This window comes from Notechis scutatus, chromosome 6 (assembly GCF_049901735.1).
Source record: "Notechis scutatus isolate UNSWTSFEM ecotype Mainland chromosome 6, rNotScu1.2, whole genome shotgun sequence".
NCBI classification, from domain to species: domain Eukaryota; kingdom Metazoa; phylum Chordata; class Lepidosauria; order Squamata; family Elapidae; genus Notechis; species Notechis scutatus.
Genome location: NC_142014.1, coordinates 36,759,442 through 36,889,745, shown reverse-complemented (window position 1 = coordinate 36,889,745; position 130,304 = coordinate 36,759,442). Strand labels below are relative to the sequence as shown.

General features: G+C 38.2%; 3 protein-coding genes and 1 long non-coding RNA gene across 10 annotated transcripts; 1 reads left to right on the top strand and 3 right to left on the bottom strand.

The window, feature by feature from the left end:
• Positions 1-8,414: 8,414 nt before the first annotated feature.
• Positions 8,415-18,099, bottom strand: SLC35E3 (solute carrier family 35 member E3). The gene is made up of 5 exons (XM_026667762.2): positions 17,565-18,099; positions 16,741-16,851; positions 14,524-14,682; positions 13,131-13,213; positions 8,415-12,307 (listed from the first exon to the last, which is right to left on the bottom strand). Exons 1-5 carry the CDS (start codon positions 17,955-17,957, stop codon positions 12,121-12,123), a joined length of 933 nt encoding a protein of 310 aa, XP_026523547.2. The 5' UTR covers positions 17,958-18,099; the 3' UTR covers positions 8,415-12,120.
• A 2,405-nt stretch (positions 18,100-20,504) lies between these two features.
• NUP107 (nucleoporin 107) lies at positions 20,505-41,907 on the bottom strand. 3 transcript variants are annotated; one of them, XM_026667752.2, is made up of 28 exons: positions 41,686-41,907; positions 40,590-40,666; positions 39,884-39,970; positions 39,567-39,682; positions 37,456-37,588; positions 36,400-36,503; positions 35,380-35,507; positions 34,564-34,612; positions 34,067-34,138; positions 33,342-33,430; positions 31,591-31,669; positions 30,659-30,772; positions 29,796-29,886; positions 28,944-29,020; positions 27,916-27,975; positions 26,579-26,724; positions 26,416-26,464; positions 25,779-25,848; positions 25,110-25,228; positions 24,768-24,806; positions 24,110-24,260; positions 23,586-23,692; positions 22,991-23,093; positions 22,732-22,892; positions 22,177-22,302; positions 21,860-21,973; positions 21,234-21,401; positions 20,505-20,848 (listed from the first exon to the last, which is right to left on the bottom strand). In XM_026667752.2, exons 1-28 carry the CDS (start codon positions 41,691-41,693, stop codon positions 20,741-20,743), a joined length of 2,745 nt encoding a protein of 914 aa, XP_026523537.1. In that variant the 5' UTR covers positions 41,694-41,907; the 3' UTR covers positions 20,505-20,740. The 3 variants fall into 3 exon arrangements, with proteins under 3 accessions (XP_026523537.1, XP_087824099.1, XP_087824100.1); XM_087967973.1 differs by having other exon boundaries at positions 28,944-29,023; positions 41,686-41,905; XM_087967974.1 differs by having other exon boundaries at positions 28,944-29,023; positions 39,884-39,964; positions 41,686-41,887.
• Positions 41,908-48,347: 6,440 nt separating this feature from the next.
• Positions 48,348-86,049, bottom strand: RAP1B (RAP1B, member of RAS oncogene family). Of its 3 annotated transcripts, none has more exons than XM_087967984.1 (8): positions 85,906-86,049; positions 68,449-68,532; positions 63,294-63,362; positions 62,726-62,782; positions 61,093-61,233; positions 58,961-59,104; positions 57,131-57,246; positions 48,348-49,590 (listed from the first exon to the last, which is right to left on the bottom strand). In XM_087967984.1, the coding sequence occupies exons 2-7, from the start codon at positions 68,503-68,505 to the stop codon at positions 57,160-57,162; spliced, it is 555 nt and encodes a 184-aa protein (XP_087824110.1). In that variant the 5' UTR covers positions 68,506-68,532; positions 85,906-86,049; the 3' UTR covers positions 48,348-49,590; positions 57,131-57,159. The 3 variants fall into 3 exon arrangements, with proteins under 3 accessions (XP_087824110.1, XP_087824111.1, XP_026523548.1); XM_087967985.1 differs by lacking the exon at positions 85,906-86,049 and adding an exon at positions 84,758-85,672 and having other exon boundaries at positions 68,449-68,534; XM_026667763.2 differs by lacking the exon at positions 85,906-86,049 and adding an exon at positions 85,573-85,672.
• On the top strand, positions 85,014-115,979 carry LOC148130171 (uncharacterized). 3 transcript variants are annotated; one of them, XR_015750055.1, is made up of 3 exons: positions 85,014-85,134; positions 114,036-114,163; positions 115,852-115,979. It is a non-coding gene; the product is annotated as an uncharacterized LOC148130171 (long non-coding RNA). The 3 variants fall into 3 exon arrangements; XR_015750054.1 differs by lacking the exon at positions 85,014-85,134 and adding an exon at positions 86,027-86,232; XR_015750053.1 differs by lacking the exons at positions 85,014-85,134; positions 114,036-114,163; positions 115,852-115,979 and adding exons at positions 86,027-86,232; positions 90,164-90,253; positions 91,859-92,012.
• The last annotated feature ends 14,325 nt before the right edge of the window (positions 115,980-130,304 follow it).

The window sequence follows — 130,304 nt, the reverse complement described above, 5'->3', positions numbered from 1 at the left end:
CCCGCAACCCGCTTTCCTGGGTCTGCCCAGCCCGCACGGCTCTGGCGTGGCCCTGGCAGGATGAGCGGAGGGCCTGGCGGGGAGGCGCTCGCTGCCTTGGCCAGAGCTTTGCTGCCGGGCAGGAGGGCCCGCCTGTCAGCTGCGCTGGGCGCCCCAGGCAAAGCTCTTCGCGCTCTGCCCGGCGCCAGGCAGGGATGGTGGCTGGGCGCTTCTCCCGGGGTGGCCGATCCTGCACTGAGGCCCTGGGAGATTCACATCCCCAGGTGGGGTTGGGCTGCCCTCTCGGGCAGGGGAGGCTTTGTCGTACTGGTAGTAGGGTGTCATTTTTAAAAGAATTGGCTTTGCCTTCGAAGGGAAGGAGGCGACAGGAGCGCCTGAAGCCAAGTGTCTCTGCTTCTGAATAAAAGGGAAATCTGTCTGGGGCAATGATCCTGCTAAACAAGGGGGTACTTTTTTTGCTACTGCACCTTACATTGGTCTTCTCAAATAGGTGGCAATGTTCACTTTTTCTCTGAGATCCTGAACCTCTCAATACAATAGGGAAATGCAATAATACAAAGGAGACATACAATTTTATCCTTGATATGTTGGAATTGTATTGTAGGTATACATCAGTGTTGCTTAAAGTATGATTTGAAAACTCTTTGTGTTACTTGAGACCTCTTAGGGATTCATGAAATGAAGACTATTTTCCAGATATTGAAGATATTTGCAAAAATTCAAAACAATATAACTTCTCATTTTTACTTCTTAAAAATATAAGATATGGAAAAAATACATTAATATCCAGTTGGTTTAATATTTTATATGATTAAATAAACTAACATGATTAATGTTTTGATTTTAATTTTTAATACACTAAATATTGATAAATATAATCCAGACATATAAAAACTCTGGGGTTCACCATAATTTTTAAAAATGGGAAGGGGAACTGAGCAAAAAGTTTTCACACAACAAACATGGCACTACATTCAAACAAAATAAGTTCTGTAAAAAAATGTATAAAATAATCAGAAAAACAATTTGGTGTAGTGGTTAAGAAAGTGGGAGACTGCTAGTTCTAGTTCCATCTTTTGCATGAAGTCAGCTGGTGGATCTTGGATCACAGATTCACCCTCTGTACTAGGAAACAGATAGTGGCAAACTACTTTCGAAATTTTGCCAAGAAAACTACAGGGACATGTCCAGGCAGTTGCCAGGAGTCAAGACTGACTTGAAAACAAAAATAAAATAAAATCATGTGTCATGAGTAGGGAGCATACACAACCTTTATCTTGATCAATTTCTGAAGCCATGACAGCTTTAGATAGCTTTGAGCTTTAAGAAGGGACATGGTGTATTCCTAGATGATAAAGTTATTAGTGCCTACTACTACAAAAGCAATATTCTACCTTCTGATAGAATAGTCCTGAAAAACAAAAGGTTTCCTCTGTGTAGGCTTCACAGGTATTTCTTTGGTTTTTTGTAAGCATGACCTTTGGTCTGACTCAGCAGGGCTACTATGAGATTTGCCCAGACTTGTTCTGTTCCAAAGCATCAGCAAATACATATTACAGATTGTTGAGCACATAACTTAAATATCCAAAACCACATAAAAATAGTATTTTAAAAATTATTGGGCTTTTTTTTCTCCAGAATTTCTCAAAATCCAAAATACTTGCACTCCTAAAACTGACCGGATCAAGATCTTCATTTTATTCTTTATTTGGCTACTAAAACATTCTTACATAATTCCATGTTTAAAATGGAGTTGCTCCAGAAATGCGGGTGGATTTCAGTATTTGGAATAGTTTCCCTCTAGAACACAGGTGTCAAACTCGAGTTGTCACGTCATCACGTGATGTATCGTGACTTCCCCCCACCCTTGGTAAACGGGGGTGGGGGTGGGTGGGCATGGCCAACATGTGATGCATCTGTCCTGTGGGCTGCGAGTTTGAGACCCCTGCTCTAGTACATAGACTGGCCATTTTGATGACATTTATCAAAAAGTTATCAAAGACCCAACTTTGCCAACGGACCTAAGGGGTATGATTGCACACTTGATGTTTTATATTAGAATTTCTATTTCTGTTTTAATTGTACATTTATATTGTGTGACTATGATTGAAAATATTCATTTTTCTACTGTGGATATTTATATTGTTGTGAGCTGCTATAAGTTTTGATTTTTAAATGGTATACAAAAGTAATAATAAACATTGCATCATGAGCTTTTATAAATAATCGTGCATAAAATACTGCTTTTTAGGAATTATTTATTGAAAAGATCACTCATTAAATTGTCTTTGAATAGATTGATTGAATACATTTAGATAATACATATTATCCACATAATGCATTTCAATATAATTTTATATATTGAAAGAATTAGATCTTTTTCACCTTAAGAAATGCAAACTGTCAGTCACTGTTAAAAAGTAATCTTTAATACTTTCCCATTATAACATTTCAGAATCAAACCTAAAAATATGGACTCTTGCTAATTGAATAATTAATCTAGAAGATACTTAAATGTTGCATTCTTCCTTATTTGCTTTATTGTTAATTAAGACTATGATTCTATTACCACTTGTGAATTCTGCTGAATTCAGTGCAACTTTAGTAAAATAAAGGAAAAGTAGAGTACACATTTTGTACATTAATAAAGCAAATTAATAAAACTTGTATTTGTTTAGATAATTATTTATACCTTCATGACCAATTGCTATGAATTAGGGATGTTGACTTTCTATGTTTTTGTTTTCATTTTTTAAGTTACAGAATGCCCTACCAGTCAAAATTAAGAGTCATTAATTTGAGTATATTTTAAATAGCATAAACATATGGAACTTTGATGCCCTCGACATATGTTGTACCTAGAGTTCTCATTATTAATCAGTTCCAAAAGATTAAGTTTAAAGTGGGTCTATTTAATATCTATAACTATAAATGCGTATAAGCCATCCCACATTTGGCTTTGTTTTTACACTTTTAATTAAACATACAATATTTATTTCACTTTCCCCGGATACTTATTATTGTCTATCATATTCTCCCTTAGAGGTTATTGAGATATCAGGAATGCCATCTCCCATGTGAAAATGTTAATTTGGACCAGTATGATTAGTTAAAATTGAGAGACTTAAAATTGAAGGAGTAGAGGTGGGCCTTGGCTAGGGAACCACAAGCTCTTTAAGGAACTCACGCACTCCTAGATGGTTTCAAAAGTTGATATCTCTTGACTATCCAGGAGGAAAACTCCAAATGTGGTGCTAATATTAAGGGAAGTGGTCCATCACTGAAAGCTCCTATAAGGGAAGACACAACCACTCTTTTCACTTAAGATATTATTCTCATCATCCTAATATTTGGTCGGTAAAATTACTTCTGGCATTTGCAACACCAATACAAAATATCAAGGCCAAATTGATTCAGATCAGCAAAATAGTAATAATTGATACAATTTTCATAAAATTCCTCTAAGTGTAGCAGAAATGCAACTCAAATATGGTAAATATGGAGTAAAGATAATTTCAGTTATGCAGGGGACAACATTTCTGTTTCTTGATCTTGAATTCATTGTTCTCATTTTAATGTATTGTTTTCACAACTGTCCTTGCTAAACTTATGTTAGTTTATACTGAGATAAAGTCAAGAATTTTTGAAATTCTATAATTAACAGTTGTGGTGATAGTTTGTCAAGGCCTTATGACTTCTTTCACAAGCTATAACCTCTTGCCCTATATCCAAGAAAAAAACAAGATAATTTAATGTTCTACCTTGAAATTCTCCCTGAACTAGTAAAACCTCTTTAAAAATCCCAAGCACTGTTTAAAATAACTTAATGAAATCACTTCTCTGACAAAAATACGCAATATTTTTAAAATAAGGAGAGCTTTTTCATCCAGGGTCCGCAATAATTTGGGACAGGATTTTTTAAAATTGATATGGTTGCAGCTATGTTAAATGTAGAGTGCCCTACTCAAATTGAAAAACTTACCCGATTTCAAATTATTTTTATCCTAATACATTTTGATATTTGTCTGCATTTATGTCTGTGTATATATACTGGCATGCCTCCTAGTTAGTTTTGACTGCTAGCTATTGCCTGGGCAATTTAATGAAATCTTTTTTGGGCAATATTTTTCAGAAGTGGTTTGCCTTCTTCCTGAGGCTGAAAAAGAATGTCTGGTCCAAAATCCTCTAGCTAGCTTCATAATCATATTTAACATAGGACTAAAACTTAGTTAATGGCTTAACTGGGTGCCTCAGCCACTAAACCACATTGGCTCTCTATGTAGAGATGTCTCAGGATATATATAGGCTGTACTTCTATAGATAGTTGCTCTGGGATGACATCAGCACATTATATTCTGATATCCAAGCTTTGGTAATAGGATAGTTATATTATAGTTAAATAATAATAAATAGTTAAATTATAATAAATAAAATAAGTAGTGGCATGCTATTTATTCATACAAATGAGTATACACAGTGAATATTTTGGCAACTAATGGCATAGAAAAGAAAGAGGTGCTTGCAACAGAGTGTTTTTTAATTATTTCAGCAGTCCTCTTTCCACAATACTCATTTTGTGAAACTGCCAAATATCCCTTCCCAACATTCAATATATGCCCAAAGGCCTATCCCTGTCCCAAATTAATTAAACATTGCAGAAGGAGACAATCTGTAGCCCTTCCAAGAATTTTTACTATATTGCCAATGAGCTCCAGATCAAAGATAAGATTGTGGAAATTATTATCCAAAATATTTTGAGGAAAGAAGCTGGCCTTGTCTATGTTAGAACCACAAATCCTTAGAATATATATATCCTTAGAATACACACACACACACACACACACATATATATATATATATGTATGTATGTATGTATGTATGTATGTATGGTATTCAGCTTTGTTTGGGTATTTTCCCACGTCATTGTAGTTGCGGTTGTGCTTTTAAAGTTGTAGCAACGTTTCAGCAGAATCTCATCTGTCATCATCAGGCTTCTGTATTATGTTCATCTGTGAGTCAGACTTTTACAGTTGTTTCACTTTTAAATTTGGGGCTAGCCTACTGCTGTGCCAGAATGGTTTTTTCTTCATCCTGATTGGTTGGGAGTCTTGGTCTGTGTTTATTGGTCTTGGAGTTTGCTGTGTTCTGCTTGATTGGTGTTTCTAATATTTTCTGTCTGTTTTGTGGCTCTTTTTGTGTCTTGATTGGCTGGCAACATTGTGTTCCTGTATTGGAGGCCTTTAGTGCAGCTTGGCTCCGAGTAAATGGACGGCTATCATTTGTTAGGAAGCTAGGTTTCACCTGGGTGCCTGGTTGGGGTGTGTTTGAGCTGGAGGTATCAGGGGTGATCTGTTTGTGCCCAGGTGTTTGCCTGGCTAGTGATGTGGAGATTTTTTTGTTTGTGAGTGTAGGCTTCCAAATAATTGACAGTCTGGTGGAATCATCTCTTCTATTCATGCTTTCAGATCTTTTTTCAGTCTCTATGGCTTCTCTGATAATTCTGTGGCTGGGGTTTTCTATAGTGACTAGGGTTTTGGTGCCATTGAAGTTGATGCTATGACCTGTGGCTTTCATGTGTTGGACTAGTGAAGAAGTGTGTTCCAGCTTTTTTACTGCATTTTTGTGTTCATCCAAGCGGGTACTAATTCTTCTATTGGTCTGTCCAATGTATGTGGCCGGGCATGATGCACAGGGGACTTCGTATATGCCTTGGTTTTCCAGGTCAATTTTATCTTTGGGGTTTCTAAGGATGGCTGCTATTTTTCTGTCTGTTTTGAAGGCAGTCTTGATGTGATGCCTGTGTAGTATCTTACTGATTTTGTCTGTAGTACCTCTTATGTAGGGCAGGACAGCTGTTCCATAGGTCTGTTCATCTTCTAGGTCTCCATTATGTCTCAGTGTGTTTTTGTGGATCAAGCCGGTGATTTTGCTTTTGTGGAAGCCGTTGGCTGTCAGTACTTTAGTCAGGGTGCATAGTTCAGTCTTTATGTGTGTCACAAGCCTGAAGATGATGAATGAGACTTCATCGAAACGTCGCCTAGATACTTCCAATTTTACGCGGGAGAAAACCCGAATAACCAAAGATCTATCTATCTATCTATCTATCTATCTATCTAAAAAAATAAAAATACATAATAACCCATCGTAGACCATAAGTATAAAAGAATGACTAACAGATACATACATTCTGTTTATATGTTTTTTTTCAATAGAATTAGAATTTAGTTCACTTTATATTAATGGGAAGGCTCTTCAATCAGCAAAGTAATCTTACGGTCAGCTACAGCTTTGGATCTTAGGGAAAACCACTGACTTAAACATTAATATTAAATATATAGTTATCTATGTAAGGATCAGATATAATTATGAAAGTGTACAATTGCAGGAATATTTGTATCAACACAATCATGTTTTTCTTAAATCTCACCTTTTTTTCAGTATAACAATTCGATTCAAGTATTTTGAAAAATAAAGAATATTAAAAATATGTATCACTTAATCTGCTGCATATTAGGGAGAGATATTTGAAACATTAAACAAGTGAAAACTGTTCCAGTTTTCTAAAAAAGTAAAAAAAAGAGTTCAGAAGACTAATAATTATCTATTTTATTCATAAAAAAACAAGTATCTTGCATTAAAAACATTGCATTCTGTTTTATACAAAGTCATAAATATATTTTATGATGATATTTTCTATTTTTGACAATAAAAAGACTCCTACACAGTGAAGACTGCCATCTACACCATTCTATTAATTTTTTGTATGTTTGTTGTGTGTTATATTAAGGGGATGAGAAATTATTAAGTCTCTAGATATTAGTGGATTATAGTTTCAGTTATTCTTAAAACCCTGTAAGCCTGACCAGCGGTGGAATCCAGTAGCATCTAGAGACCTACAAATTCCCCACCTATGACTATTTTACAAATGCAATAAACGTTACAGCTGAATGAGATGCGGAGTTACAATTTTGTTCTCTAACTAAAATACTTGAATGAGATGTGGAGTTACCATTTTGTTCTCTAAAATACTTGAAGAAAGAATACATTGAGCTTGGATAGATAATGATACTCTAAATCAGAGGTCTCCAAACTTGGCAACTTTAAGACTTGTGGACTTCAACACCCAGAATAGCTGGCTGGAGAATTCTGGGAGTTGAAGTCCACAAGTCTTAAAGTTGCCAAGTTTGGGGACCCCTGCTCTAAATTATTGTTACTCTTTTCAAGACATAGGATGCAAGGATTTGAAATTTTAAAATTAATGTTTGATGTGTTTACATTTCAGAAAATACTCTGCAGAGCACAAAATTGCTTTGTAATGCACAATGACACTACACTGGACATGCTGTTTTGAATGTTACCTTTAGCAGGCTGTTTTGAATAACTGCAGCTGTCAAATATTGCATTTAAAGCATTCTTCAGTCTGAATAATAGCTGAGATCCAGCTAGTCATTATATGAAATAGCTGAGCTTTTATAATACTAACAGAAAGTACACGGGTGATTTACTGAATAAATTTGATTTTGAAGATATCAAATACTTTTAGAACAGCAAATGAAACTGAGGACATGTTCTGTGCTATTACTTTTGTGCATCTGGACAAATGTTCCTCATTAAAAAATGATCCACTTAAGGCAGTTTATAAAATATACTGGCCAAATTTCTGAAAGTGGATTAGATTTATATTCTTCATGACATTTCAGAGACATTTTATTGGAAGAGATAGATTCATTATTTTTCTCATTATCACAGCTTCCTAAAGTGATATGGACAAAATAAAATTATGGATAATACATTAAATGTTCTGTTTGATAGCATATTTTATAAGAAAACAAAACAAAAAACATTGTAATGTCTTTATTCTAATATAATGATCAAATGCATTTTTGAAATAAAAGTGAACTCCCTTCCAAAATGAATACTTCTGAAAGCATACTGTAATATTCCAACTTTGAATTTCAGGTTCATAGGAGCCAGTTTGATGTAGTGGTTAAGGTATCAGAAACCAGGGAACTGGGAGTGAAAAGCCAGGTGTCTTTAGGTCACTCCCTCAGCCCAACTTTCCTCATAGATTTGTTATGGGGAAAATAGAAGGAGGAAAGAGTACTAGTTATCTTTGTCACCTTCAGTTACTTATAAAAACAATAAAGGCGGGATTAAAAACAAACCTAAATCTTTTATGGGAGATAAGTATCTATTTGTAACAGGAGAGTAAAGACTCTGTTCCTCATCTGCTTTTGGGTTTGTTCTTTGTAAAAATAGAAATGGCCAGGGGGTGAATGGATGGTGTGTACACAAGAGTGTAATACAGATAAACATACACAATAGAGTTAGTAAGACATTAAGGTGCTGGACTAGGACTAATCCAGCATGTCCTTCAATGGACAAAACTTCATCCCAAAGCAGATTGATTCAGACTGATTTTTATATACACTCACAAAAGTAACATTAGCCTATAAGGTTATTTTCTAACATAAATGTATACAACTAAGAAATGACATTTTCCTGTAACAAACAGTACAAATGAATCAAAAGTGCAAAATACAGACTGCTTGCATTTTCAGAAATTTAGAGGTCATTACATTAGTGTATAGTATGGTTAGGTTTTTATAATTTTCGCAGCTTTGGATTAAAAAAAAGTACATTAATCAGACAATATGTCTAACAAGTACATAAAACCAGCTACAGATCTTCAATCATAGTGTAAACACAGTATATTGGTCCAGTTCATGGCAAATTCTGCATTCCCTTCTAGAATTTGGCCAAACAGTAAATTATTACAGTTGATCAATTCACCTTGTTTGTCCTGGGTAGTTTCAATTAGAACTACAGTTAATATTTGGAATATTTAGATAATAACTATTTTAAAATTAAAGATTCATTAGGAAAGTGACTTTTGTTCCTTTCCTAGAAAAGTCTTTTCCCCAATATATTTTTAAAGATTTATATAAAACCCCTCCCACATAAGCACATTCAAGGCAGCAAACATACCTAATGCTCCTCCCTCCATTTCCCCCACAACAACTGAGAATGACAGTTCCAAAGTCACCCAGCTGACCTTCATGCCTAAGGCAAAACCAGGGATATCTCTCTTGTGGTTTCTAGCTTTAACTGCTACATGTAGTCCTTGACTTATGACAACTGAGCCCAAATTTTCCATTGCTAAAGTTGTTAAGTGAGTTTTGCAGCTTTTTACGACTCTTTTTGCCACAGTTGTTAAGTGAATCATTGTAGTTGTTAAAGTGAATCACATGGTTGTTAAGTGAACCCAGCTTCTCCCAATGATTTTGCTTGTCAGATGTCATCTGGGAAAATTACAAATAGTGATCCCAGGACAATGCAACTGTCATAAAGTCATTTTTTCAGAGTTGTTTTAGCTTCAAACAGTCATTAAATGAATGGTTGTAACTCAGGGTCTACCTGTAGACCAGACTGGATCTCAAAAATAAAACAGAATATAACACTTTTCAATATATAAAGCAATAACAAGATTTGTCCCAGACTACACTTTTATTATAGCATTCTTATCTTTTTGTTAAACTTTTGCTGTTCCTTTACAGTCTTTTGCCCTTAGGGCTGGCCGCAGGGACCCTGTAGTGTCCTCCTGCCTGTATCCCACCCAATTCCCTTCCTCAGATTCCTGCAGGCTTTGGGCCTGTTTCCCATCCTGCTGGGCCCTATATCTTCCTCCTCAAAGATCTCCAGAGCTCTGTTTAGGGAAGGACAGGCTGTGTTGTGGTTAGCCGGCAGCAGGTGCAGACGGCTGAGGAGAGTGAGGACTCAGATGAGGGGCCAGGACCATTAGGGAGTGGACTGCTGCCTTCAGAGATTGTGGGGGCTGGAAGCAGCGATGAGGAAATTCCCGAGGAGCCTGTGCCAAGTGCGCAGGGCTGCTCGTAGGAAAGAACGGCTGCAGCAGCACAGGCGACTCGGGAGTAAGGCTGCAAGGTAATGGCCCCTCCTTCAAGAAGATAAAAGCCAGCTGTGAATCAGACATTCTTTGCAGGAAGCAAAAAAGTTTGGAAACTCCAGCCTCGTGGACATTGCAGTATCTTAAGTTGGTATTTGAAGACCCTTGTGAAATATTTCTTATCTGTAATTTTTGGTAGCCTTGCACAGTTTTGGCGAGGAAGTTAATTAGTTTGCAGCAGCCTTTTAACTGGGGATTCGTAAGAATCATTAAAAAGTTTCTGTTCCTTTGGTTTGTGTTTATTTTATTGGAAGAGGGCTTGGGTCAGAACAGGCTGCTCCGTTCCTGGGCTAAGTGGTGTGACTCCAGAAACAGCTGCTTTTCCAAGTAGCCACACTGAATTGTAGTGACTTGGAAAATAATGGCTTCTTCCAGGATAGTGCCATGCGGCCCAGCAATGCAGTGGTTTGCTTTGCTTCCCTAACATGAGTTCCACAGTATTCTGAAGCCCTGCAGAACATGGTGGAATACTGCGGAACTTGTGTTTGGGAAGCAGAGCAAGCTGCTCTGTTGCTGGGTCATGCAGAGCCATCCTGGAAGCAGCCTCTCCTCTTTCCCTAACCTGAAACCAGAGATTTTGAAAAGTGTGAGATGGTGACATGAAGTGGGGTGGAGGGTGTGGCGCTTGGTGGGAAGGGAGGCAGACCCCAAGGCCTGCAGAGACTATGAATGGAGGAAAGCAGAGTTCAGGGTGTCTTGGGAGTGTATTAGGCCTTCCAGAGCCTCTCCCGCCACCCCGAGGGAAATGATGATCTATTGAACAACCACATCTGGGAAAGCAGGGATGAAGGGGTTATAAGAGAGTCACTTCCTTTATCTGCTGTTATGACTTCCAATCATAATAAGCAGTCTCTATTATGGTCAGGAGTACAGAATTACTCTATACAGAGCTCATAAACATAGAATCTGGAGCATGGTAACATGACAAATCTATAGCTAATCATAATCCAACTAAGTTGGATTAACCAATAATTTCAAGTAAATATTATAACTACAGTTTAAAACATAAGGATACATTTAGATAGGACTGGATAGTAGTTCCTCAGTGACTAATACCATCTTGGTTTAACCATAGTTATCTTTATATCACCAAGTTAATTTTCAGTGAGAATTTATCCTTAACTAGCATTTGAAAGAATGGGATCATGTTGATTTAAAAAATCCCCATAATGATTTGTAAATTTTGTCTTAAATATGTTTAAAACGTAACAGAAATATATACAAGTTGCAAGAAAGTTTACAAATCAAGTTGCGAGTAACACTACATCTGCACTCGCCAAAATAATTAGAAAAGAAACTTCTTGTATAAATTACTTGAACGAAGTAAAAAGAAAACACTTTCAAACTACAGGAGCCAGCCTGCATAGAATTAGGTAATACTTACAAACTTAGAAAACTTAACAACTTGTAAATTTATCAGGTCTTAATAATTTTGGAGTACCAGTATTTTGTTCAACTGTGAATGTTAATTACAGTTAAATATACATTAAGTTTTAAAATATTCAGAACAAATATAACAATGGATGTGAGTATTAAAAACAAAGTCCCAGATGGAAATTAAAAATCCAGAGAAAAATAATTTGGTTTCTCAGTATTTACCAGATCAAGAAACTTCAATGTTCATTTGATCACAAAAAAGCAGTCTCTTTTAATACTGATATAATTGTAAGGACATGATTAATTTTCTAGCACAAAACATTGTATCTGTCTGAATGAGTTCATTTGGTATAAATAGGACAGTTCACTTAGAGATTGCACTGTAATTACAAACAGCCCTTTAGGAGAAACAAATTGTGCATACATACATATGGAGAGGGAGGGAGGGGAAGAGAGAGAGAAAGAGAGAGAATATGAAGGAAAGAATGAATGAATGAATGAATGAATCTGGATATGCCCACATGAGCAGACACTCTTCATCATCAGTCTTCTTTACTGTGCTTTTCTTTCTACTGAATCCTATGACCCCCTCAATTTAATACAATCCATACTCCAACTGGCCACAGTAGGAAGTGGCAGTGCATGGGAGCTATAGGAGAGAGAATACCTGCTCTGCTGGGAGATGGACAATTTTAGATTCCTCCATAGACAGTGCATTGCTTTTGGAATCAGTGCATATTAAAGCAATTCTTTTGTTACCAACAAAAATACTTAATTTACGGACGTTGAACCAGCTTGCTTTTGTTCCCATCTTGCTCACTAAGTTTGAAGTGTGTGTAAGCTAGTATGCCAAACAACGTGCATGTAATTCCAAGGCCTTGATTAATTGATAAAGGATCCTTAAATAAGAGATATCCTCCCATGAGGGTGATGCAGAATTTGAAGTGTCCAAACATGTTGTATCTACATAACCGTATTAAGGAACATCATAATGAATCAAAAATAATGAAATACTAAATCATGTGCCAGATTTGGCTTCTTAAGTGCTACTCTTGTATTCGTTAATTCATTTTTGGCTTTAAGTGAAAACTTCTGTCATTGTTAACTATACAGAGAGTCCTCGACTTATGACCACAATTTTGAGTCCAAAAATTATGTTGCTATGTAAGACATTTATACAACCTTTCTTGCCATAGTTATTAAGTGAATCCATTGCAGCTGTTAAGTTAGTAACATGGTTATTAAATGAATCTGGTTTCCCAACTGACTTTGCTTGTCAGAAGGTTACAAAAGGTGTTCATATCACCCCGGGACATTGCAACTATCATAAATATGAGTCAGTTGCCAAGCATCTGAATTTTGATCACGAGATTATGGAGATGCTGTAATGGTCATAAGTGTGAAAAATTGTCATAAGTCACCTTTTCAGTGCTGTTGTAACTTTGAACAGTGACTAGACAAACTGTTGTAAATCGAGGACGGCCTGTGTTCATTTTATGTATTTTTTCAATAAAACATTCATTATTATTTTACTGCTACTATAGAAAGTAAATTCAAGTATTGGAGATGAGTTATTCTCTCATAAAACAATGCAAACAAACTTGTTGAAAGATCCTAAAACATAGTGCTTAAGTCCAATACAATATGATTCTATGGTTTCTGAAAGTTTTACTTAAAAGGATTTATTGGTGACTCACCTGATGTTTCTGATTTCTACAGTTTATTACTAGTGTAATACAGTAAATAATTTTGCAAAACTGGAACAATTTTCCAAGTGAAAGGATACGTCACTGGTGAAGTATTCCCAATAATCCAGTAAATAGACAAGTTCACCATAAATGCTATTATTCCAGAGACCAGCACCATAGACTGTGGATTAGGGAAAAAAAAGCACTTACAAATCATTGCAAATGATTTTTAATAGACAATAATTGGCATAGATGGTTGCAAATGATATCCTTTCCAATCATTTCACATTCACAGTAAGAATTACAGCCTGTGTCTGTAAACAATTGGATCTGATTTCTTATCCTTAGTTTTTTCTACTTTGAATTATTATTTCATTTGATAAATGTTAAAAATCTGGAAGCATTTTTCTTTGAACATTTAATTGCAAGCTGAAATATGGAGTATAAAACAAAGCTATATAAAAAGGGTTCAACAGATTTACATTTCACAATACCTATTTCCAGCAATATTTTAAGTACCATCTCCTAAGCAGTTTTATTCATTATTGAAATGTGTTTGAATATTAGTAGCTTGGGTTGGTAGTTAGGTTGTTGGTTTGAACTCTGAGCTTGGCAATTTGGTTGCAAATGTTTCATCACCATTTAAGGAGACATCGTCAGTACATTAGTATCATTTACTGAATTTATAAACTATGCCTTTTGATTACACCATGCAGGGGGTGATATAAATAAAACACGGATTAGAAGTTAATTTTTATTTTGAAACAAAAATATCCCACCACAAAATATGGAGTAAAAAGAAACATTAAGCAGCAAGAATGCCATTATAATTGGAAAATGACTAATCATCAAAGTATTAAAACTTAATGTACTATAATCTTTACTGTCCTTCCAAAACAATATAATAAGGAGCCTTTTGATTATTCTTGGAAAACAGTGTGCGGCCCAATCCACTGTATATTTACTCATAAGTATTGTTTGCTGTCTTCTGTTTCTGTGGTTGCTGCTCCCAAAACTTTTACTATGAAGCTGGCAAAGAGTCAAAAATAGACAAAATTCATGGCAAGAGAAGAACCAAGGAATACCCCAAGCCAGCCCTCTAACTAAGACAATGTAAATGAATCAATCAAGACCAGCTTGTTTGATTTCAGGAAGATTTACTTCATTGTGTGCCTTCTGACAAATGCTTGAAGAAATGAAAAGCAATATACTGTATGCAGTCATTATCAATTGGACTAATTTATGTTAATGTATAAAGTAAAGATTATTTTAAAAAATAATTCAGTAGTGAATGATCTTTTCATGCAGTCCTTCAGTTGTAATATTTCACATTTGAAAATTCAATGGCTAACAAATAATGGGAAACATTAATTCAATAAAGAACTTCCAAATTTAGGATTACATTTTCCTATATTTGAATATGAATATTGTTCGTTAAATTTTAAGAGCATTTAGAACAAATAGAATGAAGAAGAGAAATGAACAATTTACCACAGCAGAGAGAGTCCAGGGGCCAAAAATTCCACCTTCTCCAAAGACTGGTTCAAAGAAGGGCACAACGCACAGCAACATGCCACATGACATTGGTGCTTGATAGTATAGTAGCTGCATAGAATTTACTTGTAGTTCATGTTGTTTTGCTCCTACCCACTGAAACAAAGAAAAATATATCAATAGCCCACATGTCTAACCTTGACATAAACAAATTACAATATGCTTACTAAAATACTGCATTGGTGTGTACTTTAAGAAAAGCATGTATATAGCTCAACCCTATTTATTCCAATTGCACAAAGCATCTGAAGCATCTGAAAGAAAAGACAATCAGTTTCTTCTGTTTATCCTGATACAGTGGCATAAAAATTAGTGTCTAGATTACAGATTTCTTAAAATGCCAAAAAAATAAATAAATGAAACTGAATAAAATATTTCTAAAGCAGAAAGGCATCTTAATATGCAAGCTTACTAGCAATTAAATATTATAAACATGAGCTAAAACTTTTGAATTTGAAGTGGATGCAAGCTACAAACTGCACGGAATGGGTAAATCGAGGAAACAAGAAAATATAATTCCAGCTATGACCTTCATGGATAGTTCTAGACTAGAGTAAACTTCCCCAATATGGGCATCTTCTATATATGAGGATATCAGCTGCCAATATGTTTAATAATAATCATGCTGGCTGAACAATTCTAGAAGTTATCAACTTGGGAGGAAGCAGGGCAGTGATACAGGTGGAAGACTCCCAGGTTCCATTGTCAATGTAAGTAGCATAGCCTGAAGACCATGGAATGTGCAGCGAGAAAGGACTGTGAGGCATAGCATGTTTTGTTGCTGGATGACATAGGAGAGGTAGTGGTGGCTCCCTGGGTGAAGGTTGTAGCTGTGCAGGAGGCATTGTTGAGTGTGGTGCAAAATGGGAGGAGGTGGAAGAATGAGAGCTTGCCAAAGGTGCAGTGCATTCCCAGCCGTTTGTGTTAAGACATGCTCCTGAAGCTCACATTGGAAGCTGTTGGCCTGTTACTGGGTGGAGAAAGCAGAGGCCTATCAGTACTATCTGTAATGACTACTGCACCCAAAGTCAGCAGAAAGTCAACAATAAGACAAGTAAAGACTTCTAAAAACAACCGCTTAACATTTTGCTTAATTACCTTTAATGAAAATATTTTAAACTTCAAAATATCAGTTATTTTTATTTGCCACGAGGAAACTCAATTTAAAATGTATGTTTAATGATAAAACCTCCACCTACTCCTTAGAAATCTTTTCAACTCCCTTCCCATTCTAAAAAGACCAAATGTCATCTATCTCTCACAAAAATATTATTATGGGAAAAATAATGCATATAAACTTGGATGAGTGCCTGGTCACCCAATCACCACAACGGAACCACCACAAGCTATGAAATGGAACTACCAACCATCAAGTAATAAATAACAGCCTAATCAAGGAATTACCAAGGAGAAAACACCACCATTATCAGCACTGACAGGGCAAGCTACTATATTTAAGCAGAGAGCAAACCCCATTTCCTCCTAGCTTTGATGATGTTACCTAATTGGGTAATGAAATGTCTGGAAGCAAACAACCAAACTCAGAGAGTACTAAGGATTCCATAGTTCATCTCTGAGCTACATATATTCTTTTCTATTGAAACTGGGGTGAACCACTATCAAAGACTGTTCAGAACTGTTCAAATGATTAATAGGCTATTTATAGACAAAATATTTGATATTACAATGCAGTAGCTTCCTGAAAGCCACATTTTTCATCCTTATGCACACAATTTATTGTTGAGTACAAAACAGAATAAGCAACAATTTCCCATCCCTATCATCATACAATTAACTATTCAATTAACTATTTAAAATATTAATAATATTACAAGTACTTTGGACTAAAACTCCTTATTAATCTAAGACAGTATCATCCATGGTCAAAAGCTATGGCCAAATACAACTTGGCACCAGGTTGGGATGAATTTAAGAGTCCATATGCCAGCCTTCTACAAATACAATTTATATACTTGTGTATAGAGTTTTTTCAACAGAAAATAGCTTTTCCTACAGATAAACAAGACATATTTAAATAAAAAGAAAACTATGTACAACAAATATTTTCTACTCAGAAGACTGGAAACTAATACAGAATAGATTACGTAAAATATTATTCTAAGCTTGCATTTTTAAAAACCGTATTTAACTTACCACTTGATAAAGAGATGTGACTATAACACCAAGAGCAGCAAATATCATTCCAAGAAAACTAAATTTCACATCATAATAAGAATTTAAAAAAACACCTAAAGTGATTGGAATCTGTGAAAGAGAGAAAGAAACATTTGAAGTGTAAGTATTCCAGTATTTTTTCTTAGTACTGAAACAGTCTTCATAAGACTTTTTGGTCTCCGAATGATTAGAATTTCTACAGCCTCTAACGTGTATAAGTAAGACAGAAGGCTAGCAGGTGCTATATCTCTAGCTCTTCATAACATCTTGTCTGACAAATTTTTAAAAAGCATATCTTTTTGGTTTTGTGATTGAACCTGATAAATATCTTGCAATTTTAGGATGAAAAGGGGGCATTTACATTTTATAGTTTTAAGTCAAAGCCTTTACACACTGGGTAGTTAGCCACAATCAACTATGGACATTCATTATTTTACCTACACACACACACACACACACTATTTTACACATAACAAACAAACAAACAACTGTACAGTGCTATGACTCGGCCAGTACACCAATTCTTAGAAATTGTAGACAGCCTAATTCATCAAATCTAGGAGCACCAGACCTGGGAAATAATTGTTTAAATCAATTATTTTTAACCAGCGACTTCATAATCAACCAAAAAGGCGATCCTGTCTACAGTGCATGCTGTTTCTGGCAATACTTCACTTCCAGCATTTCTCCTTGCTCTAAGATTGCAGCCTATTACTTGGGGAACCCCCAGCTCCCGCAAGCGAGGGCAGCCCCCCTCTTCCTTTGGTTTCTGCCCACCCGCCACACCCTGCCCTGCTTCTCACCAAAGTGAGCTTGATGCGGGTGGCAAAGGTCTTGCCGTAGGCCACACTCTGGATGAGCACGATGACCGGCGTGGTCATGGCCTTGGCCAGCTGGTAAGTGCCGACCGTGTTGTTCTGCAGGGAGAGGTTGGTGAAGACCACGAAGCCACAGAAGCTGAGCGCTAGGGAGAGGATCTGGCGCGGCCGCAGACTTTTGGGGGCGAAGACGCCCAGCGACTGGCACACATACAGCCCCAGCCAGGTGACGGCGAAGTGCACCAGCGTGAGGCTGAGGTTGGGGAAGCCCATTCGCACGTACAGCCACTTGTTCAGGAAGACGATGCAAATAGACGCCGCCAAGTTCACCAGCAGCCCCGCCGCCAACCGGCCGCGCTCTGAAAGGCCCCCCTCCATGCTCGAGCTTCTTCCCAGTTCCACGTCCGCTTCCTGGGCAGCGGCGGCAGCAGCAGCCACCGCTCCCGGGAAACACCTGGCACAACTGCCGCCACGGCCTCTTCCCTGCCCGCCCACGTGACCCGGGCGCAGGAACTTCCGCTGCCGCGGGAACCCGGGCCTTCCTCGGCAGAAGCCCCCCGGGAAGGGTCTCCTCGCCTTTCTGGGCCGGCTGCCCTCTCTCAGGGCTCAGGGTGGCTGCCGCTTAGCTTGTTGTTGCGCGGACTGATGTTATCGTGGCTCAGCGCGAGCTGCCGGCAAACGCAGGCCAGTCTCCACGCCGGTTGGCACCTTCGGCTTTTGCGGGTGTTTTGGGACTGGGGAGAAGTTCAGTCCAACCCGGCGTCTTGCCTGTACGAAGCAGGAGAGGACGGTTTTTTTTTTAGCTCTTAAAGGCAGCGGCGCAAGTCCACCCAAAAGACTGGAACCGGCCATTTAGGAATGCAGGTCTCCCTCAGTTATAGAAACCGTCATCGCCTTCGATCTCCGTTGGGGCTGCATTGACACATATTTTGTGACTGAGCTAGTGGTGCGAACACACCCAGAAATAATCATCCCCACGATTTCAGAGACATGGCACAAAGGCAAGATCGGTTCAGTTCCTGGTGACTTTATGAACACATAAAACAATCCCCATTGGGTGATCTTTTCAGAAATACAGTATTTCCTCACCTGGGGAGAAAGAATGACTAATGTTGTTGGTCAAGAAGTTGTGTCCAACCCATCGCAACCCCATGGACAACATTCCTCCAGGCCTTCCTATCCTCTACCGTCCTCCTGAGTCCATTTCAGCTCACATCAACTGCTTCAGTGACTCCATCCAGCCACCTCATTCTCTGTCGTCCCCTTCTTCTTTTGCCCTCAGTCTTTCCCAGCATTAGGCTCTTCTCCAGTGAGCCCTTCTCATTAGGTGGCCAGAGTATTTGAGTTTCATCTTCAGGATCTGGCCTTCTAAAGAGCAGGGTTGATCTCCTCTAGGACTGACCGGTTTGATCGCCTTGCAGTCCAAGGGATTCGCAGGAGATTTCTCAAGCACCATAGTTCAAAGGCCTCAATTCTTTGGCGCTCAGCTTTTCTTATGGTCCAAATTTCACAGCCATACATTGCAATTGGGAAAACCATAGCCTTGATTATACACATTTTTGTTGGTAGGGTGATGTCTCTGCTTTTTAGTATGTTGTCTACATTTGCCATAGCTTTCCTCCCCAGGAGCAAGCATCTTTTAATTTCTTGGCTGCAGTCCCTATCTGTGGTGATACCATCTTTTGGTACTGTCCCTGGGGAAAACCCCATGGTGAGTACCAAAAGGCAAAAAGAATGACTATGGGCAAGTAAAAAAGCAGTAGGAGCAAGAGTGATTTCTGACTTCCCTAATGACTTTCCTTTGGGAAGATGGTAGGGAATGAAATGAGTTTGTCAAAGTAGTAATGGACCCCAGCCACAACTTTGCTAAATTAATTTTCTGAGACATACAGTGCTGTCATGACTTCAGAAGAGTTCACAACTCAGCTTGCTTTTCCATTAATTTCTGGGAAGTTGCCAGGGAACATTCTTTTTTTTTTTTTTATACAGGTAGTCCTCAACCTACAACTGTTCGTGTAGTGACCTTTCAAAATGACATCACACTGAAAAGTTCACAACTTCAGCTTGGCCTTGATTCCAAAGTAGTCAGTTGCCACTCACCCATCAGACCTTGTCACCAGCCAATTGGTTGTATCGGTCAAAGAGTGGCAAGAAAGATATCAGGAATATCAGTTCTTATCGTATTCTTGGGAAGATGGAGAACAAATCTACACTCCTCCCCTGTGACAATAGTCAAAATATTGGAAGATGGCTATTGTATCTCACCTTGGTCTACTAGTCTTTAAGCTACATATATTCAGATCTTTTAATTGTTCTCCATAGGATTAAGCCTTCAAGCCATCTTTGTTGCTCTTGTCTGTACTCTTTACAATGACTTAGCATCCTTTTTGTACTGTAGCAACCAAACATGCTTTGTTTTTTTTATTTCCAACCTGGTACTGTTAAGCAGTTTCCCAGGTCGTTAAGCAGACGGAATGAAAAAACTGCCTGTTGAAGGGTTCAGCTCCACTGCTGCAAGGCACTGAAGGGATTCCCCTTCCCTTCACACAGGGAGGGAAAATCCTTCAGGGGACTGCTGGAAATTTTCAAGATTCAACTCTTCCTGCAGCCAAAAGGGATATCCTTTGTGGGGCTGGAGGGGAAATCCTTTGTGGGACTGCAGGCAATTGGTCATAAATATTTGACAAATGCCCCAAATGTGGTCATATGAATGATGTGATGTTTTACGAAGGCCAGACATGTTTTGCAGGCTGTACAGCACTTTTCTGATGCTGCTGTTAACTTTGGTCATTAAACGACAAGTTCTAAGATGAGGACTACCTGTAACACTTCCTTGTTACATCTATAGGCCACTTCACTCTGGCAGGTTTACTGATGCAAACTACTTCCTACATTTAAGCAATATAAACCTTATTACAAATTAAATTATTGTTTACAATTTTATTGAGAAAAATACAAAGTATTATCCATGCAATTATTTTAAATATAAAAAAATCCACACTGCTATGCGCCAATGCCATTAAAATATTTAAATATTTCCATATAAAACAATGGAGGTTGAATCAAAATATTCTCTATTTCATGGAGGCCAAAAATCTGGGATCCAAACCTTATATTCATTTGTATCACTAATTTTATTTATATTACCTACAACAATGCAATTAAGATTGTATTTCATATCCAAGAGGATCAAGACCTTGATCCAGAAGCATGAGGGAAGATTCTCTCAACTTCTGTAAGAGCTTCTGGAGTTCCTCCTTGGAAAATATCTGTAGGATAGGAAATACAAATGAAAGCAAATCACAATCTGAGATAAAATATCCAATCTTCTTTACCTGGAAAGCTAGTGACCAAAGAGAAAACTATTTTAATGAAGTACTCATTCTGCTTCTTAATTCTCTGGATTCTGTAACAACCAGCATGGTAATTCATTTTTGTAGTTAGTCTACAAATATCCTAATTATTCCAGTGCTTAATTATATTTAATATTTTATTAAAAATTGGGAAAGCTAGCTTATTCATACTTTTTAATAGTTTGACTCTGATCTTTGGAATTTTCTATGCAATACCATGGACAGTGAAATTAAAGAAATGCAAACTACAGCACTTTAGAGACAAGCAGAGCATTAAAAAACAATTCAAAGAGTATATTACCATATAGAGTTTGTGCCTATCTGAAGCAATCAAGTCAGCAAGTCTTAAGTCTTCCTGATACTGTCCAGTGCTATACAGAACTGTATGAAGGAGGAAGCACAACACTGGCAAGCAGAGTTTTCGCAGCATGATCATTTGATGAGAACGCTCAGGATCATCTTCAGCATCCTTGATTAAAAAGTATAGACATGGATTAAGCCAAAATCCTCTATACCATCTTAACTCTTTCTACTCCAACCTTTGAAAACTCACACACTCTCAAATAGAGAAAAAATGAGTAAATGTTAAGTTGTGCAATTCTTCCAATTCTAACCCACAAAAACTAATCTGGCTACAGGACTATTAAATTTGGCCCTTCACTATAGTTTAAGATAGTAGTTTAATTTTAAACCAGAGCATATGTGATCTTGCCATGTCATTTCTGTTTAAGCGTAGGCACTATTTACATGGTTAGTTTGTGTAATAATGTACTTATGATTACTTATAATCTAAGAGTCAGTCCAGAAGAAGTGAACTCTGAACACTACATAGTAGTGTTCTAGTGGGAAAAATGCAGCTATTCCATTATCTTTTATTCTATTATTATGTAGGACTAGCATTAAATGTGCATTTTGACATCAACCAACCTCTCTGACATCAACCATCCATCCTCCATCAATAAACAATAAGACATTATACATTTTTTCTTTTACATCAGCTGTAAGAGCATCTAAAAGACCTTTCCAGATGCCATAATCTACCTGAAAAAAGATAACAAGAAAAAAAGATGTGAGACAACACAGCACACACAAAGAAGTTAAAATCCTAATATAAATTTCTGGCTATGGCTGCCCTGAAATATAATGATAAGTTATTCACACTTTATCCATATGGATAAGATATTTAGGAGTACGATTTATATTTCAATATATTATGAAGAAGTCATTTTTTCATATATATTTACCTCATATTTCTTCTCTTTAAGTTCATGGGCAACTTTTTCTGTGAAACTTGCTTGTGAAAGCTGACCTGGCTTCTGTGGAACTGAATTCATGTGTTTAAACCACTCATTAAAAGCTTCATGGGCTTCCTAAATTTAGTTGGAAGTATATAGTTATTATCAAATACATAAAACTAGAAATATGTAGGTTATATGTTTATGAATTATCTGACATCTGTCCTTGAATATATTTAAACAAATATTTTGAACATTAGTTCAGAGATCCTTTATTCCCTCTTCCTCATTAGTTGATAAGAATAGAGAGCTAAGCCTATCTAACTCAGTTCAACTTATTTAAAAGAAAAACAAAACTATCTCAATTTGGCTAAATCTGAAATAAGATTCAATCTCAGAATGCAATAAGATTTTACTACTGTCTCTGACCTCTGGATTAGCTTGTTTATTAAAATAAGCTATACGTTTGAACAGTGTATATGTTTCACAGCTAACATTAGAGCACTGACATATTTTTGGAATTAGGAACAGGTTGTCCTCTTTGGAACTTAGTCCCATTCTTACCAGGTATGCTCTAATACATAAATGCTCTCTAATAGCATTGTCATCTTCAGCCGGAAGTGGACTCTCCATTCCTTGTTCTTCCCACTGATTGTATATTTCAGCTATAGAGTCTTGTGGAATCTTTATGAATACTTCTGTAGCTGCTTCATGCTTCTTACATGCTATAAAATATTATTTAAGAACATAAGTTGCTTTCAGATTCAATATGCCTTTATCTATTTATTTATTTATTTCAAAATCATGGATAATAGTGCAGTACCCAAGAATTTCCTCATTATAGCATTGCTTTGCTTAAGTGCTTCAGCTCTCTGAGCAGGATCAAATACTAGCCAGTCAATCACATCAATCTTCAAGCGATCATCCTGGGGGAAAAATCCTGTGTTAATATTTAGGGTAATCAAATGTACCAAATTAGCTTTTAAGGCTAGAAAAGGGATTTGCTAAGACACTGGTTACAATGTAGAGATTTTAACTATCTATTGGAGATCACAAGTATCTGACATATTTAGACTTAATTACAATTTATATTAAATGATATATTTGAGTTTTCAGCATTTCAAGAACAGCATATAACTGTAGAATCAGGATTGCTATTTTGAGCATTCAAAGTATTTAACAGAAGTACTTGCCAATGGATTGGAACACAGACATGCAAAGCACTCCAATTATAATGAATTATTATTGCAATTTCAACTTTTGCAATTATGTTTATTGACCAGAAGCTGTTGGAAGTAACGTAAAACAAAGTGGCTATGCATACAAATTCATATAGGAACAGCTTCTGCAGCTGATAAAAGTAGGCAGAATATGCTGGTTAGTATTAGAGACAGAGCATATGAAGTACCACCACTCACCTCTGTTGTGCCTGTCTCTACTGCAAGATCATGGTGGAAGAACTCACTAGTGTCTTTTTTGCAAATATTTTCAACCACTGTTTTTGTTATAGTAGCAATGTCCAAACCTATTTTGAAAAAAAAAAAAAGAACAAGGATTATATACCAAGAGAAGAAGGTATTTATAACATCTGTATGGATAAGGAATGGCATTAAACAGAAACACTGAAACTGATTGAGTAGTTTTCTATGAGGTAAAACTAAAATAACTTTAAATGGAAATATTGTCTTTACTTCATTTACACTGGTAATTTCTTGGAGGCAAAATTTTACTGCAGATCTTTTAACCAGGTAGGCATTATGGCACATTAAATAATATAAAAATCTTATCCGTTATTAATATTTCAAGCTATGACCAGCTGAATTGTGCATACTCTGTTTAGAAAAATTGTAATCATACCCATTCATTTACAAATAGCTGCCAACCAGGGAAAGAGTTAAATGTTCCCTAAGAATATGTCCAATTGACCACATTTTTTTCTAACCTGCTTCCTTGGCAAGCTCCAGGCAATGGTGCCTTTGTTCAGTGTCTATGACATCCTCCAAGAATGCAGCATACTGAGCAACAGCTACATCTTGAGGCAGGTGGCTGACGTAAAATGCTATGAGATCAGTGTGCTTCTCACACATTAACCACTGGAACAGAAAACAAATGGTATTTTGGGAGACAATATAAATATTACTATAATATCTAAATATAAAATATAATGGTATAACAACACAATACAGACACATATGCATGTGTATTTACACTTACTTGAAAGGGAGAGTGAACAGCAACGCATCAGTATACCTGTGCCTTTATAATCTAATAATGCCTTCTTTCAACTAATTTGATATCCTCTATATCAGTGGTTCTCAACCTGTGGGTCATGACCCCTTTGGGGGGTCGAATGACCCTTTCACAGGGGTCGCCTAAGACCATCGCAAAACACATATTTTCAGTGGTCTTAGGAACCGAGCCATAATTTTATGGTTGGGGGTCACCACAGCATGAGGAACTATATTAAAGGGTCATGGCATTAGGAAGGTTAAGAACCACTGCTCTATATGTAAAAAGGGTCATAAATGTACAATTATGCAAATAGAGTAACATCTTTGCTCTTTATTGCTTCCATTTGTGCAAGTAATGAAATAATTTACCTGAATGTAGGCCTTTAAGACATCAATTGATACTTCCTCCTATATGGGAAAACAAAAGTTTTAATAAAATTGCCTAATTATTTTAAGGTATAAGGTTAACCTTAATATATTATAACAATATGTAATTAACACTAAAACTGTCTTGCTACCTTTTTAATGGATCTGAATGTACTTTTTGCAACCAGTTCTCATATTTTAAGATACATCATTGGGACAGGAATGGTAACTTTTCATGCTCATATTTAACACATAGAAAGTTTTGTTTGTTAGCTGTGATACTCTAGTTCTAATTATTTTGCTAATTTATATACTTATTTAAGCTGAATAAATAAATGCATTTACTTTGGTTTGAAGCCCCAAAGTACGGAAAAATAGAATGAGATGAGTCATGAATCGAAGCAGATGCCCAGGGAGCATGTTTCTGCCTTTGGAAAGCCATTTGTAAAATTCTTCCATAAGACCTGAAAAATAAAAGCAAAAAATATAAAATAATTACAACTGTTTATCACAGAACTAAAGAAGCTATGTTTCCCCCACTAGCTCCTCTATTCCTCCGGGATACATCCCACAGTATTCTCAGCCAAGTTTATATTTGAAGAACAGGAACACTTTTTTTAAAAAAAGCAGCAGGCTGAACCCCTCTGCATGTTTATTTTCCCTGTACCTTAATTAAGCAGTTAAATAAAGATGCTTGTGATTGGCACTTTAAAGTATGCAAAACTAATTTTAATTTTTAAAAAATCTTATGGGCACCCAGGATGTCTGGAAGCACCACGTTACATATCTTTGCTGTAATGTTTCAAAAGGCAAGACAGTTACAAGTATCTTTTTTATGTATCAATTGCATCCCACCCACCATAAACATTTTATAGACTTTTCTTTCTCACCCATTTTTTTCTGAAGAGAACAAGTAACTAAATTCTTAAAGCCTTGTAAGTATGGCTACTCTATAACAGCATTACTAAAAACACAGCAAACAGAGGAATGAAAAAGACCTAGTGTAAAACTTACCATCCACATCTCCTAGGATAACAAACTTTTGAATCATATGATAGTGCTCTTGATTCTCTTCCAAAACTCTCTGAAAAACAATTTATGTATTTATTAAGTCATAACACATAATCATAGAAAATTATTTGTAATCAGGATATTTAGGCATCTTTGAAAAAGATTATTTTGCAGCATACTTACGCTGAAGGATAATATTTCTGTGCAGTTATAAGGTACATTTACTGGCTGATTCATTTTCCATTATAAATTCATCAGGTGATTTACTTGTTCTGATTTAATGATGTGTAAAAATCTATCTGTATGATCAAATGCGATGTGCAAGCTTACTCAACACACAGTTTAAATATCCTGGTTTAAAAATATATGTGAACACATCCATTGCATAAATGATAATAGATAAAGTTCTGGTCACTGCATCGGATTTTTTTAAAAATTAGTTTTATCTTTTTGACTAATAAAACTGCAATTTCAGATTAAGACTAGGGCAATCCAATGTGTTTATTCATAGTATGCCCAAAGTCTTTTTCCCAAGTAAATGAATACATCATTACAACTTTTATCTGGAGATAATACATATAATACATATAAGAGTAGGCTATGACTTACTCCTTTAATTTTGAAAAAGCCTCAGATTTACCTTTTTGTCTGTTGCTTGAAGTTCTTCAAATACTTTTTCTAAAGTCCAGCTTTAGAAAATGAAGAAAAATAAAAAATGAAGAAAAATATGAGCAAGAAAAATGGCAGTTAGCATTTCCTTCAAAACTTCATAGCAGCTCTTAAACAAACAAAAAATAACTCACTTTGTTTCCAAATATTCTCTGGGGAGTTCTTCCTTCTCCTCTGTATTCATCACAGATGAACGAATTTCCTGTTCAACAAGTGTGTCTACCATGACCCTGAAGTATGCCCAAACCGCATCTTCCCAGGTATCGCAAACTGGAAGAAGCTTTAAAGTCACAAAACAAACAAAACCCCAACAAATTAAAATTTTGCAGAAAGTACTGTATATTAAAACAACCCTAGCTAGCCCTACTTTAGCTATGAATTACTGACAAACACAGTGATAATGAATTGCAGCAAATTTTGATTTTAATATTTCTTTCCCAAAAGCATGACTAGAGGGAAGCACCTGCAAATTCTTGCCAACTACAGTTAATATTAGTTACAATCAACTTGTTCTTAAAGATTCTTCTCAAAAGACAGTACATACACATACAAGTAGCCCTTGACTTACGACAGGTTGCTTACTGACCATCTGAAGTTATGACAGATTCCCCAAAAACTACTTGTGGCCTGGTTTCAAACTTATGATGGTTGAAGTAACCCCACAGTCATTCACTGTTATAACTGACTGCAAGGATGTTGCGGTACTCACCCACCCACCCACCCCATCCCATCCCGCTGGCTCTCTACAGCCACTCATCCACCCAATAGAGATCAGATGGCCACAGTGAACACAAATCAGCTTCAACTTGCAAGCCACCAGCCTCTTTCCCATCCAGCAAGGAAGGGGAGGTCAGGGCATTTGGAATTTGCAAGCCTCCAGTGAACAAGGGGAGATCCCACCCAAGGACTTGCAGAATTCAAGCCTGTTCCAGGGCACCAGCAACACCCAACTTGCCTTTCTGTTTTTTTTAGCTTTTGATAGAGGTACCCAGGACTAGTTTCTTACAAAGAAAGCAAACTCCCATTTTGCAACAGGTTCTATTCTTGCAATACTATCGAATTATTATTTTTTAAAGGAGGCTCCATTTTTCTGTACAGTTTATGGGGGCGTGAGTAGCCTTGGGAGGCCTAGAGCAGGCAATCCTGAGCCTGTGTAGGCTTCTCAGGCCTCCCCATCCCCAAGGCACCCTCTGCTTTGTTAAATGACTCTCCCGTTCATTTAATATTTTCATCAGAGAGAGCAAGGACTGGGGTCCTTAAGTGAGGAGGTTTTGTGTGTCATGACATGCAACTGCAATGGTCAGGCTCATCTCAAGGACTGCTTATATGGGCTTGCTTGTAAGCTTCAGAAGCTACAACTATGCTACTTTTTATTTGCAGAATCTCTGGCTTGCAATTACATTATATGCCTCAGAATGATAGCAAAGTGTTCAACATTTCCAACAGTTACTGAAAAAACACCATGTCATACCTGTTTGAGATTCCCACTAAGTGCTGCATAGATTGCTCTCTCATACTTGTCAAACTGTTCCTAAAAATATTCAATTCAGAAATATTTTGTTTGATGCTATTATATTTAAGAAATGTAATATATATTATTACTAAAGCATGACATTTAGGCACATCTGAAGCAATCAAAACAACAAAATAGCATAAGCCATTTCTGCAGATAAGACAGCGTAAGAGGATGCATTTGTCCTGCCCAAATATGAAACCTCTAAGATTGGGGCTTGCATGAAAAAAATGAAGCAAGTCCAAGTAAAGACTGAAATTCAAGGCAATATGCCTAAGTTCTATTCCACCCATTTGTCTTGTGAAAACTTACATGGTTAAACAATTATTCTGCCAATGCCAATAGAGTGAATTAACATTGTACTGATATTAAAGACAATGGAGCTGATGCTCAGGCTGATGCTAATTAGTTAAATATTATGAAACCCCAATGCATTAGGGTTCATCTAGTCATCAGATTCCCCCAAAATGGAGAGAACTACCAATCTCTAAGAAAAGTTGCATATTCCTATGTGCTCTGCCATCACCTGCTCCCCATCCTAGGAAATCATGAATAATAAACCATACAATTCCAACTTTATTAAGATTATATTTAATTTTGCAATATCTTATTCAGAGTTACAGGAGCTGCATACAACTGGAGAAAAATGATTGGGAGAAGATGCTCTACAACAGGGGTGTCAAACTCATGGCGTCATGTTGTTGTCATATCACAACTTTTTTCCTTCGCTAAAACGGGTGGGGGCGGCCAGTGAGTGAGACATCTGGTCCATGGGCCGTGAGTTTGACACCCCTACTCTACAGGAGGAGAGCATACAATATTTAGTTAATAGAATGTTTGAATCCTGGGATGGGATGTTCCAAGTTTTGCAGAAGGCATGCTAAAAATACTCTTACATTCGCATGATTATAAAAGTCATACTGATAATATGCTTATACTGCTACTGGCAATATTAGAAGTGAATAGAAGATTTGTAAGTTTCTTACCTTTTCTGCAAGTCGCCAGCAACTGATTTTCCAAATGCATCTGTATGGGTTTCCTTCTACTGGCTCTAGCTCTTGCCCTACTTGTAAGACATAATTTTATGAAGTGGTGTAGCATGAAGCAGGCATAAGAAGGAGCACATTCTGAAAAAGCAAGTTGTCTCCACCATGGAAAAATTCATGTCATTTCGTATAAGCAAGCTCTGGGACTATACAGCTTTAATAGTTGTCTAGTCAAATCATTTCAGTTTTTGCACTGAGATCTCTCTACTCATAGAACATTTAATTTAACAGGTAAGCTTGTAGTATGATTAAATCATAATCTATGGTTACATCGAAATTCTTGGTTAAATGAGCCTTTTAAATCAAGGTAGAAGCCCACCTCTTAATTTTTTATTCTTTAAAATCACAGACTTTCATTTGGAATGCAGTAACAAACTAAGGTTTCATCAAACTAGGAAAGTGTTCTCTAAATTAAATGTAAAAGGAAGGGAGGGAACTAGAAGGTATACAACTAATTATGGATCCTTCAAATTGTTACTGAGTTATTAAATTTGAAATAGGCAACTGGAAATTGTGATAAATCTTCAAGAAACATTGCAAATAAGAAATCTGGACCCTTTATATCAAATTCAGAGATAAGGATAGATTGACTCTTATTTCTATTTCAATTAAGGACTTAACTTTATATTTAGTAACAATATTTTATGAATATGTAACTTTGAATGAACTGAAATAAATAATTTTTCTTTTCCAAGTAGACAGTTATAGAAAACAGCTAAGGGCAAATACGTTAAAATAAAGAGTGTTTCTTTGTTCTATATGTGCTTATTATGTCACTTTTCATTTCAGTACCTCCATTCATGTTAGGATCATGATACAGTTTCCATCCTTCAAGTGTTGCAGCTCTCCACGCCTGGCCACACCTTTTGCAGAGTCTTTGAGCCTATAAAAGAATCCAGGAGAGAGAAAGATAATTTTTGCTAGAAATCTAGTTAATCTGTACTAAAATAGAATAGTAGAAACTGTTAAAAAACTTTTTTGAACATTTACTCTAAAATTATAACGGTGAACATCTACTCAATCAAAAATACAAGTCTTATTATTCAAAGTTCCACTCAATGCACCAAGCAGAGATTCAAACCTGACAGTTTATTCCAAGCTTTTTATGTAATTAATGATCAAAATATTATGTGATTTTTTTCCTAGCTGCTTAAGGAATTGAATGTTGTTAATTTTTATATATTTATTTATTAAATTTCGATGCCATCCATTTCTCTTACAAGATGACTCTGGGTGGCTTACAAATGAGTTAATATGGTTAAGCAACAAAATATTTTTATTACTTTACGGATACTGTTTATGACATAAATGCACAACTCCACTGAATAATGCTAGTTCAGCAGGGTAACTATGATTCTATAGCTATTTGCATAACTTTGTATTTGAGCCAATTTTATATTTCTGTATGAGTTTTTAAAATTTTTATTCCACCTTTATTATTTTTATAAACAATTCAAAGTGGACATACTTAATATTCCTTCCTCCTCCCATTTTCCCCACAATAACATCCTATGACATGGGTTGGGCTGAGAGAGAGTGATTGGAGCAAAGCTATCAGCAAAGCTATCATGCCTAAGGCAGGACTATAATTCACAGTCTCCTGGTTTCCAGCCTGGTCTTTAATCATTACACCCAATTGGCTTCCACTGGCTTACCTCATCTGTCATTCCTGCTCTAATGAGAGTAAAAAGGAACTTGAGCAATCGTGCATCATCTTCACGATCTAAATCGTCAAGTGGCATTTTCTGCCTTACTGGAGCATCTGGGTCCTAAATATAGAAATCAAACAGAGTCTTCTATATACAGATTTTAAGGTAAAGTAACAGTAGGCAATTCTGTACAGTAATATTTTCTGGATGACCTTACAATTCTATTCTTTAAGAAATTAGACAAGATATTTAAAAACCTTTTCCTCAATTTACTTATTACAATGCCTGCTTCTAAATTCTCTAAAATTACCAGTACTCATGTATGAATATTCAGTTGTATCACTACTTTCTTTTTAAGCCTTCTCTATCCTAAAATTGTTTTTCCTTTAGAGATAATGCTTAGCCTCTCTCTTTTAAACTTTTTAAAAGGTATTCAGGAAAAAGCTTGACATATTTCTAAGGATTCTCCTCAAATACAAATTATTATTCAATTAATATTTAAATACTAGTTACGACATTTGTTAATGGAGCATAATATTCACAAACATTTATTTAAAGGTAACTGATTTCTTTAATATATATATCTATGACTAAGTTTTAGTTATAAAATCTTCAGATCCTATTGTTTCCTTATTATTATTAGTTGCTCCAATTAACTATTTTTTTTCTAACTCAACAATCTTATTCTTTTAAATTAACTTTCTGTCCACCTTCCGTTCTAGCCTATGCTCTAATTTTCCTTTTATTCCCTTATTATATCTGAACACTACTAATACATTTAATTATTCTTCATAATGAGTAATTTGAATGTGTATTAAAGCTGAAAATAAAATATTGTCTATTGTAATGGTACTTTAACAAATTGATTTCTATGTAAGAATGTTTTGTCCATATTTAATTTAGATATATAAGGCCTGGAATTGATATGTTATACTTACTACTTCAGTCACTAATGGACGTAAACTCCCAGTGAACGTATTTAATTGCCATTGTTTCAAAATGTGCAATGTATTCTCCCTAAAAACAACAAAAAACATTTCATCAACAGCATTTACTAAATTAAATATTCTAATGTTGTAGTTATGTAGTGATATATTTCAATAGTTCATCCAAGCATCCAAATGAATGTCAAAATGGCTTTATTATGTCCACTATTCTTAATCTTTATTAAGTGTACTTATTTTCCACAACCTACTTCAATAATTTATGCAATTGAAAATTTCCATGTATATATATTTTAAATAGCAATTGTGGTAATGTCTTTCTCTATATACTGTTCCAACACAGAGATTTATATTGGAGATATACAATATAGCTCCATAAACAAAACAAGGAAACAAAAAGATCAAAACACCTCCTCACCAGCAATCAACATCCAGATGAACACAGATTAACATCAAACCAATAATTAAGATGCAAACAATACTCCAATCAAGGAACTGCCAGCAAGCTAACAGTAAACAGTCCAACCAAAGAACCACCTAGTCCACCCTCACCAATACCGACAGGGTAAGCCACTAGAATATAAACTCAGAGCAAACTCCACTCCCTACTAGCACCAATGATGTTACCTAGTTTGGGTAATGAAATGTCTGCAAGAAAACAGCCAAGTTCAGAGAGCACCAAGGACACCTCATTTCAACCCTGAGCTACAAATATTTTCCTCTATTCCTCAAACTCCTTTTGTTTAGAATGACAAAATCTTCTTAATAAAGCAGACTAAGTTGCTCCAGAGACCCATTAGCTCTCTTTTCATATATCAGAACTCTAATTTCTCACTCAAACATGGTTTATTACTATCCCCTACTTTCTGGCAGTAGCAAATATCTCATACTTCCCCTTATATTGGCAAACAAAATCAACTTATAGGATCCTCCTAGGTCTACATCCTCATATGACATGTAGATCATAGGGTCTGGATAGATGGAAGATTACTTGACTCCAATTATTTCTGCCTTTCCAGTATCTTCCAGCAGAGTGAATGCACTCCAGGTCCCCTTCATTAAATGTTGCAACTTTTAACCTGGGAAACATTCCTTCTCTGTTGTAGCCCTCCCTCTCTGAAATAGCACCCTCCCAAAGATCAAGAATGGGATTCTTTCTCTTGGGTTCCAGAAGACTTTGGAAACTTGGCTTTGGTCCCAGACCAGGGGTTGATGCTTGTTATTTGTTGAATGGCCCATTTTCTTTTGTGGATTTAATTATATTTTATCCTAGCCTGCCTGCTAATTTAATATCTTTAGTTGCTTTTATGTCTTTTTCTTAGTTTTGTGCGCTTCCCAGTCGCCACTGGAACGGGAGTAAATTCCAATAAATTTAAATAAATAACATTACGAGTATATTTATCTATTTAAATAGGAATACATTCAATGTCACTTCAAAACAACATTAACATAGTATCATAAAACATAATTTATGCCAGAACAAAATTTCCAATATATTACTACAATCGTAAATACTGTATATCTAGAGATATTGGTCTCTTTTAGAAATGGCAGAAGCTGTCTTACTTCTGCAATTCCAAGACAATAGATACCTGAAATAAAAGTAAAGTAAGCTTCCTGTAGCTGCTTTTTCTGTAGCAAAGTTAACCCAAAGAGAAGGGAATTGTGATGTATCTCAATAGTGTGAGATGTAATATATGGATTATAAATGCTCATGAATGCTCAATAGTAGGTCAATAACTTACCAGTATACAGACTTTGCATAAAATTCAATATTATCAGAGAAGTCTCCAATTTCATCTTTTGCAATGCTCTCTAACCAGTCTACCACCAACTGAAAATTTAAAAAGAATTACAAAAATCAGATGAGTAATTTATCTTCCACCATACTCCCCCTATAGCAGGGGTGTCCAACCTTGGCAAGTTTAAGCTTAAGTTTAAGTTTAAGCAAAGCTGGCTGAGGAACTCTGGGAGTTGAAGTCCACAAGTCTTAAACTTGCCAAGGTTGGACACCCTGCCCTATAGAATAGTAAAAAAAAAAAAGCTTAAATCCACTTCTTATTCAAAGATAAATTTCATTAGATTTTTTTCCTAAATATGAATTGAAAGGACAGCAACCTATCACAGATCACTTCCTCACACTCATCCATCCATTTCAATCCACATTTATGTTTGGGTTTGCCACCAAAATTCCTGGCTTTGTCAGTGGTTTTTTTCAAAGTCATGGAGTGATGGGAAATGCAATGCTGCTGTTTTCCCTTAGCTGCTTTGACGACACTGACTGTATAAAAACATGGTATTTTTCTGAATAAGTGGTAAGTATTAAGGGCAGAATGGTATAGTGATTTTGTTGCTATCTGCCAGTCCCAGGAAACAGCACTGAGAGAATTTCTGTTATGTTCCATGTCACAAATCTTGTAAAGGCACTCAACATTTCAGGAATTAACCACTTTACCTTATTTTGTCATACCTGGCTTTGTCGCACCAATGAGTCTCTCTGGAATAGATTGTTCACAACAGTCTTTTCACTGGCATTTATAATCTATGGAAAAATAAGTACATTTTCAAATGACTGAAACATTATTCATATAAGATTTTAATATCTTCCATGTTTATTCTGTAGAATCCATCTATCAGAACAATGGTCGTCTATAACAATCAAGACTATTACTCTTATAGCACCTTCCAAATCTGCTTGTGGAGATGAAATTCTGAAGTGCGGATTAGGCAAGAGGGAAGTGAAAGTTCTGTTTCAGAAACAGAAGTATGGAAGAAACAGTACTGCTGGAAGCTACCATTTGTACTTTTGGGCTTTTTAAAGCACCATCTGAAAAAAATTATAGCTGTTTAAATTATTTACTTTTATAGTTTTGCCTATGTTATTAGACAAAGAAAGCAATATTTGGCTAAACAATAATATACTTTAGACTTGTATGTTTTTTTGAAAAACAAAATGACAAAACTTACTGCAAGATCAAACATAGTTTCATCTTCCATAGCAGACTGTATTCTGTCTCTAAATCCAAAAGACAAAGGAAATTATCACATATGATAAACATTAAAACTTATTTACTAAAATATATAGGGATTTTGGAGAAGATGGCAATAGAATGACAGCTCTTTCATGTGCTCTTGACTTTTTATTTATTTGTTTTATCTAGCTTTATTCAAGTAGTCTTAGTCCTTTTTGGTTTCATTCAACACCCACAAACACATACTTCTTACTACAAATTAAACCATATAGGCTAATGTTCATGTGAAATCTAGGTGCAGTTTTCATGAGAACTTTGCAATTCTATTTCTTATATACAGAGAGTGTTGCAGAACTTACATGTATCTTCCATTTTCCCATGTAGTCTTGCTTTTGATGCCTTATTAGTAGTTTGTGCTATGTGTTCCACGGTGGGCTTTAAAACAGTATTGTTGAAACCTCCAAGAAGGTTATTTAATACTTTCTTTCATGTTTTTCAAATTATGTGACACAAAATCTTATTCCTCTACTACATTCTGCATTGAATTATCTATCACCCAATCACCAACATAAATAAATACACTTTAGACTGAAAACATACTTCCTAAGTAATACAGACAGGATTGAACTGCAAATTTATGAATAACATACATTTCCAGAATAATGTTCTTTCTGAGACCGAACAAAATGAGTTTTCTTAGTGTTTCTTATATATTGTTTGTTTACTTCATATAAGAAACATTTTTATTCAAATATGTAACACAAGAAGGTAATACATTGAGGAAAGAGTTAAGTGGCTGTTAGAGAGTTACCTGTAAATTGATGACAAGAGTCTCCATGTTACCATTTCTTGCTTTAGAAGCCACAAAACACTAGCAGTTTTGGAAAATTTCTGTTGTCCAGGAGTTGCTCGACACACTATTTTTTGAAGAATGTTTAGCTGACATTTGAAAAACAATGAAGAGCTATTTTATGTTTCATTTTATTCATTATAATTTATTACATTGTGTAGCATAAGTAACAATTTATCATTTTCCTGTATTTTACATCTTGAGTATGTGATTATATTCCTAAATGGTGGAATGCAAAGAACAGTTTTCAGGCTTGCAGGATAGATTTTAGAGGAAAGTTCCTAGCTTGCACAGAATAGTTACAAACAAGTTCAGACTATAATTGGGCTTTGATTCTATAGGAGTGTATTGGCCAAAGAGACGTACTGTGCTATTCTTATCATTAGCACAGAATGCTATACGTGGTATGAACATTACTAAGACTTAATCTAGTCTGTATCATCTCTATGTTATCAATTACTTTATCTTATTATTTTCACATAATTATGTAAAAGCATTGATTGATCAAACTTTAGATAATACAAACAAGTATCTATAGTCCCATCTAGTTATGATCATAATCTATGGAAAACTCTTGGATTGTCAAAAGTGTAACTGAAGGTCCCAAGAACTGGATATTTCCTCATTTCTACTTTGCAACATAAAGCTCAAAGAAAAAAGAGCGAGCAAGCAAGCTTCCTTTAAAAACAAGCTTACAATCAAAAATCTGATAGGAAAAGTACAGGCAAAGGGGAAGAACGTAGATAATGAAGTTGAAATTATGGTGATGGTAACTTTTCTTTTACACCACATATTACAAGTAACCAGTTCTACGTTTACCCAATGACAACTGGCAAAGTGGTTCTTATGATTACCTACAAAGATTTCTTCCATGTCCTACAACATTTGATGAAGGCCAAACTTACTATGCAAGCTTATTCTAAATAAAACATTTTTGGTTAAGCAAGAAATCACTGAATAACATAATATAATTCTATATACCTGGTTACTGCAAGTATCTTCATATTCATCTATGAGTTCAAAAACAGTATTTGAACTATGCTTTAACAAGGAATGGAGAAAGTCAGGATACATGCTTCGCGCAGCTAAAATCACAGAAAAAATGTGTTCATTACTATGATTTGCTTTATGCAATCATTTCTTGCTATGGGTTTAAATTTAGACATTTAGTCATAATACAGATTGTCCTCAACTTATGACAATTGAGGCTGGTGTCTCTTTTATTAAGTGAAGCAGTCATTAAAAAAGATGCTCATGTGACTGCTTTGCTCAATGACTACAATCCCAACTCTCCCAGTTTCAGTCATTAAATGCACAGGGATACTTTGGGAGAGGTAAGGCCTTGAGTCCCAAGGCCCACTAGCCTGTGGAAACATGTCATGAGCCAGGAGGCTGCGACTGGCTAGAGACCACTGGCATGCAGAAACTTGTCACAAGGGAGGGTAGGGCCCTTTCCCCACTTGGGTCTACTTACTTTACCCTTTTCTACAACTGCTGAAAGAGGCTTTCTAAACTTTAAAACAATCACCTTTGCAAGCTTTCTGGCCAGAAAAAAAGCCTTTCTAGCCTTCAAAATGATCATCTTTGCTAGATTTCACCTTTGCTGGCCAGAAACATCCTCACTTTGCTAGCAAAGAGAAGGCTAGAAACTCTTTTCTGGCCAGAAGGCTAGCAATGGTTTTTTCTTTTCCAAGAAACTGGTGCCGCATTATTATTATTATTATTAATTATTATTAATTATTATTAATTATTATTAATTATTATTATTATTATTATTATTATTATTATTATTATTATTATTATTATAATTATTATAATTATTATAATTATTAATTATTAATTATTTATTTACTATTATTATTAATTATTATTATTAATTATTATTATTATTACTAATCCAAGAGCATATATGAAGTTCCCTTCTGTTCACTGTACATTAAACAACTCATAAAATATGTATTTTATCTTTTTTCATAGGCTCATTAATCAATATTGTTAAACTATTATTCAAATAAAACATGAAGATATTCATCTTACCAGCTTCTCCTGGGTCATCCTCATTTAAGAAGACAGCACTCTTTGTGACATCTTCTGTTGCACTATAATCTAAGTTTGTGAACATGACTGACTGTGGAGGTGTAAGGGCAACTGTCCAGTCACTGTCATCTAACTAAGACACAAAGCATTTTATCAGTATCAAGGCAGATTTGTTTTCTAACTGAAGTCTATTTTAAGATACACTGATGATAATAGTACACCATATTCCCAATTACAAGTTGGACAAATGTGAGGTAGCCATTAGCTTTCATAAAAATGATTTTTAGCAGAGCATTAAAATATATTTTACTTACATTCAGAACAACCTAAATGGCCATTATGAGGTTAGAATTACATCCCTCTTATCCATGTAGTAAAATGTAATCTAAAAATTCATTTTATTAGCTGCAAAAACTTTATTTCAATCAATATAAATGTACCATTATTTCTAAAGGGGTTATGTATCAAGACAAGGTTTGTGAAAAAAATATAAGATAAATCAATCAATTAATAAAGCAAGGGTAATACAGCTTCCAAAATAGTAAAGAGAGAATACCAACTCTCTTCCCATCAAGCCAGACTGACATGATTTTGTAGCTTTCAAAATGACAGAAGGAAATAAATTCATTCATTCATTCAATTTTTATGGCCTCCACTTCAAATAAGTGCTATGGGTGGTGACCAATCAGAAAATCAATTAAAACAAATACAAACAGAATATAAAAATTATATAGCAACTGACAAAATCACAACCCTGTATGTTAACATAATCAGGAAGCTGGGCGTTTCACACACTTGAAATCCTATGCATGGTCACATAACCAGTCTTCAAGGCCTTATGAAAAGCCAACAGAGTCAGGGCCACTGAAAAGACAGGTACTTGGCAGAGAAGACACATCTCCTGGTCCCACTAGTGACATTCCTTGCCTGACAGGACCCTCAACATGCATATCCTGCCAGACCAAACTGGATGGTTAGAAACAAGTGGGAGAAGACAGTCTCTTAGGTAACTGAGTTCCAAACCACAAAGGCCTTTAAAGATGATATAAACAGCACCTTGAATTTCATCCAGAAACACACTGGCAACCAATGCATGAAATAGTGATCTTACATAAGATGTTGTATAACTGACACAATTTACTACCGTGCAGCTTCCTTTTGGTCCAGTTAAAGCTTCTGGATGCTTTTTAAGGGCAGCCCCATGTATAATATATTGCAGGAATCCAGATGGGCGGTCACAAGGCATGAGTGACTGTAAGCAGATACTTTCCTTTCATAGAAATATACTTACTACAGAAACTAGAGCCATCCTATCTGGGCTGAAGAAATTCAGACAACCAGGAGACAACAGCAAAGCCTACTGATGGCCTGGATTTTGTAGTCAATACAGAATAGTCAAGGGAATACACTATAGTAACCAATCATAGTTCTCTATGTCATAACCACCTAATGGGGAAGGGAGGGGCTTTCCTGAATACTTTCAACCTCTTTAAATCCCAGACAAATACTGCAGCACAATTCATAAAACCCATAATAACTACAGTGGTAACTGTTATTTCTTTACTTACCGACCAAATAACTCATTCATAAAAACTACAAAATATTCTTACACCGCTATCTTACATTGAGGAATAGTTAAGATCCAACAAGTTCTTACAAGGCTTTTCATATTAACTTACTGAAATTTAAAGACACATTTGAAAGGGAAAATCCTCCAATGTTGCCAGGGCTCAATATACACCTTAGCCAGAAAACATCGCTTGGAGAAAAGAATGTAGTGAATGTCTTACTTGGATGAAATAAAAAACAGGTGTCACAAACAGATTGGTTTTGAAGGTAGGACACAGTGCACAACTTATTGCAGGTCCCATTTGTACTATTTTTTCTCTTAGAATTATATACCAGCTATCTTTCCAAAACCACTTACAGAAGAAGATTAAAAGAAAGACTCATACTCTGCTACCTTATCCATATCTCCTTGAACATGTTAAGCGCAGCTGGATGAATTTCTGAGATTTTGTGATAATAATGGATTATCACAAAGTAATAAGTAGGGGGTTCAACTGTCTTATGCACTACAGTCTGTTCATTTCTTTTTAGTATGCGCTTACCACAGACAAATTACCAAGGTGCCCAGGAATCTTCACAAAGTAAGGCGATTTTCTCTCTGTGCCTAGGTTGGTAGATATATTTGACTGCTTTGGGGCACTTCGACTCCGTGGAGTAACTGGAAAAAAATGTTATTGATTTTTTACTCTGAAAAACAGATACTCTTGTATTTAAAACTTAATTTTATTTAGAAAAATGAATTTTGGATGACAAGTAGAATACAGGAAATTTAAAGGACTCTTTTATTAAAGGACATTTACTATATGCTAGCTGTCATTTTTAATACATATAAGTAGACATTAAATAAAAAGAATCTTACCAGATTGAGAAAACAGCCCTGGCATCCTAGGAACTGCTAATCCTCTTGTAGACATGTCACTTAAACTGTCATCTAGGGCAGCCAAGACTAAGAAAGGAAGCTAAGCTAAGAAAATGCATATCAGATTTTGCCTCATCGTATAGAAAGTTCTTCTATCAAAATTTGGTAAATTTCATCAGGTACTGCAAATGCCATTTTTTCCTAGTTGATTAGCTACTGACAACCAAGCTATGATGCTATGCACAAAATTTATTTTTTAAATAAAAACCTTGTCTTATTCCATTAACTGAGAATAGGGATAACCTAATCATTAATGGCAGAGAAAAATCAAATCCAAGTGTTCACATTTTACCTAATGCCACAGTCAAGAAAGCCACATTATAATTAGTGCAGTAAAACAATAGGCATTATATGATTTTTTTTCCATTACAAATTGTGCATGGTAGTTTGTGTATTAGATTAAATTAGTAAGAAATTTTTGCCATCTAATTCATTTTAAAATGCAATCCAAACAAGGAGGAACATTGAAAAAATTTAAAAATTAAAACCACATGGAACGTTGCATCTATTTTTATTACAAGTGAGTGTATTTTTTTCTTTTTAAGAAAAAGACACTATTTGTGCAGCACACAAAAACAGGGGAATCTCTCAAATTACATCATTTATGGGATACAAGTTATATGTTAACTACTACAATAAAGGATACTAGAAACTTTTTTTTGAGTATTTTGCTTTTGAACTGGCTGAATCATTTCTTGTGAAGACGTATTCTGAAAATCATTCCTGAAAAGATAAGAATGAAAATTATTTTGCCTTCACAGACATAGGATGGATAGCTTTGCCTTCTTTTGATTGAAAAAAAAATATTTGGGAAATTTAGACTTAAAATATATTCCTCAGCAAGTCTTTTCTTCTTCATGCACACAGTTTTTCACGATCAATCACATGTCCATGTGAAGATTTATACAGACAATGAGGGGTGAGAGTCATATTCTGTTAAATCCAGTTTCTGAGTTATGCATATGTATACATATGCGCATACACACACACACACACACACACACACACCGCTCTCTTCAGGGCTATAGTTTTGAACTGGAAAAGAGTGAAAAAAAGCATAATCATCATCAATTTGATGAAATAATCTCTGAATAGGTTTTAATCATTTATCTTTTTTATTTGAAAACAGTAAAATATATATAATTACTATAGAGTGACGTTTTTCTTTAAAAAATAAATTATTAATTAGAGTTACGTTTTCTTAGGTTAAAAATATTAATTATTCTTAGAACTCTGCCAAAGTGCAAACATGATCTAGCAAATGTGAAATTCCACGGAAGGCACTTTAACCAGACAAAAGCCCCACTTCTGACCAATTATCAAAGAGCAAGGCATCTAAAAAATAGCTTCAAGATGACAATTCTAGCAGAATTATTTTTTTTTAAATTTTTCTTATATGTATCAATGTATTCATAACTATGTTTTTACTTATACCTATTATCTTGTAAGCAATTGACAAACCAAATAAATAAATAAAAGAATGATGTGGGAGGAGGTCCGGCACTTTTGGTGATTATGCCATATATATTTTTGGGCTGAGGGGGAACACTTCCATTTCCCGTTTTTTATAAAACCTGGAGCTAGACATGCCACTCAGGCCACTAAAAGTATGCCATTAATTGAGAATAAAAACTAGTCCCTTTGAGGTTAATATAAAAAGGTAAAACCCTTTTTACAAGTGTTTGAAATAATAAAAACCCAGTAATAACAATAACAAATCTGCCTAGGGCCAAATAGCTCACCGGTCCATTTCCACATTTGAGGCCAGCGCGCCACCGCCAAGTCGATACTTGAGAGTTCCCGCTTCCGGAAGTTAGGTAACGAAGCACCCTTTGGAGGGAAGGGGTGGAGTTGGAGCCGCCGTCTTCGGTCCTGGGCTAACCGGCCGGTGAAAACCCCGTTTATTTATTTATTTCCAACGTTAGCTGTAGTTCCCAGAATGCTAATATGCTTCCGGTTTGCAGGATGGAAAAGAAATCTATAAATCCGTTATCTGCCTTGAGAAAGGCACGTTAATCGAGCTCTTGTCCTCAGTTCAGCAAGTTGGACGCCCTCTACCGCTTTGGAGGATTACATCCCCATCTCTGAACATCGATGGGGTCGACCTGCCTTGTTTCCTGCTGCTGCAATAGGCGATAATTTGGCGCCCGCTAGATTTGAACTGTTTGGGGGAACATCCCTCGGAGACCGAAACGATGGGTTATCTCTGGAGTGTGTGTGCAGATAGATTCTTTGTTATATTTGGAAAATGTACTGTGAGAGAGTGGGTTTTATCTGCAGTAGCCTGGATTAAATATTCTGCCGTTATTATTTTTATAAATAACTCAAGACTGCGAACATATAGCTAATATTCTTCCTCCTCATTTCCCCCAAACCACAACCCTATGAGGTGGATTGGGATGAAAGAGAGTGACTGGATCAAAGTCACCCAGCTGGCTTTCATAGACCTGGTATTTTCATCACTAAACCAAACTGGTTTTTTATTCAGAAAGTAATTTTTCTAGCAATCAGATTTGGCTGAAAATATCCAGCTGATAGGATAACATATCATAGTAATATCACACTACTAACCAGAGCATACAAAACATTTGCTAGACCAATACTGAATACAGTTCATCAGTCTGGAACCCACATTACGTATCTGATATTAGCACAATTGAGAAAGTCCAGAAATATTTCACAAGAAGAGTTCTCCACTCCTCTACTCGTTGTAGAATACCTTATGCCACCAGACTTGAAATTCTAGAACTAGAAAACCTTGAATTACGCCGTCTTCAACTGATTTAAGCATGGTATATAAAATCATACATTGCAATGTCCTACCTGTCAATGAATACTTCAGCTTCAACCATAACAACACAAGAGCACACAATAGATACAAACTCAAAGTTAACCGCACCAAACTTGATTGCAGGAAATACGACTTCAGCAATAGAGTGGTCAATGTCTGGAATACTCTACCCGACTCTGTAGTTTCTTCCCCAAACCCCAAAACTTTAACCTTAGACTGTCTACTATTGACCTCACCCCTTTCCTAAGAGGTCTGTAGGGCGTGCATAAAGCGCACCAACGTGCCTACCGTCCCTGTCCTATTGTTTCTCTTATTCTTCTTTTATTTTTCTTATATGTACCCATTTCATGTATTCACAACTATGTATACACTTATACTTATTATCTTGTAAACAATTGGCAAATCAAATAAATAAATAAATAAAATAAATAAATAAATAAACATAAGTAATATAATTCCCTATGCTGCCTTGTAGTTAACAGATTTCTGCCATCTAGATTAGGCATTGAGAAACAAACCCAATGAACTAGACAACATTTGGATACTCTTATGCTAACAGGTTGAATATATATATGTGTGTGTGTGTGAGAGAGAGAGAGAGAGAGAGATTTATTCAATTTTAATTTTAAAAATTATATATATGTATGTATGTATGTATGTATGTATGGCATTCAGCTTTGTTCGGGTATTTTCCCACGTCATTGTAGTTGTGTTTGTAAAGTTGTAGCAACGTTTCGGCAGAATCTCATCTGTCATCATCAGGCTTCTGTATTGTGTTCGTCTGTGAGTCAGACTTTTACAGTTGTTTCAGTTTTAAATTTGGTGCTAAATCTTCTACTGCTGTGCCAGAATGGTTTTTTCTTCATCCTGATTGGTTGGGAGTCTTGGTCTGTTTTTTATTGGTCTTGGAGTTTGCTGTGTTCTGCTTGATTGGTGTTTCTAATATCTTCTGTCTGTTTTGTAGTGTTTTTTTGTCTTGATTGGCTGGCAACATTGTGTTTCCTGTATTGGAGGCTTTTAGTGCAGCTTGGCTCCGAGTAAATGGACGGCTATCATTTGTTAGGAAGCTAGGTTTCACCTGAGTGCCTGGTTGGGGTGTGTTTGAGCTGGAGGTATCAGGGGTGATCTGTTTGTGCCCAGGTGTTTGCCTGGCTTGTGGTGTGGAGATTTTTTTGTTTGTGAGTGCAGGCTTCCAAATAATTGACAGTCTGGTGGAATCATCTCTTCTATTCATGCTTTCAGGTCTTTTTTCAATCTTTTAGTTCTGCATTTAACACAATTCTTCCACATAGACCTAGTGTCTAAACTTATGGATCTTGGACTTTCTTATTCAATCTGCCTTTGGATTATGGATTTGCCTGAAGTTGTGCTTTGTCTCTGCATGCTTGATCAGCTGTACAAAATCCTGTAATTCATTCCTCCAGCTGCTGGCATTTGAAAAACCCCAGTAAATTATATATTTATGAACTATGTAAAATCTGCCTCTTGTGTGCACATTTCAGCTATTGCACATTACTTCCTAAAATGATCACAACTCAATTAAGCTAGTATTTATACAAAGGTAGGAAAGTTAATGTCAACTTGCCCTCCCTCCTTGCAGCTAGATTAAAAGCAGTTACTCCAAAGAAACAAGTCTACAAACTCTTGATTAATATTTACTAAAAGATTCCAGTGAGTATTCTACTTTTAAATGGCATGCAAGTGAGATTTATGGCAGCAGAAGAATAGAATAGAATTCTTTATTGGCCAAGTGTGATTGGACACACAAGGGATTTGTCTTGGTGCAAATGCTCTCAGTGTACATAAAATAAAAGATACATTCGTCAAGAGTCGAGAATCATAAGCTACAACACTTAATAGTCATAGGGTACAATAAGCAATCAAATCATACTAAGAAACAATATAAATCGTAAGAATACAAGTGACAAAGTTACAGTCATACAGTCATAAGTGGGAGGGGATGGATGATAAGGAGTGATGAGAAGATTAATAGTAATAGTAGTGCAGACTTCGTAAATAGTCGGACAGTGTTGAGGAAATTATTTGTTTAGCAGAGTGATGGTGTTTGGGAAAAACCTATCCTTGTGTCTAGTTGTTCTGGTGTGCAATGCTCTATAGCATCGTTTTGAGGGAAGGAGTTGAAACAGTTTATGTCCGGGATGTGAGGGGTCTGTAAATATTTTCACAGCCCTCTTTTTGACTCGTGCAGTATATAGGTCCTCAATGGAAGGCAGGTTGGTAGTAATTGTTTTTTGTGCAGTCCTAATTACTCTGAAGTTTGTGTCTGTCTTGTTGGGTTGCAGAACCAAACCAGACAGTTATAGAGGTGCAGATGACAGACTCAATAATTCCTCTGTAGAATTGTATCAGCTGTTTCTTGGGCAGTTTGAGCTTTCTGAGTTGGTGCAGAAAGAACATTCTTTGTTGTCCTTTTTTGATGACGTTTTTGATGTTAGGTATCCATTTTAGGTCATGTGATATAGTAGAACCTAGAAATTTGAAGGTCTCTACTGTTGACACTGTGTTGTCTAGTATTTAAAGAGGTGGTAGTATGGGAGGGTTTCTCCTGAAGTCTACCACCATTTCTATCGTTTTGAATGTGTTCAGTTCCAGATTGTTCCAGTTACACCACGAGGCAAGTTGTATAACCTCCTTTCTGTATGCAGATTTATCGTTGTCTCGAATGAGACCAATCGCTGTTACGTCATCTGCAAACCAGTATTTTAACAGATGGATCATTTGAGATGCAGTCATTGGTATATAGGAAGAAGAGAAGTGGAGAAAGCACACAGCTTTGGGGGTGCCCTGTGCAGATATCAGATGTGATTCTGGCTAGCTTCACCTGCTGCTTCCTGTCTCTTAGGAAGAACAACTTTTATGTTTTTTTCCCCATTTTTCCAATACAGTCTCTTGTGAAGGAGATGCTGTCTGAATCTGCTGGTTGCTCTGGTCCTGGTCATCTTTTTATTATAAGAACCAATTTCATTTCAGTATTTTATTTTAAGATCTCTTTAAATTTATGATTGCAAAGAATGAAAAAGCTATTTTTTTCAGTGCAGAGGAAATCTCTCTAAATGATCTAGATTCTAGAACATAATTGAAGCTTTGGCATATTCCTCTACCTTCTTTGCCCTAAATATTGATACTTAGTACTTTTCAATTTTTGATAGTCTACTATCAGAAGGCAATATTGGAAAAGAATAGCCAGATTATGTAAGATGCTTCCTATTTGTGTTGAAGAAGCACCCACATAGTAATTTACCAATACAGAAAAGTTGATTTTTATCTTATCTGCCCACCAGGCTTCTCATTCCTTCCAGTCCTTTTATGGCACAGTTGCATCTAATACGACAATAAAATAATCCCTAATCACAGTATGAAAAAAGCCAGAATAAAAATTACCAGTCCTTTCTAGAGGAGGCATATTCTTCAAACAGGAAACAGTAGTCACTGTACCTATCTAGGGTTCCCTTCTCAGCTAAATGTGAGGGAGACAACTACGGTACATATCCAAAAAGTGATGATGGATTAGAAACATGAGGAAATCAAATTGAAATTGAAATGCCTTTATTTTGGAGCCAATGGAATTCAGTAAGGAACCACCTGCTTTAAACCTTTATTTGAAAGAAGCCACGTATTAATTTCACAATGTCTTCTAAATGTAGACATTGAGTCTCCTTCGCATTTCTAAAAGGGAACAATGACCCATTCTAAAGGAGAATATTAAAAATACTGAAGTACTGATATAGTGGATGCCATAGACACTGCAATTCAAATTGGAATATAGGCTGGATCTTGTGAATTCAAATTCAAAATGATAGAAGATTAGATCATGTGCTAATATTTCTGAAAACCATGGTCACCATGATAAGGAACCAGTTCTTCTACTCTGTTTCCATCTTTGAAGATTGTTGAGAGGAAAGGAATTGGGAGAAAAGCATAAAACCCTTCCCCCTTGGCCAAGAAATAATGCAAAACATACAATCTCTCATCTTAGACTTTAAAAAAAAATATTTTGCTGTGGTTGTTTTGGGTTTTGGAAATAGTTTGAAATTTCATTTTCTCAGGACTAGTAAGTGGTGACTCTCAAGAAACCAACCTTCACATTAGATTCCCTTCAAATGTATTAGTGTTTTAAGGGATATATTTTGTCCTGGAAGAATGTTTTATTGTCCATTAATTATCATGTTCTGCTTTGATTTGCTTGATAGATGTGATTTTTTTGCTATCACATCCACTCTGAAGTTCCCAAGTGTATTATGTAAAGCCCCCAATATCAGGTGAAGTGATTCTCACAGTGAACATAGCATTATTGATTATTCTCTGCAGTTCTTGAAAGGGAATCCACTTTCTCATCATAGTAACTTTTTGATTTGGAAGTAGTAATATTTTGAGTTGTCATCTATAAACATCAAAGAATCAATATACCAGGGAATTGATGAACCATGGTCTATACATTATGTCATTTTTCCTTCCATTCAATTGTATCAGATTCTTGGAGATTGCCTGGACAAGTTCCTGCAGTTTTCTCATCAAGATTTTTCAGGTTTGCCACTGCCTTTTTCCTAGGGCTCAGAGAAAGTGACTAGTCCAGTCACCCAGTTGGCTTTGTACCTAAGGTAGGACTAGAACTCAAGAGTCTCTTCTCTCTAGCCCAATTGCTTAACCACTGCACTAACTCATACCCTGGTCCTAAGCAAAAAATCACAAAGCACCTACAATTTATGCCAAAATTATGAAAGTTGTTCATTTATAGAGATCTAGATTGAATCTTATCTCTACAGGTAAGCAATTTTCAAATTCTAAAGCTAAGGTTTTTTTTCCAATTTTCTAGGTGTTTTTATATTGTATAGATTTCTAGCACTGCATCTAAATATATGCATACATGAGTCAGAGAAAGGTAGTTTTTCTTCCAATTGTGTAGAAAACCATATATAGAAAGACAGAACAAGGAGTGTGATGTTTGCCATGGAAAAAAGTGGGTGGATAGAGAAGCAGATAATCAGAATTCTGATAAACATGAATGTCTTACAATCATAGATGTGGTACATTCTTAATCCATTAGTTTTAAAAAAAGCCTGGGAGGTAAGGATAGTCCAAGAAAACAAAGCAGTCAGATAAGGCACAAAAGAAATAGTTAAGAGAAACAAAATGTTATCTAGGATGAAAGAAGGGAAATTACTGGAAGGAATGAGGAGCCAGATAGTTATGCATTCTCTCCTTTTGGGGGCAAGAGAAAAAAATCAACCCATTATGATGTAATTATTCACATTTCTCAGTGGATACAGATCCAAGCCTGCAAAATTTCTATTGAAACGAATCATAGGTACCTTTAATAGTATAAAGCCATAATTGTCTTAGATATATAGACAATGGGAAATCCTTCAAATATTTACACTACTGTTCCCACAATGTTTTACTACTGGCTATACTGGCTTGTGCTTACGGAGCTGAGTTGGGGGCTACTAGTTGGGTCAATGGTAAAAGACGATGGAGATGTGTGAATCAGACAGGGCTCTTTATAGAATAAATTCTCCTTTTTGGATCATGTTAACTTTTTGTTAATGAGATCAATAAAACATTACACAAAACAATCTGTGACAGAACAGGTAGTTGTAATGCAAGCCCTTGCATGGCAATCCAAATTTATTGAACTACTGATGCTAAGTCATACAAAATTGCACCACTTTTAATTAAGGCTTTTAGTTTACATTTGGCCACCTCAAAGCAGTTGTAACATTAGGTTGTCAATTTAAATACTGTGGCTCCCTGTTGGATTTTACACGCAATCTTTACACCCAAACAATGCATACAAAGCAACAAGGCATTGTTAAATAAATCTGCAAAAAGGTAATTACTGCAACTTAGGCCTTGGGACCAATTACACATGATTAAAATTACTTCCCACATTCACATCCACAGTACTCGTCCACCATTTAACATCTCAACCAAAACGTTACACATGTAAAACAATCACTAACAGGCAAAAGTACTAAACCTGTATATTTGGTATTGCAAATACACTTATGCATGAGCAAGCAAGGGAATTCACAGTGAGAATCTACAGCTGCAGAAGCCCAAAAATGATTTACAAAAAACTGTTAAATCATTAAAAAATTGTTTTAAAATATACACTTCTTGTTGTAGACCCCCACTGTACACACAACTATAAACATTGTTCCCTATGTAAACAAGGAAAAGGAAACATACAATAAAAGGTTGAAAAATCTGGACATTTCCTTCCCAACAGATATTAAAGGCAATGTCTTTAGACAGACATTATACTGAAAGGACTTATTTTAAAGACACTAGTTCACTGTCTCCACAGGTTTTTTTTTATCCTAAAATTAAAAAACTATATAGCTGTTGTGTTAATCAAAGCGCTTTTGTACAATACAATGATGATCCTGGGTTTTTTTTAAAAAAGTTACAATAAGCTACAAATACCAATGAAGCAAAGTTATCTGGAGTAGTCTATATAGGAGCTCTTTGGACTTTCTTTAATTATGCTAAAATAGTGGTGCTTTTACGATTTACATTATTGTACTCTCCAATAGGAAGTATGGGTTTGCTGCAGTATACAGTACAGGTTTCATACATGTACAACATTGGTAGATGAACATTGTCTCTCACTGGTAATACTGGATGTAGGCTCTGGTTTTACCAGTTGCATACACTTAGATTATGTATATGTAAAAATCTCTTGTGACGCTGGAAAGTGATTAGAATGTGCAAACTGATGTCGCTGTCATCCATTTTATAAGGGTACCACCACAGGAAAGTCCATTTAAGATGTTGGTAGTTTTAATAAAGTTGGAATGCTGGCACTGTTGTAGTCGGCAACAGTTCTTCAGACCTGTGGCAAAGACAAACAGGGAATCAGCTGCTACATTTACCTCAATAGTTAAAGAGAACTCCTCTTAAATTTTCAAAAGCATTAGTTTTATTTGTGTAACTTGGATTACATACTACTTTCAATTAAACTTAATTCAATCACTCAAGCATGTGATCCACAATAAACATGAATTTGAAGGAGCTTCTTGCAGGCAACAGATTTTATGAAGAAGTGCACTTAAATTTCTTTTAAATTTACATTATTCTTTTTATTTAAATTAAGCAGATGGATATTTTACCAGGTCAAAATGGAAGAACTACATCTAATATCACATTCAACCTTTATAGGATTCTCTTCAGTTCCTCCCCCTTTTTTTGGTAACCCCCAAATCTTCTAACATATATCTATATATTCAGGAAATGAGGATTCCATTCGTCCACTGGCTGGTGGACACTAACAGATAAAAGTTCAAACACCACATCAAGTCTACAAATACCAACCTAGGCAAATGAACAGAAACATAGTAAAGAAGCTTATTTAACCAACAGAAAGAATAAACACGCATAGAACGTAAGCACTTCCAGGGTTAATAGACCTGGATAAAGAACTGAACACCAAATGAGAATATTGTTTTGGGTTGTGCTGTAACTATAAGAGCAAACAACTACTGGTTAAAATAGAACATATTATTCAAGGTAACATAGCAAGCATGGTACAATAATATTTATTCAATTGTGAAAACTTCAGGAGATAATGATAAAACCCAGGAATTGTGAGCTGCTTTGAAATATTTAACTGCTAGGTAAAATATGATTTAAAATAAAATGCTTCAATCAACAAAAATAATTTGCCAAATGAAGCAGGAGGGGGGTATTCTCCACATTACATTATTAATATCTGTTCTAGAGTGTGGTTTTTGGGGGGGGGGGCAGAAAGAAAGAGAGGAAAGTACAATACCTTTGTTCCAGTGAAGTCCACTAGTCTGATACTAGATATTACCCAGGTGAGTGTTTTAAATCTTTTACAGCTGTTAAATCTTCCAGTAACAAGAAACTAATCTCATTTTCTAAGCAGTAGTCTCTGCTCATCTTACTGAAGCCTAATTTCAAAATGGGTATTACTCTCATACAAGCAGTCCTCACAAGGGTAAGCAAGTTATTTTAGTGAAAATGCTTATGCTTCATTGAGTATCAAATAGATGGATTTTTTTAAAAAAAGGATGAACTTAAAGAAACAGGCCTAGGAAAAATTTCAGAATATTTAAATCCAAGTGGTTTTACCATTAGAGATGTGTATAAAATGCAAATAACATCAACATGAGATTCAGTTCAAATTTTAAAGTACTTTTTAGTACTGTATTTTCACCAAGCTTTAGTTTACTTCTAAAGATATTTTGAAACATTCAAAACAGGTAGAACATTTTGAAAATTAAGTAATTCTTGGGGTGCATTTTATTCATTATGAGTAATAAAAAATGATCAATAAAAATGAATTAATTAGAAATGTAAATTTTAAACTAATCTAATTATGAAAAAAATCAGCTTGATCCCAAACCTAGTAATGCACAGCTTGTAAGTGTTTCTTGATGTTTGGTATAACTTTGGTCAAGTGTTCCTTCATGGATTATCCCAGCACTAAGATGGGACATTCTGAATATTCTGAGTTAACAACAGGCCTGTTTCTAGACCAGAGAGTTTCTAGAAGGTATTATTGTACAGTGTAAGCTGTTCTGAGTAAATCTCCCTTTGGCAATTGTTTGATGGTGAATTTGTTGGTGGTATTCAAGTGCTCCAGCTGTTTTGGAATTTCAACCAAGGCACCTATTATTACACGTACTACCTTTGCTTTCTTTTGGCACAGTTGTTCTATTTCTGGTTTTGTATTATCTTCTCCAGTTCTTTCTCTTTATTCTGCTATCTCCAGGTACTGCCATGTCCTCTATCCAGACTTTTTTGTCTTTCTTATCAACAGTTGTTAAGTCTGGGGTATTATGTGGCAGTTGCCTGTCTGTTTGGATTCTAAAGTCTCAGAGCACTTTATCTTCTTTATCATCTATGACTGTCTATATTTTATGTCCCACCAGTTCTTGCTTGCAGGCAAATAGTATTTTTTACAGATCTTCAAATGCCCCGTTTATTGCTACTTTGTCATGCTGTTGTTTGTAATATGCCTGTGCAATCTTCTTGCAACAACTAACCAGGTTATTGTTGTTATTATTTAATCATTAACCGTTAAACTCAGTCAACTGAACATTCAAAAATGCATCACAAATATCACTGACCGGTGCTAAAGGTTGATATGAGTTGCTACCAGCATCCTAGGTATCAACCAAGTACCTTAAGATGTACGATGTTCTAAGTAGTGCAGTTTTTTGCAGTTCTTTTGCAGCTTCTGCTGGAAACTGCAATTTCTTGATGTATTTTATAAAATTCTTGGACATGGTACCAAGTACCCCAATGACAATGGGTATCACTGTTACATGTTTCATCCATAATTGCGTAGTTTTGATGGCCAGGTTGCAATAGTTCGTGATTTTTTTCCAGTTCTTTTTCTTTGACTCTGGCATCTCTCCTGGTATAGCAATATCAATAAATTATATGTTTCGGTTTTTGACAACTGTGATATCTGGCGTGTTGTGTTCCAAATGACGATCCATCTGAATTTGAAAGTCCCACAAGATCTTCACCTTCTCATTTTTGATAACTTTTCCCACTTTATGTTCCCATAACTTTTCAGATACGGGTAACTTGTATTTTTTACACAATGACCAGTGGATTAATTTAGAAACTTGATTGTATCTAGCTTTGTAGGTAATTTGTGCAGTTTTGCTGTACTCACATATTAAATGTGAAACAGTTTCGACTTTGTCATTGCAAAGTCGGCAATTTGGATTGTTAGTGGATTTTTGTATCTTCGCTTTCATGGCATCAATTTGTAGTGCTTGTTCTTGAGCAGCAAGTATTAAACCTTCAGTTTCTTACTTGATGGTTCCCATCTTAAGCCATGCCCATGTCAAGTTGTCATCATATTTTCCTTCTATGTTTTCCAAGTGCTGTCCATGCAAAGCTTTGGTTTTTCATCCATTTAATCAGTCATCCAACTGTTTTTCCTTATATTCTGCCTTTGTTTCTGTTGTTTTTATAATGTTCTCCATTCTCACAGCCTGCAGCAATTTTTCTGTACTTTAGTTCACATAATTTAGTTTATTGTCATTGCATCTTGTACAACGAAATCAAACACCATCTTCAGTGCACATCATGACCATGACCATGAAAATAAATACAAACACACATCTTCACACTCCACACATTGAATTGAAAACCCTGACACCCCACCAACACTGCACTATACAGTAGAATTCAACAGAGCTACTGCCCTGGGATAGAAGCTGTTTTTCAGCCTGTCTGTCCTTGTTTTTATTATCCTGTACCGTCTGCCAAATGGTAATAGTTCAAAAAAAAGGGTGCCCGGGATGAGATGGATCTTTGAGAATGTTTTGAATTTTCTTAAGGCAGTGGGAGCTATAAGGCTCTTCCAAAGAGGGAAGAGGGCAGGGGTGGGATTCAACCGGTGTTACTACCGATTCGGTGGTTATGTTTTGTGTAATCGTTTTGAGGTTGACAAAGTAGGAAATAAAGGACAGGTAAGAGCCCAGGAGGGTGGGAGGGCCAAACAGCAGCAGACACAGAACCGGTTCGGTGTCTGCTGCTCTTCAGAGCTACCAGTTCTATAGGGCTGGGCAGAACCGGTAGCATCCCACCCCTGGAAGAGGGCAACCAATGATCTTCTGGGCAATGACGTTAACCCTCTGGAGTGCTGTCCTATCTACCACTGTGCAATTGGCAAACCATACAGAGGTGCAGGGAGTTAAGTGGTGCAGCGGTAGAAGGTCACTAGCAATTTTTCATTCAGTTGTTGTTTTCTGAGAAGTCTCAGGTAGTATAATCTCTGCTGGGCCCTTTTGACCAGTGCTGCAATGTGTGTGCCCCAGGTCAGGTCCTCTTTTAGGGTAACACCCAGAAACTTAAAACTGGCCACTTGCTCCACTTGGTCTCCATTGATAAGCAAGGGTTGGATGTCTGATCTATTCCTTCTATAATCCCCTATAAGCTCCTTGGTCTTATTGGTGTTGAGGACCAATTTATTGTCTCCACACCATGAAAGCAACCAGTCCACCTCATCTCGGTAGGCAGACTCATCCCTCCCGGAGATGAGTCCCACCACTGTTGTATCATCTGCAAATTTAGTAATAGTATTACTAGCGTGAATGGGAATGCAGTAGTGCACATAAAGAGTATAGAGTAAGGGACACATGCAAACCTGTGGTGTACCACTGTTAAGAATAAGGGCTGAAGAGGTATGATTACCTAATCTGTGAGCGGCCAGATAGGAAATCCATAATCCAAAGGCAAATTGAATAAGAGGGTCCAAAGTCCAGAAGTTTAGACACTAGTCTATGTGGAAGAACTGTGTTAAATGCAGAAAATCTACAAAAATCCTCCTCACATAGCCCCCCCCTCTGCTGTTCTAGATGAGTCAGAGCAGTGTGAAGAGTGATGGCTATAGCATCCTCTAGATCTATTTCTTCTGTATGCAAACTGGTGTTTATCAAACGTATGTGGAAGACCAGAAATGATATGCCGGCAGACCAATTTCTCAAAGCACTTCATGATGATAGGAGTGAGTACCCACTGATCTGTAATCATTGAGGTTATTGATAGGGAACTTCTTTGGCAGCGGAACAATGGTGGAAGCCTTCAAACAAGATGGAATAGTGGACTGAGATAAAGACCAATTGAAGATCCTGGTAAAGACTCTAGCTGACTGATCAGTGCAATCTTTAAGCACTCGGATATATGTTGGTGCTAAAAGCAGTGACATATGATCTGATTGCCCCAAATGTGGTAACTGTATAACCTTATAGCCATGTTTGATGTTGGTATATACTTTGTCCAATATGTTTGCTCCTCTAGTAGCATACTTAACATGCTGATAGAATTTAGGGAGCACTTCTTTTAAATCAGCTTGATTAAAGTCCCCCGCTATGATATGCATAGCATCAGGATAAGTATTCTGCTGAATACTAACAATGTTATACAAGAATCCCAAAGCTATGGTAGGATTAGCATCAGGTGGAATATAGACTGCAGTAATCAAAACTACGCTGAATTCCCATGGAAGATATACGGGTCAACATTTAAGGGTCATACACGCCAGATCCATGGAGCAGTGGCTGTCTACAGTCTTTGTATTGATACACCAGCTTTTGTTCACATAAAGGCTTCAACCTTCCCCCTTTGCTCTTGCCAGAATCTCTACTCCTGTCCTGCCGGTGAGCCATGTAGCCTTCCAGCTCAACTGGAATGAGTGAATGAAGCCAAGTTTCTGTGATTAGCAAAACACAGCAGTTCTTGATGAATTTAGTCTTTGCAATCTGTAGCCTTAATTCATCCATCTTGTTAATCAGAGATCTTGCATTAGTAAGAAATATACTTGGAATTGAAGGCTTGTGTGGAAACTTACTCAGCCTAAAGAGAACCCCAGCACAGCATCCTCTCTTCCTCTTTCTCTGCCTCTTCCTCCTTCCTGCAGGGATAGTGATCCATGGCTCCCCCAGGGTCCTAGTTGCTTCCTTCGTTAAGTTATGATAATGTATAAAATCGTCCGTAATAGCCTTTTCACATTTCAGTCCAATTTGTAACAAGGCGTGCCAACTATAGATGCCCCTTGCCCCACAGGATTCAATCAAGGAAAGGATCCAAAACACACACAGAATCATACACACCATACACTGAAAGGAGCAGCCAGCCGCAGCATCCATGTGCACAGCCATCTTGAAAACCGTTTCATCTTGAATGAAAATAATCATTCAAACTTCATTTTTCTTCTTCTACAGTTTGATGGATTTGCAATATCTCTCTGCCCCCTATTTTTCTTGGCAAGTACAACCTGTTGAAGTCATTTCGTGGATGTAAAGCATAGTACATATTCAAAAGTTTGCACGTTTTCCGGTTCAAGTTTTCCAGTTCAGCCAAAGTCCAGTTGCTGATTCCAGCTGAGTAGCGTATCACTGGAACTGCCCATGTATTAATGGCTGTAATTATGTTTCCAGCATTCACCTTTGATATTAATATTTTGCAGACCCTCCAGATGTATTCCTTTTGCGTTGACTCTTTGACTTTTCCATTCAAGATGTTATCTGCTTCCAATATGCCTAGGTATTTGTAACCATCATCCTTTGCTAATGCTTTCACTATGCTTCCATTTCCCAGTTCTATTACTTCTATTTTTTGCATTTTTCCTTGCTGCATGGATAATATAGCACATTTTTTCAAGTCCAAGTTCATTTTGATATTGCTGCTGAACAGTTGAACTGTTGTGAGTATTGATTTAAGTCCAGTGGGGCTTTTCGCATACAGTTTTAAGTCAGCCATGTATAATAGATGGTTTATCTTGCCATGTTGGCTTGAGATTTAGTATTCCAGTTTTGTGTTTCGTAGGATTATTGTCAGTGGAATTAATGTTGAACAGTAGTGGCGAAAGTGAGTGCCCCTGGAAGACTTCTTGTCTGATGTTGACTTCACCAATGTTCTCCCTATTTGCTGTTAGAACTGTTTTCCATTTTTGCATATTGGTTTTCAAAAATGTACAAATAGTTTTGCTGATTCCAAAGTTTTCCAGACAGGTGTTAAGCCAGCTGTGGGGTAATGAGTCAAATGCCTCATTACCCCACAGTCAAATCAATCCATTCCATATTTAAATTCACGTTTCTTCATTTTGCATTTTTAGTACCATTTTGTTCAATGAGCTGATCTTTTGATCCTCTTGATTTTTGTATAATTTCCTTTTTGTTCTACCAGATACAAACTGTTTTCCATCAGATGATTAAATACTGAATTTGCCAGTATTCTTGTAAAAGGTTTGAACGTTGTTGGCAGACAAGTAATTGGGCGATAGTTGCTTGGTTCTGTGCCCTTTTCTGGATCTTTCCATGCAGTTCGCCCGGGCCAGGTGCACTCCAGTTCTTGACCTTCTTTGCTTGTTTTGCAACCATGTCAGTTGTTATTACAGTATTTTCCATTTTGTTTTGTGATGTTTGTCGTTGAATATCTTTGATCCAGGAGGCAGTTTTGTTGTATTCCACTAGGTTTTCCTATTTTTTCCCCCAAAAGTTTAAAGTTTTTTCTGTATATGGGTGTACATTAATTTGGACTCGATTTTCATTAAGGGACCGGTAGAAGAGGTGTTGGTTTCTTTTGAACTGGACATTTTAACGATATTATTTTATTCGTCCTAATGGAACAGAATAGAACTCTACCAAGGTTCTGCTGCATGAAGGACATACTAATTAGAGCTTTTCTTTTGTATTTGAATGGCAGGGCATTTGGATCCAAGATATTCTATAAACAGTGTACAATTTCCATTATATGTAGGGGATTCATATTATTATTTAAATGATCACAAATACTTCAATAAGGATTTAAAGAGATTGATAGAATACTTTATAATTTACCACTAGAAGTAACTTTTATAGTAGGCTATGCTCCACTTGCAATCTTACCTGGCTCAGTGCTACAGTACATACATGTATTAAAGTAACTGACATGATGACTTTTTGCGTGCTTTTCCAGGCACAGGAGTTTTTCTGTTAATTTGTCGCACAAGGTCATAAAAGATCTGCAAAGAAAAAATTGTTTCATTTCATTTAATATAGAAGTTAAATCCTGATATACATATCTTGTAATGCAGGGGTCCCCAGTCTGTGGGCCGCAGTCCCCTACCGGGCTGTGACCTATTCACAACCAGGCCACATTAGTGGTAGGTCGATGTGTGCACATAGCCTGACTCATGAAAATAGTGGGCACCAGCCCTTGCAGCCCTACTTGCAGCGGGTGCTGGTGCTCAAAGCCTCAGTCAACTGAGTGGTGTGTGGGCATACTCGCGGCTCACAAATAAAGTTATGCACACATATGTGCATGCCTGCCTGCCTCTCACACAAAACCATCTCCCACCCACCCCCACCCCTCAAATGCCAGGCCATTAACTATGAAAGGTTGTAATGCTGAATCCTGATTAGCCTTAGCAGCAGTTCCATTTCACTTATGTAATACTTCAAAATTTCTGTTATAGTGAAATAGGGACATACTGTCTTCCTCATTTATTCTCCTTATTTAGTATGAAAATATGCTACGATGTACAACTTGCACAACTATAAAATCCCACATGCTGCACAAAAAGGGAATAAACCTACCATAAAATTATATAGCATTGTATGATGATGATACTTATTTGAGAAATGTATTTTCAAGATATTTAGTCATCAATTATATGACTCTCCCTAACATGGTATCTAGAGGAGTATGTTCGCAGATTAACAAAACCTTTTCCAAGATACCCATCTTTTTTAAAGAACTCCAAGACCAAATATGAATGCTCTCCAAGAAATATGATGGTAAAATAATACAAGTGATAATTTTTCTTAGAGAGTGTTTAAATTGAATCCCCAAACTGAAACAGCATTTGCCAAGTGTGTTTGTATGACTAACTACTAAGGAAAAAAATCAATAATAACAATAATAACAACAACAACAACAACAACAATAATAATAATTCAGAAGCATGGTCAGATATTAGATTGTGTGTCTCTTGACTGTTGTGGAAGATTACTGTTTTACTTATGAAATAAAACCATAACTTCACTAAAAAAATATTATACTATAATCCTTCAAAGAAAAATAGTAGCTATTTTAATATTAGCAGAGATATTTCTAGAGTGAGAGAAATCAAAAAGTGAATTTTACACAAGACTATCTCCTATGAAAACATGATATTGCTAGGCTTTCATAAATGCAATTTGCCTGAGAAAATCATCCCATTTTTTGTTACATTTTTGGACTAAAATTACAGAATACTCTGTAATTGCAGAAACTTATATAAATTGAATGATGACCTCTTCCTCAATTTCTGTTGGACTTTTGCTTCTGTGAAATCTAAGGCTAAAGTGCCTTTATTATTCCTCCCAGCTAAAACAGACTAGGCAAAAGTGATTTATCTTTCATTCATTCATTTATAAACGCAGATTAATTCATAATCCAAAATCCTAATTTAAAACTTCTAAAAAGGACATGCACCAAAAGCATGGTATTAAATAATACATACTTCTTTGTGCTGTTTAACCAGAATTCCCAGTCTTTACTTAAGTACCAATACTACTAAAATTAATGATTACCATAGTTCATTGAATTAACCATCATTTTGAAACAAAAATGTCTTACATTTTAAATTAGAAAGAAATATACGGCCATTAAAATTCCAAATACTGTTAATGATGAAGAGGTGGGCCTTGGACAAATAAAAGTATTATAAATTATATATTATAAATTCTCTTTACCTCATTAACATTTATCTTTGATTTTGCAGAAGATTCTAAAAACGCACAATTATTCCATTGCCTTGCTAAATTTTGTCCTTGTTCCTTTCCCACAACTCGTTCATCTTCCAAGTCACACTTATTGCCAACCAGAATCATTGGAACCTAAAATGGCAAAAACATTGTATATGCATTAAAATAATATATGATTTAGTGAATGGCTATTAGAAATTGGGCATTATAAGAAAAGTAATTAAATGCATTTTAAAAATAAATTATTTGAGAATTAAACAGTAAAGATAGTAGATGTTAGGTTCTTGAACTGTCACAGTGATGCTCACTGTAAAAAAATGATAAAGGTTATCTTATCTCTTATTTTTCTTTCAATGAAGTTGAAAAGTTTTCATAAGAAAATTGTGTTTTCAATTTTCTTGATTTTAATGTATGTCATTGGACATATTTATTAACTGTAGCAATGGAAAGAATATGAATGAATATATCCTTTTGTGAGCTCAATTTGATAGTTGTTATTTAATACCTCCTGGCAAATTTGTGCTTTTAGTACAATAGGAATCTTTTGATATTTCAAGCAATTTAAGGCATTTTGACATGTTTGGATCATCACGGGGAAAGAAATTAAAGTTTGATTATCCAAATCATGAGAAGTTTGGAACAATTTCTTATTTAAAAATGGTGGGAAATCATGGTTTGAAAACAAGAGTCAAGAATGAATGAATCTGAGTTAATGGGGCCTGAACAAGAAAATGAGCAACTAGTACGAAAGGAGGAGGTTGAATGGATCTATTCAGACAGAATGGGTAACAACCAAATCCCAAAACAAACACACATATGTTATGCAAGTTAGTTTATGTAAACCCAAATTTATCAGGCAACCATTTTGTGCATGCAATCAGAGATGCAGAAAAATAAGCATACATACAAGGTCTTGGAACTACTTGCACAACCCAGGATAATTATGAAGGGATTGCAAGGAAAGAAAGAAAAAATATGAAGTGCTGGAACAAAAGAAAAAAATATGAAGTGCTGGAAGCAAGGATAGAAAATAGTAATAAAATATTTGAGATATAAAATACAGTATTTCCTTTTCTTATTTGATGCTTTTAATTTCTTGATATTTCTTACTCACTTTCTGTGCTTTGCATATGGATATATATTTATGCATGCATTTAAGGTACCTACTTCACCAAATTACAAGCCAAATATATTGTAGAACTTTCCATTGTGGTTTTCAAGTTTTAGATTTTGTGTTTTGTTCTTATGGTAATTAATGTTTCCAGATAAGCAGATCCATTTGTTCAATGAATGGTATTGCAGGAAAATGGAATTTGCTACAATTATTCCATTTTTATGCATATTCTAGGCTATAGACATTTTAAGATTCATTTGAACCTTCTGATGCAATGTAATTTAAAAAAACATTTGTAATTTCTTTCTGCAAAGAATGTTAATTGTTGTATGGAGAAGGTTTTAATAACCCAGCATATAATTTTTGGTAACCTGCTGACACAAGAGTTGAAGACTACCTGCAAACTAAAAGAGATAGTGAGCAGTTTTGAGTGTCCCACTGTTTATCTATGTTACACCATTGCTGTGGGAGCTGTACTGATTTCTAGTTGCTTTCTGGGTACAATTCAAGGTGCATCTTTAAAGTATCACATGGCACAAGATCACTTTATTTGAAGAACTGCCTCTTTCTGGGATGCCCACTCCAACAAGTTAGATAGGGTGATAATGTTCAGGTCTTTCCCCTGATATGCTGTTCTTTGGTGGGATCTCTAGGTGTGTATTTCCTATAGCTGGCCCTACTTTCAAACAGCCTCCAAGAACTGGAGCTGTTTTTGGGTAGCCATTTCCCAAAGTCACCAAGAGGCCGCCTTTTGAGAACTCGTGGCGCGGAGTGACAAAGGGCGGGCGCCAAGCGGCCGGGCAACGCCCCCCCCCCCCTACCGGACGCCCAGCGCAAAGGTTGGGGATCCCTGCATTGACGCCTCCAAAACTATGGGGTAGTACACTTTTAATTTTCTTGTATGCCTTGAAGACCTTATTCTTCTCCAAGCATTAGGCTAGATGGGAATGAGCCAGTGAGTAGGAAGTATGGGTTATCATGCAAAAGGAAAAAAAATGTTACTTACATCATCAGTGTCTTTGACTCGAAGAATTTGTTCTCGTAGATCCTGCAAATCATTAAATGTGGATTGTGCTGTGATGGAATAAACTAAAGCAAATCCTTGACCATTTTTCATGTAGAGGTCTCTCATTGCTGTAAACTGTTCCTGTAATACAAAGAGAAATGGAGAATTCAAAGCTGGCCTATTTAGAAAGTCAAACTGACTTCTTATGAGTATTTCCCTTTTATATCAATACTATAAACATAAGCAACTATTGTTCAAATACAGATAACTATTTACAGGTAATCCTTGACATAACCTCATTTAGTGACTGTTCAAAGTTACAACAACTGGAAAGATAAACTTATAACCATTTTTCATACAAACATTGCACCTGCCCATGATAAAAAATGGTATGTTTGGCAACTGATTCATATTTATGATGACAACAGTGTCCCTGGGTCATGTGTCTCAACACTGCAACATAAAGCATAAACATTCCTAGGCCTGCAGCATGAAAAGCAGTCGCTCCAGGAGCATGGTGGAAACCTGCAGTCACCTTAGGAAGCCCCAGCCCAGCTGGATGAAGCATTGTCACCCCAGGAGTGTGGTGCAAAACTGCAGCTGCCCTAGAAAGTCCCTGCCCAGGTCCTTAGCATGAAGTGCAGCCGTCCCAGGAAAATTTGGTATTGTTTCTACCTAGTTGGGCAACTGGAGTTCATTTAATGTCATTTCATCATTTTATAATACATTTTTAAGAAATTACGTTTGAAGAAAAAGCACTAAAAGTTGAATGATCTGAAAGGAAGGCCATGTGCAGTTTACACAAGGTGTAGGTGTAGCTGCAATTGCTTCAGGAATTCCCAGCCCAGCACTGTAGTGCAAAGTCGCAGATATCCCAGACAGATGACCTTCACTGTTCTTCCTTCTCCTGCTGCTGACTATATGCGATCGGCCTGGCTCTTAGTGAGTTACCTGCTGGCTGCACCAGGCTTTCTTCCTGAGGATACCACCTACTCCTCGTTCAAACTGCACATGGCTTTTCTTTCAAATCATTCAACTTTTAGTACTTTTTCTTCAAAGGTAATTTCTTAAAATGTATTATAAAATGATGAAATGACATTAAATGAACTCCAGTTGCCTAACTAGGTAGGAACAATACCAAATTTTACATCATTGCTATAAAGTACAAAGATAACACTTATGTGTACCCAGGAATATAAGAATAATATATTAAGCTGTTGCCAGTGCACCAAGTATTTCTCAATCCCTTGGACCGGTTCTGGGAAACTTGACTAATGGAAAGGGGGAAATGATACTAGTCAAAAGCTAACATTCTATGTAATATCTGAACCCTTTTAATGGGTACCAAATATCAAAATACTAGTGCAACTGAAATTTTAAATGCCAATTCAATCACCTTCCTAAACTGAAAATGTAATTTGGTACAGATTATACCTCTTATTTTCTCTTTCCTCTTGAAATTAGTCTTATTTTCCAGGAATGTTGTTTGATGCTTCTAATTAAATAACAGGGATAAAAAATAATTTGTGTTTTCTTAAGCTACATGTTATCTGAAATCAGAAATACTGGCAAAACCTTATGAAAGTCTCCCATTTTATCTCATAAAGTTGTACAGTAGCTTTATTTTACATACCGTTCCTGCTGTGTCTAGGATTTCAAGCATACATTGTTGTGCGTCTACTTCAACTTGCTGTCGAAAGAACAGAAGCAAATTTTTATTGAAGCATAAATAGTTGCTTGCCTTTGTTAAACATATCTACAATGCATGGAGGTTTACTCTTGTCATGTCCAAAGAAGTTGGCAAGCTATTAAAGTGTAAAGGTTTATGTAATAAATCTTTATACTTTATATAATAAAGTGTACACTGTACACATATTATATTATATATAATAGCAAAATGATTGCTACTGTAATCACATGCATTCATCTTGTTGCAGGTTGTCTTATTCTTCTCTTTTCTTCTACTTTTTCCAGCATTATGAATTTCTAATAGCAATTTTGTATTTTTTTCTTGAACTAAAAAGATACTCCTTTGGTCTTTTTAGCTGCCGCTCATTTCTTTACACCCGATTCTTTCGATCAATAGCTTTGAACTCCACAAGCCTTTTTATTACTGTATCATGCATACTTCTTTTAAGTGCTAAGACTATTTTTCTAAATATTAAGACTAAGTACATTTATAATTTAAAAACCGCACATACCTTTCTATAGGAATCTTCTATCGTTGGATCATATTTTTCCACAAATATTCCTTGAACGAACTGTACAGTCTACAATAAAAGGCAGTGTGTACACAGATACACAGAGTTTATTTGAAATTTATTTAACAATACTTCAAAGACTGGAATGTTCATAAAAATTTCAGAACAAATAAAGCCCTAAGTTACTGTCAATTGTTTTAAGCAGTTGATTTAGAACACTGGGTCACTAATTTAAACTCATACTGAATTATAAACAATGTTTCAAAGGGCTCCTTAGCTTTAAATAATTTGTCCTGCTAAAATCACCTTTATTATAATCATATTTCTATTTAAAATTCAGGCAATGCCAAAGTTCACATACCTACAAATTATAAAATTAACATATTCAAAAAGATACTGAAACCGAAGCCATATTCTTTACACAAGCATTGTAAAAAAGGAAAGGGAGAAAATCTAAGCAAATGTTAATATTTAAGTGAGTGAATTCAGAATTTTAGTTATTCCATTTATGCTTTTACCCCATACACACCTAAGTCAATGAATTTCCAGTGTTGCAGTTGTTTGTACATAGTTTTACCATTGTTCACTATGATTATAGTATTTTTGACATATGGTGGATATAAAAAGTCTACACCTCCTGTTAAAGCCACCCTTTATTCAATACTGTCACAACTTCAGTCAATGAATGGTCATTAAGCAAGGAGTACCTATACAGTGGTCACAGAAGATCTATATGCCCCTGTAAAAATGCCAGGATTTTAGATGTGAAAATAAATCAGACCAAGATAAATAACTTCAGATTTTTTTCCACCTTTAATATAACATATACAGTAGAACTTCTGGTCACAACCATAACTTTGTAGATTTCGTCTTCTAATGTTTCGTCTTCAGGAATTTCTGGATCGGGTCATGATTGATCGCCACTCGATTATGTGCTCGTGACCAGATTCAAAAATTTTGTGAATTTTTTTGGTCGGAACTTGATGTGGTCATGGTCAGAAGCGTTCGTGACCAGAGATTCTAATTGTATGCTGTACAATTCAATTGAAAAATAAACTGAATTCTTTTAGGGGTTAAAATAAGAATCAAAAACATACAATAACGTGGTTGCATAGGTGTGCACACCCTTGTGTAAGAATGTGTTCAGAATTAACCAATCACATTCAAACTGATGTTAAATAGCAGTCAGTACACATTTGCCATCCTTTAAAGCAGGGGTCTCCAACCTTGGCAACTTTAAGACTTGTGGACTTCAACTCCCAGAGTTCCTCAGCCAGCTTTGCTGGCTGAGGAACTCTGGGAGTGAAGTCCACAAGTCTTAAAGTGCCAAGGTGAGACCCTGCTTTAAAGTGACTCTAATCAAGCCCATATAAAGCTTAGGTGTTGTAGTATAATTTTTCTGACAGTTACAGAAAAAGCCATGGTCTGCAAAGAACTTACAAAACATCAAAGGGACCTCATTGTTAGAAGGTATCAGTCAGAAGAAGAATACAAATTTTTGTCCAAGGCATTAGATATATCATGGAACACAATGAAGACAGTCATCAACAAGTGGAAAAAATATGGCACACAATGACATTATCAAGAGCTGGATGTCCCTCTAAAAACAAGAAAACTGGTCTGAGAAGTTGCCAAGAGGCATACATCAACATTAAAGGAGTTATGGGAATTTCTGGCAAGTACTGGTTATATACTACACGTGACAACTATCTCCTGTATTCTTCATATGTCTGAGTTGTGGGAGAGAGTGCAAGATGGATGCCCTTTTCTTACAAAGAAAAACATCCAAGCCTGGCTACATTTTACAAAGCCTACATCAAGTCTGACAAAACAATGTGAGGAAGTGTGTTATGTTTTGATGAGACCAATGTTGAACTTTTTGGTCATTTAATTGCAAAAAATATGTTTGTTGCAAAAACAAGATTATACATAACTAAAAGTATACCACAGGGAAGTATGGTAGTGGCAACATTAAGCTTTGGGTCTTCTTTTCTTCTGCTGGAATTGAGGCTTTAGTCAAGGTGAAGGGAATTATGAACAGTGTCAAATATCAGTGAATTTTGACATAAAACCTTCAGACTTCTGCTAAAATGCTGAATAAAATTTCACTTTTCAACACTTTTCATTAGTTTATGGATGGGCACTCTTGGACAACCACATTGTTTTTTTATTATTTCCCCCCAAAATATGTTATATTAAAAATTGAAAAAAATCTGAAGTAATTTAACTTGGTCTGACATTTTTATATCTCACAAACCTGGCATTTTAAAAGAGACATATAGATGTTCTATAAACAATGTATAGGTACTCTTTTCTTAATGACCATTCATTGACTGAAGTAATGACAGCATTGAACAAATGGTACTCATGACAAGTCCTCAAAGTTATGGCTACTGCAGTGCCCCCACTCATGATATCAAAATTTGGGCATTTGGTAGCCTGCCTTCATCTACAACTGCAGGAATATGCTTCAACTCCCCCACCCACCTATCTCCTCCCATCTTTACTTTTTGTTCCCCCTGTCCACCTCCACCTCTGCCACCTTGCCTTCCACCAACTTTCACTATCGCCTTCTTCCCACTGCTGATAAAGCAAGCCTAGCTTGGTCTTTCATGAGGAAGCTGCTGGCCATACCAGGTCTTCTGCATAGGACAGGCGAAGCATGAGGTCCTTGCCTAAAAATAACGTGGGTATAGTTCCACAATCAAGACTACCAAAGCTGCCATCACTAAGTGTGCAGTTATATTTTGCCTGTCAACTTATCAATGGAAATTCTGATCCGAATTAGTGTCATTAAGGAAGGACTACCTGCAGGGGTGGGCTTCAAAAAATTTAGCAACTACCGTGTTTCTCATATAATAAGGCCGGGTCTTATTTTTTTTTGAGCCCTGAAAAAATGGCTAGGCTGTCTTTTCGGGGGTGACTTAATTCCCCCCCCTTGCATCTTCGGGCAGGCAGGCAGTGATGGCTTGGATGTTGACCTCGGAGTTAGTGGGGCACTTCTTTTCGGGGTCAACACAGGCAGCACCATATCTGGGTGTGCAACAAAAGTACTTCCTAACGGCAACCCCCCCCCACCATTCCCCACCATTTCGCATGTTTTAATATAGGCCTTAATTTGGGGGGAGGGGCTTAATTTCATCTCATGCCTATAAAACATGCTGGGACTTCCTATTGGGGGAGGCCATATTGTTGGAGAAACAGGGTAGTTCTCTGCCCAGTTGCTGGGTGGGCATGGCCATGATCTTGTCGGTCGGCCTGCACCACACTGGCCTAGGAGTGAAAACGGGCCGCAGGGGGGCATTTTCGCCCTCCCAAGGCTCTGGAGGCAGGAAATAGGCCCATTTCTGGCCTTCCAGAACTTCCAGGAAGCCCATTTTTCACCCTCTCTGAGCCTCCGCACAGGCCCTGCATTTACCTGCAATCCAAAACAGGGTGCACAGGGGCTCCTGGGAGGGGTGGGATGGGCAGGACCAACTGGGGGGGGATATGCTGGTTCACTGAACTGGTAATAAAATTAACAATTGGTTCGCCCGAACCTGTGCAAACTGGTAGCAGCCCACCCGACTACCTGTATATCTCTTGCTGCATTCTAATAGACAATGTAACTCACATTGCTTTTAGTCTAGGACATTTTAAATTTCTGCATACAGACACTCCTCTACTTATGACCACAACTGAGCCCAAAAGTTACATTGCCAAGCAAGACAGTTTTTATTTTCTGCAATACCAAATGGCATTATCACCGACAGTGTACATTGTAAAATATTAAAACCCCATTTTGTAACACCAGATTTCCATTGAATTCCTCAGTACCTTGCAATCTAAGGTGACTTTCCAAACTAATTTTAAACAATGCAACAGGTGACTTTATACTCCTAAGAGAATCCATCATCAACAACCAAAGTTCTTTGTGTTGTTTGTTTGCTTTTTAAACAAAGTAATCTGTAACTTTACAAAGCTAATGTTGGTCTATGGTAAGTTCTTTCATCATCCTCAGCCACTAAGTTTTCTTTTACTCTATGGAATATATTTTTTAAAAGTTCTCTGAATTAAATGCTATAATTTTACTCTGTGTGCATGCCTCCAAATTTTTCTTTGACTTAACTGTCTGGAGAGTCCTGTACTTTTCTTGGCATGATTTTGGAAGTGGTTTGTCACTGCCTGCTTCCTAGGGCTGAGTGTATGTTGGCTTTGTGCCTAATATGGGACTAAAATTCATGATCTCCCAGTTTCTTGACTGATGCATTAACTATTAACAAAACAGAGTCTCTATTCTGTCTTTAGATCAATCTAAATTCTTCCAAAGATCTGATTTTAGGAAGTATTATTACTAAATACTACATGCTTGCAGTAGCTCAGATGACTGGATTTTTAAAATGCAAAATAGGTATTTCCAATCAATATAGGGTTTTATAGACAAAGAATACGTGCACCAAAAGGGGATCCCAGCATTCCTTTCACTTGATTCTGCTATGTGTATGCTCATAGGAATAAAGTACTTATAGCCATTTATTTATAGTATCATTCTAGGGTTGTCAAAGATCTAAATCATTTGAACAAAAACCCTTTTAATTGTTTGAGTTCTAAACAAGAGGCAAGCTTCTGAAGCCTTCCAATTTTCCATTTGCTTGGAAGGAACTTAAGAATTCCTATACTCCCTTGCTGACAATACTTGAATTGTTTCAGCTCTAAATGTAAGAATAAAAGTGTTTTAGATCATTTTGCTGTCAGACTTACAAGATAATCCAAACAAGAAGCACACCCAAAAATACTAACTTTAACTTTACTGTAAGGCCACATTAACAGAATCTTGCAAGTCTGAAAGTACATCTCTTCTTCCTGCCTTTACAGTCTAAAACACTAGAAAGGGTCCCTTTTGAGACATCTTCCATGCCCCCACGGCTTCTCTGGATTAAGTTGCCTTTTAATTGTTATCCAGCTCTTTCTCCTGTCTGCCAAGGTCATTCCCACATATCTTTACATCACTTTGTTGTGTTATTTTTTTTCCTAGAAATCAATTCTAGAAATTGAATTTCATAATAGAATACAATATTCTTCTGCACAAAAGTCATCTAAAGTTTAGTCACCCTGAGCCGTGGATTATTAATTTCCTATCTTATAAATCAGTAAAATGGAGGTGAATACTACTTACCAATGCAGACTTTCCAACACCTCCCGAACCAAGAACTACTAGTTTATATTCACGCATGATGTAAATCTTAAATCACCTTAAATCCTGCAATACAAAGAAATATGTTGCAAATATACATGTGTCAAGTCAAAGGCAAGTCAAATCTGGGAGGAAAACTATTTTACTGTACAAGTTGAACATTGGAGATAATTCTTAGGAACACAATTGGAAAAGACATTGGCTGCACTCATGCAATATACTGTATTTTTAAGATTTGCTGTGAAGATGCATGATATACATGTATCATCTGCTAACTGCTACCCTCTCTGAGATAACAGTTCTTGTGTGAGATGCACTGAAGAGCAAGGAGATGCAAAATCAACCTCTCACAGAAATACTGGTCAAATACTAGTGTTTAGTAAACTATTGAACAGTTTTGTAATAATTAAAATATATCTTAAAATACCACTTAAGCAATGCAAGGTATAAAAGATATACGTTCCCTTAGCCATACTATTAAAAAAGCTAAATATCTTAGTACTAGTGTATTTCTATGTGCATTTACACACCACTGTAATGCTATGGGTTGTTTTAGATAATTCCTGAAAATAGATGAATTTTCCAAAATGTTAATACAGTAAATAAGAACTCTGAGCTCAAGTCACCTGTTATCTGTTAAGCAAGGGAAGGAAGAATGAATTAGACTTTTCACATTTTCACACACACACACACACACACACAAAATCCAGGAAAGTTTCTTGTTAATATTTTGCTTCAGCTTCATATAGTTACTAGCAACTGGATTCATAGTAATCATTTTATTCTCATAGGATATTGAGCTGTCAACCGAAAAATCAGTTATGATGAAATGCTATGATGAAATATCTTTTTATTCCCTGCGCACTATATTAATGGGCAAAAGCAATGACCATATATGGTAAGGTTTTTTTTAACCTCAGCTTGAACGACCTGAACAAAATTCAAGTACTCATATTGAAATTAATGTCTGCCTTTTAGCTTATTGTTTATTCAAACATCTGAAAAATATCACTATAATATTTCATAATTTGATTGACTTTTAAAGCTCAAATATCAAAAGCTTATACTGCCATTCTAGTAGATGGCAGGAAAATTGTAACAACTGCTTAAGTGAGCAACAGAACAGCATTGTATAAAAAGCTTTGTGATAAGGAAAATAAAAGGTGACAGGTTGAAAGAGGACTCAGATAAACTTCACAAAAATCAATTAAATGCTCACTTGTGATTCCACTATACCCGTGATGGCGAACCTATGGCACGCATGCCACAGGTGGCACGCAGAGCCATTTGTGCCGGCACGCGAGCTGCAGGCAAACTTAGCTCACTGCGCATGTGCGTGCCTCACAGCTGATTTTTGGCCAGTTTAAGGCCTTTTTCGGCCTCCCAAAGGCTTGAGGAAGGCTTCTTCAGGCTTCTACAAGCTTTGTAAGCCGAAATCGAGCCCCGTTTTGTCACTTCCAGTATTTTTGGAAAAACAGGAAGTGATGAAATGGGGCTAGATTTCGGCCTACAAAGCTTGTAGAAGCCTGAAGAAGCCTTCCTCAAGCCTTTGGGAGGCTGAAAAAGGCCTCAAACTGGCTGGAATTCAGCTGTGAGGCGCAGTGCAGGTAATGGGGTGGGATTACACATGCATGTGTAGGGGCGTGGGGGGGCGCGCGTTGCCTTCTGGGCGCTGGCATGCGAGCACGAGCATCCAAGCACGCACACGATTTTTGGCACAGGAGCCCAAAAAGGTTAGCCACCACTGCACTATACGTTTGCTTTACATAAATATTTTAAAAATATGTATATCATGAAGTATAGGTTATATGTTAATTACCTTGCTTATTTACATACAAGGAGATTTTACTGCTTCCAACCCAATAGAATATTGGAAAAAATATGTAAAGGAACTCTGGACTCTATTCATCCCACAGTAGCTCTCAAAAAATAATAGTTTGGTGGTGGTAGTGGGGAGCCAACAAAATGAAGAGAGGAGTTAAAAATGAACTATCTCCAGTTGGGGGCTAGAGAATACAAATTCAAAAAGCTTCCCACCATCTCTCCACCAGAAAGAGTTGGCCAGTGGCTGAGAATGTTGCTACATCCATTCTAAGGTCCCTTTTGCCTCCTTCCAATCACATAAGCCTGAAAGAGTGGGAAGTGCTTATCACTCTTTATAATGCTATTTTTCTCCTGCAAATAACCATTGGAGAAAAAGTGCAACTAGATTTAGATATCTAGAATGCAAATTTCTTAGAAGCACAGTAGTGGCCAAAATTGTGGAAACCTTTTGGGAAAACTGTCTTATGTATTTTATGCCAGCACTACCAAACAGGATGATCTTGGTCTCATCACTCCAAATAACAATGTCCTATTGTTCCTCTGTCCAGGTAACATGGGTTTTAGCCCAGTTTCATCTTTTCAACCTTTGTTGAGAGATAAAAGTGGCTTTTTTGGTGAAATTCTAGATTTTAGGCCAAATTCCTGCGGTGTGCGCCGAATGGTCTTTTCACTCAACTTCACATTGCATGGTGCCATTTCATCTTGTATACAGCCAGATGATTTTCTTCTGTCACGTAGGCACAGTCACTTAATTCTTCTATCATAACTTGCTATTGTGCACCTTTTCCTGCCTTTACCAGTGTGGTTTTTTAGTGACTGAGTCTCCTTATACCTCTTCAAAAACTTAGAAATGCCACCTTTGGTTAAGTTTCCACCAATTTTTCTTCTAATTTCTTTATAACTGTAACCTTGTTCACTTAATAATACTATTTTACATCGCTTTCTGGGAGACCGGTTACTCTTTGCACCATTACTTTAACTTTATTACGTTTTACAAGCTCACTAAATGAAAGAACACAAAAAACCCCAACCAACTTGATAGCGATCACATAACACACTGACAAATGTCCTCCTCTCAGCTTCAATACATGACATCAATAACTGAATCCTACTGTCATCTGATTGGCTCATAGCCAAAACAAGATGACACCTGATTGGCTCGCTAAACACTCATGATCATTGGCTATAATCAGATGAAGGAAAGCTACCTGATATCAACTTAAGCAAGTTGGGCTTCCTTTTTCTGGTTATTTGGGTATAACTTTTCATAGAATACAGATAATTGAACAAACTTGGTTGCATTACATTCTTGATTAAATTATCTTGCCATTGACATTTAATTTTATGGTACTACTTCAAAAAAAGTGGTGTTATTAGCCATCAAACCTCAAAAATACACTTTTCCCAAAAGGTTTCCACAATTTTGGCCACTACTGTGGGGGTGTGCAGATTATCCCAAAGTTAAAATCTTCCACCTTTATTGCAGAGTAATAATACAATCTTATTCTATATTTTTAAAACATTTTGATATCCTGTAATCATATTTTAATTTTTTTTAACCATGGAAACTTGGAAAGTGCTTTTTTTTAAAAAAAAAAAAAAACCACCTTGGGTAGATCCATCATACTTGTCTTTGGCTAGAGGTACTTAAAGACAGGCAGAAGAATCAATAAAACACATGTTCAGAGATTAAGAAGCACTACTGGTTTCCAATGAGGATTCATGATGAACTAAACACCCTTGAAGCAAATTCTGGCTGGCAGTCTCTCTGAAAAAGCAGACATAGTGTGTTGGTCTTATCGGACATGCTTCTTCTCATTGTGCTGGAGGAGAATCCAATGTGTGGGATTGGTTCTGCTTCCTTGCTTGGAGACTGAGTCAATCATTTCTTTAGTCCTGCCTCCTCCTACTGCACATGCCCAGTTTTGATGAAGGCTAAGTGATTGACTTGGAGATTTTCTCGGTGCCTCTTCTGGTCCCTCCTGGACTTAGGACCTGACGTCTGTCAGGGTGAGTTTAGATTTTCCTCCAGCACAACGGGAAGTGTGTCAGGGAAGACCAACATTCTTTCTCCGTTGTGCTGATTGGATAATCCAATCCATGGGATCAGAGGTGGGATTCAATTTTTTTTACTATCGGTCCTGTGGGTATGGCTTGGTGGGCATGATGTGACTGGTAGGCATGGCTTGGTAGGCGTGGCAGGAGAAGGATACTCTAAAATCTCCATTCCCTCTCCACTATTGGGGGAAGGTTACTGCAAAATCCCATTCTCTCCCCACCCCACTAACCTGCTTTTCCAGCTCCGTTCTCCTGTGCAGGGCAACAAAAGAAGACCCAGCCGATCAGCTGGAACTTGGGAGGCAGAGAATAGATGGGGGTGGGACCAGTCAGAGATGGTATTTGCCGGTTCTCCGAACTATTCAAAATTTCTGCTTACCGGTTCTCCAGAACTGGTCAGAACCTGCTGAATACTACTTCTGCATGGGACCTACTAAAGCTGACTGTACTAAGGGTGGGTAGTAGTCTGGTCTTGAGTCCCCACCTCAGTATGCACTCTTTGAAGTACTTATCTGCCGAAGGCTGTCTCCTCTGATGCGAAGATATCTAACTTGTAATGTCTGATGAATGGGGATGAAGAAGACCACATCCCCGCCGTACAGATGTCCTCAATAGAGATCCGTGTCTTCCATGCCGCCGTTATGGCTGTGCTTCTAGTTGAATGTGCTGTGACTTTCCCAGGCAGTGGTATTGTAAGACTTTGCGATGCATGCCTGAATCCACCGACCTATGGTCATTGGTGAGATTTTGCAGCCCAATGAGTTAGGTCTCACTGACACAAACATTGATTCAGTTTTTCTAATAGAAGCTGTTCTCTTTAGATAAATACAAGTCTCCCTTCTAACATTCAAGGAGTGCCACTTTTTCTCTAACTCATGGACTGGTTTTGGGAAGAAGTCCGACAGCACTATTTCTTGTGCCCTATGGAAGGTGGATTTACCTTCGGGAGGAAGGTTGGGTCTAGCCTTAGTACCACCCTATTTGGGTGAAGTATGCAAAGATAGAGAGGGCTGCCACTTCGGATATCTGTCTGGCTGAGGTAATAGCCACTAGGGACACCACCTTAAAGGTAAGGAAACGTAAACTGGTAGAGCACAGTGGCTCGAACAGTTCTGTCATGAGTGTCCTCAGGATTTTGGTTAAGTCCCAGGTGGGGTACCTGTGAATCGCTGGAGCTTTAGGTTAGTAGCTCCTCTGATGAATCTACGCACCAGTAGGTGTAGGGCGAGGGATTTTGGGTTTCCACAACCCAAGACTGATGCAATTGCCACTAGTTGTCTACATAATGTATTGGGGGACAAGCCTCTATCCAGTCCCTCCTGGAGGAATTCTAGAATTTGTGTTACTGATGCTGTGATCGGTTTGATCTGTGTTTTGGAAAACCAAGCACAGAAGGACCTCCACATGGCGTCATAGATTCTGTTGGTTAAAGGCCTCCTAGATGCCTGTATTGTTTGTATTACCTTGTCGGAGCATTTGAGCTGACCCAACGTACTCCGCTCAATGCCAGACGGTTAGTTGGAGCCAGTGTAGCTCTGGATGCAGTAAGGTCCCCTAGTTGAGGGAGATCTTGGTGGCCGCATTGTCCATCAGGATGAGTATGTGTGACCCACTGTAATCGTTTGGAATCTTCTTAGGGCCAGATGAGTCGCTCTGAGTTCCAGCCAATTGATGTTTTTGAATTCTGCTCGGGAGTATTGGTCTTGTGCGATCTGGGACTGGAAGTGGGAGCCCCAGCCAAATAGGCTGGCATCTGTTGTAATGGTCAATCGATTGGGCTCTTTGAAGCCATATCCCCTGGTTAAGGCCTGTGACCTCCACCACTGGAGAGATTGCCTCACCTCTGGTGGAACCCACACCTTGACCTTTGTATTGCTCCTACCTTATCTTTGATATGGAACCATTGCAATGTTCTTGAGTGAAGGCATGCACAAGGGACGATAGATATGCAGGACACTATTTTGCCCAGGAGTTGCGTGAGCAGATCCAGGGTCACTGTTCTGGCTGTCAGAATCTGACCTGCCAGCACCTTTATGCTGGCCTGGCGCTCCTGTGACAGGTACACCTCGCCTGAATTGGTGTCTATGACTGCTCCCAAGTGCCGCAGCCGATTGGTTGGAGTCAGATGGCTCTTGTCCAAATTCACGGAAAACCCGTGCTCCTGTAGCATTTGAATTGCTATCCCTAAGTCCTCCCTTGCCCTGACGGGGGAAGCGGACTGTATTAATATGTTGTCCAGGTAGCAAAGAACCCGCACTGGGATTGTTCTGATATGCTGCCATCACTGACCAGTACTTTGGTGAATGTTCTGGGTGCTGAGAATAGTCCGAACGGCAGGGCCCTGTATTGGCAATGCTGGCCGGCATAGCAGAATCTCAGGAACCTTCTATGAATTTGAAGGCTGGGGATGTGTAAGTATGCCTCTGTGAGGTCTACTGATGTTAATATATTGCCTTCTCAGATATTCCCCAGTAATGACTGGAGGGACTGCATTTTGAATCTTTTGTACATTATGTGTTTGTTTAACCTTTTGAAGTCCAGAATTGCTCTCCACCCTCCCGATGCCTTTGGAACTATGAACAGGATCAAGTAGAACCTCCATTTTTGTTTGTCCTGTGGAACTGGTTGGATAGCTTGGATGTCCAGCAGATGTTGAACTGCTGCCTCCATGATGCTTTTTGTTTTGTCCCTTGAAATCAGGCACCTCCTGAAGGGGTTTGGGGGTGTGGAGAGGAATTCTAGTGTGTTTGAATATTCCTTCTTAAGCACCTCTCCGTGCATTCTCCTTGCTTAAAGACTGAGTCAAAACTGGGCATGCGGAGGCGGGACTAAAGAAATGACTGACTCAGTCTCCAAGCAAGGAAGCAGAGCCAACCCCATCATTGGATTCTCTGACCAGCACAACGGAGAATGTGAGATTAAGGACTATGTTGAACATAGGAAAATTAACTGATAATCCCAGAGGCTCATATACTTTTACCACAAACTATTATGCAATTTTGGATCATTTTCCTCAGTGAATAAATGAACAAATACAATGTTTTTGACTCATTTAATTGGGTTCTCTTTATCTAGTTTTAACGGTTTATGTGGAGAACAGATGTTTTAGGCCATTTTTATGCACAAATATTGAAAATTCAGAAGAATTTATAAACTTTTAAACACCACTGTATATATTTTGTACACTTCATTGAAATGTCTCCTTAAATTCCTGTTGCTCTTTTGCTGGATTCAGAATTTTGTGGCTGTTTATACAAATAGTGATGCATTTACTTCTTACTTCTTACTTCTTATTGCTTTGTTTTCAATTATTTTAGTGGTCAATTTTATGTGTGCTGCGTTGTAGATAGCACTTATAGTGAAATACTATTTATATTTGACAAGAAATGAGGAAGCAAAGATCTCATGGTGGAACATTTTAGAAGTTTCAAGTTCTGTTTTAATACAAAACACCAATATTCCATTGGAATATCCTAGATCTGGATCATTTTGTACTGAGTGCCAAAACAAGCCACATGTATTCTAGTAAAAAGCCATTAGATTCAGTAAGTAAAGTTTCTGTGAAAAGAATTCTATTCAGTTACATTGTTAGATAGTTTAGGTGAATTTCAAAAAGACATAACTGAAAAAAAAACCCACCTACCCAATCAAAATTCTTCCAGGTATGTAGAAATAAACAAAAGATACCGAGTGTACATATCATAAAGGTTGAACAGGAATGACACAACCGAACTATGTCACTTTGATTATAGTAAGGGGGGAAATAATAACATATTTGTTTCTCATCAAGAACATATCCCAGGTGTCCACCTATATGCTCCAGTTGAAGCATGTTATATTTTATATATAGTATTGTTACTGCAGGACCCAGGCATTGGTGAATAACCTTATGCACCTTTATACAAAAGTGTGGACTAATTCACACTGCAGGCTAATACACATAGTTTATACTTCAAGAGAAAATTCCCGAAATCAATACTGCGCTGTGTTATTTTGTTTTGGCAGTTTCATAGGATAAGGAGTCTATAACCTTGTGTGCATCAGTTCCCTCCCCCCCCCCAATAAAATGTAGCATATACAGTATGTACCAAATTTAATCCAAAGAGAGAATAGAGAGAATTCTCTGTATGTATGTATGTATGTACACACACACACACACACATTTTCTGAGGTTTTCGCGGGTATTTGTATGTGGATCTTTGGTTATTCGGGTTTTCTCCCGCGTAAAATTGTAAGTATCTTAGCGACGTTTCGACGAAATCTCATTCGTCATCTTCAGGCTTGTGTCTTCGGCTTTGTGCTTCTCAGAGTAACTCAAGCCGAAGACACAAGCCTGAAGATGATGAATGAGATTTCGTCAAAACGTCGCCAAGATACTTCCAATTTTACGCGGAAGAAAACCCGAATAACCAAAGATACACACACACACACGTTTTCTTAAAATACGTGGGAAAATACCCGAACAAAGCTGAATACTATACATACATACATACATACATACATACATACATACAATCAACTCTGATCCTGAATCACAAAACTTCACTTTATGCAATTATCATCCATCTTCACATTTCTTCACAAATTAATTACATCATGCAGAACATATTAAAGCAGCAGTAAAAAACAGGAAACATCATTTTTTGTGGCTCCAAAAGGAGCAACCTACTGTGCTATCATTCTAGCCAGAGGTTAGTTTATTGCTCAAGGCAGAATTCATTTTAAGATGTGCCCTAGCACATGGAGGCAAACTCCAATAAAAGAGAATATTTGTAGCTCAGGGTTGAAATGAGAGAAATCCTTGATGCGCTCTGAGCTTGGTTCTTTGCACTGATGATGTTACCTAGATTGGGTAAAGAAATGTCTATGATAACCAAGCTCACAGATCACTAAGGACCTCTCATGAGGCAAGCTGCTATAAGCAGAGGCTTATAACTTATACGGGTAGTCCTTGACTTATTACCCCAATTGGGACTGGAAACTGTCGTTCAGCCCAGTTCTCCCTATTCTGGTTGTTACATAACCACATCTGTCATCAGGTGGATGGAACGAAAAAGCTGCCTGCCAAAGGAGGGTAGGCAGCTCCTCTATATGCATGGAACTCCTTTGGTGGAGTACATGATGGAACTCTTGATCTTCAGGATCCCCACTTGAGTTTCTCCAGCCCAGTGCAAGAATTCCCCAAGCCTCTATATGCCCAGAAGGGAACTCCTGCACTGGCCAGCAAAAATGAAGCATGGATCCTGAAGATCCAAGTCTCATTTTGGCAGCCCAATGAAGGATTTCTGCCTCCCCATGCATGGAGAAGTGGGGAAATCCTTTGGCAGGCAGCAGCAGCAGCTTATAACCTTCCCTGCCAGCTTCCCCACTGATCTTCTGGAGAAGTCAGCAGAAAAGACTGCAAATGGCAATCTCATGATTGCAGGAGCTTGGCAACCAATCATAGGTGACAGCATATTGCCAAGTACCTAGACCACAATCACATTATTTCAGGGAAGCAATGTTTTATCATGGCCAGAAGTATTTTACAGAGTGTAAAGGAGGGTAGGTAGCTTCCCACCATGCATGGAAGGGAACTCCTGAGGTGATTGCAGAATTGTAAAGAGCTGTTTCTGAGCTGTCGTAACTTCAAACTGTCCTTAAAGGACCAGATATAAGATTACCTGTACATATACTTAAACTACTGGAAATGTTAATTCAGATCCCTGCTAATTTAGGATACAAAAATATGTGCCTCTTTAGAGAAATTTTAGCATATAACTAATTATATGTAATAATAATTACATATTCTGAACAAAAATACTTTTCCTGCTTTTAAGGAGAATAGTTTTCTACTGCTACACCAAGATATTTCTGTTGTAATTACCAATAGTCATTCTCAGGGATAGTGATATTCATAACATGTTGCTGAAGCAACATAAGAGGGAAAGGGTACTATAGTAGATGCCTGTGAAATTTAAACGGAATTTTATACAGTCATATAAAATTTGTACATGCATATATCAGGAATAAAATTTTATGCATGTGAATTTTATTATAAATGAATAAATGCAACTTTACGTATGTGTAGAAAGTATATGGATAACTACTAGACTTACTGTTATTTTGCATGTGTGCTTGGATGTAGGAATTCGAAGCTGCATAACTATGAGTCTTGAGAACAAAATACATAAACTGCTTTTTTTATTTACATCCTTTATCTAGAGAAGTCAGAACTCCGTCTATTTATTATTTCTTTACCAGTAATTTGCATAAGAACTTGTGATCATCTACCTATAATTTAAGTAATCATTTTGCCTTAGCATGCCCTGCTATGTTCAAATATAATATAGCTTTGCTGGATATAAATATATGCTTAAAATAAAGTATACCAGCTATTTTTTCAACAAAACAAATCTGAAGCTGTCCAAAGTCTGAAAGCAAAATATGTATTTTTTAAAACTGGCTTGGATGTTTTTGATGAACTATTATTTAACTCTAATGCCTTTATATATAACCCCACATTTGGAAATATAAATTATAGCCAACTGCCATAAGTGAAGCTGAGCTATATAAAAAAATAGCAATAACTAGACCTTTTTATGCAAATTTCACAGAAGTTATGGAAAAAAGGCACAGCATTTGCTAAATAGGCTCTAACAGCATAATCAGTATGAAAGAAACACATGATTTTTAAGAAAAGTGGATCAGTTTAGTCTTTTCCTAAAGAAAATGTGCATGCTTAGTATTGTCTGTTGAAACAAACAAGGTCTCTTCTCTAAATCAAGCATGCTGCTTCATTTAATTGCCTGTTCTAGCTTGTGATATTGATTCCCTGCTTTGGAAGAAAGCTTTGTGTTCAATTCCCTTGATGTGAATGGCCTTTATTGACATTAGATGATGCTCCATTCAGTTTAGGAATACTGATGGTATTTTATTTTATTTTATTTTGATTTTTAAACATTTCTTTATGCAAAATAATCAGATGTCATTTACTGTCAAGCAGTATTGTACTTCCCTACCCAACAATGAGCTAGCAATCTGCCATCCCATGTATTTCCTCTTATTTCTAACTATATATCATAGTCTAATATTATAAATGACTCTGTCAGCTATAAGTCTTAACAGTAAAACCTTGAATCAGTATGTTATCTATAGAAAGGCCTTTGAAACAGAAAAGTCTGTGCCTTCAGCATTAAATATGGAAGAATACAATTCTTGAAGCAGACTAACTGTGGGCCAATTACCGGTAGGTTTTTAAAAGTTAGACATTGTGGTTGAACTGAGTCTACAGGCAAACTGATACCCCAAAGTTAATGTCATCCAATCTGCAAAGTTCAGGAAAAAACAATCAAGTGTTTCACATTGAAAAAACTTGCCGTTTTCCCCAAGTCTTCCAATTAGCTCCAGGGTGCTTTATTGTAACTATTTTATTAAAGTAAATTAAAACAAAAATACTCTATCCTCAAAAATAAATGTAACACATTTTATATAAGAAAACGCACAATGAAGCAAGTACAAATGCCCACCTACTGCAAGCTTTAGTTGTTCCCAGTATCTCCAAATTGTAAAGATCACAAAGTGATAAAAACATTTTTATATAGAAGCATTTAAATAGTATTACTAAACCAGCAATTAGAAGAGACAGTACTGTTGTCCTGATTTCATAATTGAGTAACAGAATTGACAATATCTATTATTTTATTACTTGGTTCCACAATGTATAAGCTACTTTCTCCATTATTTGATATAATCAAGTTATTCACTGACTCCGGGCTACAAATGCTACACTGGATTTCTTATAGTTTATAACCAATATCATTTGTCCCTAAAACTTACATGACTTGTTAATTTTACACATTTAAACTTTAGGCTTAAAACTGTCAGGCTTTGCCTTATGTAAAAGTAAAATATATAAGACTGGAAAACAATATGCTAGACTAATTTTTGGATTAGAAACTATGGGTATATAACAATATGTATTAAGAAATCTAGAAATCTTTTGAAGAGCTAGAAATTACTGTAAGAAGCCCCTTGATTTTAAAAGATACTTGTCTTTGGGAATGAGTCAAAGATAAATTGCTTGTTTTTATAACTGCAGAAAACATAGTATGTTGCAGAAAAGTTTGACAAGCATTTTTCAAAATATTCAATGTGACTAGTAAGCCAATAAATAGCCTAGCCCTAGCTAAACAGAGTGGCACTATGAATTTTTAAATATTCATTACTAGATCACAGAATGGTGCAATCAACAATGTCAGGCACGAATCAAAATCATATTTACTGGGAATGGAATATAATAATTGTATTGTTTACTGTTCAATAGTCTAACCTAAACAGCATTCCAGACAGTTAACAAATAGACATTATTCTAAAATGCAAGAATATAAAACAACTACAAAAACTCTGACAATGGGAATAAAAAACATTAATACTAAAGGTAGCACTCGTTAAAAACATCAAAAAATATATTCTGAAAAATATGGGAAAAGGATCTATTGCAGCCTGACTTTTCATGGTACTTATGAAAATAATAAAAATGTACAGTATTAATAAACAAGTCCTTATTTTAGTAATATGATTACAGTAGCATACTGAATATTTGATCCAAGAAAATGAAACCAACATGATTAGATATTAAGAGAAAAAGTTTGATGGCATTAAATGAAAACCCGACAGCACTTTACATTTTTATTCCTCTGGCAACCATTTACAGTAACACAATTTTGCATATTCAGGACCCTTACCTACTGAGTCAGCTTTTTTTAAAAAAAAAACCTCTCATGCACTACAGCAATTTTTTTCTGAGTGAAATAAAATGCATTCCTCTAAAAATATTACATTCCACTACAAAATTCCAAGACAGAAGCTCCCCAACTTGCATACATTAAGATAATAAAGCCATGCTTACAAAAGAAACCACTCTCTATTCTGAATAGCATATAAGCAAATCAAATTTACTGAAGTATTTTCCCAAGGAACTGAACCCAATGGTTTTCAAATCTGCTCCGTTTAATGTCCATTCTACAATTTTCACAGAACTTATGCATCATTCAACTGCTCATTCCATTCTAGTAGTTTCACTCTTTCTTTCCCATTACTGTACATTCTTCACAAAGGTCCATCACTTGTAGCAAACTTTTCTTTAATTTTAATGTCCTCCCACCTCTAAATTATTACTTCCATAGGGTGTTTTTTCTTCAAGTACCTTTCTGCACCTCATCAGGTCTATTTTCCAGGTTTTGCTTGACCCTCTTCTCCCAGTTACAGGCAAGACAACAATGTTAAGCACTTCAAAAAGTCTAATCTATTTCAAGGATTTTTTCCTAATATAAAAGTGTTTGAAGGCAAGACTAAAGTGTGCTTCTAGTAACCTTGTTAAAAAATAAAAATGAAAAGAATATTACTTTTTTAAAAGTTTGCAGAAGAAGAATATTTGAATTACAAATCAATATTCCAGAGGTGTTTTTTCATAGGCCAGTTAATTTATATAGTTAAAAACTACAGAACAGATAAGGATAGAGGTAGTTAATATTTTCTAATTGTATAATAAACATTTTAACCAGATGCACTTAACTGAATAGATTAACAAAAAAAGCTTTTCCACTTAATTAGAAAAGAAGTAGGTTTTAAAAGGTTAGTTTTATTTAGTTCAGCATGTGTCCTCCAATCCATTCATCTCCTGTTTGATTAAATATTTACACTCCTTTTAAATTTTATTTAAGAAACTCTGTGTTAGGGAGTATTATGAGTTTGTGAATTTATAACCTGCAAAGTATAAAACAATTCCCTAATTATGGTAACAACAGCATATTATTGCTATCATTAGTAATTGTGTTGCTTCCTCTTCCCAATTACCTTTAATGCAGTATTTTAAATAAATATATCCAGTTGTATTTCATTATTTTATGTTTATGGCATTTATTAAATAGCAAATGCATTATAACATTATTGCCACTAATTATCCCTAAACGTTTTTTGTTTCCAAACATATTTCATTAAAGAGTTCACTGTATGAAGCCTTCAATTTCTAATATTAATAAGCTGCCTTCACTGCAAGAATTGGTTAGCTGAAATATAAAAATCTCAAAACCATGAAAGCATAACAACTCATAAATGATTATGTACAAAATAGTCAACTCTAAACTTAAAATATAATCACTAGAGATAGCATGCAGCAATCACAGTTCCTATCAATCTGTTCTCCAAAAACTGGAAGAAAGAAGATGGTTTTTGACTTATTTGGAATCAAAAATAAACAATAGCTATTATATAAAATAGTCATCATATCTTGATTACAGGTGGTTGGATAATCCATACAAATTATATCGTTTTTAGATATACAAATATTTCATTTTTCTATATTTTAAAAACTTAACTAACCCATTTAAATTTGGAAATATTCCAAGCTATTGTAGGACAAAAAAAATGTATGAATACACACATAAAAATTGACAACTGTTTGGAAAATACTTTTCTATTCTGCAACAATGTGCTGAAGCAAAAATTCTTGAGTAGATATTCAATGAATCAATTCATTAGGGTACCATCCAAATCATCAAAAACAAAACAGATCCATTGTTGTTAGTTTTTCCCCCTTTAAACATAAGATGACCAGCCTTTCTTTTGCTTTCCATTATTTCATCTCCAAATCTGTCCTAGCATCAGAATTGGTTTGAATAAAATATGAAGAATGAAAAGTCAAGGGGGATTCACACATCTATGCAACGATTCATTTTCACTGACTGCCAATACAGATAGTCCTTGACTTACAACTACAACCAAGCCCCAAATTTCCATTGATAAGCAAGACAGTTAAAGAGTTGGGCTCGTTTTACAATCTTTTTGCCAGTTAAGTAAATCATGCAGTTATTAAGGGAATCTGGTTTCCCCCATTGACTTTGCTTGTTGGAAGCCAGTTGAGAAGTTTACAAAAACTGATCACATGGCCCTGGGACACTGAAACTGTCATAAATACATGCCAGTTGCCAAAAGTCCAAAATCTGATCATGTTGACTATGGGAATGTAGCAACAGTTGTAAGTGTGAAAACTGGCCAGTAGTCTTTTTTCAATGCTGTTGTAACTATGGTCACTAAATGAATTATTGTAAGTCAAGGACTACCTGTATATATAAACAGATCAGATATAGATAGGAAATTTTTTATGATATATATAAAAACAAATTTATGTCAACATATGCCAATAAAAACATTATTTCAGAAGCTTACAAACTATATTTGATAATCAAAGTATACAAAGTACCTTTTCTAGGGAAAAACAAGGACATTTAAATATTATATTTCCATAATTAAAATTAGCAATGTTAATAATAAACTATATTTTGTAATTAACTTCATTCCCTGCTCAATTCTCTTGCCTCAAGATAGTTCATATTCACAGTATAAGAAAAAAAGTTACTTTAGTGACTTAATTACATTACAGCATTTTTAATGTTCTAATTCATTTTAATCTTTTTGGAGTTTACACTTTTCAAAGTCTGTTCCCATAATACTTTTAGCATTACAGAACTTAAAAATTGGTTAAGAGAAGTTGGTGTTAATTCGTAACTATTTTGTTTTTAATCCCTTAATAACCAAGCAAGACCAACCTAGGAGGTACATCCAGAAAGATAAATAAAGCCTATCTGCTAAACAACCCCCAACCAAATGTGTTGCATATGTGCAAAGACTTCCAACAAGCTGGCAGGAAATGAGAGTTGTAATTCAACTCATCTGTAGGATGATGCTACATTGAAGATGACTGATGACATCTTTAGTTATATTTGTATTGGAAAAAAGTTTTCTAATGCCTTTACATTTTACACCAGCTGATTTTACATAAAGAACAGCAAATAAATATCAAAACCATTAATTTTAACACAAAAATGAATGGCATTTCCACTACAACCAACTTCTAGACTTTGACAGATGTTAGGTTCAAGAGTATCTCAAGGCCCCAATATTATTCAGAAAATCATTCTGACCGGACATTAAGCAATCATTACTTCAGCCATATCAAGATTTAGTTCAAGACCATGAATTACTTAAATAATGAATTGGTTCAAGCCTATTAGAAAGTATCATTCAATTAACTAAGAAACATGGAGAACTGAAAGTTTTACCATACTATTTCTAAAACAGAATTTAAAAATAATGATTTAGAAAAATGTAGTATATTGAGACATTTTTAAAACCCAAAACTAAATACACCATTCACTTTGTCTACATTCTTAAATATAATTGGAATGAATGTCAACTGATTTAATGTTTCTAGAAAGCACTCTAGAACTAAGGCCTGAACTAATCAATATTAGGAATATCACAGGTTGCTGTCATCTGTCTATCCAAATGTCTCTTACTCCAGTCGATTTTGTAATGGCGAAAATAGCACTAATAGAACTAGGGCCCAAACAGTATTCTCTAATTATCTTTCTTCGTGCGGGAGCTGTTCCTCCCTATCTTTATAAGAATCTGAATTCAACGCAGCTCTTAAAGAACAAGGAAGGGTCCGAAAACAGCTCTTCTTTAAACTGAGGATCTGGCTGACTATGATCTCCGCTGCTGCTGCTGCTGCAATCCACCCTTTAAAAGCTGAAAACGGATTCTGGCAAGAGAATGGGAAGCGGAAGAAGCTTATCGCAGCCCGAGGAGCGGCCGCCCAGCTTCCCGCTGGGGTAGAGAATGGAAACAGTGAGCTGCTTCAGCTCAGCCGGACTAGGCGGGGCTGCGGCTCCCAGCTGAGGCCGCTGCCTCCGTCGCCATCCAAGTCCGGCCGGCAAGAACTTTTTTTCCCCCCCGCAGCGACAAGTAAGGCGCGAGTTACTTCCTCCTCCGTGCCCACGTCGCCTTTTTCGCCCAACAGTCTGAAGTAGGGGCGGCCTCGGCTCTAACTTTCCCCTTCCGCTCGAACTTATCTTGGCGAGGCAGCCATAACCGGGAGAAGGAAGAGAGTGAGGACCGGAGCAGCGTTTGTCCTGCTTCTCCTCCCTGCAGGGAGCGGCGGGGTCGGTTCCGCCTCCGCCATGTTCTCTCTCTCAAGAGCCTTGTCCCGCCCGCAAAGCGCCGCTGCCGCCGCCGCCGCCACCGCCCCCTTCCAAGGCAGCCCTCAGCCGCTTCGCAAGCAGCCGTTGCCGGCCCACTTGTATCAGAGCCGCGCCGCGCATACCCCGTTCACACACACACATACCCCGTAGTTCCCCCGCGCGTCTTTCCTCCTGCTTCCCTCCCATAACGGCCTCTACCTACCGGACGGCGTTTCAGTTCCCCGCGTCCGCCACCGCCGCCGCCGCTGCCTCCCTGACCAAACCCTCTCCGGCTGCGCGCGCCCTCCCTCCTCTCTGTCTCTGGCTGGGCGAGGCTTCCAGCCGTCGCCGTGACGCTGCACGCCCAGCTTCTCTCTGATTTCCCTGGCCCAGTCCAGTGATGCTTAAGAGGGGGGGGGGAAGCGGCAGGGGGGCCGGGCGGGCGAGAATGACCTCTCGGCTCTAATGGGAACGCGCACGCGCATAGCTCAGCCTGGAAACACCGCAACCCTCCCCCGTCCTTCCTTTCTCTCCTCCCTCTTCCCCATAACCTTACGCAGGGCCCCATCCTGTCGCAGCTTCTGAGGTGGAGAAGTCATTCGAAGCGCGCGTGTCCTATAGACGCGGAGCTGTTAGGAGAGAGAGAGAGAGAGAGAGAGAGCTTCCTTCTCCCCCCACCCCCGCCTACATAACTCCCCTCACTACAAAGCTCCTAAGGTGTGGGAGGAAGTGATGTGCAAGGAACAAACGCAGCCACCGTGGGCGAGGCGAGGGCAGGTTCGGTTGGGCAGCTTTCTTGGGCAAGGGGAAGAGCTAGAAAAACTCTAATACTAAGTACGTCCAACTTGGCAGAGGAAACTTCCGAGAAATCGTGTACCAAACGGTCAGTTTTTAATCATGGCCGCTTAAATAATCGCAATTAATATAAAGACCGTTCCTGATAGCCATGCTGTTCTTGAATCCCCGCCCAGTTTGGTAACCATGTCAGTTTCCGTTTTGCGGCTGAAATTACTTTTATAAGCTTCAGCCTGCAATTCGGGCTGCTGTCCCAGCGTGGGACAGCAGCCCGATTGCAGGCAGAAATAATTGGTGAGGTCTTAAAGTGGATGAAAAAATATATGTCTGCATGGTAGTTAAAGAACGATGTGCTGCTTGGTTCTTCAGAATCGAGTGAACCGATATCTGATACTGATGGGGATGGCTATTAAAAACTACTTTCCCTTCCTCTGCAAGAAGTCACTCTTTTCTCTCCTCTCTTAACGCAACTAAAAATTAACTGAACAATACCACTGACTTACGCATGTTACTGAAAAGTTATTCTGCTATAAGACTTACTGTCAGGTAAAATATACATATAGTGCTGCTAGTTGGAATTAATTATATACAATTTAACTGGGCATTTCTGGGTAGCATATGAGAAGACTGTTAAGATAGTCACAACTAATTTATTGTTATTAGTAGAACTGAATCATGGGAAACTCAGTAGATTAGATCTTATATCAAATTTACTGGAAGTTGCAGTATTTGTAATAACCTTCCCAGAAAACGGAACATGGTGGAAAAAATTGCTAGCATAGGAGAAGGCAGATTGTATTTATCTTTAGAATATATTCCTATTTTTAATACTTTATATATGTTTTAACTAGCCCTAATCAAGTATATTCTGAAAGATGCTAGAGTTGGCAAAGGAATTTACTGATCTTTGATTAGGACTGTTGATCATTAAAGCCATTGTACATTTATTGATTTATATTTGTTAACAATTCTGTGCAAAAGAATACACATAATTGTATAATTTGCAGAGACTGTTCTACAATAATGACAGCTGGTTAAAAATAAGACATAGCATCTTTTCAAACTCACAAGCATTATTGTAAGGCTTAAACCTTCATCATTTTTAGTAAATTGACATGGCTCTCTTACAGTGATTTCAAAATTCTACTAACCAGATGGTTGAAGTCCTAACCCTTTTTACACATGTTCAGTTGAATGTGTTTAGATTATGCTCTTAATACATGCAAACATCTTCTGGGTAAATAGAAAAGTTGGAAGCCTCTTGAGCAGGGGTCTTCAAACTTGACAGCTTTAAGACTTGTGGACTTCAACTCCCAGAATCCTTCCTCCAGTCATGTTAGCTCAGGAATTCTGGGAGTTGAAGTCCACAAGTCTTAAAGCTGTCAAGTTTGAAGACCCTTGCTCTTGAGTAAGGCTTATATTTAGGATTCCATATCTTTCTATGAGCAGTTACAAAAAACTGTTTAAAGACTATTGTATAGAGAAATAGTGACAATAATCCTGTATTTACAGTACTGTGATAAGATACATTAATACTGCATACAATGTGTGGAAATGATGAATAATTCCATGAACAACAAGAAAACCAGAACAAAACAAAAATTTAAAACCTGTAGAAACAAAAAATATGGGGAACATTTTGGAAAATCCCTAGTGCTTATCAACCAACCTGTACAGACAGCAAATACCCTCCTGCTGTTCCCATGCAAGTGAGACAGTGTACTCTTCTTTGATGATACGAACATGGCCTCAATTCATCCTATTTCATTATAAAACGGAAGATGTTGCCACAATCTTTGAGTCCCAATGTCACAGCTGACAACTCCATTACAATTCCTATTCAGCATTTCATGCAAGTTTTTTTACTACCTTTTATTCTTCAGAATAGGTTCCTTGCAGAACCCCTGAAGAGATTGTACAAGGCTGTCATAAGAAAATGGTTCCAAAGTCAGTCAGCCCAGGAAATGAAAAAATTAAAGCAAGGGAGAATCCCAGCCAAGCAGTGAAGTTACCTCTGTTATGATCTCCCATCAGCAGCTTAGAAAAGCTCATTGCAAAAGTTAGGAAGCAGGAGATAAAAGTCCCATTTGGGAAAGGGTTTTTTTACCCTCTCCAAGCAAACCCCTTTGTTTTATATGCCTGACTGAAAAATGTCAGATTGAACAAGAAGCTTTAAGAACTTGGATCCATCTTGCACTTTGGTAGAGCTGTTAGCTGGCTAGCATTTCCCAGATTCCCAGGTTTGAGGCAGGGAACTTGTTGCTTCTTCTCCACTTAGGTACCTTACTCTGAAGTCTTTCATCAGAGCAAAACTTTGCAAGGGCTGAAGCTGGAAGAGTGACTCTGAGGCCAGTCAGAACCATTATGTAAATACTGAGCAGATGTGGGAAGAAAAATTATAATATTTAAACCCGAAACAGATTATGTAGATACTGATTTCCATATTCTGCAGTTGGCAGATCTTATGCATGTGTGTAAGTTATTTTCTTCCCAAAAGTGTAACTTATTCAGTTATGTCCTGATTGTGACTGTTCTGCTAAGGGTAAATTTTGTTATAAATAAAGTGTCTGGAGGATTGAGATGTACTGCAGTGCCTGGTGTGAAGCCTGACACCATACATGCTGCCATAACACCTATAGTGCCTCATTTCGAAGCTAATCTCTGGTGCAGCTCCAGAAGTATTGGCAGATGATATGGCTTTTGGCTGAACTGATTCACCCTTAGACTTTCTCAAATGATAAGTCAGGTTAGCCATTCTGGAAGTGCCTGCATCTGGCATTATAGGACTTCAATCTACTTTGATCTACAATAACACTCCCTGGTGTTCAGCCCATCAAAATAATACATTAAGCTGAGCAGGCCTTCTGGAGAAAGACATGAAGACAAATAAACCAACTTCCACCTCTCGGAATCTGTTACCTGATTTTACTTTGCCTCATATTAAAATCAGTCCGGTACTCATGTAGTTGCAAAAAAAAAAAGCACAAACACAAGGCTCTGATTTTCTTCTCAATCTAGCTCCAATCCTCATTCTGGGAATAAGGGAATAAGAGAACTAAAAAAAAAAAACAGTACAGTAATGGATTTTTAAAAAATGCTTATTTTTAATACATAATACAGTATAACATTATTTATGTAACAGATGGTGCGATGGGGGAAACTGCATGTGTTGAGAATATGCACAGCCTAGCTTGCTTTAGATAGCTATTAGAAATTACTTAAACTGTCTTGTGAAATTTTAAAATTTTTGTTGTATTTGCTGCAAGAGACTAATATGATTATTAGTTTTCCCCCTTTTCTTTGGAATTAAAAGGCTTTTCAGAAATATTATACAAGGTTATACAATATAAATATACAAAATTGGTTTCATCCAGATTGAATTAATTTGTGTGTATACTCTAATAGTTAGAACATGTCCATTGTTTGCCTCAAATATTTGATTTTTCTGAATGATAAAAAACCATTAATGTAGTAGATGAGATTTAATAGGGCTGGGCAAAGATCTGGAGTCAAAAGATTGGATTGTGATTAGGAGAAAACTTGTCATGGATACATCACCTGTTGGAATCATGTTAAAGCAGCTCCAGCTTTTCAGAGGATTGTAGCTGCTTTCTGCAGCTGGCATGCAATTCTGGAAGAAGACACCATAGGTTTAACATATTCTTAACAGATGTTTCATATGTATCCACATGTGCTCCAAATCACATTTTGCCTTTGAATCTGGATCAGGCTGCAGTTTTAATGTTTACCATTTCTTATTGCTGACAATGATTATCAGTTGTTCGTTTCAAGTATTTGCCTAGTTTTATGAGATCAGAATATATAAATATCAACATATGCCTTAGATTTTATGGACAAAAGATATTTATTCATTATTGCTCTATCCACGAACTTACACGCTACTTTATTTCTCAGTCTCTGTCATATCTCCCTGAAGTCCTAGTAATGAGAATACAAGTCTAAAGGAAAGGTATACCTGTAAATCAAATATGAGAAGAATTTTCTTTTAAATGCTTTAGGTTATTCTTGGATTCAACAAAGAAAGGAGTTTTCATTTGAAGTCATAATACATTTTTCAAGTAGTGAGGAAGAATTGAAATAAGGAAGAGGTAAAACTTTGAATTTTTATATTAGTTTTGAATAATATTGAAACTGCATGAAATTAAGCCCTGGACTAATCTCTCACAGCCTTATCGGTGGAAAAATATATTCTGGGTCCAATATTAAACAGACCCAAGTAATTTACAGTTAAGTATTAATTACTGCCTTAGAAAATTGCAGAAATAGAAAACTGGCAGTAAAAGTTTTTCCTACAAAGAATCTTCTTTAATTCAATTATAAACTGATATTTTATGTATTAGAATTTATCCTATACATTTGAAAGATTGAAATACATTGTTGATGAATAGTGTTCTCACAAAATACATTTTGAAAGGACATTTCCTGAATATTTCTGTTTTAAAATAAAGTTCTGCTTTTTTAAAAAAAAAAATCATCTCAGCTCAGTGTTTTCATACTCTGCTATGATATGTCATGCCATGCTATTTAGAGTCCCCTAACTCACAAAAAAGGGAGGGAAAGTATTGGTTTGGAATTGCAGAGTGGAGGAGGGGTGGGAAAACAGTACTGCACCCAAGCAGTCGTCTTCTTGCATCAGCCTGGATGTGAGCCAAGGACATTCAAGTCTTTGGTTCTCAAATATAGAAAAAAAATCATTTAAAGATACACTTCTCTGTTTTGTATCCTTTTTTGGATATCATTACAGTTCATTTGTTTTCACTGTTGAGTAGGAAATAAATAGTGCCAGTATGTGTAATATGTAGCTTTCAAGACAGATTTCAACAGAATCTGGACAGATCCAGTTTTCTTACACCTCTAAATTGTGAATGAAAATGATATGATGGTTTAGAAAGGTGTGCAGAATTTTTTTGGATAGAGTAAGATTTCAGTTGGCCTTGAACTAATATATTGATGGTTACAATTCAAAAAATTGAGAAGGCAGGATAAAGGTTTATTTAAATTCATGGTGTTAACTTTAATAGTAAATATAGTTAATATATTTTTCTGCTAGTTTTGTACTTATTCTTTTTTAATGTCATGTTACCATTATGTATTAATTCTTGGAGATCTTCTATAACTATAAAAGTATTGCAGAATTGAGTAACTACACGAGGTTCTGGGCCTCAGATTTTTATGTAGTCCTGATTTAGAATGGAAAATCTTTCCCAGATGAATCTTGCAGTAGGTGCCCTCCAGAAGTTTGGGAGTACTGTCAGTTTTCATAATCTCTACCTGTTCATCTTGCTATCTGGAGCTGATTTAAAATACATAAAGGATAAAAGGTTGCCTGCTCTTGCTAGAGAACAATGTTGTAATTTCATTCCTACAGAAATTGTGATTGTTTAATACAATTTAGCACCTAGTCTGCTATTACAATCAAACACTCTTTGTGTTGTACTTATGCCTGATCATAAGTCTTGTAAATAATTTTGGGAAACAAAAGGATTTAAAATGAATTTAAAATGACACCCCTCCAAGAAAGAGAATGTGTGTGTGTGTGTTTGTGTGTGTGTATGAATATATAGTGTAATGACTGAAAATGAAATTTAATTTGATTTATTAAATTAATTGATCCCTCGTCTGCATGTAACAATTCTCTTATTAAAAGTACTTATACCCAAACACTGTACCCATATTTACATTCCTCTTTCTAGTCAACACAGTTAAAGAGAAGCTGGAAGAAAATGGGAGATATGACAAAGAGGTGCTACACTGGAAAAGGAAGAGAAACAAAGAAACAAAACTGGGTGGGAATGAAGCAAGGAGAAGGACAAAGATAAAGACAGGAATCTGGTAGCATTTTTTCAATCTAGTTGAAGTTGTTCCCACAACTTCAATCCTCTCTCTTATTTCATCTTATTAAAAATTAAATCTATTATAGCTGATCCTATAGTACCCTACTCTAAAAGTTGTCAGCTAGGCCCATTGGGAACCTGTTTGATCCCCCACTTGCTACAGAGTTTGCTTCCCAGTTGATGTTGAGGTAACTAAAGTCCTCCATTACTGTTGTGATGTGTTTCCTGCACACCTTAGCTAACTGATTAACAAAAAATTGCATCTATTTCTTCTGCATAGTTAGATGGCCTATAGTATACACCTATGACAATGTCACTCTTTTTTCTTTTTATAGTAACCCATATGCACTCAAGGCTTTCATTCTTGGTTTTATGCGTTTCTGTAGGGGTGCAGTGATTTCTTACATATAATGCAACTTCATCTTCTTTTTGTTAGGCCTGTTTATAGCCTATAAACAATAGCCTTCCAGCAATACATTCTAGTCATGAATTTCATTCTGCTAAGTTTTGGTAATGGCAACAATATTGTACCTACTCTTGTGTAGTAGGAATTCAAATTCGCCCTGTTTGTTCCTCACCCTGCTTTTGCTTCCTATGTCTCCAGTTTTATATCTGAGTTCTCCTTCCTTCTCACCACTCCCTACCTCATTGGTTGGTTGGTTGTCTTGGGGCTGATGCTTAGGATTAGGTCGTAGATCCTAAAGATTGGTCACCGCCCTCTTCCAGTTTTAATTTGAAGCCCTTTGGATAAGACAAGTCAGTCATTTTCTAAACACATTCTTCCCAGTTCATGTGAGCTGAAGCCATCACCTGGCCCTTCATAAACGTAATGTAGACCATGGTCTAGGAATCCAAAGTTTTTTCAACCTCACCATCCTTTTAAGCCAGTGATTTACTTCTAAACTCCCCCATTCCCTCATTAGTTCTTGACCAATGTGAAATACAGATGAAAATACCACCTGTGCTCTTAAATCTTTGCTTTCATTCTGAGCTGCTCATAGGCTCTTGATATAGTTTTTAGGCTCTTTGTTGCATTGTTTGTGTGGGCTTGATTATTTCAATAAGGCTCTCAGTCACATCTTTGGTTTTTGCTCCTGAGAGACTAGATATTCCATGAATTAATTGTCCACTTTGCAAATTGCTGGTTCCATTCACCTGTGAAGTATGTCTCCGATTGCCACCATTTTTTTTATTAGGGAAGCCCAGGCTATTTTTCTTCCTGTCAGTGATTTCCCTTCTCCAGATGTCTGCATGCTTTCTTCCAGGGAGTGGATATGAAATCAATCACTCAGCTCCAATGTACTTTACTGTACATTTTACCCAGGCATATTTGCTTAGTTTTACTAATGAGTACATTATATAATGATATATAATTCACATTTGTGAATACTGCCACTGATGCAGATAAGGAACCTTATGAACCCTGTTTCAGATCAAGAAATAGTGATAAAGATGAAACATGGTTAATGAAAGTGATTTCGCTAAAATTATAAATTGAGAACAAGATGAGCTAAATTATAGAAAGAGAACTAAAAGATTCTTCCTAAGGCAGAGGTGTTATTATATATTTACTAAGATGGCTCTAATATGCTTTGAAGATGAAATGTGAAATCTTAGATTTTGTTAAATGGTTGGTAGGTATTTTAATTTTGTTCCAGCTTTACAATTATTTGTTTTAAAAACATGACCAGATAAATGTCACACAGTAAAATAGACAAGCAAATGAGAAAAATTAAAATGTGATCTAATTATTTAGTATCTATGTGCTGGACCAATGTTATGTAGTATCCATAGGAAATTGCTTTGCCTCCCCCCCCCCAAGTTTTATTTGTGGGATTCACTCTGGGTGTTCCTTAAATAGACAGGTCTGGCCCATGTTCCAAATAATTGCAGATGAGTGAATCATTCAGTCTGGATTCATATAATATATTCAGCCATAATGTAATTAATTTGTTTTGAGTTTAGTATGTTGAGAACCCAGGCATTGTGATCTTGAAACTTCAGCATAATTCTTAGCATTATTATTCTTCAGTATAATTCAGCCAGTTTGTGTTTTATGACATATATCATCTTTGAACTTTTGTGTTTTCAGACCTGGGGGAGGATGACCCACTGCCAACAAGTGCTCTCTATCTTGTGGAAGACTTTGAAATGCACACATGTATGAAATGTACATTCTAATTTGGGGACTTTCTTTTATCCTCATCTCTATATTTTTAGTAATATCTTGTCATATCCTTCTTTGATATTTAATGGGATTAGTATTAGAACTCAGGATTTAGGGAGTTCTCTGGAATTGCCATCCCAATTCAGGGCACTACTGTAAGGATCTAATTTATTAAATGAAACCTTACAATTATCGGTAGCATAATCATAAACCTTTTTTAATGCTTCAGATTGCATTTGGCCTTCAGATATTATCTCTCCTGTCCATAATTCTTTGCTTTCTCATTGTTGTCCCAATTCATTCTTTGCTTCACTTTTGCTGTTAATAAAGTCTAAAGTAAAACGATTTGTGATAATCTTATGAGCAGCCTTTAAGTGACTTGGAATGATCACAGCCTCAGTTGCTATCTTGGGGAACAAATATAATGTTTTTTTCCCCTCACGTAATGAGATTGAAACTGTTGGGAGGGAATGGAGTTATCTGATCATATTCTTGATAGTTCCGGGTGGTAGTGGTTCCTCCTCCTCCTTCCTCTTCCTGGGGGGAAAGTGTAATCCTGAGGCTGTAGCTGTGGTCAGGGCTTTGGGAGAGTACTGACTATAAAATGAAGGTTGGCTAATGGAGTGATCCTTACCCTGCCATTCACTAATCACTTACAATCTATGGAAGAGCTTTGTAAAACAGACCAGAGATTGTGAATGGCTATGGCAGTAGTTTTGGCAAAGTGCACTGTAGTTAAGTCCAGAAGGATCCCAAAAGGCATCTAGAAATTGGTAGGGCTTGTAGATTTTCCATTCTCAGAAATAGAGTTGTTAGGAAAATATAGTCTCAATAGAATGTGAAACCCAGGTGTGAATGTCTGCTGAATTTTTCTAAGAACTGTCCGCCATTGAGCAAATGTAATAACAATCATAATAGAATCAAGGTTCTTTAAAAGTGTTATACGGGTAGTCTTCAACTTAGGACCACAGTTGATCTGAAAATTTATGTTGCTAAGTGAGATATTTGTTAAGTGAGTTTTGCCTTGTTTTATGACATTTCTTGCCATATTTGTTAAGTGAATCACTGCAGTTGTTAAATTAGTAGCATGGTTGTTAAATGAATCTGGTTTCCCCATTGACTGTCAGCAGATCGCAAAAGGTGATTGATTACATGACCCCAGGACACTGCAACCATCATAAATGTGAGTCAGTTGTCAAGCATCCAAATGTAAATCATGTGACCATGGGGATGCTGCAACGGTTGTAAGTGTGAAAAGTGGTCCTAAGTCTCTTTTCTTAGTACTGTTGTAACTTTGAACGGTCACTAAGTGAACTGTTGTAAGTTGATGTCTACCTCTACTTTTTCAGCACCCCAGGCTCAGTCCACTTATGTCAATAATCAATATAAAAAAAAATCTAACATTCACATCAAAAATCTCTTTAGTAAGTTTAAATGTTATTTAAAATGCCTATCAGGTTGCTTTGTATCATAGGGTAAGCAGAGTATAACAAAATACTATAGTAAGCTTTATTGCATTGAAGAGCCAGCCCTGTTATTGTCAGCTTATGCAGATGAATTTCTGGCACAGGCTGATGTGCCAACTTAGCTGAATGAGAACAAAACAATTCCTTTTATTTAATAGTACAAAAGAATCTTGGATAAGGTTTCGTGTGCATTTATACTTTGAGGAAAATATTGAACTGTCTGTTCATTGCAAAGAGTATTGATACATTTCAAGACCCAAAGCATAAACCTTCTTCATTACATGGTACATCATTGATCAGAATTACCATTTTTTAGCTAATGATCAAGCACCAATTGAAGAATGATCTCAACTTGGCAAATACATTGAACCTATTCGTTCCTCAGTGGGTTTTTTTTTTTTTTTTGAATTGTTACACAGATATTTATTTATTTATGAATTAAAATAAATGATATTTATGAATTGTTACACAGAGATTTACAGATCCCTCACATCCTGGACATAAACTCTTTCAACTCCTACCCTCAAAACGACGCTATAGAGCTTTGCACAGTAGAACAACCAGAAACAAGAACATTGTTTTACTGAAAGCCATCACTCTGCTAAACAAATAATTTCCTCAACACTGTCAAACTATGTACTAAGTCTGCATTACTATTGCTATTAATCTTCTTATCCTTCCTTTCATCCATCTCCTCCCACTCCCTGCCAAGATGACTGTATGAATGTAACTTTGTTGCTTATATCCTTTATGATTTTATTATTATTTTATTGACTGTTTACTAGTATGATTTGATAGTATGTTTTATGTTTCATATATCTATCTATCTATCTATCTATCTATCTATCTATCTATCTATCATAGATTTTCACGGGTACAGGTATGCAGGTCTTGGCGTGTTCGGGTCTTTTCCCATGTAAGATTGAGAGTATCTTGGCGACGTTTTGACGAGGTCCTACTCGCCATCTTCGGGCTGGTGCTTTCGGCTTCGTGCTTTGCTTAAGCATGAAGCCGAAAGCACCAGCCTGAAGATGGCGAGTGGGACCTCGTTTTTGAGTTCCAGGTATACTTGTAAAAGAAGAAACAGACATCCTGTGATCTCTGGAACTTAAAGTTGATGAGGAGGATCTAAAAATGATTCATCGAAGAGACTCTGCCATGGCATGGTTCTATGAGACAAGGCAGAGGTACCCCTGTGCCCCATTGTTTCCCTTTGTGGCACTCCCACATTTGGTTTAGCCAAATGGTTATATGGGCAATTACGACATCTAATCGAAGATGCCTCTACCAGTGTGAGATCCTCTACCAACTTTTTACAATGGTTGGAGGGAATGGAAGTTGGGGAGGATGAGACAATGGTGTCATTTGATGTCGTGTCACTGTTTATGTCCATCCCCCAGGAGCTGGTTGCCCTGACTATAAAGGAACTATTACTAGAAAAGGAGCCGCAAAACCCCAAATTCCCTAACACAGATGACCCCCTCCTCCTGTTGAATTTCTACCTTAGGACCTATTTTACATTCAACAGCCATCGATATGAACAGATAAAGGGGACGCCTATGGAATCTCCAGTCTTGGAAGTGATAGCAGAAGCGGTCCTCCAAAAATTGTAATATGAGGCAATGAAAATTTATGAGCCCAGGTTTTGGGCACATTATGTTGATAACATGTTTATCATTGTTAAACAAGAAGATAAGATCAGATTAATGAGCATCTTCAATTCCATATATCCAGACATCCAATTTACGATGGAGGAAGAGACCAATAACATGCTGGCCTTCCTGGATGTGCTAGTCAGTCGCAACCTGGATGGGAGCCTTGACACAAGTGTGTACTGAAAAAGCACGAGCACGAACCGTATCCTACACAATGAGAGCAATCACCCCGTTACACATAAAGTCAGTTGTATTCAGGCACTGTTTAGTAGGGTAGACACTCATTGTAATACACTGACAGCCAAAGCCAAAGAGCGGGCATATCTTTATCAGGTCTGCAAGCTCAATGGTTATTCCATGGACTTTATCCGAAGGTGTACTACACCCAGGGCCCGGCAACCCATTGAAGGTGCCAGTGGAACAACCACGTGGAGGGTGCTCCCATATATACGGGGAGTATCTGAAAGTATCTGCTACACATATTCTCCTGAGGCATGGAGTCAAGGTGGTGCACAAACCAGACCAAACTCTAAGAGAATGATGCGTCCAAAGGAAGCACTACCCAAGAAGGAGACATCTTTGGTGGTTTACCGCATCAACTGTAGTGATTGTGCAAGCAATTACATAGGGGAAATGACCAAGTGGCTACAGACCAGGGTACACAAACACAAACTGGCTGCTCAACACAAACAACTGATCTCTCAGATCTGGGCACATATATACAGGAGCATTATCACACATTCAGGTTTCAAAAAAGCTGAGGTTGTTGCCCGGGATATAACCAAAGAAGGATGCCTTTTAAAAGAAGCCTGGTTTTCCAACAATAATTCTATCGATAGGCATATCGAACTATCACCGGTCTGCCAAGCACTGAGACACCAAGAAAGACCCTGCAGGAGGAGCAGAGACCACTTCCCATTGGGGAGTAGGGACCGTGGCACCCCCCATCCTTGGGCATGTGGACTCGTACTGTGAAGGCACAGCAAGGCCTGTCCAAATACAGAGAAGCTCGGCAAAGCTGCCTCAAGTTATGGCACACGGGAAGAATGAAGAACGAGCTGGGCCAACTACAAGGTCACGAGCAAAGCAACAAATTGCAATCGCTGGCATGTTAACATCACCTCCTAGAGATAAGCATTCCAGCCTGGGTCAGGTATGGGAGAAAGCAACAACAAGAGCTAAGTCTCCTTTAACCAACATCATGGAAGCAAAAACACCAGAGCTAATTACGGATGGGAGGCAGTTGAGAGGGCCTATTAGGCGTGCAAAGGCAAAATTGATTAATGATATATAAAGGCAAAGATCTCTGTAATGGTAGCTTAATACTCTGATGATGTCAGCAGAGGCTGATGAAAGCTTAGTAAGCACATTAAATGTAATTTTAAGTTCCGGAGATCGCAGGATGTCTGTTTCTTCTTTTACACACACACACACACACACACACACACACACACACACACACACACACACGTTTCTTAGTATGATTTCTAGTACCCTATGATTACTTCTAAGTGTTATACCTATGATTCTTGACCTATGTATCTTGAGAGCATATGCACCAAAACAAATTCCTTGTGTGTCCAATCACACTTGGCCAATAAATAATTCTATTCTATGTCCTTCCATTTATGACATAAGCTAGTGTTACTGGATAAGATACACTTCATTGTTCATAACTATGTCAGCAAAACAGAATTCTGTGCTCTATCTTCCATCTTCTTGGGTGATAGAAATTTCAAGATAGGTCTAGTTGGGAAAAACAGGGAATACTTGAATATTCAACTGTCAAAATTCCTTTTTTTACAGAATGAATGATACCGATGCTCATCAAAATCAGTATGAGGTATTTCACCGAAACCACAGGGACTGCCTCTCATTACACAAATTGATGAGACAAATTGATACACTCTCCAAATATTTCTTATATCCCAATTCCTTACTCAGATTAGGCCATAGCACATTAGGAGCCAAATTGTATGTGCAAGTCATTCTTCCATTTACAAATTGTCTTTGCTAAATTTTGCTCCCCCAACCATCAGTGGCATAAATGAAAGCACTCCAGGTGTTCTGACCTAGGCTTCCCCAAAAAGCACTAAGCAGACTTTTTGTCTTAGCAAAACCCCTTTTATTAAACAAAGGTGCATTTCTTGCATTCACCTTCAGCCAAAGGCCTGGCAAACAGTCTTTCAAGGGTCTAATTAGGAGCACAGACCTTATCTAGCCTGGAGAGCTGCCAAGTAAAACTTTTCAAACGCAGTTCTGACAAGGAAAGGCTTGGCACAGAGTCTCTGAGATGCATGGACTGATCTTCACACCGCTGCAACGAACAAATTGTTTCCTGCAAAAGCCCCCTCCCCTTCTGCTCCTCTTTTAACCCTTATGGGAGGGGCTATTCACCGTTCACCTGTGGCCTTACTCCCATGTCAACCCTTAGTTCGTAATTGTTCTTTTGGCAGCTCTGCGCATGCACAGGCTAGGAACCGGCTCCAGCTGCTCCCCTGCCTCACCGCTGTCTGACTCGGAAGGCAGCTGGTAACTGCCAGTCTGCCCTAGCCCCATCTCTGCCTCTGACGCAGAGTCCTCATCCGAGCCTTCCTCAGCCTCCAGGACTGGCCCATGTTCCTTCCCAACCTCCTCGCTGTCCAACTCTGCTGCCATATCCGCTAGCTGCCGGCGGGTCACAACACCAGGGGGAAAAATGGCAGTTTCTTAAACGTTAGGTTTCTGCCTGAATTAAAGCCACAACTATCCAGGGAGAAGGTGGATTCAATGTGATTTGCCTTGTCATGGATTTCAGTTCTAAATTGATGCTTTATTAGTATAGATAGTCCTCAATGTATGACTACAACTGAACCCAAAATATGTTATTAAGTGACAAATTGAGTCATTTTATGATTATTTTTGCCCCATTTTATGACTTTTCTTGCCACATTTCTTAAGTGAATCACTACAGTTGTTCAATTAACAAAATGGTTGTAAGTGAAACTGGCTTCCCCATTGACTTTGCTTGTCAGGTGGTTGCAAAGGTGTTCACATGACCCCAGGATACTGCAACCGCCATATATGTGAGTCACTTGTCAAACATCCAAATGCAAATCACATGACCATGGGGATGCTGCAGTGGTCATAAGTGTAAAAAACGGTCATGAGTAGCTTTTTTCAGTGTCATTGTAATTTCAAATGGCCACTAAGCAAACTGTTGTAAGTTGAGGACTGCCTGTATTCCGTGATGGAGTTTTAGCAACTTGCATCTGTTCTGACTTTAATTTTATGTGCCTTAATATAGTTTTTCCCAGCTTGTGCCCTCTAGACATGTTGAACTATATCTCCCATGATCCCCAATAAATATATCCAGTAAAATCCAATGTATGGGGAGGACATCAAAATAGGAATAGTTCTGTTAGCTTTCATTTATAGCCTTATTTATCTAATGCAATAATTCTCAGGTGGTACCCACCTATGAGAGATTAACAAATGTGAGAGGATACATTCTGAAATATTGGGGCATTGGAATGTTATTTATTTATTACGAAAAATATATATGATCTTCAAACTCACTCATGGTGTCTCTGGATGGCTTATGTAAATAAATACAAACTCAGTACAAATACAAACCCCTTAATCCCCACCCTGCTGGCAACAACAATCAAACCACCACTTGATGGCCTCCATATCACTTTAGGGTCCCCGGGCCCATTGTCAAAACAGTGACTTCAAGGCCTTTTGAAAGACTGTCAAAATGGGCCCAATATTTTCTCCCTCGAGCCGCTCGGAGCATCCAGACTGTGGGATGTGCTTCTGAGTCCTCTTCTTTCAGGCTGAGCTTTAGACGAGGAAACGCTCCGCCCCTCCCACGTGGCATCGCGCAGCGTCTCCCCAGTCTTTTGCTCAGCCTCGAAGAATCAGGCTGCGTTTCAAAGAGCTCCTTGGCTGTTTTCACTGAATCCTCCATTTCTCCGTCCCAATAAGGTTTGCCTTCCTTCCTCCTCCTGCGCAAAGGGTCCGGACTCAAGGAAAATTTTTTCCTGTCCTCGGGGCGAAGTTGCGGGCTCACAGCGCTTTTAGCGCGACGCGCCCCCTTATCAGATCTCGTCGCTGCCTTCGCGTTGCCCGTGGCACGCGCTCCTTCGCTGGATTCCCCCCCACCCTAAACGCCGACCGGGAGGGCTATCGCCCCTAGGGCTCTAGGCGCGCCGAGCTGACCGGCCAAGCCCTCCTTTCCTTTCCGTCCCGAAGGTGTCCCGGCAGTTCAGCTCGCGGCCGCCATTTTGGCTCCGCCTCGTGGTCGGGCGCCAAAATTTTTTTCTCTAATATTCAGCTGCGGTGAATTGGAACTCCAGGCCTAGGGTTAAAGCCTAGCTGCCCATTTTGAACTGCCTGGCTAGTCTTGGTTAGTGCTTGTTGGCCTCCCGCAGCCCTTTCGGGGCGAAGTTGCAGCCCCCCCCCTCCGGTTTTTCTTCTATTGTCTGGAGGCTGGCTACCAGAGGCCTCCTCTTCAACTCTAGGCCTCAGGCGTTATTCGACTGATTCGGCCGGTACTGAGAGATATACATTAAAAAAAAAAAAATAACTATAATAGAATATATATTTGATTCAAATACAAAAGGAATAATAACAAAAAAAGAAATAATTTTTTGGTACAGAAATTTTTTTCTCTTAGATATTAAATATATCGGAGTACCTGGATATTCAGCTGATATAAAGAAAATAAAAATAACTAAAAAAAGGACAAAAACAGGATTACATATCTAAATATATATATTTTTCTGTTATCTCTGTACAAGTAAAATTCCAAAAGGGGGAGCGGGCCAGCCTCATCCTCACCCGGCCTTATCCAGGCCTGATCTGGGCGAGCCAACCGCCCTTATTAATCTCTATTATTCAATATGGCAGACGACAATTCCTCTAAACGTCCTTCATTGAAGGCTAAGGCAAAGTCCCACTACTTGCGCAGGCAGGACAAGGAACCTAAGGGCTCTAGAAAGGACAAGGAACCTTCCAGGCCTCTCAACGTGACGCCTTAAGGCGCCACAAGGCGTTAGAAAAGAGTTCGACAGGCGTTCAAGGGAGTCCCGCTCGGAGCCGTCTCTACCTCCTCCTCCACCCCTACCTCTATTCAACCTCCCCCCAGGCCTTTCTTCCCTACCTAGGCGCAGTTCGCCCCAGGGTCTCCCGACCCCGGTCCTACGATTAGTCTGACACCTGAAGCCACTTTTACACCCACGGCTGCTGGTCTGCGCCAGGATGAACCTTCTACATCTGAGGTTCCACCTCACATCAGGGCTTGGATGGAATCAGCCATCCGCCAGAGTGTTATAGAGGAACTACAGCACATGTCCAGATCAGGCTTCTCTCCTCGAGTCTCCGAGCACGACTCCTTGTCTATCAGATCCTTCCACAACCGGTCCCCCGGTTGATCAGGTACTCTCTCAGAGGGACAGCCCTCCTCCGGTTGGGGCCCAGGTTGAGGAGGAAGGGGACTTTGGGGACTTCAGGGAGGAGGATGAAGGTTCCCAGATGGGATCCTCCCGCTACAGTGAACCTCCCTTAGAGACTGACATCATGGAGGGGGAGATGTCCGAGGACAAGGGCACTTCTCCTGACCAACCCACCTTTGGGGGGCTCTTCAAACCGCACATGTTCAAGTCCCTCCTCCTTAAGGCCAAGAATGTCTCGGGCCTTCTTTCCCAGGCCCCTGCTGACCTCCCCCCCATCCCAGAGGGCCCAGAAGACTCCATTTTCACCCAACCAGTGGTTGAAGCGGAGGTCATCCCATCCCCCCCATATTCGTGGATCTGGTAGCGAAGCAACTATCCTCCACAGGGACCCCTCCCACACCCTCTAGCTAAGACAAGAGATTCTTTAATCTCGATTCGGCACTGTCCAGCCTCCTGAACATTCCAGAGGTCGATGACCCCATTGTGGGTCTAGCTTCCTCCTCCACACCTAGTGAGGCCCTAGAGGCCTTGAAACCTGAGGACAAGCGGGTGGAGCTGGCCCTACGCAGGGCACACCTATCCGACGCCTGGGCCATTAAGTCAGCTACCGCCGCCTCTTTTTCACTAGGTCCTCTATCCGCTGGCTACGTCAGCTCAGGGAACACGCCCCGCTTCCAACCTGAGGGCGCACCAGGACATTGCGGTTAGTGGCTGCAGCCGAGTTCTCGGCTGACGCCACTTACCAGTCGGTGAAATTCTCTTCCAGGGCCATCACGCCCCACGCCACGGCTCGTCGCCTGCTATGGCTCAAACACTGGCAGGCGGACGTAAAGAATAAGGTCAAGCTGGCCACTGCCCCTATTACAGGAGACAAACTGTTTGGCCCGGCCCTCGAACCCCTGCTGGTCGAGGGTCGCAGTAAGAGGAAGTACTTGCCTTCCCTTTTTCGAAGATCGGAGACCAGGGGCTCCCAGCCCTTTCGGAGGAGCTTTCCCGCCCTTTCTACCAACCCCCTTCCCGCCCAGATTCCCCCGACCCCCTTCCTTCCGATCCCAGGATCGCACGGACTCGGGCGACAGAACTAGGCACGGGGTGGTTATAAGAGACCTTTGGGACCGGGAGGAAGGCCCTACCGCAGAAGGTAGAGCCTCTTCCTCCTCCCCATTGGTGGCCGCCTCAGCCACTTCGCCGCCCAATGGGATAAATCCACTTCCGATGCATGGGTTAGGGACACAATAAGGTTTGGTCTCGCCGAGTTCAAATCCACTCCCCTGATCGCTTTTTCCCATCCCCTCCTCAGGGATCCCACCAAACGTGCTCTAATGGATGCAGCCATCCATCACCTGCTTGATATCCAGGCCATTCAACCTGTCCCTCCGGCTCAGAGAGGAAAGGGATTTTACTCCCATCTCTTTGTGGTGCCCAAACATTCTGGGGGCTGGAGAGCCATCCTAGACCTGAAACGGCTCAACCGTCACCTTATCCAGCGCAAATTCAAAATGCACACCTTGCAATCAATTCTCTTAGGCACCAGGCGGGAGACTGGCTGTCCTCCATAGATCTCTCTGAGGCATACCTCCATATTCCAATCAGGCCCTCTCATCACAAATTCCTTAGGTTCTGTTACAATGGCCTTCACTATCAATACGTGGCCCTACCCTTTGGGCTGGCCTCGCCCCCAGGTCCTTCACCAAGGTCCTGGCGGCCCTGGCGGCCCACCTCAGGAGCATTCCCGTCCGCCTCCACTGCTACTTGGACGATATCCTTATTCTATCCCCGTCCAAGTCCCAGGCAGTCAGGGATACCACGGTCACCCTCTCAGCCCTACGGGCACACGGGTTTCTAGTCAATTGGCAAAAGAGCCAACTTACCCCTTCCACCCGAATCAACCACTTGGGTGCCATAATTGATTCGGTCTCAGAGAGAGTTTTCCTCTCCCCAGAGAGGTTCCTTAGCATTCAAACCCTGGTCAAACAGATTAGACGTTCTAGGAGGGTGGCCTTGCTTGACCTCTCTAGATTGTTGGGCAAAATGGTGTCATGCATCTCTATTATTCCCTGGGCCCGCTTACACAGCAGGTCCCTCCAGTGGTTCCTGCTCCCGTTCCAAAGATCCGGAAGAAGCAACTCGAAGGTCAGAGTCAAGGTCCCTCCAAAGGTTCTCACGTCTCTTCTCTGGTGGACCAATCCCGCCATCAACAGAGGCCACCTCTTCGCTGGAGCCTCAAAGACTCACCGTCACTACGGATGCAAGTCTATCCGGTTGGGGCGCCATCTCAACTCACTCTCGGCACAAGGCAAATGGTCGCCGACCGAACAAAGATGCAGCATCAACTGGCTAGAGCTCCACGCCGTCCATCTGGCTCTGCGCAGCTTCCCCCAGATCCGCAGTTGTCACGTTCTCGTTCTCACAGACAACGTCACGGCCAAGGCCCATATCAACAGGCAAGGGGGCACCCAGTCCATTCAGCTGATGAAGGAAGCCGAGCGCCTTTGCCGCTGGGCAGAGGCCAACCTCCTATCACTAAAAGCCGAACACATCTCCGGAATAGACAATACCCAGGCGGACTGGCTGAGCAGGGCCACGGTGGACCAAGCAGAATGGCGACTCCATCCATCCCTATTCGAGGAAGCGTCCAGGATATTCGGCCTACCGCTGGTGGATCTATTCGCTTCCCCATCCAACACACAACTTCCACGGTTTTTCTCCCGGTATCCGTCTCACGGGTCGGAGAACCACAACGCTCTGCGCTGCCCATGGCCCCCAGGGCTCCTATATGCCTTGCTCCCGCTAGTGCCCAGAGTCATTCAGAAACTCATTCAGGAGAGGGCAGACCTTCTCCTGGTGGCTCCCTATTGGCCCAGGCGACCGTGGTTTGCGGACCTCCGCAACTTATCGGTAGCGCCCCATGGCGGATCCCCGGACAGGGTCTCCCTCTCTCAGGGGCCCCTTCTACATCCGGAGCCTCAATGGCTCCAGTTAGCCGCCTGGAAGTTGAGCGGATCCGTCTGACCAGCGAGAACCTCTCAAGCCAAGTCATCGACACTATTTTGGCCGCCAGGCGACCCTCCACTACACGAATTTATGATGCCACTTGGAAGGGGTTCTGCAAGTGGTGTAGTGGGTCCCAGGTTGACCCTCTCTCTCCCTCCGTGGCTCAGATCCTGGAATTTCTTCAGGAAGGCCTTCGCAAGGGGCTTGCACCTAACACCCTGAGACGGCAAGTCTCTGCCCTCTCAACAGTGGTCTCCTGTGATAACTACGGCTCCCTTCCCATCACCCCGGGTTAGATCCTTCCTTAGGGTGCCACCAACCTGTGCCCTCCCACTGTTCACAGGTTTCCCACATGGGACCTCAACAAGGTCCTAGTTTCTCTTACACGTCCTCCGTTTGAGCCTTTGAGGGATTCATCTCTTCAGTTCCTCACCTTTAAGGTAGTTTTTCTAGTAGCCATCACTTCTGCTCGTCGAGTGTCGGAATTAGCAGCTCTGTCAGTCAGGAGCGATCTATGCGTGTTCCATGCAGACCGGGTCGTCCTGCGTCCTGACCCCACTTTCCTACCCAAGGTTAACTCGCCCTTCCATAGATCACAGGAACTGGTTCTACCAAATTTTTGCCCTAGACCCTCCGGGAACAGGGAGGTTCTCTGGCACACCCTAGACGTTAGAAGGGCCTTGCGTATATATATTAAGCGCACTCAATCCTTACGAAGGTCGGAATCTCTTTTCCTATCCTTTCAACCCAAGACGCTAGGGCTCAAGGTTTCTCCTTCCACTATCAGCCGCTGGATCAGGGCGACCATTGCCAGGTGTTACCTTTCCCATTCTCTGCCTGCACCTGGTGGAATAACTGCCCATTCCACCAGGAGTGCAGCCACTTCGGCGGCCTGGGCCACACAAGCCCCCATCGCTGACATTTGTAGGGCAGCCACCTGGGCCTCTCCGTCCCCGTTTATCAGGCATTACAAGATAGATACGTATGCCTCAGCGGAGGCCTCCTTTGGCCGGCGGGTCTTACAGAGGGTTGTCAGTGATCCGGAGGGGCCTTCGGGCCAGACGGAGTCCCACCCATAGGACAGCCAAGCTTTGGTATGTCCCACAGTCTGGATGCTCCGAGCGGCTCGAGGGAGAATGGGGCGTTGGTTCTTACCTGATACGCCCCTTCTAGGCGAGCCGCAAGGAGCATCCAGCCCCACCCTAGTATCTCCGTCTGGTGGGGACTCTTGTTTCAGCCAAGGAGCCAATAGTAGATTAGAAAGGATCAATAACTTCTCTTCTCGTTATCGCAAAAAACTGGGGAGACGCTGCGCGATGCCACGTGGGAGGGGCGGAGCGTTTCCTCGTCTAAAGCTCAGCCTGAAAGAAGAGGACTCAGAAGCACATCCCACAGTCTGGATGCTCCTCGCGGCTCGCCTAGAAGGGGCGTATCAGGTAAGAACCAACGCCCCAATTTCTGCAGGGATAATGTTCCACAGGGAGGGAGCCTTCTTGGTCCTACCTGATAGACCTCCTTAAGACAGGGGACCCAAAACATATTATGCCTTTGGTGGATTCCCTAACTAGGAATGTTACATGCTCTCTTCTCACTTCTAATTCAGAGGTGGTATTCAGGCTCTGACCAGTTCTGGAGAACCGATAGTGGAAATTTTGAATAGTTTGGAGAACCAGCAAATACCACCTCTGACTGGAGAGTTTACAGTATCCTTCCCCTGCCACGCCCACCAAGCCACGCCCACAGAACCGGTAGTAAAACAATTTGAATCCCACCACTGTTCTGATTGTTGACAGCTAACATATAAGACCTGTTTAATGTTGCTCACTCTAATCTCAGATCTTACACTGTTTTTCTCCCCAGAGTAAAACAGTGGCTCCTTTTAAAAAATAAAAAAAGAACACAACAGCTTATTTGAAAATAATGACCTCACTAAAATGGTACCTGAAATATACAGTACCGTATTTGCCGGCGTATAAGACGACTGGGCGTATAAGACGAGCCCCCAACATTTCCACTCAAAATATAGTTTTTGTTATATACTCGCCGTATAAGACGACCCCCCACTTGGAGGCATGCTTTTCAAGGCAAAAAGTCGTCTCATACGCCGGCAAATACGGTAAGTTGTAACACTTGGGGTATTCTGGATATAATTCTTGATTGACACCCCCAACCCTTTCCCCCAAACTTACAAAGCCACCAAAATGCTTTAGAGAGGCAGCTTCGCCTTTCTCAGGCTGGCACTCAATTCCTCTCCCTTTCTTTGTGACAGCCCCGCGTGCGTGCCATCGGGACTCCAAGGGTGGGGGATGGACAGCTGCCATCTCTCTCTCTCTCTCTCTCTCTCTCTCTCTCTGTGTGTGTGTGTGTGTGGTGTGGGAGGGTAATTCCGGCTATCTCTGGCCTCCGCTCGGTTTTTAAAGTCGCTTGGCCGGTTCCCAAGTCGCAAGCGCGCTGGCCGGGAGACGCGGCGCCGGGTGGAAGCTCGGTGCAGGGGAGGCAGATCTTTCTCTCTTAAGCGGGGAGGGGAGGAGGGGACAAGAGGAGGGACGGGACGGGACAGGGGCGGGAGGAGGGCGCTCGCCTTCTTCCACCGCCCACCGGACCCTTTTCTTCCCAAGGGGACCCTGGAAAGCAGCTCGGGAGCCGGGTGGCCCTGCCCAGCGGGGTCCCATCAGGAACTTCCTGAGGACACCCCCGCCCCAAGCACAGCCCTCCCGGTCTTTCAAAGAGGGAGGGAGAAGTGGGAGGAGCAAATTGCCGCCCCCGCCCCGCTGCCCAGAGGGAGGGGCGCCACAGTCCACCCCCACCACCTTCTCCCCCCACTCCCTGGGCCATTACGCGGCTCGGGGCTGGCTGGGCGGCAGCCCGCCAGAGACCCTCCCGCTCCACCCCCACCCCACCTCCAGATTGGCCTCCATAGCGCCCGAGCCGGGCGGAGGGTGGGTGGGTGGGTGGGAGGAGGAGGAAGAGAGACTTCGGCTGGGCTTGAAGGGGCTTCGCAAGTTGCGGAGCTCCGCCCCGTCGCTCTTGCACCGAGTGACAATGTATTTACCGGCGTATAAGACGACCCCCCCACTTGGAGGCATGTTTTTAGGGCAAAAAAGTCGTCTTATACGCCGGCAAATACGGTACATATCAAAGTAGAATCTCCTTTTGAGTCAAGCTCAACTTTATGGACTGTTTGCTTGTTAGATTTATATGGCTACCCCAATTTATTTTTTAAGACTATAAAAACAAGGAACTAAAAATAAAACATACAGTAAATGCCCTGAAGCTAAAAGAGAGCAACTGAGTAACATCATAATAATAGAATTAGCAGGGCCAATCAATGTATTTTAGATATTTAATTCTAGATGGCTCACCCCTCATTCTTCCTCTGAAGAAGAGCCTGGTTGTGGGTGCCTGACAGAGGAACAAAGAATTGGGGCCGTTAAAATATCAGAAGGAATGTTGTTCCATTGGGCACATGCTGCAACAATGAAGGCCCACATTCATGCTTTTTTTTCTTAGCAATAATACAGAAATGGTTCTGAGTAGTCTTTTGACGTTCCCATCTAACCTGATGTTCCCTGCAGGTCTCCTATTCAACTACCAATCAGGCCTGACCTTTACTTCTAAATGCAAGTAGGGCCAGACAATTTTACATCTTTTAACATGTTATATATTAGAAGCATATATCTATATGTAAAAATATAGGTTTGAGAGAATGGGTTTTTTTGGTCTCATTTTTTCATTTTCATTTAATGAGGATGTTTCTGTGGAGTCCTTGGTGTTCTCTGAGTTTGGTTGTTTTCCTGCAGACATATCATTACCAAAGTAGGCACTGTAATATCATCAGTGCTAAAAAAGGGGTGGGATTTGCTCTATTTTTATATACTAGTGGCTTGCCCTGTCATTGTTGGTGGGAGTGTTCTTAGTGGTTCCTTGAATAGGCTGTAAGACATTTCATTTATTCAGGATGTGTAGGGCATTTTATAGCAACATTTTATATGTGTTGATTGATACTAAATTAGAAGAATCATTGTTTTAATATAAAACTACCAGTATAAAAGTCACAATTAGTTTTATTTGTAACTGCTACTATAACTTTCAAAAAAGTGTATGATTTTTAAGTAGCCCATCACATTGAAAAGATACTTTGTCTCTACTAAAATTTCAGGGAAGAGCTTTTGTGACCCTCCTCAGACTGGGAGACCAGAAATAGACACCTTTCAAACCTGTGTTTTATATCAATGAACATAAGTGGTTTTGCTTTATTTATTAATAAATTAATAAAATGTATATATATATAACCCAGTCATACAGACTCCAGGCAATTTTTATATAAAGTACAAATGGCATCATAAACCAGCCATAACTCCCACCCCTTAGCTAAAATAATAACAAAACCAAATTCTAAATTGCTACCTGGACATTATCAGATTAGCAATCAAAAGCATACGCAGTAGCTTTTGAAATGGCAGAAGTGAGAGAGGGCAGATTCATCTCTGATTTGACTTAGATTTAGAATAATTTTATTGCCGCTTTAAATGTACACGAATCGGCATACATTAAAATGAAATTTTGTTGCATACATCTCTCAAAGGGCCATCACCTTCAATATACACTACATAAACATGACAAAAAATTATGCATATACCCACATACATTATATAACACAGAGAAACAACACAGTCTGGTTCAGAGGTATACATATACATGGCGGGAAAAACGAATCTTGCGAGTTTACCATATGGATGGCATAGGGAACAAAGCTGTTACTGAATCTGGTAGTCCTGCTAGAAATACTTTGAAACCTCCTCCCAAAGGGGAACAACAGAAACAGACTGTAAAGTGGGTATATGGGGTGTCTAACAATGCTTTGAGCTCTAAGCACATAGCAGTTATAAGGAGTATCCTGAATGACAAGAAGCGAGCTTCCTATAATCTTCTCGGTTGCCCTTACCACTCTCTGTATGGACTTTCTATCTGAGGCACTGCTACTACCAAACAAAACAGTGATGCAGTTTGTTAAAATGCTCTCAATTGTGCCTCTGCAAAAATTGGCCAGGACAGAAAGAGAAAGATATGCTCTCCTCATCCGATGCAGGAAATGCAGACACTGGTTTGCAAGCTTCACTAAGGATGATGTATGGACAAGCCAGTTCAGATTGTTAGTTATCTGCACACCCAGATACTTAATACTGTTGACCACCTCTAAGCTGCATCCTTGATACTGAATGGAGTATGACTATGCTGGCTCTTTTTAAAATCTACAGTGATCTCCTTTGTTTTATTAACATTTAGAACCAGGTTATTTTTAATGCACCAGCCCACCAGAGCCTTCACCTCTTCCCTATAAGCATTTCCATTGTCATCCCAGATAAGACCCACCACTGGCATGTCAACTGCATACTTCACAATATGATTCGTAGCAGATTTAGGATGCATCCATTGTGAAAAAAAGGCTGATCCAGGCAGGATAGGAGCTAAGCTGGCTGTCTCTGGTGACTTCATAGATTTTCAAGAAGGTGGTTCCTAGTATAGCATGAGCAGAGGTGTGTGGTGCGTGTGCAGGTCACATGCGCATGTGTAGTGGCAGGAGGGAGTTGCATGCACATTGCATCATGGGTGCAGGCATGTGAGCATGTGCACACGTGCACACTTTTGGCACCAACATGGAAAAGATTAGCCATCACTGATGTAGAGTGTATAAATAATAACCAGCACTTTGCATTTGATCCAGAAACTTACTGGCAGCAATATAGGATAGGTGTTATATTGAAGTAAAGGATTCCACCCACTAGCAGTCTGGTTGCTGAGCCTTAGACAAGGTGTGATTTCAGAACTCTCTTCAAAAGCAGTCCCACATAGAGTGAATTGTGGTAATCAAGATACGTGGTGATAAGGATATGAATCACCATCAACAAAGTTTTTTAGATAGGTCTGTAACTGGAATACCATCAGAAGCTGAGTAGCAGATTCCCTGATCATGGCCTCCACTTGCTGTTGAAACAAGAGATATAACTCCAGGAAAACCCACAAGTCCCAGCCAAGATGTTTATTTATGAATAACCCATCAAGTCCTGCACAATCTGCCATTAGTTCAAAATCTCCAAAGTATCTTCATATTCTGTAGGATTAACATTATATAAATGAACAACATGATACATCACTCCAAACCAATGGAGGAAACACTCCCAGGGGTTTCATACAGATGTTGAATAACGGAGGGTTGAGCCTTGTTTTACTTCAAATTCAGCAACCATGATTACCAACTAGAAATGCACACTCAGGTAACAGCATCTATGTTCTATACTGTCTGTACACAAGAATCTGTTCTACTAATGGAAAATGCAAATTGGTACTAGATAAGAATCAAAGACTTCAAGGGTGGCTGGACTTAGGTCTCTTTTGGAGGTATAGGTGTTGCAGACTGATGATGCATTTAACTCCACCCTAGGGCTCAGTCTGGTCATCTCCTAAATAAGAGGCTTAAGGACTGATCCTTTTGGATGAATGGTTGGCATTGGCTTGAGATGAACTCTCCCAACTGACTTACCTTCTAACCCAGTGGTGGCTAACCTTTTCGGCACGGAGTGCTGAAACGGGAGCTTCCGTGTGTGTGCACCGGAAACCAGAAGAGCAGCTCCCTGATGCATGCGTGTAGGAGCACTGACCACCTGGTCTTCCAGTTTCTAATGCACATGCACGCACGAAGACCAGCTGGCCAGTGTGTGCATGTGCTCTGGGGAGCTGCTCTTCCAGTTTCCGGTGCTTCCACAAACAAAGACCAGCTGGCCGGCGCGCATGCGTGCACCGGAACCTTGAAGAGCAACAAGCAATGGCTGGCGTGCCCGGGGAGATGGCTCTGTATGCCACTTCTGGCATGCGTGGCATAGGTTCGCCATCACGGCTCTAACCCATCCAACTTGCTGCAGATAAGGTTTTCTTTTCCTGGCAGTTTGACTGTATCTTGTCTGCTCACACTTTCCTTCGGATTATAGGCATATTGCTAGGCAAGCAGTTAGTTGACTTAATACTATATCCCATTATGTTTACAAAAGTTTATATTACATTATATTTACAGATAAGATTAAATTTTGTGAATATGATGGCATCAGAGAAAGTTACCTAAACTCCTGAGGCAGTGATAGCGCCCACCCATCCGTGGACAGGGAGGCAAGATGATGGCCTGCCCCGCGTCCTCCTCCGAGCTGAGCCCCGCCGAGTGAGCACTTCTGCCCGATGCCCGTGCCGCTGCAGCGTTTGGAGCTGCTGGTGCATTTGGAGATGCGTGGGGACGGGGATGGGCTGGGCGAGGGGTGGAAAGGACAGGCGGCTTCAGGCTCTCTCCGCCGGATCTGCTGGCCAGGGAAGCAGCGCAGGCAGCACCATATCCGGGTATGCAACAAAAGTACTTCCTAACGGCAAGCCATTCCCCCCCATTTTGCATGTTTAATATAGGCCTTAATTTGGGGGGGGAGGGACTTAATTTGATTTTATGCCTATAAAACATGCTGGGACTTCCTATTGGGGGAGGCCATATTGTTGGAGAAACACGGTACTTTATATGCTTTCCAAGCTTATATTTATGTTTTAATTATTTTCGTGATTATTATAATAAATTCAATAATAACCCCAAGCTATACTTTCCTGATTGTCAGGATTAAGAAAAGTGCTTTAGGAAATTTTCTTTAGAAATCCTTAGGGATGATACAATCTCTGCAAATTTTAAAAAGAAATATTTGATGTTGGGCCCTTCATAGCAGGGTATTTATTTCTGCTATAAATTGGTATTCATACTGTTTTACTCTAGGTTTCCAGAATTATTAAGATTTAAGAATGTATTAATTCTTAATATAATAATCTACTCATCCTTTTTTCACCGTGAGAAATAATGTAAGAGTTTACACCTGTGAACAACATTCAGCCACCTGCTTTTAAGCAACTCAAAATGCTATTATAGAGCAGATAGAATTTCAAGGGCCAAGTGCAAAACAGTAATACAAGCCACTCTTTCCAAGAAAACCAGTTTATACTGGTGACTTCAGCCACAAATACACTTGGCAAACTGCTTTACTCCCCTTCTTAGCTTTAATCTAGTCAAAATGTGAGATATTAATATTGTCCCACAGTGATGTACTGCCTTTAAAGATGCCTATTGTGATGTACAAAATAGCAATCCAAATAATTGTCTGTAAAACAGTAACATTAAAAATAGAAAATACTACCAATGATTTTGACCAATATTGTCTAATAAAAATGTTGAAAAAGCTCATTTAAAAAAAACATACAGAAAGACAGTATGATCTTGCATTAGTTATTTTTCTACAGATGCTTGGATCAACTTCAATCTTCAATTGACTAGCGGCATTTCCTCTAGGAGACAATTCCATAACTGAATGTTTCATTGATAAGCTCCTACTCCTATTCGACACCTTGTGGGCTGAGCCAACTAGCTGGTAATGAGCTATGCTTTCCATTCCCCCCAAAAGATTAGTGCATGTTGCAAAATCTTGAGGCAAATAGTGTTATGTACTTGGATTATAAAACATGTAAAGTTCTATGGTTTAATGCCCAATTCTTAAATTACTCCTAGTACCTCACAGAAATCCATCTTAGCACTTTTAAAACCAAGTATTAATAATTCAGTACTGTTTTAGCTGTTCAATTTAAGAAATGGCAAGTTCCTCAACAGGGAATAACTGGATTGGCAGAAAATGATAAGCTGTTCTTTTGCTTCATTTCAGTTTCCTAGACCAGTCCAACCATGTTTTCCTCCTTCCTATTTGCAACTCTGGCATTTTAGATGCCAACCATATCACATCTTATTTGTTGAATTCTTTTCCATTGATTTCAGCCTGACGTTGATCATGAAACTCATCAATTTCTTCTGGCTCCGTAGTTGGAGCATAAACATAATATTAAACTGTATAAACTGTCATATCAAAGGGTTGTTCAAAAACTGATATTATTTTTTATTGGCTTCATTGTACCCATATACTGTTTTTGTATATCCTTCCTGACTTTGAAAGCAGCACAATTCCTTCTTTTTTATGTCATAAGTTGAAAACAGTAGCATTTTGAAATTCTAGTCAATTTCAATTCATTGATGGTCAAAATGTCAGCACATAGTCAAGTCATTTAATTTTTCATTGTGCTGAACTTTCTTATGTCCAAGCTTCTAACATTCCCTATTTCCACTGTAATTGTCTTTTCAAAGCTTGCTTTCCATACATGACAACATCAGGAACTAAACATCCTGAGAGCTTTTAAAGTTATTACATCGTAAACATGATGAATTCTGAAAGAACCTTTGCTGTTTCTCAGTACATGGTCAGTGCCATTTCCTACCTCCACCATAATGACGTAGTGTAACAGGAGTTGAAGTTGGGATGAGACAAAGATTTAGAGAGCAGAATTTTCCTAACATCACAAGCATCTTTTCTGCTTTTTAGATCTCAGTCATTGGAACTGATTCCACAAGTTATCTAAATGGTACTTTTTATCAGTTCAACAGATTTTATTTGTAGCATTTCATTTGGAATGGATGAAAGCTACTTTATCCTGAAAGTGTTTTGCTAATATAGTAGACTATCAAGAGATCAGCTAAATCTGCTTTCAAAATCAACTTTCAGCAACTGAATCACCACTTGGGCAATTCTGTTTCTTTGTTGATGCAATGATATAAAAAAAGTTACCACTATTGGATAAATGTGAAATTATTTGTATTCAGTCATTTTTACTGCAAGTTTTATCACATCCTCATTTATTTATTAGAAGAGGATGGTGAAAGAGTATTGGTGGACCCAGGAGGTAAAGACTTTGAAGAAGAGATTGGACTCCCATCTGTCAGAAACGGTATAGGGTCTCCTGCTTGGGCAGAGGGTTGGACTAGATGGCCTACAAGTTCCCTTCCAATTCTGATTATCTGTTTATCTGTTTCCTTTAATTTGCCTTATTTTCTTCATATTTGAGGCACATATTAGTTAAGATAACATCTGTATTTTCAAATAATTAAAATCTATTGAGCAAACAAAAACAATGAACTATTAGTTAATATTAGTTGAATAACGATTTATTAAGTTACAATTGGCTAAGGTAGGTTTGAATTCATGAACTACACATATTCTTCAGCATTCTTTTGCAGCTACCAGAGTAGCTCTGAAAGACGTGAGCTCAAAACACTGATCAGCTTATCCAGAAATCTTGATGTTTTGAAGAGAACAGCAGTAAAGATAATCATGGTGAATAGTTTTCTGAGATCTGGATGAATATCATGGTAAGTGATGTTACTTTACTTATATACTACAAGTAAAAACTGGCTTCATCACTATGTCTATCTGTCTTTATTATTGTAGCAGCAAACTAAAATAACCATACAAATTAAAAATAAAGAGTTATTATGTTCTACATCATTTAGCTTGGGCTAACCAAAGTTATCACTATGCCAAAGTACAATTAAGAGCAAAAGGCCAACAGCAAGGATATTAAGTACTAATGCAAAGCATGAATCTACTCTGCATATTTGGCCTGGGATATTCATGAATTAATGTAAATGAATGTTACTTAGTAAATTAACAGGAATCCATGAATAAGGTTCTTTGCTTTCTGATCAAACATGAAAACTGATATTTAAAACTATGATGAGGTAGGGATAAAATGTTTTAAATCAGCTTGAATACCTTTGTAGTGTTTCTCTTTACTGATTTATTTGATTATTTATTGAATATATCAATGAAGGGAACCCACTACTTCACTGAGTGATGTGGCGATTGCTGAACTAGTAGTTACATTGATGTGTCACATTGAATTGCTATAAAACCATTGCATTGAAGGCAGATTACAAACTATTTTTATGCAATATCATTATACTACAGTATATTGAGGTGGGTCGTTCCTTTTTTGAAATATACTCATCACCCAGTCCAATTTACATGACTGCCTTGTTCATTTTAACTGTGCCCTTCCTATGTTGTTGCATATCTCTTTAGCCACAAAAAGATTGCAGATTCTTATAGTGTGTGTGTGTGTGTGTGTGTGTGTGTGTGTCTATATATTTGCTAAATATTTTCTGAATATTTGATCTGAAAATTAAGCATGAAATAATGATTCAGTATAAATTCTACTCTTGCCACTTCACCATATCTCTTAAATTTTAAAAGAAATGTCAAATTAGGAAATGAGCCATAACCTCTAATGTACTAAATATGATACATAGCCCAAACAACTTGAAAGGAAATGACAAAGCATGTATTCTTTGTCATATGGACAACATGATTAGCTTTAGTATTCTATTTCAAAATAAGCTTTAATGTTCTAAAGAAAAAAATTGGCTTGTTAACTTGACAGTACTGGCAATTTAAAATACAGGAAATATTGACACCCGGAAATACAGATCCATGACTTAAGCATTGATATGGAAACATCTTTTTTAGCTTTATACCATTTAAAGGTGGCACTTGGTGTTAGAACAGCTACTATATTGCACAAAACTCTCAGAATTCCAAGCCTCTGGTAGAGGATTCAGGAAGACACGTCCTACCCACACGGGTAAAAGGGGATTTTAAAAAATACATATAAATAAGTCTAGCTTTTCAGGTTGTAATGGGTGGTTATTTTACCCTATTTATGAATTTCTGTATGCCTTTATTTTTAACCTGATTGGTAGACATTTTTGTTGCCATTGGTGATTATATGGATTACTACAGCACAGATTTGCTAGCCTTAATATAAATACTATAGACTTTAATAGAATTTTCTAATAAGCTGCTTAGAATAGGGACTGATTATTTTTCATCACTTCAATGTTGACTTTTAGCAACCACATAGATTTTAGACTTTCTTCAGGAAGATTTGTCCCCAGTCATATCCCTTGGTATCTTTCAAGAGTGTACCCAATGCTACTGTAATTGAGTCAATTCATTTTCCTGCTGGTTGACCTCCTCTTTCTTTCACCTCTCCTAGAGACTTCTCTGGACAGTAATTTCACGTAACATATGAAGCATTATAATTAAAAGCTGGGTCATTTGTATGGGCTCTGCTACTCTTCTATTTGTCCTACATAGTGACTGTTACAGTCCTTATACTGTACGTTTAGATTAGGGGTGTCAAACTCGATATCATTGAGGGGCGCATCAGGATTGTGTTTGACCTTGGGCTCGGTGGGCGTGACCAGCTCGATATCACTTGTGTCGGGGGTACCAGTGGTGGCCCAGAAAGGGCTGGGGGATCCATTGTCTCCAGTAGAGGAAGGCGAGACCAGGGAGAGCCTTGCCGTCTGCTGGTGGCCAAGTCCTAAGGCAGAAATTCCCTTCCTTCCTTCCTTCCTTCCTTCCTTCCTTCCTTCCTTCCTTCCTTCCTTCCTTCCTTCCTCCTTTTTACTTTCCTCTTCCTTCCATTTGTTCCTTCTTTTTCCTACCTTGCTCTCTTCCCATCTTTTTCTTTGTCTTTCCTCTTTTTCCTTTCCCTTCTTGGATGCTCAAATGCAAAAGGGGAAACATTTCTCCTTTTGTTTTGTTTTTTAGTTTGTTTTGCTAGCTTTCTATCAGCAAAAATGGACCCGGGGAGGGAATGTGTGCAGCCCCCCAGCCCCCATTTTCAGCCTGGATGGCCTCCTGAAGTCCTCTGCCAGCACTGTTTTCGGCCTGGATCAGGGGTGAGATTCTACCAGTTCACACCTATTTGCTAGAACCAGTTGTTAACATTCTAACCAGTTCAGAGAACCAGTTGTTAGAAGAAATTACTGGCCTAATCCTGTAAGGAAGGCAGGAAGGAAACATTCTGGTGTTGCTTAAAGAAACTGCCTCTCCGTTAACCTTTATTACATTCTTGGCAGGACTAGACTTCCTGTCTCAGGAACATCTCTGGAGTTTTTTTTCCACTCCTTTGCTTGTACTTTGCTTGTATGGAGTGACCACTCAGTTACAATAGCACTGAAAAAAGTGACTTATGACCATTTTTCACACTTATGACTGTTGCAGCATCCCCACAGTCATGAGAGGCCAGGGAAGGAGATGCGTGCCTCGATGTGATATTGAGTTAGCCACACCCTTCCACCAAGCCATGTCCACCAAGCCATGTCCACCCAGTCACATGACCACCAAGCCACACCCACCACCTAAGCCACGCCCACAGAACCGGTTGTTAAAATTTTGAATCCCACCCCAGGCCTGGATGGTCTCTTGAAGCCCTCTGGCAGCCCCATTTTTGGCCTGGGTGGCCTCCTGAAGCCTTCTCCCAACAGTTTTCAGCCTGGATGGCCTCCTGAAACCCTCTGCCAGCCCCATTTTTAGCCTGGATAGCCTCCTCAAGCCCTTTGCCAGCAAAAACGGAGCTCCCCTAGCAGAGGCACTGTTGGCACCATGGACCATCCTTCACTGTTTCCACGGCTGACCCATGGGCCAGAATTATGCACCCCTCTTGTAGATGATTCCTGCTTTTTCTTCTGGGGCTGCTGAGTCTTTTGGTTTACTTAAGATGTTTTAGTGGGCTTTAGTTGGTTTGTGTGTTATGGTGATGCCATATGCTTTTAATAGTATGTTGGTTTTTCACCAATAGCCTCCTAATATATTTTGAGTAATCAGTTGTAGGAATTATTAATTGAAGAAAACAGGCATGGAATTCTTGCTGTGAAGAAAACTATTATTTTATTTTCAAAACTTGGACAATTGCTCTAGTGATAAAATAAAGCCATTGCATATTATTTCTATTAGTTAATATTAGTTGAATAACGATTTATTAAGTTACAATTGGCTAAGGTAGGTTTGAATTCATGAACTACACATATTCTTCAGCATTCTTTTGCAGCTACCAGAGTAGCTCTGAAAGACGTGAGCTCAAAACACTGATCAGCTTATCCAGAAATCTTGATGTTTTGAAGAGAACAGCAGTAAAGATAATCATGGTGAATAGTTTTCTGAGATCTGGATGAATATCATGGTAAGTGATGTTACTTTACTTATATACTACAAGTAAAAACTGGCTTCATCACTATGTCTATCTGTCTTTATTATTGTAGCAGCAAACTAAAATAACCATACAAATTAAAAATAAAGAGTTATTATGTTCTACATCATTTAGCTTGGGCTAACCAAAGTTATCACTATGCCAAAGTACAATTAAGAGCAAAAGGCCAACAGCAAGGATATTAAGTACTAATGCAAAGCATGAATCTACTCTGCATATTTGGCCTGGGATATTCATGAATTAATGTAAATGAATGTTACTTAGTAAATTAACAGGAATCCATGAATAAGGTTCTTTGCTTTCTGATCAAACATGAAAACTGACATTTAAAACTATGATGAGGTAGGGATAAAATGTTTTAAATCAGCTTGAATACCTTTGTAGTGTTTCTCTTTACTGATTTATTTGATTATTTATTGAATATATCAATGAAGGGAACCCACTACTTCACTGAGTGATGTGGCGATTGCTGAACTAGTAGTTACATTGATGTGTCACATTGAATTGCTATAAAACCATTGCATTGAAGGCAGATTACAAACTATTTTTATGCAATATCATTATACTACAGTATATTGAGGTGGGTCGTTCCTTTTTTGAAATATACTCATCACCCAGTCCAATTTACATGACTGCCTTGTTCATTTTAACTGTGCCCTTCCTATGTTGTTGCATATCTCTTTAGCCACAAAAGATTGCAGATTCTTATAGTGTGTGTGTGTGTGTGTGTGTGTGTGTGTGTCTATATATTTGCTAAATATTTTCTGAATATTTGATCTGAAAATTAAGCATGAAATAATGATTCAGTATAAATTCTACTCTTGCCACTTCACCATATCTCTTAAATTTTAAAAGAAATGTCAAATTAGGAAATGAGCCATAACCTCTAATGTACTAAATATGATACATAGCCCAAACAACTTGAAAGGAAATGACAAAGCATGTATTCTTTGTCATATGGACAGCATGATTAGCTTTAGTATTCTATTTCAAAATAAGCTTTAATGTTCTAAAGAAAAAAATTGGCTTGTTAACTTGACAGTACTGGCAATTTAAAATACAGGAAATATTGACACCCGGAAATACAGATCCATGACTTAAGCATTGATATGGAAACATCTTTTTTAGCTTTATACCATTTAAAGGTGGCACTTGGTGTTAGAACAGCTACTATATTGCACAAAACTCTCAGAATTCCAAGCCTCTGGTAGAGGATTCAGGAAGACACGTCCTACCCACACGGGTAAAAGGGGATTTTAAAAAATACATATAAATAAGTCTAGCTTTTCAGGTTGTAATGGGTGGTTATTTTACCCTATTTATGAATTTCTGTATGCCTTTATTTTTAACCTGATTGGTAGACATTTTTGTTGCCATTGGTGATTATATGGATTACTACAGCACAGATTTGCTAGCCTTAATATAAATACTATAGACTTTAATAGAATTTTCTAATAAGCTGCTTAGAATAGGGACTGATTATTTTTCATCACTTCAATGTTGACTTTTAGCAACCACATAGATTTTAGACTTTCTTCAGGAAGATTTGTCCCCAGTCATATCCCTTGGTATCTTTCAAGAGTGTACCCAATGCTACTGTAATTGAGTCAATTCATTTTCCTGCTGGTTGACCTCCTCTTTCTTTCACCTCTCCTAGAGACTTCTCTGGACAGTAATTTCACGTAACATATGAAGCATTATAATTAAAAGCTGGGTCATTTGTATGGGCTCTGCTACTCTTCTATTTGTCCTACATAGTGACTGTTACAGTCCTTATACTGTACGTTTAGATTAGGGGTGTCAAACTCGATATCATTGAGGGGCGCATCAGGATTGTGTTTGACCTTGGGCTCGGTGGGCGTGACCAGCTCGATATCACTTGTGTCGGGGTACCAGTGGTGGCCCAGAAAGGGCTGGGGGATCCATTGTCTCCAGTAGAGGAAGGCGAGACCAGGGAGAGCCTTGCCGTCTGCTGGTGGCCAAGTCCTAAGGCAGAAATTCCTTCCTTCCTTCCTTCCTTCCTTCCTTCCTTCCTTCCTTCCTTCCTTCCTTCCTTCCTTCCTTCCTTCCTTTTTTTACTTTCCTCTTCCTTCCATTTGTTCCTTCTTTTTCCTACCTTGCTCTCTTCCCATCTTTTCTTTGTCTTTCCTCTTTTCCTTTCCCTTCTTGGATGCTCAAATGCAAAAGGGGAAACATTTCTCCTTTTGTTTTGTTTTTAGTTTGTTTTGCTAGCTTTCTATCAGCAAAAATGGACCCGGGAGGGAATGTGTGCAGCCCCCCAGCCCCCATTTTCAGCCTGGATGGCCTCCTGAAGTCCTCTGCCAGCACTGTTTTCGGCCTGGATCAGAAGTGAGATTCTACCAGTTCACACCTATTTGCTAGAACCAGTTGTTAACATTCTAACCAGTTCAGAGAACCAGTTGTTAGAAGAAATTACTGGCCTAATCCTGTAAGGAAGGCAGGAAGGAAACATTCTGGTGTTGCTTAAAGAAACTGCCTCTCCGTTAACCTTTATTACATTCTTGGCAGGACTAGACTTCCTGTCTCAGGAACATCTCTGGAGTTTTTTTCCACTCCTTTGCTTGTACTTTGCTTGTATGGAGTGACCACTCAGTTACAATAGCACTGAAAAAAGTGACTTATGACCATTTTTCACACTTATGACTGTTGCAGCATCCCCACAGTCATGAGAGGCCAGGGAAGGAGATGCGTGCCTCGATGTGATATTGAGTTAGCCACACCCTTCCACCAAGCCATGTCCACCAAGCCATGTCCACCCAGTCACATGACCACCAAGCCACACCCACCACCTAAGCCACGCCCACAGAACCGGTTGTTAAAATTTTGAATCCCACCCCAGGCCTGGATGGTCTCTTGAAGCCCTCTGGCAGCCCCATTTTGGCCTGGGTGGCCTCCTGAAGCCTTCTCCCAACAGTTTTCAGCCTGGATGGCCTCCTGAAACCCTCTGCCAGCCCCATTTTTAGCCTGGATAGCCTCCTCAAGCCCTTTGCCAGCAAAAACGGAGCTCCCCTAGCAGAGGCACTGTTGGCACCATGGACCATCCTTCACTGTTTCCACGGCTGACCCATGGGCCAGAATTATGCACCCCTCTTGTAGATGATTCCTGCTTTTTCTTCTGGGGCTGCTGAGTCTTTTGGTTTACTTAAGATGTTTTAGTGGGCTTTAGTTGGTTTGTGTGTTATGGTGATGCCATATGCTTTTAATAGTATGTTGGTTTTTCACCAATAGCCTCCTAATATATTTTGAGTAATTAGTTGTAGGAATTGTTAATTGAAGAAAACAGGCATGGAATTCTTGCTGTGAAGAAAACTATTATTTTATTTTCAAAACTTGGACAATTGCTCTAGTGATAAAATAAAGCCATTGCATATTATTTCATATTCTGATTACTTTATACAATTGCCTAATTTATGATGGAAGCAATTAATTAGCCAACAGTGATGAAAGCAGCATTATAGCATTGATGCAACATTGCATGCACATGCTAAAGAAAAATAGCATGGACCTGTTTTTCTAATTCTGGCAAAACCAGCAAGAATCTGAAGACATCAGTGTTTATTAGGTAGCCAAATTTTTGCATTTCTCTCTTTGTCTCCTTCTTTTACATATATTATACTCTTACTAATATTTTAAAATTATTAAGACTGTTGCTTTGTTGAAAGTGGAACAGTTATAAAGAAAATATGACAAATATGACTGTTTGCATTAATAAATGTTGTAGGCACAGGTGAGAGCAAAATGTGGGCAGAGAAACAAGTATATGTTGCCAATCAGCTTGTGAAATGATGCACACAATCCCCCCCCCCCCACCAAGATTTAATGATTCTAAGATAAGGAAAAGCTTTATTGGAGTTGACCTTGCTACAACGCTATCCTTATGTTCAGTTAAGAAAAACAAGAGTGAGCAGAACTGTTTCACATACTGCTGTAGGCAGGGATAAAGTCATGAGGCATTTTGAGAGAAGAAAATAGTCTCCTCAGAAAAAAACATCATCATCATCATCATCATCATCATCATCATCATCATCATCATCATATCAACATCAATCTCATGGTACTAAGGAAACACATTTTCCTTAGTGTTATAATCCTTTGAGTCAATCATGATTTCTAGTGACTACATGAACCAGTCTATGAAATTTTCTTGGCAACAATTTGGAAGTGGTTTACTAGTACCTTTCTTCTTAGGACTGAGAGTGATTTGCCTAAAGTCACCCCCAGTTGGCTTTTGTACCTAATGAAGGATGAACATTCACAAATTCCCTGCTTGCAAGCCAGCATATTTTAATAGTAATTTTATTAAAAACTACACTTACAACAATAAAAATTAATAACTAAGAATAGAAAGAAAAAAAGAATATGCAGAAAAAAAGAAAATAAAGAAAGAAAATAAATATATAAAGAAATGACTTATGCCTCCATCACATGTATAAACAATTTTGATAACTTATTGCTCTTAAAATGCAACCAATAATCTGTTTTTTTCCATATCCTATTTTTTATCTATAAACAAATCCTTAAAACCTCAGCATTTCAGCCTAGATTGGCAAAAGTCAATTAGAGATAGTCTTCAATTTACAATTACTATTGGGATCAGAATCTCATTCATTGAACAAAGCAGTTAAGCGACATGCCTATGTGATCACTTTCTCAAAAAACTGATCCAAGCACTCCCGGTACAGTTGTTGGATAAACTCATGGAGCTGAAATCCTTGTTTCCCTGCCTCTTTGTCCTTGCTGCTCCGTAGGCATGGAGATGCAGGGAGGCAAAGAATTCAGTGTTTAAGTTCTGCAAAGCTTTAACAAGCCTCTGTTGTAAATTCAATATAGGTTTGTTATTTGTAAATCATTTTTAATTAACACATCTGCTGCTTATTTTTTGCATATCTATTGTAACTTCTTTTGCCATATCTTTGTTGCAGCTTGTCATTTTAAAATTCATCTTCAGTCCAGTCTTGCCTGGTAAAATTTGTTCCTCTTCAATAATATGTTTTAAAGATAAATCTATCTATAGAATGAGATACTTTTAAAATTAACTTCTGTGTCCGTTGTTCAAAAATATCCTTTAATATGATGAATGTTAAAATATTTTGCTCCATTCTGTAGCAGTAAGTGTTCTTCTCTTTATTTTTTTCTATTCCCTCCAGTGTCCATCCTTCAAAGTCCCATTCTGTTTTTTTTTTTTTAAATAATTCTAAACGAAAATATTTCCCCACAGGAACAATTCTTATAAATTATCCCAAAATCTTATTCAAATCCACCTGGTTCCTTAGTCCACTTCCAAAATCAAATACCCTTTTGATGTTTATTAAAAATGTTTTCAAATTCTTAAAGTTATATTTAAATTTTTCCTTAAGGATTGAACAAAATGATGCTATACTATTTGTTAGTCCAAAGCTAACGTAGGCAATATTTTCTTCATCTTCCAGAACTCTAAAATCCATTGGAGACTGCTGCCTTACAGTTCTCTTGCAAGAAGGAACTGTCTGGAGCACTTGTGGAAGATCTCAAGTCCCCACTTTATCCAGAACAGGAGTGTCAACTCAAGGCCTGGGGGCTGGGATGCTTAGATCTGGCCCGCGGGGTTGCCCTGGAAACAGCAAAGGACCAACCCGCAGTACCTCTCCCAACAAAACTGGAGCTTGGGAGGGCTGTGTGTGGCCCTCTCGAGTTCCATTTTTGCTGGCAGAGGGTTGCAGGAGGCCATCACAGCCAAAACAGAGCTCAGGAGTCTATTTTCGCTCATAGAGAGCTTGCTGACACCAGTGATGGCAAGCTGGCCTTACCCACCCTGGGCACACCCACCACGGCTCCCCAAGGTCAAACACAGCCCTGATGCAGCTCTCAACGAAATTGAGTTTGACACTCCTGGTCTAGAGAATTACAAAGCTGGTCTGTTTGCCAGCTCTTAATTACACTACAGTTATTTCCACTTTGCCATTTCTTCCCCAAAAGTGTTCCTAGTCCAGTATGTTTAATTACTATACCAAGGTAATATTATCATAAAGTATTTTGACAGAGAAGTATAGTTTCATCAGATAAAAATCATCATCACTGTAATCATCTTGTGCCATTAAGGAACTATTTTTTATAATGATTATCTACATATATTTCTAGAACTGAAGCTTACTTTATTTCTTTGGAGAAATATATCCCACTTTTCAACTTATAGTTTATCAAAGTGAAGCATGATTATTATGGAAACAAACTTTATGAAATACAATTTTTGCAATTTAGAATAAAAACCTAGCAATACCTAAGAATGCTGTTAATAAGAAAACTGGCAAAATATATACTACCATACTTAACATAGTTAACATTTAAAATCCAGATGAAAAAAACTAGAATGGATAATGCACTTAAATGGGTGAAAGTGGGGAATTCCAGATAGCAGTGAGTTCAAATATTTATGATAATCCTCCAAAATACTGAACAAACCACAATTTATCTACTTGACACAATGTACTTCAGACACTACCACACCACCAGAAGTTTCATTTCCCAATATTTCCAAAGCAATTTGAAACTAACTGACAATTGTCTTAACTTCTACCAATATTAAAATGCACATGACATGGAACCAGCTTTCTTTTCAACTGATAAATGGGAGAACAAGGAAGGCAGGCAGACTTCAATCTTTTGAATTAAAAAGAATAGAAACATTCAAGTTATGTGTGAGTTGTGATGGTAAAATGGTAAACTCTTAGCACTTTTGCAATCATGGGCTGCTGCTGCTGAAATGTAAGAGAATAACATTGACAGGACACTCTGTGGCAGATGAAAGCCCAGAAGTTGTGAGGTGAGATGAGTCAAAAGAAAACGGATTGCAAATGATGAACCACCATACAAAAAAACAACAAGCTTTAGTCTCAATTTTTGCTGTATTTATAAAACAGAACAAAGAGAAAAATGATCAAAAAACAAGAAAACCAGGAACAATAATAAAATATATAAGGGTTTTTCAAACATGTACAGTTTAAGTGTATGCATCTATTTGTATGTTTATGGAGGGAGAAACAGTGCCCACTCAACAATTTCAACAAAATTTCATTGTAATTGTCCATGCAGAATCTATGTAAGCAACTTACTTATATGTCACAAGTAGCAGACTTTCAATCCCCTGAATAATTGGAGCCATAATTTTATCTTTTAAATTGTGAAGAACTACTCTCTTAGCAATAGGAAGGGCACAGAGAATTATAACATGTTCATTATTAACTTGCATTTGTGTGATAAGCCATTTGTTTTTTGTTTTTTTCCAGATCAGGGGTTGCCAACCTTTTGGACCTCAGGGACCACCAAACTCATAATTTTAAATCCCAGGGACCACTAACTGGTTCTGTGGTGTGGCCTAATTTGTGGGTGTGGCTTGGTGGCCACGTGACTGGCTGGGCATGGCTTGCATGTAAATATTATAAATATTTATATAAATATTGCATTTTTTATAAAAAAGAGCAACTTTTACCCAAAATCAGGCAAAGCAGGCAGATTGAGTTGCTCACAGAATCACAGATTCATTCAGTGATCTATCTGCCATCTAGCTCAGTCTGTCACATAAAATTTGCTAGCAAGCAAACTCACAAAATTAACTCACAACACACCATGTATGTAAATATTGAATTTTTTATAAAAAAGAGCAACTTTTACCCAAAATTAGGCAAAGCAGGCAGGCAGATTGAGTTGCTCACAGAATCATTCAGTGATCTATTTATCTGCCATTGGCTAGCTCAGTCTCTCAGTTTGCTTGCTGTGAGTCTGCACTGAATAATAGAACCTTCAGTTCTAAGGGAGGTTCAGCTGTGCTTAAACACAGAACCCAAGATCTAAAGACTAGAAAGCAAGAAATGCAACCATTTCCTGCTTCCTAGTTAATCTAAATCTCCTGGCACAGAACACCTGATGGTCGGAAAAAGGAAAAATAGACATCTTAACGTATTGTAACTTGGTGCAATATGTTTTTCACTGGTTTTAAATCAGTTTTAGAAATTGACACAGAACAAGCAATGTTTATTATTTTTAAATAATACACATGAAACTCAATCTATTTTACTCTGCCACCTACTGGCAACACTTAATAGTTTGCTCTTGATGCTGATTTAAATTGGTAAAGTATGAAATATTTAATTTAAAAGAGGGAATGGACGTTTATCGAACAAAAGTTTTCCCTTGTAAGGAAATAAAGCATAAGTTGCTACAATATGAGTCCTTAACATGGCATCATGCTAGTATAAGCTAACTACTACCTCTTTAGTTATACTTATATAAAATTATTTTTATAGTTATATAAAGTTATATGAGGGAACTACACAGCTGATGACCCATTGGATCATCCTTTCAGAGCTGTTTCTTAGCTACCATATTTTTCGGACTATAAGATGCACCGGACCATAAGACGCATCTAGGTTTAGAGGAGAAAGACAAGAAAAAAATAGTTCTTTGCTTCCGCATGTTCTCTTTTTGCTCTCCCCAGGGTCCAGAAGCACTCTGCAGACCGAAAACGGGCCCATTTTTGGCCTGCAGAGGCTTCCATGGGTCCTGTTTTTGCCCTCCCAAGGAGGCTGAAAACAGAACTCCCAGAGGCCAAAAACGGGCATGTTTTTGGCCTTAGAGTGCTTCTGGATGCATGGAGGCCAGAAACAGGCCCATATTTGCTCTATAAGACACACAGACATTTCCACCCACTTTTTTGGGAGGAAAAACTGTGTCTTATAGTCCAAAAGATACGGTAATTTCCTTCAATACTGACAGTGTTTCTGTCTTCACTGGAAAAGTTGGGATACTTTCAGATATGTATTTGCCTTGAAAATAGCCCATATTGAACTAGTCAAACATCAGCATGGGAAATGTTTATGATATTTTGTATTATAAATTGTGTTATAATTCTTATGTCATAAAATTGTTATAAAATCTGCCAAATTTCAATTCCACAGGTTCTGTGGGCGTGGCTTGATGGGCATGGCAGGGAAGGATACTGTAAAAATCTCCAGTCGGTATTTGCCGGTTCTCTGAACTACTCAAAATTTCCGCTACCGGTTCTCCAGAACTCATCAGAACCTGCTGAATACCACTTCTGGTTCTGTTCTTATATGCAGTCAGCAGCTCCAAAAATATATGTGACTGTGTGCTAAACATACACAACCACCCTACAAGCACAGAGCACATATATTGTATTTTTGAATTCAACAATTTGGAGATAAAGGAATTTGCTGTTAAAAAAAATATTGTGGAAAAAAAAAGAGATAATAGATAGCATAATTCAAAGGAAAGAAAATCACACCATTATTACATATTTTGGCCACCACTGAAATTCTACAAACTACAGTCAAGAAGATTTCCCAAGGTGGCCAGTTTTGGATGCATTTTTATGTTAGCCCATTTGATGTTATCTTGGTTCAAAATGTTTTGCCCTACTGGTGCACCATTTCGCTCAATTAAAGTTACAGGAAAGAAAATTTTAGTAGTGTATAGATAGATGAACATTAATAAATTATTTCATGATATCTTTCCTTTCCCTTTTATTACAATGATTTCATATGCATAAACCGAAAACTGTGCATACGACTAACATCTATTAATACACAGATCTGTATTTTGGTAACCTTGGATCATTTTATTTTGTTTAAATTTGACATTTTCAAAAATATAATTTCATTATAAGACATTTTGTTATTACATAAAGAACAACATGCAGGGCTGTGCAATAATGCAACTTAATAACCTGGGCCTCTGCCCACTACAATGATTGCATGCTTACATCTACAAATTGCATATATTCTTAAAGAACAGCTGCTATTTTGCACAATTCCAAAAGTAATCATTAGCATAGTAAGTGGCACACCAGCTATTTTCTGCTCAGGTTTACATCTCCTGAGTAATTTGAAATGCATCCAACTAGTTACTCTATAGTAAATTTAACCTTACTTATTAAAAATGAGATTATGGCTTAAAAAAAATATTGTGATGACCCAGGCGTGGCACAAAGGCAACACAGTCAGCAAATCAATGAGTCCCTTTATTATCTACAACTTTGCCCCCAATGTCCAGGTCTTCTGGCTGGAGAAAAATTATCCCAGGAACAGCCTTTGAATGTAGAAAATGGAGTCCAAAACAGGGTAAACACAAACTATAACTTAAAGTCAAACAAGCCAAACTGAAGTAATTAGTTTGGCAGGGCAGGAGCAAACATTTCAAACTTGAAAGCATGGCAAAACTCACATGGTTGGGAAGACGCCATGAACACAGAGAAGCCATGACAACACAAGATAGTTACGTTTGCTTCCAACAGCCTGCCGCACGCAGTTTGCCTTTTTTATAAACTGTGTTCCCAGCTGCAGTTAATGAAGGGAATCAGGGCCCTTTCCTCCCCCGTATGCCACACAACTCACATTGCTTTCTTCTCCATTCCTCCCTGCCTGCCCTAGGATGAAGAGGGGATGGGCCTGGGTCTTCCTCTGAATTCCCCCTCCCTTGTTCTACCTCTCCCCTGCTCTGCCCAGCTGGACTTTGCCCTTCCGAAGTTTCCTCCACAGCCAACGGAGCCACATTCCTACTCCCTGTCAGCGGTTCAACTTCCTCCTTAGATTCAGACTCTGACAGGGGCATGACAAATATGCT

What these genes read in the sequence shown, in the direction of transcription:
- RAP1B (XM_087967984.1), bottom strand. Translation starts at nt 68,505, where the DNA reads ATGCGTGAATATAAACTAGTAGTTCTTGGTTCGGGAGGTGTTGGAAAG. An exon ending in TAGAAGATTCCTATAGAAAG is followed by an intron (nt 62,783 to 63,293) that starts GTATGTGCGGTT and finishes TTCTTTCGACAG; the next exon opens with CAAGTTGAAGTAGACGCACA. An exon ending in CAAAGATAAATGTTAATGAG is followed by an intron (nt 57,247 to 58,960) that starts GTAAAGAGAATT and finishes TTTTCTTTGCAG; the next exon opens with ATCTTTTATGACCTTGTGCG.
- SLC35E3 (XM_026667762.2), bottom strand. Translation starts at nt 17,957, where the DNA reads ATGGAGGGGGGCCTTTCAGAGCGCGGCCGGTTGGCGGCGGGGCTGCTG. An exon ending in CCCGCATCAAGCTCACTTTG is followed by an intron (nt 16,852 to 17,564) that starts GTGAGAAGCAGG and finishes TCTCTTTCACAG; the next exon opens with ATTCCAATCACTTTAGGTGT. An exon ending in CCTGGACTCTCTCTGCTGTG is followed by an intron (nt 13,214 to 14,523) that starts GTAAATTGTTCA and finishes CCTAATCCACAG; the next exon opens with TCTATGGTGCTGGTCTCTGG.
- NUP107 (XM_087967973.1), bottom strand. An exon ending in TACTCAAAAAAAAGTTTCTA is followed by an intron (nt 39,971 to 40,589) that starts GTATCCTTTATT and finishes TTCCTTTCTTAG; the next exon opens with TCTTGGCTGCCCTAGATGAC. An exon ending in AAGATACTTGCAGTAACCAG is followed by an intron (nt 35,508 to 36,399) that starts GTATATAGAATT and finishes TTCAAATGTCAG; the next exon opens with CTAAACATTCTTCAAAAAAT.